The sequence below is a fragment of the Vipera ursinii genome (assembly GCF_947247035.1).
Source record: "Vipera ursinii genome assembly, chromosome: 6".
NCBI classification, from domain to species: domain Eukaryota; kingdom Metazoa; phylum Chordata; class Lepidosauria; order Squamata; family Viperidae; genus Vipera; species Vipera ursinii.
This window is the reverse complement of record NC_139515.1, coordinates 55503227-55647405: the sequence shown is the minus strand read 5'-3', so window position 1 is coordinate 55647405 and position 144179 is coordinate 55503227.

Sequence of the window (144179 nt, the reverse complement as noted above, 5' to 3'; positions counted from 1 at the left end):
TGCGCCAGTTGCGACCCTATCTGGACCTGGATGCATTGCGTACAGTCACTCATGCACTTGTGACCCCTCGTCTAGACTACTGCAGTGCTCTCTACATGGGGCTGCCCTTGAGGACCACTCAGAAACTTCAGCTGGTGCAGAATGCAGCCGTGCGAGTTCTGTTGGGGGTCTCCCGATACTCCCATGTTACACCTCTGCTTCATGAGCTGCATTGGCTTCCAGTTGCCTTCCGGGTGAGATTCAAGGTGCTGGTGATGACATATAAAGCTCTACATGGCATGGGTCCGGATTACCTACGGGAGCACCTGCTGCCGGCATCAACTTCCCTCCGTCCAGTGCGCTCCCACAGAGAGGGCCTCCTCAGGGTACCACTGGTCAGAGAATGTCGACTGGTGACCCCCAGGGGGAGGGCGTTCTCGGTGGGCACGCCAGTCCTTTGGAACCTCTTACCGGCTGAACTCCGGATGGCCCCCGACCTTCGCTCCTTCCGTCGTGATCTAAAAACTTATCTATTCGAACAAGCTGGCCTGGTCTGATGGATTTGGGGTTTTAACATTGTTAACTAACTTACTGCATCGGGCACAATCATTTAATTTTAAATCTTGTATCCTGTATTCTTATTTTATTGCCCTGTACACCACCCTGAGTCCTTCGGGAGAAGGGCGGTATATAAATCAAATAAATAAATAAATAAATAAATAAATAAATAAATAAATAAATAAATAAATAAATAAATAAATAAATAAATAAATAAATAAATAAATAAATAAAAATAAAATATTGTCTGCTTGCTGGCTCCTTAGCCTTTGTCTTCTGTGTCCAGGTCTGTTCTGCCCAGGCTTATTTTCTTCTAACAGTGCTACCCACTCAAGGTTCAACCTTACTGACATTGTCCTAAGTACCCTTAAACTCTTTTCCAAGTAGGATACTAAAGTGGGACAGGACGCCATTCCAGCATTATGAATGATATTTCCACTTCCTGTCACCTTTACTCATGGTCTTCATTGCAGCTCAGCTACTTTCATTACCACCCATTTTCTCTGTCTTCTTCCATAATTGTCCCCTAAACTTCTTCAGCTTCTGTTAATGGACAGGTAGCTATATGTCAAAGGGTAGGCCATCAAAAGGAAGTGGTTATGCTCAAAGGGGGGGCACTTTAAAAATCTCAAGGAAGGAGGTGAAAAGCCATTTCCTCCTTCCATATATCTTGCTAACTTTTCTTTAAGGCTGAAGAACCCTTTTGATCCTTAATTTATGCTCTCTTTCTCATTTTTTAAATATTTTCTTAAAGACACAATGTCTTTGCAATATTGGGACAAAAATATCTATTACTACATTTTATTTTCCTCCTTAATGGATTACCCTAAACTTGTAGAGTTGCATAGATAAATGACAATACATAATAAGATTATTGTTATCTTTCGTTTGCTATAACTAAATAAGATGGTGGCAGTCCATTATAACAATCAATTCTATAGGTATACTTATATTGTTTCTATAATCCATTTTAAGCTGTAAGCATCCTTCTCAATAGTTTTGTATTGTTTATTTATAAGTATTAGTTTCCTGGAAAGACAAATTACTGCAGTCATTTTCCTACATTCAGTGAAAACCAATATAGTAGTAAATATACTGGTTATAAAAAACAAGGAGAGATAGAAAGGGCAATTGATAATTATAAAGGCAGGAAGAAAAACAAAACTCAAAAAGATTTTAACACTGTTTTATGTAGGCTAGTTCTTGAATCATAGTAGTTGCTGAAATTCTTTTCTTATGGTTCCTATTTTTTGCAGTATTACTTTTTCTGTAGTTTTTTTTATTTTTGTGTGTGTGACCTGACATAAGTGGTTTTCTCCTGCTTATGTTCCGAAGACTGACAATGGCATCTAATCCTAAATCAGAGACTTGTATTTGAAGAACAAAGAGGCTTTGAAAATTATGTCCCTTCAAACCTGGACAGCCTTTTTAAAATCATGAAATGCCAAATGACACTGAGGAGTCCGCTGAAGATGTTTAGGTTCTTTTTTTTTTCTTAAAAAAATCATGTCTATAAGAAGTTGAGCTGTGATGGAACAGTGAGCAACATAATGATTCTGATATACTACCAATCCTAGGAATGACTTTGTTTTTGTTTGATAGATCCTAATTTTACCTGTTTCAATTTTATCTGGTTTCCCCTAGATATTTCATTGTTTAAATCCAACATAATGCTTGGTTGGATTGATAGTGATTTATTTTGCAGTTTGGTTAGAACTTTTCCTGAGTTCTTAAACGACCTTCCCTGATATGATAATGTCATGTAAAGAGATCTCATACCATTTCCTTCAACTTCGTAATATTGTACCATTAACTTTGGTAAGAACTCCATGTAAGCTAAAGGGCATATTGATAAATTGCAAGAGTCCTTGGAGAATGACAAACATGGCATTTTCTCTGGGTATATTTAATATAAATAATGTTGGCAAAGTCCAGTGTAGACACTGTAGGTATTGTATTTTATTTAATAAATCATGAAGTTCTCAGTTCTTGGCATGAGCTAACACTGCAGAACTTGATTTTCTTGCTGTATTTTGGCATTAAAGCTATGGAATGCACCATTTGCTTGCAAGAGGATTTGCTTGTTTATATTTGGATGTCACCTGGCTCTAATCAACTATTTGGAAAACAGCAAAATGCAAAAAAATCAACCAAGCAAGTACAAAAATAATCAAAAAATAGCAATCCAATAACTAGGTAAAAATAAAACATTACAATACCATGTATCCACCCCAAGGTCTGGATAAATAGGCAGGTCTATAAGGATTTTCAGAACATCAGGATGGGAACCATACAAATCTCATGATAGCTGTTTGTAATCTTTTTTATTTTATTTATTTATTTTATTTTATTAGATTTATATACCGCCCTTTCCCGAAGGACTCAGGGAGGTTTACAGGGTATTTAAAACAAAACCAGTACAAAAGTTAAAACAATTAAAAAAAAAAAGATTAAACTATCCCTAAAATTAAAAACCCCAGTTAAAAATTCTCAGCCTGGGCCAGAGAGCTCAAAGAGCCAGGTCTTCAGGTCCCGGCGAAATGAACGAAGGTCGGGGGCAGTTCTAAGCTCCATGGGCAGCTGGTTCCAGAGGGCAGGTGCACCCACAGAGAAGGCCCTTCCCCTGGGTGTTATCCGCCGGCAGTCTTTTACCGGCGGCACCCTGAGAAGACCCTCCCTGTGTGAGCACACTGGACGAAGGGAACTTGATGCTGGCAGCAGGTGTTCCCTCAGATATCCCAGACCCAAGCCATTTTAGCACATGACAATGCTATATACTAACTGATTTTGCTTTTCTAGTATCAGCTTTGTGTTTTACTAACAATGTAACCTATCATTATAGCAAATTCTCTAAAATGCCTCTAAAAATATTTTAGGCTCTCCTAAAAAACAGTAGATCTTCGTTAAGTTTTACCTCCTTGACATTTTGAATTCCTGGTTTTCATGTGGCTGATTTACTAGTTCTTGATTGACTTTGCTGAGGACCATATGGGTGGAATTATGGCTTTTGGAATAGAATTTCTTCAGTAGGTTGGCAGAGTAGACATTTTTTTGCCTATTTCCAGATCTACTTATAGTTCAGTTGATAAGCTTCTTAGGGATATAATAAGAGCCTTGCCATTTGTCTTGTAATCTGAACTCAGGGCCAGGTAGGAAAAGGAGAACTTGAACCTCTATCCCAGAAGTTTTTTCTTGAGTGTTCACCTCCTACCAACTTTCTGGCTTTGGGAAGCTAGGATTAAACATTCTTGGGCAACCTCAGACTAACTTTTCTCTCAGGATGAAAACATACTTTGTAAGGGCCTCTATCCAGTTGTTTCCACCTTTAAACATGTTTAATACCCTTGTGGCTGTCTTCCATAGAATAACTTAAAAGCAAAACCCAATAAATACCAGGCATACTTCTTTGTAGGCAAACAGAACTAGGAGTCTCAGCATCTTGAGTCTTGTCTAGCATATTTTTCAACATGTTTTAAACATTTGATTCATTTTTCTTGTTAGCCCATCCTTAATAGGGTGGTTCACTCTCCCTTTATTTTCAAACTTTCTTGGAGGTGTTTCAGTAATTCAACTGGAAATCGCTCCCCGACTAGGAGGACTTCATGGGAAATTGTCACTTGACTTAAGGATTTGATTATATACTCTACATACTGGGTGACATAGCTGCAGATCACCAAAATATATCGGTTCCCTTTACTAGTTTTGGGAAGGGGATTGCTGGTATTCCTGGCTGCATACCTTTGGCAATCCCTGGTTAATAAAATCAGTTGAATGTTCAGCATGAAGTCTATTGTTTCCCTGAATGCTCTACTAACAGATGTTCATGTGCTAATTTCAAAATATATTTGTCCCACCAAGCATTCCATTCTCTATTTGAAAAAAAAAGAGAGAATTTCATTAAATACAATACAAAATTCCACTGAAACATTCATAAATTGGCTTTGTGTAGGTAGAGCTTGACTGATGACCACAACTGAGCACAAAATTTCTGTGGCTAAGTGAGACAGTTGTTAAGTGAGTTTTCCCATTTTACGACTTTCTTGCCACAGTTGCTAAGTGAATTACTGGGGCTGTAAAGTTAGTAACTCAGTTGTTAAGTGAATTGATTGATTTTGCTTGTCAGAAGGTCACCAAAGTTGATCACATGACCCCAGGACATGCAACTGTCGTGAACATGAGTCAGTTGTCAAGTGTCTGATCACGTGACTTTGGGAATGTTGCAATGGTTTCAAGTGTGAAAAACAGTCATAAATCACTTTTTAGTGCTATTGTAATTTTGAATGGTCCCTAAATGAACTGTTGTAAGTCAAAGACTAAAAGGTAAAGGTAAAGGTTCCCCCGCACATGCGTGCTAGTCGTTTCCGACTCTAGGGGCCGGTGCTCATCTCCGTTTCAAAGCCGAAGAGCCAGCGCTTGTCCAAGGATGTCTCCGTGGTCATGTGGCCGGCATGACTAGACACCAAAGGTGCACGGAACGCTGTTACCTTCCCACCGTAGTGGTCCCTATTTTTCTACTTGCATTTTTACGTGCTTTCGAACTGTTAGGTTGGCAGAAGCTGGGACGAGTAACAGGCGCTCACTCTGTTACGCGGCACTCGGGATTTGACCCGCCAAACTGCCGACCTTCCGATCGACAAGCTCAGCGTCCTAACCCACTGAGCCACCGCGTCCCTTATAGTCAAAGACTACCTGTATTCAAATTCCTTATGTCCTGATTTATTGCTTTTTAACACCTTGCCAGAGAGAGCCAGTTCTTTGCACTGCTTTGATATCAGCCTCCCATTTGAGGGTCGTGTCTCCTAATGCTTTTCCTCTGGCCTCATCAGTTTTTCTAAAAGTCTTTATGGTGATGGATATCAGGCCTAAAAGGTGGAAAGCAGCACACCAAGGGCCACTTTAAAAACTCAGGGGAAGCAGGCAGAGTGTATTGTATTTCATTCTTTCAAAGGGACCAAGATCTGAATTAAATTAAAGATATTTGATTTTTAATAATTTTATTTCTACTAGCAGATCATATAATAATAATAATAATAATAATAATAATAATAATAATAATAAGAAGAAGAAGAAGAAGTAGTTGGAAGGGACCTTGGAGGTCATCTAGTCCAACCCCCTGCTCAGGCAGGAAACCTTATACTATTTCAGGCAAATGGCTGTCCAGTCTCTTCTTAAAAACCTCCAGTTGGTTCATGGTGTTCCTTTGGCTATTGAATAATTCTTACAGAACAATCTTCAGTTTGAACACATTGTGTTTTCCAGCTTTTATTTTCCTCTGACATTGACATACTGTAGGTCTGTGTTTCTTTAGATATATGTCTCTTTTACACACCCACCCACAATCTATATTCAGTACAGATTTTTTGCAATATTACTGTTTCCTAAATTATATTTGAAGAATCCATTAGACCACAGGTTAATGAGATGTAAAAAGTGTAGGAAGAAATTGCCCTTGAAACTTCACTATGTATGTTGTTGTGGGCAATTTCAAAGACAGTTAGGGGACTATAAACAAAATTCAAATTAGGAAAAGAAGACACTGACAATGATTTTTCTTTGAATATTAACATTTCAAAGTGTCACACTGAAAGTTAGTTTTATCAGCAGGAGCCTTCATATTTAGATTTCAAATGCTGAGGAAAATGACTTATTCAGGACTTTGATAGTACCTTTTTCACAGAATATATGTTTCTTGTGAAAGAAAAAAAGAAAGGGGGAAAAATCATTTTCTAGGTAAAGTGAATATGTCTACATTTCTGTGTCCTTGGGCTGCTCAAAAGATTGATAAAATCATTTAGAAAAAAATGAATAATATTTATCCATGTTTCTGTAATTCTATTATTCCCCTCCCCATTGCTCTGACCCTACAAGGATGGCACTTAAAAACAAAAAAGCATTCAAGAACAAAAACCTCAGTGGAAAGTGAATATTGCAGTATTTCATTATTTTGTATATATATTTTATTCAGATATTTATTCCTGAGATTTGTTTGGATGCTAATATTGTCTCTGGAAGAAGCTATGCCATTCAATAACATTTGTTAGAAAAGGCGCCATGCTGATTTTTTTTCACAGTAGACTACAGGTAGTTCTTGACTTATGACCATAATTGAGACCAGAATTTTTGTTGCTACACAACGTGGTTGTTACGCAAGTCATCATGTGACTGAACCTGATTTTACAACCATTTTACAACCATAGTCTTTAAGCAAATTGTACACTTGATAAATGAATCACATAGTCATTAACCAATCCAACTTTCACTTTTGAATTTGCTTGTCAGAAGTTGACTGCAAATTGCAATTGTGTGACCCCAGGATCCTGCAACTGTCCAAATACAAGCCAGTTGCCAAACATCCAAATTGTGATCACCTGACCATGGGGGTGGTAGAACAGTTGTAACTTTGAAGAAAAGTCATAAGTCACTTTTTTCAACACCATTTTATCTCTGAACTGTTGTTAAACAATTGGTTGTACAGTAAGTTCAAAACAACCTGTAACACAGCCCTTGTCCTATAGTTTCTTAGAAAAGTGGTTGTAGAGGACAGGGGAAAAGAACCTTTCCAGGTGACTTAATGTGATTTTGCAGAAAAATACAATATATTTCAAAATATCAGAAATGATGTTCTCAACATACTAACAGGTTGTCCATAAAGTCTAATTTACATTAATCAGTCATTATTGCATTAGAGCCAAGTACTGTTTTCACTACATCCTTCTTAACTATAAAAGCAATGCCATTCCTTCTTCATTCTTCATGCCCTGAGTAACCAATTATCAGCCCTTCCAGGTAAACCAAACAGGATGAGTTAATTCTACTTTATTGTAAGGCTACATTAACAGAATCTTGATCTTCTGACTGCAAGTGTCAAACCCTAATCCATCTCAATTCCCTGATGCCTAAAATGTCAAGTTTGTAATTGTTTCAATTCATCCTTCACTGTGTCAAGTTTTCTCATGTACATACTTCTAATGTTCATGTTCCCACTGAAATTCTCTATCCCAGAGTAGTGAAAATATACTTATAAAAGTTATAATAAGAGGCACTTAGGTATCGTTTATGTTTTACAGGTTAGTTTATCTTTCTTAACGGTAGGGGTAGTTCTTATTTCACCTTGAAGACTATTGGCCCAGGTGTAATGTTTAAAAAAAATTGAACATGTTTCTATTCTATTCAAAAGAAGTCATACCATACCGAATGTGTGTGTGTCCTTCAAATAAAATGTTTTATATAATTTTAATCTATCTCATCAGGAGGACAAGAAATGAGGTTTTAATGCACTGACAAATTACAAAATATGAAAACCTAAGTTATTATGGGATTGAAATCCTTGTCAATACAATTTATTTCATCACAGATGCTACTTGCAGAAGAAAATCCAAAAGAATCAAAGGATTTGTATGTGTGGGTGTGTTGCATATTGTTATTCAGGCAAATAGCACGCCCAGCCACAGAATATGGGGAATTAATATTTGCAAATCATTATTGTTGAAAGAAGTGCCAATAATGAAAATTAATATTATTTGCAAACATTGTTTGGAAACACCAGCTTTAATAAATACAATAGCAGATGGGTCTAGATTGAATATAAGTCTCAAAGAGACTCCAGAGGCTCTACTTGTTTATGAGCAGCTGCTGAACCTTAAGAGGAAATTTTACCCTGGGTGTCTTCTATTGTTCTAAATGATGGATTTAAAAACAAACAAACAAAACCAGGGAGGCAGGAGACATTGTACTATGTGTCTGTAGGTAGGTATTGTTTAATATCTCTGATCATCTTACTGGATTTTCTTTTTCATTTTACTTGTCCCTTTTCGGTGATACAGCTGGAATGGAAGATCTGAGAGTTGAAATGCAGGACTCTACAATTTAAAGAAGAGTTAATTAGCCAAGAAATGGCAGGAAATAAGGCCAGTATAATTCTTGGCCTGAATCATGGTGTTTGCTGCAGCATTTTTTAAATCCTTTTTTAAAAAAAAAACACTTTCAAATGCTGATTTTGTTATAGTATTTACTCAAAGATATATATATTTTTTACAACAGCAAAACTTTACTTATTCCTAGGAAATGCATGCATTGCATTTGTACGTCCACTGACCTCCAAGATTAAAATTATGCAGTTACATCATTTTATGTTATATTATTTGATTTGCATTTGGAAATTTCTGTAGATTTTCCTTCTGGTGCAATCTTCAAATTAGAGCCAGTCTGGTGTTGTGGTTAAGGCATCAGGATAGAAACAAGAAGACCATGATCCTGCCTTAAGCACAGAACCAGCTGCCTGACCTGGGAGAGAAATCCAATCACTTTCTCTCAGTCCTAGGAAAGAAGCAACAGTAGACCATGTCTGAAAAACCTTGTCAAGAAAACTACAGGGACTTGCCCAGGTGGTCTCTGAGAATTGAACATGACTGAAGAAAGAAAAAAAGCGAAACAATCTTCAAATCCCTGAAGTGTTCAGAAGAATTCTTTTATTATACAACCATCTGATAAAATTCTAGAGGATTAAATCTTATTTTAATTAATACATTATTAATTGCTATTGATTCAGCAAAGAACTGGAAAGTTAATAGCAACATCATTTGTAAGAGTCTTAATCCAAGTGAAAAGTGCAAAATAGAGATTCTTGTGAAATGGTTTCCAGGGATAATTAGAGAAAGAAAAAAGTAAAGATTGTTGACTTTTTTTTTTTAAAGAAGTACCCTTATGACGAAAGTAAGGATTAGAAAACTATCATGGAAAGTATATATCATTGATGAAGAAATTCTTAATAACTGAAAATAAGAGAGGTTATTCCAGAGACTGGAATGAATGAACCTTGCATTTTCATGCTTTGAGTTTATGTATTGCAAATCCGGAAATTACTAATTTTACTATTTGCATAATAGGCAATAGGACAAGTTAGTGGGTGGGAAGAATCTTATAAAACATTCTATGTACAAAAAATGGAAATTAAAATGGGTGAAATATTCAGCTGTCTATGTTTTTTTTGTGAAGTACAATATTCATAATGCAAAATTCTGTGGCAACTATTTATGTTCATTTGCATTTTTTCCATGCAAGCCTTATTTGGAATGGTTTTTAATATGTATTAGTGCCTTAGAGAACTGAGTCATGGAACAACTCAACTAAAACTTTCTCATATTCATAAAAGAGTTGAATTATCTTATCTCTTGTATTCAGACTGATACTGCACAAGCCAAGTAAAAACAAAGTTGATTTGCCCTTTTTATTGTACTTTGACTTCATGATTTCATAACAAGAAAGAAAGAAAGAAAGATTGAAAGAAAGAAAGAAAAAAATGTTTATTAACAATGATTACATTGTTAACAATAATAACAATAACAGTAATTTATTAAATTTCCTTTCCTTTCCTTTCCTTTCCTTTCCTTTCCTTTCCTTTCCTTTCCTTTCCTTTCCTTTCCTTTCCTTTCCTTTCCTTTCCTTTCCTTTCCTTTCCTTTCCTTTCCTTTCCTTTCCTTACATTAGGACAGTTTCCTTATACCCAGTAACATTCATTAAGATAAGATATTCAGTGGCACCTATACAGCTCCTCATTACCCCGCATTACCCCTCCACCAGTCTTATGGTGTTTTGTCTTATGCACAGTGAAGAGTTTACTTTCAAGTTTCCTGATCCTCCCTTATGCATTTCAAACAAAGAATGTTTTGCCTAAGTGATATGATTACAAAATCCTTTCAGTCTAAAATTTTGAAAAGCCATGTAAATATTCACTCTCTGGAAGAAACACCCAAGATATAACATCTAAGAAACACAAATTCATCTTAATTTGGTAAAAGTTATTTCTTTTAAAAAAAATTAAAATTTTGAATCAAAAATAAAAAAGGAAGACCAAATATGCTAATTGTAATTTATGCAAATATTGCCATTGTTGCATGTGTTTTTGTCATAAATCTCTTCTGCTTTTTCTCTATCCTAAATGAATGTTTTTTTCTTCTCTATAAGTGCAACATTTCTCCTTCTACTTCTCCCAGAATCAAGCTATTGTTCAATGTAAAATATCACAATATGTCCTTGTCACAATACATCTCTGAGAACAAAAAGTTTAGCATTATTGAAGAAATCATATCATTTTGATGTTCATCATTTTTGTTGAGTATGAGACTAAGGTGGTAGGAATGGTGGAAGAGAGCCCTGAAGTCAAAGGGAAGTGTTAAACATTTTCCTTGTCATCAAAGTAAGCAGATTGTAGCCCAGCAACACTTTTGATTTCATGCCTGAGTTATGGATTCTCTCTTTAACAAATCAACTATAAACAACCCACACAGTTGGTTCTAGTAATTTTCAAAATATGATATACATACATTTAACTTTATAATCTTGTGATCAGTGCCACCATGGGGAAAAATAATAAATCAAGTTCTATTGTGCTGCTTTATATGCTGCTGGAATGCATAGCTGCTGTGCAGATATTTGATTGATTTGTCACACATGGATAAGGATACATGGATGGGGCTTATCAGTGTCACTTTTGGTTTTATAAGCCTACAAGACAGCCACAAGCCTCACACCATGCTGTGATATGTTTTTTCCTGACACACCTATTTATCTTTATTTATTGAATATCTTCAGGTTGCTTCTGGGAAGAATCTCTTGCTTCCATCTCAGTGTAAGAAGAAAGCAGATTGAGTAAAGTTGAGTAAACACACACACACACAAACAAACTATAGCCTGAAATATTAATTAATATCATTTTGGGAGCCTCACTTAATTTAGTGGCACTTACTTCTGTATGGTGCTGGTGATGATCTGTAAAGCCCTAAATGGCATGGGTCCAGATTACTGCCGGTGTCAACTTCCCTTCGTCCTGTGCGCTCCCACAGAGAAGGCCTCCTCAGGGTGCCGTCGGTCAGGGATTGCCAGCTGGCGGCCCCCAGGGGGACAGCATTCTCTGTGGGCGTGCCAGCCTTTTGGAATCTACTGCCTGTTGAGCTCCATACGGCTCCTGACCTTCGCTCTTTCCGCCATGACCTGAAGACTTGGTTGTTTGAACAGGCCAGCCTGGACTAAGGGTTTGGGTTTATTTTAATTATTTATTGTTAGGGCTAATTAATTTAATTTTCTTTTTAACTTTTGTATGTTGCATTTTATTACCCTGTACACCACCCTGAGTCCTTCGGGAGAAGGGCGGTATAGAAATTTAATTATATATATATATATATATATATATATATATATATATATATATATATATATATATATATATATACTTTGTAAAGTGCCAATTTTGAATCTTTATCATAATTGTAATTGTCATAAGGTAAATTTCATCTATTGGGATGACCAATATTTTGATGGCGTCACACTTAACATCTGTGGACTGTACTAGGTACAGAAATAATGCAAAGTAGGTGCAGCTGCACCCTGTAGGTGAATATGACCATGGTAGTAATAGCCTAAGCAGCATATAGCCAATTTAGCCTGATCTTGGAAACTAAGTAGATTTGGCCCCAGTTAGTACTTGAATGGAACTCCAGAACCAAACACTGGAATGGGAAATTGGAGAAAAATCTATAAAAATGCAATTACTTCCATAACTCTGCGAAGAAAATGGCTTGGAAGCTGTTACCCAGGGGTCAAAAACAATTTCATATTTCTTTGCCTTTTAAAGCCTATTTTAGGATTTACCTTACAATTTTTCTGAAACCTCTGCCTCAAAACAGTGGAAAAATGCACTTCCCATTTTCAATAGTAGTGTCAGAGTGGTTTTGGGTGCCACAAAAAAGGGAAGCAACATACATGCATTTGATTCCATGTATTTCATCTCTTTTGTTAAAAAAGGGTGGAGATAAACCTCTGGGTTTTGATACAAAATAAATTGCAGTTTCTTCAGTTCAGCCAAATCTGGGAAGCTGTGGTCTATACAGGTTAGTTAACAAAGCAAAATGTCAAGCTCCAGTTTGACTCCTATTTAATACTAGATGGTTTGGATTATAATTCATATGTAGAAGCAAATAACAAGCAAATTGCGTAGTGGGATTTCCCCCCCCCCCCGATTTTTGGCATTTATTTAGCTTTCTGAATGTCATTAAATTTTGACAAATAAAACATAAGACATATAAAACAAAGGGTGCATATCAAATATAAGGATTTTTTTTTTACATTTGCCTTTTTTTGGAATATTTTATGTATGTTCTGAAGACATAGAAGCCTGTTTACCTGTCAAACGTTTTGTCATATTTTCTGGGTGTCATTGCAGCTTCTATTTGTATTTGTATTATGTTTGAGACTAATTTAAAGTGTACATCAAAGATTTAAAAAAATGCTTCAGAAAGAAGAATCTGTTTCTCTTTAACAAAAGCATCATCAGTTTATTCCTGTATGTCACAAAACAGTTAACACTTCCTGCTCTTCTTGAGTGCACTTTGACATCTTTGTTTTTAACAGCCCTTCTGTAGAAAAGGATGTCCATGCTTATGTGATAACACATTTTTAAGCTTATTTTCATATCACCTTCTACACAGTTGACATATGTATTACCAATTGTTAAGATCAATCTACAATGACTTTAAGAACGTAAGAAAATATATTGCAGGATAGTTTCTTTTCATTTGCATGCCTAGAACTTGCTTAGATTAAGTAATGTTTACTGATTGCTTGCATTTTCTTTTTTGCTCTAAACTAAAAGCCTACATGGCATAGGACTGGGTTACCTGTAAAACTGCCTGTTCCCCAAAGTATTTTCCTTCCTAAAGGGAAGGTGCACTCTAGGTCTCTTTATTAAAATAATGCCATCTTATGGGACCCTCCAAAGTATCCCTTCCCTTTGAAATGAACTTTAGCCCAGACATACTGTTGGCCCCAGCCCCAGGAAAGTGGCTAAGACCTGGCTTTTATGTCAGGTTTTGGAAGCAAGTTGAGCAGATTCTTCAATGGGTGACTTATAGAGGTTTTCAATTTGGTTTGCCATTTTACTTTGTACTTATTGCTTCTGGAGTTGTTGGTAGGGTCTGTTTTGATCTTTTGCATATCATCCAGAATCATGCTTCTTTGATTCATTCAACAAGACATTCAGATCCTTTTTGCCTGTATTATTCATTAATGTTCATTTCAGATTCTATATTCATGTCTTTGTTGTTTTCAAACTCAAATAAAGGACTTTGTCTTGAAATTCATCTGATTTCTGTCCATTGTTCCAGTTAGTCATGATCCTCTGGAATCCCTGATACTATTCTACAAGGTTATCCAAAAATGTAATCTAACAACAAGTAAACAATATAACATATTAAAATTACACTTACTATAATGGAACATCCAACACAGCATATATTGAAATATATAGAGGAGAATATCTCAGTCCCACCTTTTAATTTTATTCTTTCAAAATTATTTGTTCATGGTTTGATTCACCTACATAGCAACCAAATAGCTAGTTTTAATTTTATTCATTAAATACAAATTCAGTAGAGTGTCCATATGGAAATTGCATCAACTTTTTGATGTCGTTACAACTGGGAACTAACTAAGCCTACGCAATGTTAATTTATATTCATATCAACCAGTTGGCAATGGTCATGCTTAGGAAAAACCCTTTAACTTTTCTATATATGGGTTCTATTTCCAAGGACACCAATAATATCTCCTTTGAGTCAAGTTTGTTTGTGATGATTTTATGAATCCAACCATGTAATTTTCTTGGAAGAAGCTTGCCACTACCTCATTCCAGCTCTTCCTTGCCTAACTCACTGCTGTGAAATTTTCAAGAGATCTCCCATTCAGCTACTAACTGGGTCCAATTTTGCTTAGTTGCTTGAAGGCTGGATGCTGTCATTTACTGATGTATTTCCAAATATGCCATTATTTCAGTCCCTAACCCCCCCTTTACTTTTTAACTATTTTAATTTTTTGCTTCCTGTTAACATTTTTAACTTTTGTATATACTGTTTTATATACAAAAGGAGGCGGTGGTGAGACCTCTCCTCAAGAAGCCTGCCTTGGACCCAGCTGTATTGAACAACTTTCGTCCAGTCTCCAACCTTCGCTTTCTTGCGAAGGTTGTCGAGAGTGTGGTGGCGCATCAGCTCCCTCTGGTCCTGGATGAAGCGGATTATCTGGACCCTTACCAATCGGGTTTCAGGCCCGGGCACAGCACGGAGACGGCATTGGTCGCTCTGGTGAATGATCTCTGGAGGGCTCGGGATAGGGGATATTCCTCTGTCCTAGTCCTATTAGACCTCTCGGCGGCTTTCGATACCATCGACCATGGTATCCTGCTGCGGCGTCTCAGGGGACTGGGAGTGGGAGGCACGGTTTTTCAGTGGTTCTCCTCCTATCTCCTGGGACGCTCGCAGTCGGTGTTGGCAGGGGGGCAGAGGTCGACCCCTAGGACTCTCGCTTGTGGAGTTCCTCAGGGGTCAGTCCTCTCGCCTCTCCTGTTCAACATCTATATGAAACCGCTGGGTGAGATCATTCGTGGTTTTGGAGTTGGGTATCATCAATATGCTGATGATACCCAACTTTTTATTTTGACCCCAAACCACCCCAGTGATGCCCTCGCTGTGATGTCCCGTTGCCTGGAGGCGGTTCGGGTCTGGATGGGGAGGAACAGACTTCAACTCAACCCTGACAAGACTGAGTTGCTGTACATTCCGGCTTCCCGGGACACCTGGGATGTTCCATCTCTTTCTATGGGGGGTGAGCTTTTACCCCCTGTGGATAGGGCTCGCAACTTGGGAGTCCTCCTAGATTCACGACTCACTTTGGAGGATCATATAGTGGCCGTGACTAGGGGGGCTTTTGCCCAGGTTCGCCTGGTGCGCCAGTTGCGGCCCTATCTGGACCGGGAGGCCTTATGTACGGTCACTCATGCGCTCGTGGCCTCTCGCCTAGACTACTGTAATGCTCTCTACATGGGGCTTCCCTTGAAGACTACTCGGAGGCTCCAACTGGTACAGAATGCGGCCGCGAGAGTTGTCTTGGGAGTTTCCCGGTACTCCCATGTTACACCTTTGCTCCGTGAGCTGCATTGGTTACCAGTTGTCTTCCGGGTAAGGTTCAAGGTTTTGGTTATGATCTTTAAGTCCCTACATGGCATGGGTCCGCGATACCTCGAGGACCACCTGCTGCCGGCGTCGACTCCCCTCCGCCCTGTGCGCGCCCACAGAGAGGGCCTCCTCAGGGTGCCTCCTGTCAAGGAATGTCGACTGGTGGCCCCCAGGGGGAGGGCCTTCTCTGTGGGTGCTCCGGCATTATGGAACCAACTGCCGGTTGAGCTCCGGACGGCATCAGACCTCCGATCCTTCCGTCGCGGGTTGAAGACCCATTTATTTGAACTAGCGGGTCTGGCCTGATGGGGGTACATGGGTTTTTTATACGTTTGTTTTATTATTCTTGTTTTAACTTGGGCATTGATTTAATTGTCTTTTAATTTTTGTATTGTCATTTATATTTATGCCCTGTGAACCGCCCTGAGTCCCTTTGGGAGAAGGGCGGTATAGAAATCTCAATAAATTAAATTAAATTATTTTAACATTTTATTGTATACCACACAGTGTTCCTCTTTGAGGAAGATGAGCCATTCATAAATGTGAAAAATAAATAAATAAATTTACATTTCAGTGTGATATTTAATAGAAAACGAAAAGACATTTATCCCAATGAATGCATTATGGATGTAATTCTCAAAATTTCAGGCAAGGTCATGAGGGCATTCTAAGTTGAACTGATCTGCTCTGCAGAAGTTTTGTTGAAATGGTTCTGGGAAGTTTATTATGAAATGTTTTCAAATGAGAGCATTAGCAGAATCTGATATGAATTTGTATTTGCTGGATTTATGTCCTGCCCATTCTCCAGGAATTTAATGTGGTTCCCATGATGATTTTCCTTTCCTTTCCTTTCCTTTCATTAAAAAAATGATCTTAGGATGTAGGTTTGGCTGAAAGACAATGATTGGCCAAAAGTCACCCGTGGCTGAGGATGGACATAAATTTGTCTCTTCAGTTCTAATCCAAAACCTGAACCACTGCAACTTGCTTGAACTCAAGCTGAAAATGGACCTTCATGTTCTGCTAGACTTATCTTCCAAAATTGTAAATTTCCTCATGAAAAATATCTAAATCAGCATTTATTAAACTGAATTCCTGGATTTGGTATAAGACAATCTAGAAAATACACAAGGAAAGCATTTTTCTTTCACACTATTAATTGCAAAATATAAAATAAATAATCAGAGCAAGTCCTCAGATACTGCATACCAATTCAGCACACAAATAAAAGTGTAAGGTGTCTTAATGCATATATTTCTTCCAAAATTAAGACAACTTATAATTTAATTACAAAGTATTAACAGTAAAGGATGCTGAAAATATAATCATTTTATTTTCATTATCTTGGTAAATTGTAAATAAGAGGAAACACACTTTCAGGTGCACAGAAATACTTTACCAATATTTTTATTTGGCTATCTCATCACTTTAGATAAATGACTTGTTCCATTCAGGTCTAATAGCTGAAAAGCATAGGAAATATTTGTCATATTGCTAGGAGAGGTCCTAAAGATGTCTTTATGGACTAATGGATGACTGTGTTAGGAGTAGGTCAACCCATCCTTGCTATCAGGGAAACAATATACCCTCAAGATTACAGTTTCCCACTCCTTGAGAATGCAAGTCAAGGTACATAATCACACATGATAGCCCTGCTCCCAACATCCTTGCTTTTGGCCTGCAATGGTCTTGTAAGTAATTTTTGCTTGAATATCAGTGAAATCCTTTGCTTAATCTGGAATCATCATAACACAGAGTATCTGGTCATGTCGTCATTTTTAAATGCATGCCAGCAAACATGAGTGCAATCACATTGTAGATATAGGTGAAACCAAAAAACAGTGGGATAATAATTGTATTCTTCTTACTTAGGCTCAGACTTTAGTTAATCAATAGGGCTTCTGTGCCTATTATATACTTTATATTTCCTTTTCTCCACTGTATTTTGCAACCATAACAGATACCTTTATTCAACTTATAGCAGGCAATATTCACACCCAAGCTGGGGAGCAAAAAAATAGATCCTATACTTCTAAGTCTAATTTATTTGCTATAAAGGTACTTTCAGATGACTTCTGTGTTACCAAATTCACATATTTTCAGTTTTTATTAACTGGAAGTTAATAGTCATTTTACCCTTCATGGATTACTGCCTTGTCATGGCGTAATTCAATGCTTGCATAATTCAATGAAGCTTTGAGCTATGCCATGCAGGGCCACCCAAGATGGACAGGTCATAGCAGAGAGTTCTGACAAAACGTGATCCACTGGAGAAGGAAATGGCAACCCACTCCAGTATCTTTGCCATGAAAACCCTATGGACAGTACCAAAAGGCAAAACGATATGACACTGGAAGATGACCCCCTCAGGTCAGAAGGCATCCAATATGCTACTGGGGAAGAGCAGAGGGCTAGTACTAGTAGCGCCAGAAAGAATGAAGCGACTGGGCCAAAGCCGAAAGGACGCTCAGCTGTGGATGTGTCTGGTGGTGAAAGGAAAGTCCAATGCTGTAAAGATTTTTTCTGCATAGGAAACTGGAATGTAAGATCCATGAATCAAGGAAAGCTGGACGTGGTCAAACAAGAGATGACAAGACTGAACATCGACATCTTAGGTATCAGCGAACTAAAATGGACAGGAATAGGTGAATTTAATTCAGATGACCATCAGGTATATTACTGCGGGCAAGAATCCCTCAGAAGAAATGGAGTAGCCTTCATAGTCAAAAAAAGAGTAGGAAAAGCAATATTGGGATACAATCCTCAAAATGATAGAATGATCTCAGTTTGAATCCAAGGCAAACCATTCAATATCACAGTAGTCCAAGTCTATGCTAAAGCCTTTGATTGTGTGGATCATAACAAACTGTGGCAAGTCCTTAAAGAGATGGGCATAACAGACCATCTTATTTGTCTCTTGAAAAATCTATATGCGGGCCAAGAAGCAACAGTGAGAACTGGACACAGAACCACTGATTGGAGTCCGGCAAGGCTGTATACTGTCACCTTGCCTATTTAACTTACTGTATATGCAGAGCACATCATGAGAAAGGCAGGGCTAGATGAATCAAAAGTTGGAATTAAGATTGCCGGAAGAAATATCAACAACCTAAGATATGCAGATGATACCACTCTAATGGCAGAAAGTGAAGAAGAACTAAAGAGCCTCTTGTTGCGAGTGAAGAAGGAGAGTGCAAAAGTTGGGTTGAAACTAAACATTAAGAAAACCAAGATCATGGCATCCGGCCCTCTCAATTCCTGGCAAATAGATGGGGAAGAAATGGAGGTAGTGACAGATTTTATTTTCCTGGGCTCCAAAATCACTGCAGATAGGGACTGTAGCCAAGAAATTAAAAGACGTTTGCTCCTCAGGAGGAAAGCCATGGCAAATCTAGACAGCACACTAAAAAGCAGAGACATCACCCTGTCAACAAAAGTGCGTATAGTCAGGGCTATGGTCTTCCCAGTTACAATGTATGGCAGTGAAAGTTGGACCATAAAAAAGGCTGAGCACCAAAGAATTGAGGCCTTTGAACTGTGGTGCTGGAGAAGACTCCTGTGAGTCCCTTGGACTGCAAGGCGATCAAACCGGTCAGTCCTAGAGGAGATCAACCCTGACTGCTCTCTAGAAGGCCAGATTCTGAAGCTAAAACTCAAATACTTTGGCCACCTAATGAGAAGGAAGGACTCACTGGAGAAGAGCCTAATGCTGGGTAAGATTGAGGGCAATAGAAGAATGGGACGACAGAGAATGAGGTGGCTGAATGGAGTAACTGAAGCAGTAGGCGTGAGCTTAAATGGACTCCAGAAGATGGTAGAGGACAGGAAGGCCTGGAGGAACATTGTCCATAGGGTCACGATGGGTCGGACACAACTTCGCAACTAACAACAATAGTCATTTTGGAATGGTTCACCAAGTCCCTTCCCACTCCATTTAATATTGCTGTATTTTTCCACAAAATGTACAGGGTATATGTTGTAGCACTTTGTGCTTCAGGCTTGCTTTCCTATTGCTGGAATTTGCTGCACCATATAAACTTTTATTCCTATTCCTATACAAGAAATCATGTAACTGAAAATGTTCCTGTTGTGATGGGAAAAATGAAGAATTATAAAGACTAACGCCACAATTTAACGCTTCACAGAAAGAGTGTATACCATTCCTTCTCTGTGGAAAAGCGCACTAATTAATATTTATTGCACCTGTCATACCTGTAGCCGTGGTCAATCCATTGCTGCAGCAGCTCAATGGAAGGCTGGGCACTGTCTCTCCCCTTGGCAGGCATGTTTAGGTCATCAACAAAGTCAAAAGCTCTTTTTCCCGGTGGAGTGCTATCAAGCCCTCTTCTTTCTCCTGCAAAATTAAATCATTAATTTTATTCACACTAATTTTCACCCAGGCCTGGAACAGCAGGGAAAAAATGGAATAGAGAGAAAGATATGTAAAAGGAAAACCTCTCTTTACAAAGAAATTGCCAGGCGTTACTGCTAAAATTGGCTCTTCTAGAATCCATGACCTTTGATTTTTATCGGCTGTGCCTTAAAGGTCAAGGAAGCATAGAGAGAACATAGTTATAAATCCACATGGAGTTTAATCAAAGATGGCAAGCTATCCTGAAGTAAACAAGCTAATAAAACCATTCTAGTTTAAAATGCTTGTTAACAAAGTGTCAACAAAAAGCATGCTGTCATTACGAGGATAGGAATTGAATTCATTAAGCAAGAAAAATAAAAATAAAGTGGCTTGGTTTGTCTCAAGCTACAGGAGTATTTTGGTTCCCTAATACAGACCCTTTGCTTTAATGCTAATGTATGATATTCTCCTCCTCATTTTCTTTTTCTGTTTCCTCCAATTTTGCTTTTATTTATCCTATTTATCAGTAACAATGGTTGTAACAAGAATAACATCTACCAATGCAAGTCTTATAGAAAGCTGTAACCTTGAATTCTAAATTTACAATATATGGAAGTGAAACCTTTAAATAAAAAGTTACATGAGAGCAGATGGGCTCTCCTTGTTTATTCAAAGTATTGAGGGAGAAATGCCATCCTAGTTCTGCCATCTATACGTATAAAATGTATCTGTGTTTAATAACAATAACAATAATGTTGGAAGAGAGCTCTTCTAGTCTAGTTCTAGCTGTCAGGAAATTTCTAGGTTGCTTGTCTCTTTGATTAGTTTCCATCCATTGATTCTTTTCCTGCCTTCAGGTGCTTTGGAGAATAGCTTGACTCCCTCTTCTTTGTGGCAACCCCTGAGATATTGGAACAGTGCTATCATGTTAACCCTAATCCTTCTCTTCATTAAACTAGACAAACCCAATTCCAGCAACGGTTCTTTATATGTTTTAGTCTCCAGTCCCCTAATCATCTTTGTTGTTCTTCTCCGTACTCTTTCTAGAGTCTCAACATCTTTTTTACATCGTGGTGACCAAAACTGGATGCAGTATTCCAGGTGTGGCCTTACCAAGGCATTGTAAAGTGGTATTAGTACTTCACGTGATCTTGATTCTATCCCTCTGTTAAGGCAGCCTAGCACTATGTTGGCTTTTTTGGCAGCTGCAGCACATTGCTGGCTCATATTTAAGTGATTGTCCACTAAGACTCCAAGGTCCCTTTCACAGTTACTGTTTTTGAGCCAGGTACCACCTATACTATACCCATGCATTTGATTTATCTTGCCTAAATGTAAAACCTTACTTTTTTACCATTGAATTTCATTTTGTTAGATAGTGCTCAATGTTCAAGTCTCTCAAGATCCTTCTGTATCTTAAGCCTATCTTCTGGAGTGTTGGCTATTCCTGCCAGCTTAGTGTTGTCTACAAATTTGATGAATTCCCCATTTACCCCATGATCCAAATTATTGATGAAGATGTCGAAGAGCACTGGGCCCAGAACAGAGCCCTGGGACACCCCACTACACACTTCCCTCCATGTAGATGTAGTTCCATTGAGGACCACATGCTGTATGGCCAGTCAGCCAGCAATGAATCCATCTGGTGGTGATGTTGTCTAACCCTCATTTTTCTGTCTTATCAAGTAGTAGTTTGTGGTCTACTTTATCAAATGCCTTTCTGTCTCTCTCTCTCTCCCCGTCCCCATCCCAGGGCTATATTCCTAACTATGATGACATCAAAAAGATAATAGGCTTTCATAATTCAATCATGATATCACAAACAATGGTCAGAGTTTACATTACAATATTATTACACAAATTGCATTACTTGAGTCCCCTTATCCCTCCTGATGATGTCTGTGTCTATCTCTATCAACAGATGGAAGACCTAGTTTGAGTTTCAGAACTAATGGGATTAGTAATTAAATGGGGATATTAAAAATATTTTAAAAAAGAATATAGACAATATCATAATAGAAATAGGATGAAGTTTAAAAATCGCATAACAAATCTTACCAGTCCTCACAATTTTTGCTATTAGAAATCCTGGAATTTAGATGACCTGTTAAAATCAGCTCAGGAGGTGTTGGTACCACCGTAAATTGTTACAAAAGTGCAATGCTATTATAATGTAGTAAGTTGAATGCATGAATTTATTTCCAAGTATCAGTAACACTTGGACAGTGCAGCATAAATTGAATGTTTATTTTTGCATTAAAGACATAGAAACACATTTAGCTTTCAAGCTAGTAACCTGAAGAGAAAATTATTTGCAGTATAGGGGAGACAAATATTATTCACAATTGTGGTATTGTATCAGATCTAAATCTCATGGGTTAATTTAATAAGGAAAAGACGATAGAGGAAAGTAAGAAGGTATAATATAAACCTGGAAGGTACTGGAATAAAAATTGAACAACAATGAATGGATTTGATAAAATACACATACACACATATATATTCAAGACAGTTTGTTCCATAAACTGTAGAGCTTTTTTATCAGCTGACAGAATCAGAGTCCTTCCTTTCCTCCCAAATTAAATAATGTTATTCATATATTTTCAAATAGACATCTAAAAAAAAATTAAAAATGAGAATGAAAATTCATCACATGCAAAAACAAAAGTGTGAAAACTTACACAAGAAGTCAAATCAGAAAAGAATAACTACCATCTCTTTCCCTGTAGTTACAACTAGATCTCAAGCTCACCTGATTTCTCAAGTATTTAAAGGAAAACTTTGCTCTCAATGCTGACCAAAAGGTTTTTCCAAAGGAAGAGATAATATGACATTTTTCTGGTTAACCAAATATACAATTTCCTCAAAATCTGCTAAATAACACATCTCTGAAACCCCTAGCTCTTTATGCCTAAAATTCCTAAGGATTATAATTTTTTCTATTGTCAGACTATGGCAAAAAAAATCTTTATTTGAACATTTTAAATTACAAGTAGTTGGTATGTAATTCAGTGCAAAGTACATGTTTTAAAAACCAGGATTTTCTCTGTAATTTTGTCATTCTAATGTATAATATTATTTCAAAAGGAAGAACATGACCACAACATATAAGTCACATGTCTTCACCTTTCTTTTAATACCAACACAAATAAGCATTAATCTATCCTTTATGAAACATCTAGAACGGGGGTGTCAAACTCACAACGTCACGTGACGTGTTATGATGTAGCATGACATTTTTTCCATTGCCGGCAATGGGGTGGGCGCACTTTTGCCATGATGCATCCAGCCCATGGGCTGGCAGTTTGACACCCCTGATCTAGAGATTGTATGAGATATGAAAAATAATACTTTAATTGATTAATTTCAGCTTTAAATCACAGGACATAAACTTAGTATTCTTCAAAATTTCAGTCAATTGGTTGAAAAGAACCAGAGTTCCCAATTGTTTGTGATATTTTTTATAGATATTTTAAATTGTTCTTTTAGCTTTTAACAGAAAAAGAATAGATTTAGATTCTGAGATTAAATTCTTCAGTATTAATAACATAACAGGTATTTTAAAAGCTGCTAAACCACTAAGTGTACATTGAGCTGTCAAAACATGTTCAAAACAGGATATATCTCAATTTTTGTCTTGGTAAAAAAAACTACCGTATTTGCAGTTGTTGAAAAGACTAAGTAATAATTTAACAACAATTGATCCAATGTAATTATATCGTTTGTTCCCATTATTTTCAATAGAACATATTACCACTTATTTTTTAGAGTAGAACTATGGCAGTGAGTTAAGTGGTTGTGCATCGTTATCATTGTGGGTTCGGATTTGCTTTTTGAATGGTTGTGTGGTGGTGATGTCATGTGATGTTATCATGAGTTTGGGTCTGGTATCATTCTTGGTGGTTGGGACTCATCTGTCAATCAAGGCGGGTTTTCAAATGGCTGGTAGGCGAAAGGTATCATCTCGTTTGTTCATGCTGTGGGGGCGTTTTTCTATCTCAATGGCTTCTCTGATTATTCTGTTGTTAAAATGTTCGATTTTGGCGATAGTTTTGGTTTTTTTTAAATCAATTTCATGTCCCGTATATATATACACACACACAGTATATATACAGTATATATATATATATATATATATATATATATATATATATATATATATATATATATATATATATATATATATATGTATGTATAGCAAAGCACGAAGTTGAAGACACAAGCCTGAAGATGACAAGTGGGACCTCATCAAAACGTCGCCAAGACACCCTGTCTTACATGGGAAAAGACCCGAATACGCCAAGACCTACATACCTGTACCTGTGAAAATCTACGAAAACAAACAAGTGTGTGTGTGTGTGTGTGTGTGTGTGTATATAGGCTGGTGTCTTCGGTTTCGTGCTTGTGTGAGTGAAGCGTGATCGGAGCTGCCATCTCTCTATAAATACTGGTGGGGATGTGTGGGGTGCTGGCTTTGTTGCTGTAAGCGGATTGGTTGGCTGTGATGTTACATCATGATTGGTTTATGGGGTTATTGTTAGGGGATTAGTTGGCTGATTTGTAACATCCTGTGTGGCTGAAGTGCTGGCTGTGTGCTCGTTAGTCCTTTGTGTTGTAACAACCTGGGTAATGGGCTGTGTGATGACATCCTGAGCTCTATTGTAGTGATTTCCTGAGTTCTGTGTTGAAATATCCTGGGTGGTTTGCTGTGTTGTGATATGCTAAAACCCACGAAACTGAAGACACCAGCCTGAAGATGACGAGTGGGACCTTGTCGAAACGTCCCCAAGACACCCTCAATCCTACATGGGAAAAGACCCAAATACACCAAGACCTACATACCTATACCCATGAAAATCTATGAAAACACACACACACACACACACACACACACACACACACACACACACACACACACATATATATATATATATATATATATATATATATATATATATATGTGTGTAAATTACTAACAAAGAATTAAAGGGAAACTGAAATGCATTTCTGACTCAGTTTCCCTTTAATTCTTTGTTAGTAATTTACACAAATATAGGAATTGTCCGGTGTGACTACTGCCTGTTCGATAGCCTTCAAGATAGGCTGAAAACAGGAAATAAAGATTTGCCCCATGTTTGGGGCCTAGCAAGGTAATCTAAAGAGTTAACATTTGAAACATATATATATATATATATATATAGAGCCGCATAGCAGAGTGAGCGCCTGTTATTCGTCCCAGCTTCTGCCAACCTAGCAGTTCGAAAGCACGTAAAAATGCAAGTAGAAAAATAGGGACCACTACGGTGGGAAGGTAACAGCGTTCCATGTGCCTTTGGCATGTGCGGGGGAACCTTTACCTTTACCTTATATATAGGTAAACAGGAAGCCTCAGTTTGCCATAGCACCAAGAAAATACTGATGAACCAGAGAAAAGAATTCTGTCCACGTTGAAATTAATACAAGAAACAATTGCATTAGCTCATGATGAGATTAAAAATAACCCAAAGGAGATAAAAGAACAATTTTCTAATTTAAATCAACAAACTCAGAAAATAAATACAGAGAAGGAACCAGCAATCCAGAAAATGGAAGGAAAACTAGAGAATGCTGACACAAACATTGAGGATCTAAAGGAAGAAACTAACAACCAGACTCAGATAAATGAAGACTTAGAAGACACAATGATAATATTGGAAATGGAAAAGACATTTTACAAACCAAGGGTTCAGAACATACTGGAGGATAAGGAAGAAGAGCTGATGGAATGGAAGATAAAGTTGTTAACAGAACTGTGGGGAACTGGAAAAGGAGGGAGGCTGTTTAATGAATATCAATGGGCTAGTTCTTCCAAAAAATACTTTAACATAAATGCTTCTCTTGTTTCAAATAATATACACAAAAATAGAAGAAGAATTGTTTGATGATCCAAATGCACTGATTTGGAAAGTTAGTTGGCAAAGGAATAAAGCTAGAGTAAGACTGAAGGAAACAGAAGCTTTGACCTATTAGAGGAGATGTTATATTACCAATTAGATGCTTGAATATGGTTAAGAAGAGATTGCTAGAAATTATTATAACTAGATAGATAGGATTTATAATCAGAATATTATATCTTGGTATGAAAAGGGAAACAAGAATATGCTAAGAACTTTGAATAAGGGAAGCTTTTGATTACCCAAAAATAACTTGTTCTGAAATTATAAATGATTGGGATATTTTGAACATGGTTGGGGAATTAAAATTGAAAAAAGCAAAAATAGGATATAGACTGAATAAATGGATATTGAGTGCAAATGCAATTAAGATATACTTTGGTTATAAAAGATATTCTAAACTGATATTATTGACACTATTAGAAAAATGTAACAAATGTTGATAGGCAATTGTATATTTACTCACAACATTAAGAATTGTATTTGCTTAGTGTGAAAAAATGTCTATTACCAGAAGAAGAGAGGATGTACTGGAAAGTGTAATATTGGAGTTAGTTTGAAGTAGCTTACATGTACCACGGAATCACTAATGGACTCAGTCATCACATTGTCTATTAGGCACTTGACTGCAAAAATAGAAAATTAATAAAATATTTATTAAAAAAACAAGAAGAGCCAGTCTTTATCCCACTTATATCTGAAGATATTCTAATTTGTATTACTGCTGGTTCTAAGACTAAATTAAAAAGTAAAGTATATAATAGGGATCATGCAATTTGTAATAATTCTAATAATAGGTAATGAATAATATATTGATCTCTATCTAAGAAAGTATTGGGGATCCATATCTAATCATGACCTGTTTCTAAAAATTAATATGAACTATATCAAAGACTGTTTCAAGATCTAATTATATTAATACTGTGAATTATTTTGTATTATTGTTAACAAATCAGCAAGTATTATCTGAAGCTTGTATAAATAGTGGAAAGCTAGAATGAGCTGGATGAAAATATGTGACAAAACTTGATTGTAATCTTATAACTAAAGTAGCAGTTAAGATTTTAGCATATTGTCTGGGATCTTTCCCTGGTTTTAAAATCTGGTTATAGATTTCATAAAATGAATCTGGTAGTGTCTTGATTTTAACTGCTGTCTTTAAAAGGTCCTATTAAAACAGACACACAAGATCTTTGAACTCCCTATATCATTCTATAGGAAATACATCTGGACCATTTCCCATTTTGCATCAATTGAAATATTTCATAAATACATTGGAGTTCTTTTTAAAATCTAATCAGCTGAGATCTGAAGATGTTGACAATATAACATATGGAATAGTGTTTACCTTATATTTATAAGGACTGATCTAGTACCCAAGTAATGGGTGAATCAGAGGTATCCATTGTGGGCACATATCTAGTGAGATCTCTGGATTAGCGATAAAATAAAAAATCAATTCCCAATTATTCCAGTGATTATATAGCCTTCATACATCTGAGAACCACAACTCAATTGCTTGTCTCTTGCTTTATTTGGAAAAAATATTTCATTTTAAAAGATGTACAATTTCTATTGCTGATGGATGTCTGCTTGAGGTGACAAGGCCAAGGGGACACACATGATATGCTGTTCCTCATCAGTATCGGACATTAGGATACAAGTACATAGTTGTGGCCTCACCTTGCACATGTAACATGAGATCACAATGAATTGCACAGCTAAGTAATTGGTTACATTAGATAATTACATTATTTCCTTAATGTAATTATTCAGTTAGCCAGTAATATTACTGTATGGGTTAAAGGCAGTCATTTTGGTGACCTAATGGACCTAACCCATAACAAGGTTAAGCAAATATGTATATTACCCGCTTCCCATTGTTTAATATTTACATTAATGATATTGTTCTAGTTTTTGTCAATTCAGATCTCCATTCTCAATCCCTCCCTCATTATCCAATCACAGTTCTTTTTCATGCAGATGATGCAGCCATTCTTTAACTTTCCAAAACTGGGTCATGTAGAGGTCTTAAGTAACTGAAAAGTAACTGTGCTAGAGAATGCCTCAAAATAAACTACCAAAAACCAAATAGTTTTAATGTTTTCTAGAAGATGCTCTGATAATTCATGAAGCTGGACAGTTACTGGTAAAGTCATTGAGCAAGTGAAATTCTTTAAATTACTAGGTATTCATTTCTGATCTTTTACATACTGGGGTCATCAATTAAGAGAATTTTGTATGAAAGCTTAAAAACACCTCTAGTTGGTGGGGGAACAACTTTATCCCTGCAGCAATAAAATTAGTAAAAATCGTTAGTATTATGCTATATGGAACTCAGATCTGCATTTACGAAAGCTTTTTACTTTTTCATTGAACACAAAGAAATTCTTAACTCAATAGCACATTCTTTACCTGACCTCTAATGATACCACCAGATTAGAGGAAAATTGCCATTTATCTGAAGTCTGCATCTCAAACTGAAGTACAACTTCTCAGAGCTGAAGAAGCTTCTTGGATGAGAGGGGAAATGTCTTCAAAGAAAAACAAGAAAGTCCAGTTGCCTTCTGAAAAGTAACATTTGGGACAACCATGACCTGGATGACTGAGAATCTCCATAGACATTTAGCTATGTACTTTGGGATGAACACCCTTCGAATGGTGCGGGAGTATGAATGGATTTCCAGAAAACATTGCAGACTACGGGAACCATTTGCACTTCAGTTTGAGATGGAGACAACACAAACTCATCCCCATCAGCCTGAGCCTGTCTTCACAGTGAAGAGACACAGGGCAGAAAACATCCTGCATCCAAGAAGACTCTACACACATTTGCACTACTCTGGTGACCCTGAGGACACAGGTAAATCTCCAAATGGCTCCAATGACTCTCTAAAACAGGGGTGTCAAACTCGCAATGTCACGTGACGTGTCGCAACGTATCATGGCTTTTTCCCCATTGCCGGCAATAGGGTTGGTATGGTTTTGCCATGACGCATCCGGCCTGTGGGCCTGCAATTTGACACCCCTGCTCTAAAAGAATGCAAATGACCAGCTGCCTGCAAGGAATATAAATCCTTCCATTCCCCACCATCCAATCAGAGTTGAAGAAGCTTCTTGGATGAGAAGTGAAACATCTTCAAAGAAAAACAAGAAAGTCCAGGTGCCTCTTAAAAAGCACTTTGTTGTTGTACTTATTATTTCTCTTGACAATATAAACATTTTGATCCACATGTATTATATTTTGAAAATGCTTAAATGTTCATCTAATCATATAATAAAAAAATAAAATCAACATTCAATTGATTGAAATGATTATGGTTTCTTCAGATCATTCCCTTCCCATGTTTGTATGATCACTTTTATCTAAAATCCTTTCTTTTTTTGGTGGTCCCAATGCTCAATAATATTGAGCTTTAAGCCCACCTGGACCTGGCAACTTCCCAAGCTTAATTTGTTTTATTGCTTGTCTTGAACAATTATAAGCTTACTTAATATTTTTCTAATATTCTTCACTAAATTATTTGAGTGCAAAGTCCTTAATATATTTATTGAAGCCTGCTTTGTTAATATGAATATGTAATTTCCTGACAAATTCTACAATTCTACAGAATTCTTCTGTAATTTCCAGAGTCCTGTATGTTAATTTATTCTTTATTGTTGTTACTGTCCATCTTTCATTTTGTTTTCTAATCTCGTATATCAAACTTTTCCCTGGATTGTTTGTATTCCAAAATTCTTTGTTTAGCAAATGTTATCTTGTGTAGTTTTCCCATTTCCAGGAAATCTAATTATTGTTTAAGTTTTTGCAATTTTTCTATTTGCCTCTTTGGATTGGTCCTATGAATTTTCTTATTTTTTCTTCCAGTTATGTTTTCTGTCTGTTATACTCATTTTTCTATTTTTCCACAATGTTTATAAAAACTTCTCTTGTATGAGCTTTGCATGACTCCCAAATGATTGCCTTGGAAATTTTGATGTTGTTTATTTGTTTGAATTCCCCTTTTCATTTCTGTAGAATGCTTTTGTAAAATAGCAATCTCACATTCATCTTCCATTTAAAGGGTAACTTTTCTCAGAGGTACCATGTTATTAATACTGCATTGTGATTAGCATACAGTATGTCATAGGAAAAAATATGTACATTGATGGATGGTGATATGACCTTGGAATTCCAGCACATATCAGTTCTGTATGTGTTGGAAGACATAGTATGATCTGTGTCTTGCTGGAAAAAAAAGGTAATTTTGGACCTTGGTTTTTTAACTTAAATGTGTAGTATGTTTTCTGGTTATTGATGAGTATGGAGTTAAACTTATACTTTATACATTATGTTCTATTACTATTTTATAAAGATACAAACAATCTATGTTTATAGCAGCAATTTGTCAAGTTTGTCATGTAAATTATAATTGCACTTACAGGGACTACTAAATTTACCAGTAGTGCACCTTAAACTAGACGGACAATATCTTTAAGTATTTGCCTGTCACTAACAACTAGATTACATTATGGAAAATCTTCAGAAGAATGGACATGACATGGCAAGTAGTTACTCTAGTACAGTGGTGGGATTCAAATATGTGAACAACCGGTTCTCTGTGTGGATGCCACTTCCAAAAGTTCATTCTGGGCCTGGGCAACAAAAAAATTAGCTAATGGTTCTGCCGAAGTGGTGCAAACTGGCTGAATCTCACCACTGCTCTAGTATCTCTAAGAGAAAAAAATCTTCCTTCTCTGACGGCTTTTGTGATTGAAGCGTTATTTACCCAAATGATTCCTAATAAGATGTAGCAGCCAGAATTGCTGCCAGAAGCAGATGCTTTCAGGAGAAACATCTTTCCATTTTAATACTAGGACTAAGGTCATATAAACAAATAATAGGTTTATATTAAATATCTTTATCAATGGTTGTGCTAAAATAACTAAAGTAAAACTTTAGACTTACAATTTAAGAAATGTTAATTTTGATTGAATTATAAATTATAATTTACATGGTTTAATATTCCTTTTATAGTTCACTTTTGGTAAATTAATATTTTCAGCCCATAGGACCAGGTGCAATATAAGTGCAAGAATAAAACTGTTTTATACATTTAAATGTTCAGTATAATATGGACTATTTATGTATTTCTCAGATCTTTTGAAAAATAAACAGTCTACAAAATATTGTAGTAAAGCAGTTGTTCTGCCATTCTTTGTAGAATAATGAGATCTTCAAACCCATGCTAGAAAAGAATTACCCTAACTTAATATATAAAAGAGGATTGGAACAAATCTTAGATATGGGAATTTCACAAATCAGATGCTGTTTCCAGAACACCAACATCTTCTGTCACTTTGCATCAAGAAAATAAACTCCTAAACACTAAGATGCTTTGAAGTTTCAAATGGGTGATTTGATGTGGTTAATCATATCATGTACCTTCTAAAAAACTTTAGAGAGATTTGAAGGTCATTTAGAAATTCATTGAATTTCCTGATGTTTTAAGCTTTGTAGAGTCTTGCAGCTTTTTTCCATATAAGGATAAAGCTGGAAGGAAGATCAGTGATGTGATGAACTTTCTGATATTGACATGAATAGCTGGCCAGTGAGCCATGCCAACAAACCTGCCAGCATGGAAAAACAAGCCAACAGAGGATGATGAACTCTTTGATTTTTACTAAAGATTACTTTTAAAACATTTTTTAAAGTTTTAATTTTTAAGCCAGAAATGGCTCAACAAAAGATCTCCATATTTAGAGGCTGTTGTGCTGTCCTTTTCTACTCCCTGATATAACTGCCTTAAAAAGATGCAAGATAAATATTTCAAATGTTGCAGTAAAATCCTTGAAATTATATGGCTAAAACTGTGAAGAAAGTTGGTGAAAATGGTCTACAACCTGTTGTTTTTATTCATGTTAATAGAAAAAAACCAAGAAGCTAGTAATACTTTCTTATGATAATTTATGTTTGTATCTTTAATCATATTGAATCTTGTTGCTTTTAAATCTCAAGTTTGAATTGAATCTTGCCACCTTTGGACATTAAATTTTGCAACTGAATTGTATTTCAATTAATTTACAGATACCTAAGAAACACCAATTAAGAATCTGAAAGGTATTTTAAAACATCTTGAAAATTGTATAGAAAAATAGAAGTTTGTTTTACAAAAAAAATTGCAGGATAAATTTTGTCACTATTTATATGCATATAGCATTAGGTATTTATTTATATATTTCTTTCACATGTATCAGTCAACGCTGAAATTATAACTGTTATATTTTTTCCATGAATGATTATATTAGTAGTTTCATTAACAATACTTTGGCATATCTCTATGTTCTAATCTAGAAGGAAGGAATTATTCACTTAAGGAATTATTCACTTAAGATTACATGGAAACTCATTAGATATAATCAATAGCTGATTGGCAGTAGGATATTTGCATCTCTCACCTGTTCAGAAATGAAAAACAGATTGCAAGCATGTCATAAAGTAAGGGATGAAATCCAACATGTTGGTGGCTTGCCCTCATATTGTTTTAACAAAACTTGGCAGTACCCCAAACTGAGTTAATTTCCTCATTACTTGGTCATTCATACACAGAACGAATACAGCCATATGACTTAAAATAGACAAATGCATACATATATTGCTCCTATATTTCTGAACAAACTTATTTCATATTGTACACTCAAAACAAATGAAATAAGTATTTGTTCCTTTACTTACTTATTGAAGCTTATAGGCTGTTGCATTCCATTATGTTATTTTAGTTTTTGGTCCTTATATTGTATTGTATGCTTTATATTTCATTAGCCAAGCAAAGTTGGTTAGTCCTGGAAAATAAATAGGGATAAATACTGTAAATAAAGGGGGAAGCCCAACTGCCCCAGTCAGCAGAACCTTCTGAGCAGGGCTCATTGCAGCCTCAGCTAGGAGTCCCACCACCAATGTCATGTGTGTTCTGATACATCTAAGGATGTATCAGTCTGTCTAAGGCAGGGGTCAGCAACCTGAAACAGTGAAAGAGCCACTCGGAACCGGTTCCCTCACAAAAGGAAAAACTGGGAGCCGCAAAAAATGTGTGCACATGCGCATACATGCGCGCATGCACAGAACAGGGTTTGACTAAAGAGTGGAGCCAAGGCGAGATATGCACCTACCCTGCATATTTGAATTGATTGGTTGAACTTTTTTAGTCCCACTTTTTTTTTTTGACTGCACATGGCAGAGGACTGGGAGCCGCAGGAGATGGCTGAAAGATCCGCAAGCGGCTCCGGAGCCGCGGTTTGCAGACCTGTGGTCTAGGGAGATGCATTCTGGTGAAGGAGCCCACCACTATATGCCTCAACACTAAACCTATGTTAGTAGCCAATGCCAATCCAATTACAATTTGGGACAAAAGTTAAAGTGGCAATGAACTTTACATTCCTAGGCTCAAAGATTGACAGGGAGAAGAACTGCACTCATGAACTGAAGATATGTATTTTCTCTGGGAAAAAGATTATTGCAGATATAGACAAAATATTAATGTCCAGAGACATAATATGAAGAACACTTCATATTGTCAAGGCTACATTGCAACATCTGGCTCTAAAAGCTAGCTCATCAGAAAGGCTGAATGAAGAAAAATTCATGCTTTTTTAATTGTTATGCTGGAAAAAAGTGTTGAGAATACCTTGGATGTCAGAAAAAACAAATAATTTGATACAAGGAGGGAAACAGATTGCTCCTAGGAAACAATAATAATAAAACTAAAGCTGAAATATTTTTGAAACATAATGCAAAGGCAAGAGTCATAGAAGAACAATTGAAGACAGTAAAAAGAGAAGCTGACAGAAACAAAGGTAGCCAGATTCTATCAGTGATGACACATGTATGAACTTTTATGCTGTTACTGACAGGCACTCTGGCAAATGATATCCATCAGGTCATAAAGATTTGGAAACAACTGATTGACAGAACAACAATACATCTTGTAGCCTGGGAATCAAAAATTCACATTACATTAAATGGATAATGTACAGCTGACCTTTTGATGTCCCAAACTTTAGTATGTGTTGAATTTCAATTCAAATCAGGATTATTGCATGGAACTAGGAAGCTTAAACCTTCCTTCACTTTGCTTCAGTTTTCATTTTCATAGTTGTTTGGGTCATTGACCACTACAATCACTTTGTTTCAGAATTGTCACCTGTTTAGCAAGAAAACAACTAAGTTTCTTAGGAAATGTTAATAAAGGAGTGTTTTCATATAATGTTCAGCATATTTCTTAGTCTCTTGGTTCATATATCTCTTATTTTAAATGTTAGTAATGTCAAAATGTTGGTCTGTAAACTATTTGGTGATTTCTTTTTAAAATTTCTAACAGCAGATTAAATTCATAATAAGAGTTTCTCAAATGTTGTTAAACTGTACACTGAACATAGTTTTATAAGAAGTTACACTGAGAACATGTGATCAAATCCTTAATTATGTAAATAGATTTTTTAGGCCTCTGTACCTCCATGTACAATAGGGCTGCACCATCTTATGAAGGTGAAAAATGAAATGCAGCATTTTGGGACTGACCACGACCTAAAATGGATAGTGATTCTGTTTTTACTGTTTTTAGATGAAGAAGTCCTATTGTTGCATTTTAATGGGGTTGATCTAATTTCTTCCCTCATTTTTTTTCCTACATATTTTTGGTAAATTTGCCACTCAGTTCAACTATGTGGGCTGGATTCTCAAAAAAATTGAATGGGGCAGTATGGAGAGCTGATGTACAACTTTAATTTATGCAAACTGACTTCAAAGAGTAATCAGTGGAAACCTGGAGAAGAATAAATAAATTGGACCAGGCTTTCTTGGACATGTTACTCTTAAAATGTATTTGACTATAGTTTCCAAAATTCCTGAGCAAGTCTGCTGCATTTTAGGAGAAAGTTGTTTTCATGTTAAAAAATACTTAATTCAGGTAGATATTCTATCATTTTCAGTTCTAATATAATATTTTTCTTCAGACTTCATTTTCAGTTCATTACAGTCAAAATTTTGAACTCAAAATTTTAAAAAAGATTAAAATTGACCCATTTTGAAACTAATTAACTGGGGAAAAAACCCTTCTATCTGGAAAGTGGGAAATACAGTGGATTTTTTTTGTAAAGTTCCAATTCATGTTGCACTTGTTTTTGTGCCATATGATAAATTTAAAAATGTATGAACTGGATACAGAAAATGCCAGACACAATCCCCTAGACATTGCAGATCTTCCTGCTGATCTTTTAGCCCTCCCTATATTGGCAAGGACCATCTATAGTCTGTAACTCTAACCATCTCTAACAGATGGTTCTCTTTAATACTCTCCATCCAATCTGGCAATTCCAGATTAATATGTTTCAGACTTGATGACTTGCCCTGGATGAGCAGTTAATTCATTCCTCTTCTCCAGTAAGGATAGCATAAAGAAATAGTTAAGTCAACACATTTCTGAATTTCTTCATAGTCTTTCAATCAGAAGATTGGACAGCATCAATTAAAACAGTTTCCTCAAACATGAACAATATAAAGAATATCAAATTTTATTCATGGTCTGAAAAATTGAAAGATAACTTTATATGATTGTATTGTTACTCTTTGAATTACAATTATGCAGTTGTTTCTAATTAAAACATTGGGTGCTTTTCAGATTTCATTAGGAATGTGCACGGGCCTGATTAGTTGAGATCTACACTGAGCAATTAATATGACATCTAACATATTTTCCATGAGTTTGCTGTCACAGAATACTATCTGTCTTTCCAATGCCCATGGAATTGCAAAAAGCAACATTTTTTCTCAAGTATTCTATTTTTCAGGAAGTATATCTGCACAGCAGCTTTGAATAGGTCATGATAATGTCAGCAATCTCTCAGTATAAAAGAAACCTCTCTCCACAAAAAATGTACATAAAATATGTTTAATTGGCCAAAAATATACATAACAAATGAATTACATTAAAAAGAAGGTTTAAAGTATGATAAAAGTTTGGAGAACATTAAATTATACTGGGAAAAATTACACAATGTACCTACCTACCAGATTAATACTTTAATGTGATGGGAGAGCTTAGTGGTAACATATCCCTAAGAACAATACCAGTTGAAGTAAGAAATTGTGGTTGAATCATCTTTGCTAGTAAGGTTGAGAAGAAAGAGGTAATTCACAATTGAGGTAAATCATGAAGGATGATGCAGGCATCAGACTAGCAATCCCATTTAGGAGAAAGAACTCCAAAATCAAATTTTATAGAGGTGAAGGCAATGGCAAACATTTCCTGTACTATGAGAAAGAAATACTCTATATACTATGAGTATGAGATAAAAGGAGTGTAGCAGATGATGAGATCTCTCATCTCTAGGTCAGAATATATTCTCCTAGGTTAGTGAGGGAGATGCTGAATTTCCACATTTAGACCTGCAGGTGAAGATATGAGCCAACCAAGGTCACAAGGAAATCTGATAATTGATGCTATCAGCACTGAAAGAGGAATCCTTTGCTTCACAAAGACACATACACTTGTAATTGGAATATGAAATATTAGAAGTACAAACTGAAGAAATTTAGGGGGACTGGAATGGCCCACTTTAAATAAGACAAAATCATGATAAGCCATTCACTACATGAAACCATACAAGGTAATGGGATGAGAATGATACCTAAGAAGGACATATGCTTGTCTATAAACTAATAAATCTTGAAATTCAAGATACAAAGAAAGAAAAATTGGAACACAGTCACACATGTCCACTAGATTTCAATTCAACCAATTTCAACTATCTATATACTACTAAAACTTTTGGATCTGTTTAATGTTTTATAATTTTCAACTTGCATCATAGGGTCAAAAAATGCCAGGAACCATTACTCCTATAGGAATGAAATTTGAGGAAAATTATTGCCATTTAAGCTCTGCTGTACTCCTGCTGTTCAATGCCATTACTGCACTATTACATTCAGCCACGAACAGGGCCCTCATTCCAACATTTCCTGCCAGCTTCTCACAAATTGATGGGGAACCTAGAAGGAGCTGATATGATTGCCAGTGTTCCTGTGCCCCTTCTCACTGTCCACTAGCAAAGTTCTTGCATGTGGAAAGTTTGCAGAAAGCCAATGGAAAAATGGTCCATTCCCTTTGTGCACACACTGAATTAGCCACTTCCTTGCTCCCTCCCACACCCAGCAGCAACCACTTCAAAAAAGGGGGGAAAAACAGACCCAGGAAACTACAGACCAGTCAGCCTAATATCAATACCTGGGAAGATACTAGAAGAGATAATCAAAAATCAGATCTGCGAACATCTAGAAACGAATAAAGTTATAACTAGAAGCCAGCATGGGTTTGTTAAAAACAGATCATGCCAAACCAATCTTATTTCATTCTTTGACAAAGTGATTAAATTAGTAGTCCAGTGAAATGCTGTGGACATCATACACTTAGACTTCTGCAAGGCAACAAACAAAGTAGACCACAACCTACTTCTTGGTAAGATAAAAAACTGTGGGATAGACAGCATCACCACCAGATGTATTTGTAACTGGCTGACAAATAACAAATAACAAATCATCCTTAATGGTACTACATCTACACGGAGGGAAGTAAGCAGTGCGGTACCACAAAGTTCTGTCTTAGGCCTCTTCAATATCTTCATAAATGACTTAGATGAGGGGATAGAGGGGGAACTCATCAAATTAGCAGATGACACTAAACTGGCACAAATAGCCAATGCCCCAGAATACAAGCTCAGGATCCAAAAAGATCTTGACAGACTTGAACAATGGGCCCTATCCAACAAAATGAAATTTAATGAGGAAAAAAAGCAAGGTTTCACACTTAGGCAGGAAAAACCAAAGGTACAAGTACAGATTAGGCAAAACCTGGCTCAAAAACAGTAACTGTGAAAGGGACCTTGGAGTCCTAGTTGATGATAACTTAAATATGAGCCAGTAGTATGCGGCAGCAGTCAAAAAAGCTAATACAATCTTTGGTTGTATAAACAGAAGCATAGAATCAAGATCACATGAAGTATTAGTACTGCTTTATAAAGACTCAGTAAGGCCACACCTGGAATACTGCATCCAATTTTGGTCACCACATTAAAAAAAAGATCTTGAGATTTTGAAAAAAAAAGTGCAAAGAAGAGCAACTAAGATGATTAAAGGCCTGAAGACTAAAACATATGAAGAGCAGTTGTAGGATTTGGGTTTGGGTAGTCTAGAGAAAAGAAGGATTAAGAGGGACATGATAGCAGTATTCCAGTATTTAAGAGATTGCCACAATGAGGAGGAGGTCAACCTATTTTCCAAAGCACCAGAGAACAGGTCAAGAAACAATGGATGGAAACTAAACAAGAAGAGAAGCAACCTGGAATTAAGGACAAACTTCCCAACAGTGAGGACAATTAACCAGTGGAACAGTTTGCCATCAGAAGTTGTGGATGCTTCATCATTGGAGGTTTTTAAGAAGAGACTAGATTAGAAGACCTCCAAGGTCCTTTCCAACTCTATTCTAACTGATTGACTTACGTGCATGCTAGGAAGGGAAAGGAAAGGAATCAGAAAAAAGGGAGGGAGGCACAGGAAGGAAGAAAGGAAGGAAGGAAGGAAAGAAAGAACAGAGAGAGAGAGAAAGAGAGACAGAGACAGAGAGACAGAGATTTCCAACACTCACCACCAGCTTACCAAGTGGGAACTCAATGGGGAAGCCAACAGGAAAATGGAAGTTTCTTCTGCTCCCACTGGGGTTTTTTTTGCCTACTCATGGTCATTATATTTTTCTGTTTAGGTAAGGAAATATCTCTGAACCAATGATCCAATGTCTCACAGGATGTGGTGTAATGTGCACCTGCAGGAATAAAGGGGTATTTTTTGAGAACATGATGGTTTCCCAGAAAGAGGCCCAGATTAAGAAACTATGCAGTCCCAAGCTGAAGGACGGGGATTTAGTATAGTCACACCCTACAATCTCTTAGTATTTATATAGTAGGTTAGAAAATTATACCTTTAGTATGGCAAGATTTTGTCCATCAGATGTAAGCAAATAAAGAATTGAACACGATTGGATCTCTCTGTCTCTTCTCTGGCTTGGTAGAGATATGGGTTGTCTAGTATATTTTTAAAAAGCACCTTAAAATACAATGTGGAAGCATGGGAAGCTTTCATCTAAGCTAAGAGTAAAAAAGGAGTTATATAAGAATTTTAAGAAAGGAGCAATTACCAAGAAAAAGTGTTAGACATCATTTCTGATATTTGAAGTAGGCCAAATTAAGAAACAGACACTGCAGAGATTCCAGAATCCTGCTTTATTCTTGTAAGTATAATAAAAAGAATCTTAAAAGCTTCTTGTCCAAGCTTCTGCCTTTCGTAACAAAATCAAGGCAGAGGTGTTATATGGATCAACCTTGCTGTACCTGTACTAATGAACACAGTGGTGGAGAACTAAAGACACAAAAGTGGAAATTTTATAACAAATTACAAGAGACACTAAATGCAACACAAATAAAGGACACAACACTACTAATGGGTAATTGGAATGCAAAAGCCGAAAACTGGAAGAACCTGGAATCAAAGTAAGATTTGGAATGGTTAAATGCAATTATGAAGGATATAATTAATTGAATTTTGCCAAGAGAAATCTTTGTTTATATCCAGTACTAGCTTCAAACTGCATAAATGGAGATTCTACATATTTATATCATTGGATGAACAACATAAGAAACAAATCACCTACATAATTAGTAACAGAAAATGCAGAAATACAATGCACTCAGCTGGAACATTTCCAGATGCAGATTACCAAACAAACCATGAATAATTGGTGTTAAGGATATAGTCAAAACTTTGAAAACAGAGTAGATATACTAGTAAGTTTTTAACCTGGGGGATATATATAATTGCTCTACTGTTAGAGATTGCAACATAAATTTAAATAGTTTGGTCTTTTCCTACTATTCTCATTTTTCAGGACAAAAACGGCGGCCGCCAGGGCACTTGACTGCGTTGTACCCTTGCGACCTCTGACCCGGCACAGATCCCGTTGGGCCCCATGGTTCTCTGTGGAGCTCCGGGAGATGAAGCGTCGGAGATGAGGTCTAGAGAGCGGTTGGAGGTCCAGCCGATCCGAATCTGACTGATTGCATTAAGAACCTTTATAAGGTCTTATCTTGCGGCGATTAGGACGGCGAAGTCTAACTACTTTGCTGCCCTTATCGCGTCCGCAGATAATCGCCCGGTCGCCCTGTTTAGGGTAACTCGCTCCCTCCTTAATCAGGAGGTGAGAGAGGATCTCTTGCGGGGACGAGCCGAGGAGTTTAGTCATCATCTGGCGGACAAAATCGCTCAGATCCGGACCGGTCTGGACTCTGACTGGGCAGAGTCTGATGTGGAGGAATCGGGCGGTCTTGAGCATGTTATCTGGACTGAGTTCGACCCTGTTTCCCCTGATGATGTGGACAGGATCATGGGGAGACTGAGCACCACCACCTGTTTGTTGGATCCGTGCCCCTTCTGGCTAGCTTATGCGGCCTGGGAGGGGACACGAGGCTGGTTCCATGCAGTAATAACTGCTTCTTTGAAGGAGGGTGTCTTCCCTGCCGCCTTGAAGGAGGCGGTGGTGAGACCCCTCCTCAAGAAGCCTGCTTTGGACCTGGCTGTTTTAAATAACTATTGTCCAGTCTCCAACCTTCGCTTTTTGGCGAAGGTTGTTGAGAGTGTGGTGGCGCATCAGCTTCCTCTGTTCCTGGAGGAAACTGATTATCTGGACCCGTACCAATCGGGTTTCAGGCCCGGACACAGCACGGAGACGGCATTGGTCGTGCTGGTGAATGATCTCTGGAGGGCCAGGGCCAGGGGTTGCTCCTCTGTCCTGGTCCTATTAGACCTCTCAGCGGCTTTCGATACCATCAACCATGGTATCCTGCTGCAGCGTCTCAGGGGGTTGGGAGTGGGAGGCACCGTTTTACGGTGGTTCTCCTCCTATCTCCTGGGCCGCTCGCAGTCGGTGTTGACAGGAGGGCAGAGATCCGCCCTGAGGCCTCTCATTTGTGGAGTTCCTCAGGGGTCGGTTCTCTCGCCTCTCCTGTTGAACATCTATATGAAGCTGCTGGGCGAGATCATTCGTGGTTTCGGGGTGGGGTATCATCAGTACGCTGATGATACACAACTTTTTCTTTCCACCCCGAACCAACCCAGTGATGCCCTCGCCGTGATGTCCCGGTGCCTGGAGGCGGTCCAGGTCTGGATGGGGAGAAACAGGCTTCGTCTCAATCCTGCCAAGACTGAGTGGCTGTGCATATCGGCATCTCGGGTTAACCAGACTATTCCACCTCTAACGATGGGGGGTGAGGTGTTACCCCGTTGATAGGGCTTGCAACTTGGGCGTCCTCCTGGATTCACGACTCAATTTTAAAGACCACATAGGAGCCGTGACCAGGGGGGCTTTTGCCCAGGTTCGCCTGGTGCACCAGTTGCGTCCCTATCTGGACCAAGATGCCCTACGCACAGTTACTCATGCGCTCGTGACCTCCCGTTTGGACTACTCTAACGCTCTCTACATGGGGCTGCCCTTGAGGACCACTCGGAGGCTTCAACTGGTGCAGAATGCGGCCGCGCGAGTTGAAATGGGGGTCACCCGATACTCCCACATAACACCTCTACTCCGTGAGCTGCATTGGCTTCCAGTTGCCCTCCGGGTGAAATTCAAGGTGCTGGTTATTACCTATAAAGCCCTACATGGCTTGGGTCAGGGGTATTTGAGGGAACACCTGCTGCCGGCAACAAATGCCCTTCGTCCAGTGCGCTCCCACAGGGAGGGTCTGCTCAGGGTCCCGCCGGTAAGAGATTGCCGGCGGGTGACACCCAGGGATAGGGCCTTCTCAGTGGGGGTGCCTGCCCTCTGCAACCAGCTGCCAGGGGAGCTGAGGACTGCCCCCGACCTCCGTTCATTTCGCCAGGGCCTGAAGACCTGGCTCTTCGAGCTCTCGGGCCCAGGCTGAGGAGTAATTTATTTTAATCGGGGTTTTAATTGCACAGGGTTAAGTTTAATCTTTTTTAAATGGGTTTTAACTTTTGTATTGTTGGTTTTTAATTTCCTGTAAACCGCCCTGAGTCCTCAGGGAAAGGGCGGTATATAAATGTAATAAAATAAATAAAATAAATAAATAAAATCAGTAGTGTTGTTAGTATCATTTTGAACCAGTTGCTGTCTATGTTTTTTTCCACTATATCCTCAGATTTGGAATCCAAGAATTGTGATTTTTAGTGACATGGAAGCTGGATAAGAGAATTATCATTTCAACAATGCAGGAGAAATCTATACCTGGTTTGTATCAATAGATTGGTGAAATTTAGTCCAGATCAACATTGATTTCCTCCCCCTCCCCCCAAAAGTACAAAAGAAGACTTTCAAGCAATGAAATCATTTTGAGTCTGTTTACAACATAATTTGCCACCAGCTTTATGATTATTATGCTTGAAGTTACATTAGTTTATTAATGGGGGTAGGATATTTCTCTCTGATTTTGATTAATTAAGTAGTATATTTATTTAAAACACAATAACTCTAAGGAACAGGTTTTGTGTACTAACTTTTATGAAAAAACCTGAGGAGCCATGAGAAACATTATGAAAACTGAAACAATATTTTTATTCTTAAAATTTCAAAGAACTAAAGATCCAAGTGGCTTTCAGAACAAATTATCTTGATAGCCAAAGAGAATGAATGAAACCCTTTGGCAACAAGGACATACAAAAACTGAATGCAAATTGTCAACATCAAGGTAGACTGAACAAAGAAATATACAAAGACTATTTATTATTCCATTTGTACACTACTGAATCTACCGCAGCCTCCTGGTGGTTTACAATAATGAATAATACAATTAAAACACCCACAATAAATTAATTTGAGCAGAAACACCAAAATGCGACAATAGTTAATATTAATAAGTAAAATATTTGCTGTTCTACTCAAATTATTTCACAGATAAGAGGCTATACAGTGCAATGCTTCTTATTGTTTATGCTGCTGAAGTTCATAGAATGTAATGTAAATGGAATAAGAACAGTCATCTCTGCTCATTATGACCATAATAAATGATTGATTTGATTTGAAGCTCATCATTTTCTGTAATAGCAGAGTAAGTCTGAGATTTATAAGTTTTCAGACTGTAGGAAATGTTGAACTATGGGAAGGCTGCAAGGGCAGAGAATATTCTTTCAAAATTCTAAAATTTATAGCTAGGAATTATGGGAGTTAATCGACAACGTCTTTGGGAGGTGACATTTTGGGGAAATCTGCTAGAAAATCTTATATTAGTATTGGAAGAGCAGACTCGTCTAACTATGGGGCTGTGTAAGCTATTAGGGTGTGTGTGTGTGTGTATGTATGTACAGTTGCAAGAAAAAGTATGTGAACCCTTTGGGATTATGTGGTTTTTTGCATGAATTGGCCATAAAATGCGCTCTAAACGTCATGTAAATCACAACAATAGAAAAACACAGTCTGCTTAAAATAATACTACACAAACATTAGCTGTTGTCATGTTTTAATTGAAGATAAGATGGAAACATTCACAGTGCAGGATGGAAAAAGTATGTGAACCTTTGGACTTAATAACTGGTTGACCCTCCTTTGGCAGCAATAACCTCAACCAAACGTTTCCTGTAGTTGCAGATCAGACCTGCACAACGATCTGGAGTAATTTTGGACCACTCCTCTGCACAAAACTGTTTCAGTGTAGCAATATTCTTGGGATGTCTGGTGTGAATCGCTCTCTTAAGGTCATGCCACAGCATTTCAATCGGGTTGAGGTCAGGACTCTGACTGGGCCACTCCAGAACGTGTATTCTGTTCTGTTGAAGCCATTGTTTTGTTGAATTACTTGTATGCTTTGGGTCATTGTCCTGTTGCATCACCCATCCTCTGCGGAGCTCCAGTGGCGGACAGATGGTCGTACGTTTTCCTGCAAAATGTCCTGATAAACTCTGGAATACATTTTCCCATCAATGACAACAATCTGCCCAGGCCCTGAGGCAGCAAAGCAACCCCAAACCATGATGCTCCCTCCGCCATGTTTTACTTTGGGGATGAGGTTTTGATGTTGCTGTGCTGTGCCATTTTTTCTCCACACATAGTGTTGTGTGTTTTTCCCAGACAACTCAATTTTGGTTTCATCTGTCCACAGTATATTTTGCCAGTAATGCTGTGGAACATCCAGGTGCTCTTTTGCAAACTTCAAACATGGACAGATGAAACCAAAATTGAGTTGTCTGGGAAAAACACACAACACTATGTGTGGAGAAAAAATGGCACAGCACAGCAACATCAAAACCTCATCCCCAAAGTAAAACATGGCGGAGGGAGCATCATGGTTTGGGGTTGCTTTGCTGCCTCAGGGCCTGGGCAGATTGTTGTCATTGATGGGAAAATGTATTCCAGAGTTTATCAGGACATTTTGCAGGAAAACGTACGACCATCTGTCCGCCACTGGAGCTCTGCAGAGGATGGGTGATGCAACAGGACAATGACCCAAAGCATACAAGTAATTCAACAAAACAATGGCTTCAACAGAACAGAATACACGTTCTGGAGTGGCCCAGTCAGAGTCCTGACCTCAACCCGATTGAAATGCTGTGGCATGACCTTAAGAGAGCGATTCACACCAGACATCCCAAGAATATTGCTACACTGAAACAGTTTTGTGCAGAGGAGTGGTCCAAAATTACTCCAGATCGTTGTGCAGGTCTGATCTGCAACTACAGGAAACGTTTGGTTGAGGTTATTGCTGCCAAAGGAGGGTCAACCAGTTATTAAGTCCAAAGGTTCACATACTTTTTCCATCCTGCACTGTGAATGTTTCCATCTTATCTTCAATTAAAACATGACAACAGCTAATGTTTGTGTAGTATTATTTTAAGCAGACTGTGTTTTTCTATTGTTGTGATTTACATGACGTTTAGAGCGCATTTTATGGCCAATTCATGCAAAAAACCACATAATCCCAAAGGGTTCACATACTTTTTCTTGCAACTGTATGTGTGTGTGTGTGTGTGTGTGTTAAGTATTTATCAAGTCTTTTGAATACCTTGCTGGTTAAATCTTCTTTCCTGTTTCAGCCTAACCCAAGGCTATCTGCAGGCTATAGTCACAACTTACGACAGTTCATTATTTGTGTAAATTATTCAAATTGCTAATAAAGAATTAGGGAGGCTGATATGGCCATTTCAAACTTATTTTGTTCTCATCAGTCAGTCATACCCTTTATCTGAGATTTGAACCTGGCCTAATTATATATTAAGCAGTTGTTTTAACCCCTAGGCCATAGGCTCTTTCTCTCTTTATTAGCTAGGAAGCAAGGGAGATATATGTGTTAAGTATTTACCAAGTCTTTTGAATACCTTGCTGGTTAAATCTTCTTTCCTGTTTCAGCCTAACCCAAGGCTATCCGCAGGCTATAGTCAAAACTTACGACAGTTCATTATTTGTGTAAATTATTCAAATTGCTAATAAAGAATTAGGGACGCTGATATGGTATGTCAATATATATATATAAAACAGACATATTTTAGAAAGGAAAAAAAGGATAAATGAATCCTTATCCTATTCTTTAGAGTTCCTTACATACTTGAACTTTTGTTGTAATTTCTTTGCATTCTTATCTCTTAAATTTGTGCCTATTCCTTCTTAACACATTCCAGATTATATATGTTCACACTGGTACAGACCATATAACTCAGTAATTCATACTAGTGCAAAAATTGATCCGAGGCAAATGTTAGGAAGGTTGAACTACTAAATCTTTGCCTAGACATTTACGGTATTGTTTCTGAACTGAATTGCTGCTCAGATGTTCACTTCATGTCAAAGTTCAAAATAATATGAGAAATCTTTTATGAGTACAATTACTACTGTAGTTTGATAAAATAATCTCTAACAGAGCTGCCAATTCTGTTTCCTTCTTTCATAACATCAGAAGAGTCTAGTGTATTGTCTATTATTCTCTTCATTGAGCGAAATGGAATGTTAAAAATTTTATTTTAACATTGATAAGGTATGTCATTGTGCCACCACAAATATTAATTTACCAGGAGGGGAAACACAATGATATACATTATTTTCATAGCTTTCATTTGTTTGTACTAAATAAAGGAAAATATCATTAAGATGAGATGTTTATTCCTATGGAGAAACATTTTAAAATGGTTAAATTAAGTCCTTCTTCTTTTCTACTTTGTGTGATCCAATTACTAGGAAGCTTTTTAATTAGTGGCTTTTACATTCTTATTTTATGTGGATGGAAATATTGCTCTTAGTTCCATCAATTAAAAATCACATATTACAGAACTCTGGAGACAGGCAATCCTTCTTGCAATCCTTGCCCTTTGGAATAATCTCCCTGCTGGCTTACAGGAATTTATTTGGCTATTCTGCAGGATTAGGGACATAAATGGCCCCACTAACCACTATGTTAGGTATGGTCATTAATTCAGCATGGCGAGCTCTTAATATTTTGTATATTTTTTTCCTTTCACTGTTTCTAAGCCTTTGTAAGCCACCCATAATCATGGTGATTTGGAAATTGACTAAATATGTACAAATAACTAAATGGGATTATATACCAATAATTGTAATAAGAACAAAATAGTTACACAACTTGCATTTGTACAGTAGAGCCTTTCTAATTTCTGTATAATGGGGATATATGATACTTGTTACAATTATATCTTCTTTGGCCTTTTGCTGGCCTTCTAAAGAATAATTGTTCTTTATATGAAAACTATTCCATTGCAAAGCTCTGAACAGATTCCCACAAATCATCTGTTTTGAGTAACTGCAATACCTAGGTCAAAATAGAAAATCATGATATTTTAAAATAATTGTAATGGTGTAGCCTCAAACATAAACTATGATGATTACTTGGACAAATAGAATGTAATGTCAATCAAATGTACAACTTTCACAAAGATTGAAAAGTTGTAGAATTTGGAAACCATTGTTGCTAAATGCTTTTCAGAATGTCATTTGCTTAATAATTATATTTCTGCCCAGCTATACAGAAGCTGAAACTTATTATGGTTGATTTATATTACAGTATAGTCATCTAGATCAAAATAATTGTTTCCAAGGATCTTGAAAGCCATAATCAATGTCAATTTATACAGAAGAAACAATTCCTCATACCAGATACTTGGAAGGAATAATTTGAAATAGAATAATTTTTGAGAAGTAGATTTTCTGATCAAAAGCTACATAAGCCTGTAGCAGGTTCTTGCTAGTTCTTCTCATAACCCTGCATCCATTTATAATTATTTGTGCTTTCAATTTAGTCTGACCTCTTGACTGGTCCTGACTTCTTGGCCTGGCCAATTCCTGAATTGGCAACATTCACTTTTATGTTTTGCCATTGCCTTCTTCCTAGGCCTGAGAGAGAATGATTTGTCCCAAGACAATCTGGCTTGTGTCTGTCTAAAACAGAAAACAGAACTAGAACGCACAATGTCCTGATTTATAGCCTAGGGCCTTTCACTATTACACCAAACTGACTCTTATCTGTCTTTGATTGCACATCTATCTATCTATCTATCTATCTATCTATCTATCTATCTATCTATTTATCTATCTATCTATCTATCTATCTATCTAATATATTGATACGCAATCAAAGACATATATATATATATATATATATATATATATATATATATATATATATATATATATATATATATATATATATATATATATATATATATATATATATATATATATTGCTACTAATGACAAACATTTTATTGAAAAGTATGTAAACTGTGGTTGAAAATGAACCAGGAAGAAGAATATGTTAAAGAGTATGTGATTAAATGGGCAAAAAGCTTTAACTATAATATTATGCTTGATCAGTGGGAAAATAAGTGGATTATTGGACTGAAAAGACGTTGCCTAGTTTGGTAATGAAATGTCTGCAAGTAAACAACCAAGCTCAGATAGCATCAAGGACCCCACTACTGAAGAAAACCATATAGTACTATTTAGTGGATGAAATCCAGAAGTTGAGTAGGAATACATAAATCAATAGAGAACTGGGATTGGTATAGATGAATATAGAGCTAACCTAGAAGGAATACTAGAATAGTCAGGTAAACTTCAACTTATGAAAGAAGATAGGGTGAAAAATAAACTTAAAATAGCTCTTAATATGAGAGGAGGCAAAGGGAAACTCTGTCATTATGCCCTACAATAATGAAGTAGACTTTCAATAACCCTTTGGATATCTATCTTTTGAACTGCCCTTCCTGAAGGGCCAACAGTTCCAGAAGAGCATGGATCATCAGAATATAAGAAGTTCAAAGTTTTACCTGAGAAGGGGAGACAGTAGACAATGAGAAAGAAGAGAGAAAACTGCCATTAATCCTTAACTTTGGAATTAGGACTAAGGAATAAGAAAAAATAATGCTCTCCTTTGTCAAGCTTGACAAGTAGGATTAGACTCAGAAGTTTAAATGTCCCCTTCCAACTCTATGATTCTGTGATTCTGTCATTGTTTGAGCTAATCTTCTATGCAGGCCAATTGGATTTAGCCTCCAGGCTACTTTATTGAGAAGTACACGCCCAGAATAATAATCAACAAAACTTTGTGGCTGGTAATGAGGAACAGCTCATTTAGTGGGGAAGAGAAACAATGTATAAATGTAGTAATCACAATTCATTTATCTTTTTAGTTTAAATGTATTTCCTTATCTAAACTGAAATATATTCCCAAGAAACTTTTATATCTAAATCAGCTGTCCTTTCATCTAACTACAAAAAAATCTAGATTTTTAAAGATGATCAAACAAAATCTAATTTATTAGTTCATTGTTTTGACTGGGATATTCTGATTTACAGTTAATTAACAGTTAATAAAATGGAAGGTCAAATAAGAAATAGAAAGTATAATTCAACTGAAAATTTCCATATAGAAATTTTGCATAGACATAAAATATATAGATCTACAGTATTCTTCAGAATTTGTTTACTATTATGGATATAAAATTATATTATTGTTAATACAACATGCAAAACCTCCATATCCCTAAAATATCAGAACTGATTGTTTAGTAGGAGTGAGAGACATGTTATTGCATTTCTGAATTTAAAAGGACATTGAGTGTTTAGCTAGCTTTTCTGCACTAAGCTCAATATTGCAGAATAAAAGCATTTTAATGCTTGACAATATCCAAAGTTCTATATTTGAATGTTTGCCTTTTTGTTTTGGGATTTCTGAAACATATCCAAAGAATTTTTTTAAAAAATAAGGATAACATTTTAATTTAGGTTTTGAATTATAATCAAAAGTAAATATAAAATTCATTGTATATAGGTTCCACTGAGTTTAATCCAGAGAAACTTAAAGCAATTTAAGTATGTTTCATGAATCAACCACACAGTAACATCATGTGGATATCTGAGCCATATTGGCATAATAAAATGCTAATAAAATGTGTATATGCAACAGATTCACAGTAAAGAATAAAATGCTTTCACAAATGCAACCTCAAAGCTACAGAAATAAATTGATGCAATAATATCAAAAAAATAAATGAATGTCCTGGTATTGTATTAATCTAGAAGTAAAAAATAAATGCTATTTTTACTCATTTAAAAAAGTACCATTTTAAAGAAGATTGCAAAATACTATTCCAGTGTATTTAACAGTGATTATATACTGTATGTGGAGAATTCATATAGATACTCTTATAAAAAATCTAGCTCGCCTATTTTTCTAATTTCTAATGACTGTAATTCTATTTTCTGCTTAGTGCTGACAATTTCATTACTTCTACTGAATGGGGAATCCGTCAAATAATAATAAGAAACTTAAACATACTTAGATTGAAACATTTAGTCATTGTCAGTTTTTAATCTTCAGGCTACTTGTACTCCAAAAATTTATTTTTATATAGATTTTAATAATAATATTTCTGTTGCATATGTCGTTAAGGAAGGAGAGACTAAAAATTCCTCCTCTTGTATACCTTGCATTCTAGTGGAGAGCTTTTGGTTATATGCCTTTTAAACATATGTTCATACAAAAATGCAGGAATTTTATTTTCTATTTTTGTCATAGATGATTCACTGTTACATTGTTATAAGTATTTAAATTAACTTTATAAAAACACTAAACTTTGTCTCAATTTATTTATTACTTTTTAGATCTATACTCCACTCTTTATTTTGTACAATCCAATGCAGCATTATATAAATTTCCCTTTCTCTATGTTCTGCATGAAATCAAACCTGTGTGATATGTTGGGTTGAGCTAATCACTCCCAATATCCCCTACTTCACTTCATAAGTACTGAATGGTGCATCATCTTTATATGCCAACCATCTCCCTGCTTTATTTGCAAACTCAAAGTGTCTTTGTTTTGCATACTTCATTTTTGTTTCTATTTCATGAACTGCTAACATCAACATTGTTATTGTTGCCATAACAATTTAATTTGATGTGAAATTTTAACATCCGTAGGTCTTTTGCAACTCAATTTCTTTCTGTCTAACTTCATCCAACATTCTTTTCCAGAGATTTCTTTTTCTCTAAACAATTATACTGTATAAAATAACCCCTCATAACATCCCACACAGTAATTAAGGCTGTTCTTCTACCTAAATTGTTATCAAAATACTCTTTTAATTTATTTTTACAGTCCTTTACGATCACCTGTTTTTGCAAAATAGCTTCATTTAATCTCCATCTATAATTCAAACTCTTTCCTCTAAGTACTAAAAACACTGGGTTATGGTCAGAAAAGGATTTAAGTAAAATGTCAGCTGTGCTGTTGGCTTGATCAAAGCACGCTGAGACATTCCCCCTCCCTGAATGGAGAAGAAACATTTGCAGCCAAATCACCAAGCTTGGAGATCAAATCAACAGCCCAACTACCATCCAAAGCTACTAATATTCAAACACATTTCAAAATGTCAACTTTTAAGATTTTATTTTCAAGATATTTAGAAGTCTATGTCATATCAATCCTTGAAGAGGATTTATATCTTTCTGAAAAAAGTATATTCTCTAGCAAGACCATTTTTATATCTCCATGAGTTATCCATCATGCCAAAATAATTTACCTTGAGAGGGTTTAATCCCCTTAGTTGATGGTCTATCTAAAGCTGATAAAGTCACTCCATTCAATCCCCCAACATAAACCAATTTTCATATGAAAAGGATATTAACTGGACCATAATATATTTTTTAAAAATGCATTTATCATCCATTGAGTTCAATTTCCACTACTACAAATCTATCATGATTGTCTACTAAAAGTAGCTTGGGTTTAAGTTGGGGTTTTATATATAGAACAATATATAGGCAAGTTACATCAACATTGAGTTTTCTCAAATAATAAAATAGTTTTTTATGCTTGGATCGGGCATTTGCCCCTTTAATAATCCAAGTAATAGCCTTAATCTCCATGTTTACACAAAGTAGCAGATTCCTGTACTGCTATCTCAGCCCTATCTTCTTCAATACTATCCTTTTGACATTGTTCTGCCTCAAATTTCTTGTCTATATCCAGTTCCTCAACTGAGTCTGAAATTAGTTTATGTCTAATCAGAAAGTCCTTGGCTTTTTCTATGGAATACAATTTAAATCCTTGCTCCTTATAGGTAAATATCACTCCTTTGAGTTTATCCCAATGAAAGGGGATCTTTCTCTTCTTCAAGATATCAGTAAGAATGGTATAGGTTTTCCTTTTTCTCAGAATTCTCAATGGAATTTCCTTCAACAGAATTATATCCCCATTTTCCATTCTCAGTTTGAATTTAAAATGGCAATCCAAGACAAACTTTCTTGTTGTTCTTCTTACAAAGTGGACAAAATGGTAGTTTTCTCATAGTTGCAAATCTGGAGTTTACTCTGTACATATTACCCAGCAAAATGTCCATAAGTTTTTCTTCCCAATAGGTCAACTGGGCCAACGCTTTAACCTTATAAATTAAGGAAGGAAAGGGAAAAGCGAATGATTGAGAAAATTTGTGAAGGAGATAAGGTAATAACTAATAATTAGCTTGTTAAAAAGACTTTTCATAATTTTTAAACTAACTTGTATAAAAAACAGTAGTTAGATAGATCTAAAATTGATGAATATCTTTTAAGACAAAGGTTACCTAAGCTATCACAAACCCAGAGGTAACTTAGGAATGACCAAATAATGGCCTTCAGAATATCAGACACTATTAAAAAAATGAAACCAGGCAAAGCTCCAGGACCAGGACCAGATGGCCTTACAGGTTAATATTATAAGTGCTTTGAGGAGGAACTTCTTCAGCCACTAAAGGACATAATGAATGATATACTTCAGGAGGAAAGGATACCCCCAAAGTGGAAGGAAGCCAATATTGTGTTATTATCAAAGGAGAGTCAAGATGTCACAAAGACAAAGAATTATAGACCAATTTCATTACTGAACAAAGACCAGTGCTTTTTTTGTAAAAGAAAAAGGTGCCGGAACTCACACATGTCATACAACCCGCCTTGCCTACCCTGCAAGGTTTCATCCAAAAAAGGTTCCGGAACTCCGTTCTGAGCGTTCTATGAGAAAAAAAGCTCTGACAAAGACTATAAACTTTTTGCTGTAATTTTGGCAGAAAGATTAAAGAAGATTTTACAGGCATATATTCATGAAGACCGCTCTGGCTTCCTGCCAAAAAAACAGCTAAGGGATAATGTGAGGACTGTTCTAAATATCACTGAATATTTACAAAAACAATGAAAAACAGGCAGCTTTAATATTCCTAGATGCAGAGAAGGCCTTTGACAATTTAAACTAGATTTTTATGATTAAAGTCCTGGAAGAAATGGACTTTGGAGAGAACTTCTTTCAAGGAGTTAAAGCTATTTATATATATCACAACAAGCAAAAAATGTTATTAATTCATGTGAAATTCATGTGTATTTTGGTGATGGAAGTTTTGAATAGAGATATTAGGCAAAATGAGAGAATAATGGGTATAAGCATCAAGAAAAGTTTACAAATTGAGAGCATTTGCTGATTATTTGGTTATATTCCTGCAGGACCCAAAAATAAGATAGAATATATGATGAGGAAATTAAATGAGTTTGGGGCACTAGCACCTTTTAAAATAAACAGACAGAAAACAGCAATGTTGATCAAGAATATGTCCTCTCAGGATTGTGCTATACTGAGTAAAAAGTCTGGTTTTAAGATTGAGAAAAAGGTGAAATATCTGGGGGTCATGCTGAAAAACACAAAGCTGTTTCAAAATAATTATGTATCTCTTTGGAATGATATTAAAAAGGATTTACAAAGATGGGACAAACTACATTTATCATTACTGGGCAGAATTTCTGCAAATAAAATGAATGTTTTACCAAAGATGCTCTTTCTCTTCCAGACAATTTCAATGCTTGCAATGGATATTCCATTTAAACAATGGCAGAGGGATATTTTCAAGTTTATATGGCAAGGAAAGAAACCAAGAATTAAATATAAACTATTGCAAGATGCTAAGGAAAGAGGTGTCTGGATTTACAGACTTGAAATTGTACTTTGATGCATGCTGTTTGGTCTGGTCATAAGAATGTGTGAAACTCAGAATAAGAGGCTACTTGATTTGGAAGACCAAGTATAAGGAAGAACTAGAATTAGAAGGTCACGTCTGCCATTGGTTTACATACCTACAAAGGAAGGAAAGATTTAAACTAGATTAAAAAAGCCATGAGTTTGATTTTTCTAAAAATGAATTGAAATTTTTACTATGCGGTAGTGATCATTATGTTATTACCAAGCTCTATAAAATGTTATTAAAATTGAATTTGGAAAATGAATATGTAAAACACTGTATGATCCATTGGGCAAGGAATTTTGGGTATTATGTGGTGCTTGAACAATGGGAAAATATGTGGATGCAAGGCTTAAAATTTACATTAAACTATAATTTAAAAGAACATTTTTACAAGATGATGTATTGCTGGTATTTAAATTATCTAGAATGTATAAAGATATTTCAAATGAAAGTTGGAAATGTAAATGTAAAGAAGGCACTTTTTATCATTTTTGGTGAACATGTGATAAAGCAAAGAAATATTGGAGTAGGATTCATACAATAATGCAGAAAATTCTTAAAGTGAACATAAAGATTAAACTAGGAACTTTCCTTCTGGGTCTAATGGAAGAATATTTGGAGGGGGAAAAAATAGAACTCTGATTTTATATATGGTGATGGCAGCAAGACTGCAATATGCACAAAAATGGAAGGATGCTTTGATTCCCACCATGGAAAAATGGTTACAAAAGCTGATGGAATTAGCACAGATGGCTAAATTGATTGTTTTGATAAAATAAAAGAATTATAAGTACTTTTGTTTTTACTTGGAAACCACTTCTGCACTTTGTGCTTGAGGTGGAAAAAAATGATGCTGTGATTTTGGGTTTTACTGATTAGACTGATTTGTTGATACAGAAATGAATAGTTTACACTACTATAGAAATGTAAAAAGTTGAGATTCGATCTTAATGTATTATTCTACTGCAACAGAGGGAGTTGGAAGTCAGTGCCTTTTATTTATTTCCCTTCCCTTCTCCACACTTTTTGGTTTTCCCTTTTCCTATGGTTGTCCCTTATTATTTGCTTTTGTATTTTTATATTTTATGTTATAAATGAATAAAATTATAAAAAAATAAAAAAGAATGGTGCATAATCTTCTTTAAAAACAAAACAAAACCTTACTTTTTCAGACATGTTACTTTCTGTTATTTTTTTTAATGAAATGGAATGGTTTCTAAGTACATGTTGCATAATTTATTAAAAAATAGGTACAGTGAAAAGTGTATTCATGTTGTCTGTATATAACCACAAAGAAACAGCCAGACACAGATACTGTAAACCAGAAGTCATTCTTTCCCTTTTAGGTTTTAAAAAAGTTGAAAGAACAAAAATGAGAGAACATAACCAAGTTACAAGGGAAATGCGACGTCAGAATAACAGAGTTGGAAGGGACCTTGGAGGTCTTCTAGTCCAACCCCCTGCTCAGCCAGGAAACCCTGTAACATTTCAGACAAATGGATGTCCAATCTCTTCTAAAAACCTGCAGTGTTAGACCACCCACAACTTCTGAATACGTTCTACTGATTAATCTGCATCCTGCACGAATGAGGCATGCTTCCACAGTGAATACCTCGTGGATGCACCAAGTTTCCAATTTATTTCTGGAGGGAAATAATTTGGGTGTAATTGCAAGAATGATATTCAGTGCCTAGAGACTGAAAAGAAAACTTGTGTGATAGCAGAATACTATCCAGTGCACAGGTCTGCAACCCACGGCTCCGGAGCCTCATGCGGCTCTTTCATCCGTCTCCTGCAGCTCCCAGTCCTCTGCCATGTGCAGTCAAAAAAAAAAAAAGTGGGACTAAAAAAGTTCAACCAACCAATTCAAATATGCAGGGTAGGTGCATATCTCGCCTTGGCTCCACTTTTCAGTCAAACCCTGTTCTGCGTATGCTTGCATGTATGCGCATGCGCATGCGCACATATTTTTTGCGGCTCCCAGTTTTTCATTTTGTGAGGGAACCAGTTCCGGGTGGCTCTTTCACTTCTTTCAGGTTGCTGACCCCTGATCTAGTGTATTGCTTTTTAAAGCAAAGAAACAACTGCTTTTTATAAAGACCCTGATTAAACATTAACATAACTCAATGGGCAGAAATTGATACAAAGTGACTGAAAAATTTAGTGTGCATAAAATATTCGTTTAACTGGTTATACTATCCTTATTAATTTCTGTTGATTTTTTAAAGACTTCTGAATAGAAAACCACATCATGCTTCTCTGTTGAGAACAATTAAAATAGGATTAAATCTAATTGCCTGTAAATTATATATGAATTGCCAATTATTATTATTTGGGCTGAATACGAAAAATATAAAACACTTAATCAATTCTGCCAGCTTTTTTATTCTAGATACATAAAATAAATCGCTAGATAAATTTAAGAACCTACCTTTGAATATCTGGTGAATATTCTCTTCCTCTAGTTGCCAACAAGATATTCATAAGGCACTCACAAACTGTAAAAAAATACCTGGACTGACAGTTGTAACAGTGAACGTATATTGTCATTATGGCAGTATGAAACTTCAGTTCAGAGATTCATTTGAAGGTTGGTTAGATTTATTTCTTACCAAGTTGACTTTCTGAATTGAGTCAGACAATTGAATCAAATATAATGTCTCCAAATTAGTTTGGTGATTCAGAAAAGTGCAAAAGCCACTCAATGCTCTAAATTGTTTCAAATCATCAAATAGGTCTGAACTGATGATCTAAAACAAGATGACAGTTCATATTGGATCAGAACCAATCCTCACACCTCTATTGATCATGATTAATGGTCAATGATTGTTTTAGTCTCTATAATTTTATTTATTTCCTTTTTAAAACTATTCAGGTCATTGGCTACTGAATTAGGGATAGTGAATCTGATGGTTTAAATATATATTGTAGAAACAAAAATGTCCCTTTATCTGTCTTTAATCTTTGTTGGATGATGCCAACTTCCTTTTCTATTAATTTTTATCAAGTCTTTCAAAAACAGCCTTTTTCCTAAGTTAAAAAATAAATAAACATTTAACTTAAATTAAGAAGCTTGAAATTGGTATCCTGCAAATAGAAGGTTAGAGGTAGCATGGAGTTGTCCAATTACATTGCATCTATGCCTGACATCTTGAGGAGCAGGTGAACTAATGTTTGGCAACTCCCCTTCTCTCAAAGATGCATTAGTTATAGCCCAGATCCAGTTGTCCTTCTCATTCCTGGCCATTTTAATTATATAGGCGGTATAAGTGTCTGGTAGGGACATGGTGGCTCAGTGGGTTAGGATGCTGAGCTTGTCGATCAGAAGGTTGGCAGTTTGGCAGGTCGAATCCTGAGTGCCGCGTAACAGAGTGAGCGCCTGTTACTCGTCCCAGCTTCTGCCAACCTAGCAGTTCAAAAGCACGTAAAAATGCAAGTAGAAAAATAGGGAACACTACAGTGGGAAGGTAACAGCGTTCTGTGCGCCTTTGGTGTCTAGTCATGCCGGCCACATGACCACAGAGATGTCCTCGGACAAGCGCTGGTTCTTCGGCTTTGAAACGGAGATGAGCACTGGCCCCTAGAGTTGGAAACGACTAGCATGCATGTGTGGGGGAAACTTTACCTTTTATAAGTGTCTAGGCCCCATGTGGCAGAATTTAGATTGCAGATGATTCTCTTCTTTTACTTGGGATTCAAAGGTTCAAAAGCCTGTAATAACACTACAAGGTATTACCTCTGTCATCTGAATATAATATTTTATTCAGTTTATAATTCAGTGTGAATTCAAATAATTTTTCTGTAATATGCTTTACCAAATGATCATAACTTACACTGGCTTGTTCTTCCAGCCCATCCTTTCCCAAAAGGATATGAAACTCTTAAAATGGTAGATTGACCAGCATTTCACACTATTCCAGTTTTGTTCACATTTCTCATTTAAAAGGAAAGTTATTTTATTTTATTATTATTTGTTTTACTGTACATCTCACCATCAGGTGAAATGATATCCATTTTTTTTCCTTTTCATAATCTACATCCTGCATGAATGAGCTTTCCATACATTAGATCAGTGGTCCCCAACCACTGCGGCTTGGTGCTGTTTCACATTCCTTCATTCCTTTGCAAATGGATGGAAGGCCTGAAGAAGCACAAGATCTCTCCCCCAAAGTCTTTCATCTGTTTACAAAAGCTTTTGATGCAGAGAAGAGAAGCCTTTGGGAAAGCGGTCTTGTACTTCTTCAGACTCACAGAGGCTGCTTGATGTTTCAAAAGCAGATTGGATGTCCTGCACAGGCAGCCTTGGTGAGTTAGCAAAGATGAACAGGGCACACTCTTCCCACTTAGCCTTTCATCTCACTGCTCCATTTTTGGAGCATTGGGAGCAGGTGGCTTGGAGGCCCAGTTGGGAGGGAGAGGGAAACCAGGCTGTGCTAGTGTGTGTGTGGAGGGGGGCAAGTACACACATGCAAGCACATGCAGCTCCACTCACACAAGAGAGAAGTCTTTGGCCCACCTCTTGCGTGCCCTGGTTCTAAATAGGCTTTCATTCTGGAAGTCGGCTGTGGCCCAGGGGTGGGGGACTCTTGCATTAATTTTGTAATTCTCCATTAGTCCAAGATTTCTTTACCTATAAATTAATATCAGTTGAGACAGCCAAGAGTATACATATAAAACAAGGAATTTAATTTTAATCTCAAGATGTATCCTTTACAATTGTTTAAATATTGGATCGCCCTTGTCATTTTAATGCCTGCTATTTCTTTTTGAAGATACTTCTTTTTGATAAGCCTTAAATAGTGTGATGTTTCTATATCTACAAAGATCAAAATTGTTCCAGCCATTGTTATTCCCTGTGGCACTGTATGGATGCAAAAGTTAAGAAGCAGGATAGGAAAGTATTGATCCCTCTGAACTTGGATAATACCCAATCCTAAGAATATAATGGACACCCACAGGGCTTTTTTTTGTCATAGAATGCTCAGAATGGAGTTCCGGCACCTTTTTTGGATGGAACCTTGTAGGGTAGGCAAGGCGGGTTGTATGACATGTGTGAGTTCCGGCACCTTTTTCATTTACAAAAAAAGCACTGGACACCCAAGAAACAAACCAAAGAATCATTGAACAACTTATCCCAGAGTTTTCACTTAAGGCACAAATGATCAGCCTCAAATTTAGCTACTTTAGACACATTGTGTGAAGACTCAGTTCTGTGGAGAAGGCTATATTACTGGGAAAGGTGGACAGAAAGAGAAAAAGAGGATGACTGGGCACAAGGTGGCTGGATTCAGTTGTAATAGTGATGAATGCAATATTGGGAGACTTGAAAGATCAGTCTAGGACTGAATTGTGGAGTTCTTGATGCTCTATGAGCTTGATTGTTTGGTTGGAGATGTTTATTACACAACCAGGCAACATCATTAGTGAGTGAGTGAGTTTGCTCCCTGTTTATATACAGTGGCTTTGCCAGTTTTGCTGAGGGCATGGTTTTCTTCTTGATACTATCTTATTACAGTATTGTTTTTTGCTTGATTATTTGCCTAGTGTTAATACTTGTATATCTGAGTGTTGGCTGCTAGAGAAAATGTAGTCTGGTATTTTTGTTTGCTCTTAACTTCTTTACATAGATTACATTCTAATCTTCTGGTTCAGAAACAATTTTTTAAAAAAAGTTATATTTCTTACAATATCAACAAGTTTACATTTAAATTATTTATGATTTGTTTATTTTCAACTTCATTTTGTGTTTCCTTTGCTGCCTCAACTACTTATAGTTTCTTCCTCAAACTGTGTTCATATTTGGTATTTGTCCAGCATCTAAGACTGCTAAGCAGGGCTGTCTTTCCATCCTAGGAAGATATCCCCAGATGTAGCTGCTGGTTTTGAATAAACTGGGAGGGAAAGATAATTCTCCTCTGGATCTGACATACAAAAACAGATCACAAGCTGCAATTTGGTGAGCCCTGATGCAGTATTGGAGTCTGACTCTACCCACTGCCAGGAGTTTGATCCTGACCAGTTCAAAGTAGTAATAATTGTGATGAATGAGTGATAGAAAAATAAGCTGAAATATAGGTGAAAACAGAAATTAGAGTATCCAGGCTACATCTCCTTTTCCTTAAGAAGGGACAAATGCATTGTTAGTTGTAATTTCACCTAAACATTAAAAAAATAAAGACAGTTGTTATGTATATAATTAAAAAAACAAAACAAAAGATGGACTTCTAAATTGCACAACTTAAAGATGTAAGAAATCTTGGCATAATTGAAATATTTCTTAAAATGGCATTTATAAAGTAATGTGGACATGCAAAAATGAAGTTTTCCTATTACCTCAGTTCTGTACCCTAGTTTAGATAGTTACATTATGAACTATATTTAGAAGGTCTCCAGTGTAACCATGGAAACAGTTTCTTAGGCAGCTGTATTAATTCATTCAAGTTAAGCTAAGGGTATAGGAATACTTTCAAATGTGCATAGACTCATTTCCCCATTGTCAATACTGGCACAATTATACATGGACAGTTTCTAGTGCATTTTTCTGCATTTATGTTAATGTCCATGTCAGAAAGGAAAGAATATTGACATTTTACTCTCCACCAGTATATCTTGACAACAGCTGGTATATGCTGTTAATCACCAATTTAGGATTGGTTGGGAATAGCAGGTGGTGAATATTGATAATATCCATTAGTGACATTTATGAGAAGATGTACAATGCAGTCACATAGATCCAAAGGAAATAGATCTTGTCCTACTGGTATCCGTTGAGTCTGATTTGTTCCAAAGCAATGGGTCTTGAAGATGGCTACATTTGTTTGGATATTTATTTACTATGTGATTGTATTAAAACTGCAAGCCGGTGAAAATAAAATAATTAAAAATTAAGAAAACTGTTTAGTGAAATATAAAGGCTATAAATGTTATGAAAGTTTATAACAATAGATTGATTGGTTATAGCCCTAGACCTGTGGATAAAATAGAACACCTGAAGCACCAATACAGTTCATGGCTCTTAATTCAGGTGAAGAAAAATAGTTGACACTTTGGTCCTATGACATAGCAAACCTCCTGAATAATTATCAGTATTGGAACATGTTTGGATGATTCTACATGTTTTTTAAAAATAAACATTTAAAGAGTATCACTAAGATGAATTTTATTCATCTGTGAGAATTCTTGAATAAACAGTTGCAATTTCCTATATTCCAAATAAATGGCTACAGAAATACTAAAATGTTTTTATGATATTGATGTGAAATTTATTCAACTACACGTAGACTGGATACTTCGTAAAATGCTTAAAGAGGGTCAGATGTTATCCCCATTAATTTGGAAATGTAAAATGAGAGAGGCAAGATTTAGTTAAATAATATAGACTTTTCTTGAATTAATATCCTTACATTTGTTAATGCAGTTTTACACACTTCAGTATTGTTGAAATTTTGATTTATATACCAAAAAACGTTGAATATCACAATATGAAGAATTATGGCTTTATAGGATACAGCAAAAGATATTACACTGCAATGTTGAAAAAAACAGCACAGTGCCAGATTTATGATTTTGGTTTATTGATATGTGTTCACACTCAGCTTATGATGTAGTTTTCTATTGACTTAATTGAAGGACTGATTAATATTAATGTACCTTGTCTGAGATTCCTTTATCCTGCTTCTATGAATATGCAGCACACAACATGTTTGTGTGGAGGAATTGGCTACCTCTTCCCTTGAGAGTGGAAAAAAACACACACCTCCTTTTAGCCTGCATTCCTTCTCCTAAATCCCATATCATTTCAGGAAATCAGTTGAACTGACCTGCACAGTAAGTAAGAGTCCTCTCACTTAAGCAAACAAAACATCATACAGGGCCTCAGTGAGTATATTACCCCAAAGCCTAGGAGAATAGCAATTTTTTCAATAACTTTCTAAACATTATCATTGATGTTGGGAGTTGGGGAGATGTCGTACTAGAAGGCAGAAATAAAGATGGAGAAGGAAAGTTTATTAAGATGCAATAGGTGGCTTTTGAATACATATCCATCTGTAATAAATCTCCTCTCATTCACAACTTAGTGCATTTTTATAAAGTTAGCATTGACAGGCACTTACATTTTGTTCATAATAAATAAGGGCCATTATTAGCATTTGATACCAGTTATAGCAAAATTGAATACCCTACAAACCCTTTATATGATATTCATGTCAGAAATATTTTAGAATGACTACACACACTTGGAAAAATATGCATGTCTTCTTCCTTTTTCTCTCTGAGTGAACCATGGCTTTTTGTGCCTTCTGAATAGAAGCTAACAGAGACCTCTCTTTTATATGTTACTTTACATCATACACAATGTTGTTAATATTGAAACAGTTTTAAAAATAAGTTCCTAGTGATGTGGGCCAAAATTCTATCTAGTGTAAAAGAAGAAAGTGTTTAGATTAAAGTATCTAGAAATTCAGCAATGGAAAACAATCTGGGATGTTTCAAGAAAAGTTTTTGTTATGCATTTTTAGATTTTGATGTGTTCACTTATACTCTTCCCATGTTTTATTTCTTCCTCTCTACGTTTAATTTAAAACAAAGCGAAATATTCATTTTTTAAAACTTTATCAATTAGAACCCCATCAACTAAAACTCACACAATATTTTTGAGAAGAAACACTGCAAATGCTCCCACTAAAAATCCATAGATTTAGAAATAAGCAATGTAATCCCTCTTATAGATTCCTTCCTTTCAATAATATAATTTGGGAGATTCATTCTGTTGATTAACAGCTGGGAGCCAGATATTCTTTCTCATTTACCACAACTCACCAAGAGCTCTACTAGTAGATCCTTGTGCCTATTATTGCCAAATTGACAGAATGTGCTCAGAAAATGTAGTGTGCATAATTGAATAGGTATGCTGACAGTTAAGCTATGATGAACATCAAAAAGGAAAGGAAGAACTTTTTAATTAAACCCAAGGGAAAGCTGACAGAAACTGGAAGTGTCCAGTTCAGGAATACGTATCCCTAGAGGATTATGGTTATGATGCTCTTGATAGTCCAAACAGGCATATAATCAAAAACAGTCAAAAAGGCTTAAGGAGTATAAGTGCAAGTTCATCCATCAGGAATATTTGGATAGAGATCATATACAATTATTACAAGCCTAGATAGAGCTTGTAGAGATGGTGGGCACAACAAGGAATGATAGAGTGACCAAGAGGCTAGAAATATTTTTTTAAAATGCTTGCATAAAATTTCTGTGGATATTCAGCTATGAAACTTGCTCCTAAAAGGTACAGTGATGTAACCAAATTAAACATCTTTAGGATTAGCAGATGCATGGAGATTATAAATATTAGTTTTTTATTATGGTCAGAATCTACTGTATTTGATTGTCAAGACCAGATCCATGTGTGGAAGGCAATTCTAGAGTGTTTCAATTGCATTATCAAACATAAACACTGCACATTTAAAAACAACAGTCTGGTTCTGCAGTTTCCCATTTTATACCTTATTTGAAAGTAGGATTGATTGGATACTTATGGTATACAGTATATACTGTGTGTATGTGTGTGTGTGTGTGTGTGTGTGTGTGTGTGTGTGTGTGTAAATTATTCAAATTGCTAATAAAGAATTTGGGAGGCTGAGATGATCATTTCAAACTTCTTATGTTCTCATCAGTCAGTCATACCCTTTAATTAGCAAGGTGCATTCAAAAAGCCTTGACAAATACTTCACACACACACACACACACACACACACACACATATATGTGTGTGTGTGTGTGTTAAATGTTTGTTAAGCATTCAGAATAAACTTGCTTGGTCCCAGACACGGGACAAATCTTATTTCCTGTTTCAGCCTAGCCCAAGGCCATCTACAGGCAGTAGCCACAGCAGTGGCAGCTCATATTTGTGTAAATGTTTTGGCTTGCTATATATATATGTTTCATAAATAATATATTACATTCATTTCTCTATCATAACTGTACACTTATATACATGGACTGCTTTCTGATTTATAGCAATCTGTTAATAAACTTAATAATTAACAATTATTAATATAATAATTATATCCACAGACAGCTCTAAACTATTGGCTGTGTTTTGGGTAAAAGATTCAAAGTCCTACATAACATGTATATAATAGATGTATTTCAGTTTATCCAGAAACTATAAATTGCAAGTTACCAGGCTGCAGCTGAAATAATAGACATCAGTGATCACTGTTCCATGTATTTTAGATGGATATTTAAGGCCTCTAGGGAGATCAGCTTTATATATCTCATTTTTCAGTATTCTGCCTGCCATGGGAATATTTTGCCATCGATTATAAGTTGTTTATGATCAGACAGAATATGATAATCTCAGCATAATCATAATGGTTTAGATAGTAATGTACAAATGACTAGATAAGATATATTGATAGGTAGATAAAAAGACAAACATGTTGTCAAGATAATGCTGACTCTTAGCAATCATAGAGAAGGATTTTCTCTATCAAGATATGTCCCTAATTTATTTCTCCAGGTCTTCCAACAATGCACCAGTTGCCACTATAACTAAGCCCATCCGCCTTACTGCTGATTGATCTCTTTTCCTCTTTCCTTCCACCATTTACAGCATTAGAATCTTTTCCAGAGAGCTAAATCTTCACATGGGTTGGTTTGTCAATGATGTATTTGCCTGCTTTCTTGGTTGTCCATGATATTTACAGGAATTTTCTCCAAAACCAAATTTCAAAAACACCAATACTCTTTCTATTCTGCTTCTTCAAACTCCAACTTCCATTTTCTTAGAATGTCACATGGAATGCCACTTCTTGCAATGTTCTGATCTTGTCACTATATACACATCATAGCATCCTAATATCTTTTCTAAGCTTCCATAGCTACTCTATTAAGTGCTAATCTGTGGTCTATTTCTTAACTGCATGCACTTTTACTATTAATGATTGATTCTAAAAGATAGAATAGCTATCCATCACTTAGATAGCATCATTATAGCAATAAGGGCTCATGTTCTTCAGGCATTTTCTAGAGTCATTTAGAACTTCTGGCATTTCTTTTTCTGTGCAGAGTTCTAATCTTCATTGGATGGTCTTAAGCATTATTTTGCTGTTGTGTGAAATTAAGGATATTATTTTATTTCTGTTAAATTTCTTCCTTTGTTTGGTACTGGAATGTTGATTGTTGACACATTTTCCTTCTTAGTATTTCTAACTTTAGCATCCCAGTTTCCAATCACGTAGCACATCTTGCTTGCATGTTCTGTCAATTTCAAACTGAACTTGATCCTAAAACTCATCAGACTTCTCTTGTTCTGTATCAATGCTTACTACATAAATCAGGATGATTGTCACAATAAAGGATTATCCATGATGTCTAATTGATATTTTTGATAATGACATTATAGCCTATTACTGTTTTTGTTATTTCATTCCTAACTATAAAAGCAATACCACCTCGTCTTTGTTTTTCATATTTTGTGTAATAAACATTGAATTTCTGACTGAACATGTAAAATCTCATCTCAGTTCGTAATAATTTAATTTCATTTTTCATTGTACTGAGGTTTACTGTGTTCATGCTTCTTACATTCCAGGTTCCCACTGTGAGTCTGTCTTTGCAGATTTGGATTTTCTTTTCCTGTATGGCAGCATTGACAACTAGATGTCCCAATAGCTTTAATCTAACCACATCATAAATATCATTAGTACTCCGAAAAATCCTCAGCTCTTCTTCATTAGCATATTGTGCCATTTTTCACTTGGGGCCCAATATCCATCACTATATTTTCAATAATTTTATATTTTCCATCCATACAGTCTTCCTGGGAGAAGAACAGGAGTGGTTTACAATTGCCTCATTCCATGCAGTAATTGATGCCTCATTCCATGCAGTAATTGATGCCTTTGCCATTGTCACTATAGTGACCACTGCCTACAACATCTTCCTATAATATTGTTGCCCAATATAAGCACCGACTTGCTTTAGCTGGGCAACTGGGATGATCTTCATGCCTTGGGTGATTCTATCAATGGAGATATTCTCATCATTTTGTCATTGGGTTAGGACGCTGAGCTTGTTGATCAGAAGGTCAGCAGTTTGGCGGGTCGAATCCCGAGTGCCGTGTAACAGAGTGAGCGCCTGTTACTCGTCCCAGCTTCTGCCAACCTAGCAGTTCGAAAACACGTAAAAAATGCAAGTAGAAAAATAGGAACCACTATGGTGGGAAGGTAATAGCGTTCCGTGCGCCTTTGGCGTCTAGTCATGCCGGCCACATGACCATGGAGACGTCCTCGGACAAGCTATGGTCCTGAAACACTAGTTGTGTGCTCTGGAGCAGTCACTTTGGGTCCAAGTCCACTGTTCTTTTATATAATACAATGTTAGGTGCTAAACAGCTTTAGTATTCTAGTTTAATCTAATTTTGAAAGATAATACAAGAGGTTTGTTAGCATAATGCTCCTGGAATATGAGTCATTCTCAGTGGAAGAAGAGGAGCAGCTGAAATATCAGAGAGACCTAATATTGAGAGGTCATGCCCTGGCAGCATTGGTGGAGCAGTATCAGACTCTATTGTTCTTACTTTTGCCCCTGAAATCTCTGACCCTGAGCCAGAATCTCAATCACTCATTCCATGTGAAAAGCCATTGCTACCATGAGAAAAACTGGAATGAGGAAAGATGCCAGATTTTATGGTGAGATGGTTTAACCAATTACTATTCTTGAGTAGCCCAGCTCTTACAAAATTGATCCAAATTCTAAGATCAGTATTATGTTAAAACTTAACTTTTGCAAAAGCTTGATCTTAGCCATTCTGTTTGTAATTTCCAAGACACGTTAGTCTTTTTGAAAGCTTTGATCTTATGCCTAATAGTTGACAATACCTTTTCATTAGAAAAAAATTAATCAGAGTTCACTTAAGAAAATTTAACATGCTATTGGAAAACAGTCTGGGATAGATTATTACTGTACAAATGCATAAAAGAACAAGCATCTACACAATTGCTGACTTAAAAGAATCAACAGTCCTTCCCTCAGAAGAGAGTCCCATAATATGGCAGCTGCCAATGAGAATTCACTCTAATTTTCAGCCAGACCAACCTGCACTACCGCAAGTAAGGTTGCACGACCAGCTGTTAGAGTACAATATTAGGGAAGTTAAACTTCAAAGTATTCATATTTTATGTTGTTTGGCCTTTGTAGAAATATCAATGTCTTAACAGAGTTTGTTAGTTCACAGACAACCTATGAAGAATTATAAAAATTGGTGGCATGTGGTCAGATTTGACTGTCCCACTGAACAGACAGTTCATTGTGCTCCAGTTGCCACACTGTAGCCATTGTCAAAGATAGTTCTATGTAAGCTATATTGCTACAACCCAATTGGTTGTTTAGACATGAATCACAGGAACTGAGGAAAAACAGTTTGGGTGCATTGCACTTGATGTTCCACCTAAAGTTTGGCATCAGTGAGAACCTCCAAGTAGATTCTATTTTTTTAAGGCATGCTGTCTTTTTAATATGGACAATATACTCACAGTATCTCCCTTTCACCTGGATTGATTTTCATTCTTCTTTGCCCACATCCACTGATGATATGTGGTAGCTTAGTGATTAGAATGCAGTCCTGCAGGCTAACTCACTACTCCAGAAGTTCGATCCTGACCAGCTCAAGATTGACTCAGCCTTCCATCCTTCTGAGGTTGGTAAAATGAGGACCCAGATTGTTGGGGGTAATATGCTGGCTCTGTAAACCGCTTAAAGAGGGTTGTAAAGCACTGTGAAGTGGTATATAAGTTTAAGTGCTATTACTATTGCTGTTGCTATTTCTATTGTTATGGATACAGAAGGAACATTAAAGCTAAGAATTCTGCTTCATAATTACATGAAAATTATTCCAGAATTCTAAGGATTATATTTTTATATAATACCTGGCATTGGCACTGGACATCTCTATATCCAGGACTTGTATGAAGTCAAATGATAGCATATTTTTGTAGGAAAAAAACAATAAAATATGAATTTCCCTTTCTGACTTGTATTTAGAGTAATCAGATTTGCATTTGCATCTCATGTAAAATGGGTACCACACTTTGGAATTCAATCAAGGTAACTACAGTTTGCTTTCAGCTTTCAGAAGCTTAAACTGTGGATTTTTCCCATTGTTATAAAGTGCATTAAAATTTGTTTTTAATTGTGCAAGCCAAGGAAAATGTATTTACATTTTTATATATTCACTGTGGCATTTAAAAAACCCATAGGAAATGAAAAGAGAATATTTGAGAAAGACCACTTCCATACTGTGTCAAATTTTTAATTGGCTGTTTATGTTGCCTATGTTCATACAGTTTTTATTATTTTCTCCATTTATTGGCATTCAGGAGAAGAGATTTTTTAATGCATAATTTATTTGCCTGCAAATAAAGTAGTCATGCACACAAAAACATTCATTTTTTCATACTATGTTTACTGGGTATTTTATTAGTTATGATTCATCAATCATAGAATCAGAATTATGGAGATTAGAGACCGACAGGATTATTAAATCCAAACTTCTGCACTCTGCAGTAAAACCAATAAATTCATCCTTAAGAGATGGTTGTACGGGCTCTTGTTTAAAACCTTCAGAGATGAAGAATCTTTCTCTCCATAGATCAATTATTCCAGAATTTATTGAAATATAAGTAGCTCAATTTATAACTGTTGCTTCGGTCCTAATTTTTTGACCATCTTGGGTTTTTTTTATATCCCTTAAGATGGACACCATATATTCTTCCAGAACTCTTTTTCTCTAAAGCGAACACTCTAAATTCCTTTAGCCTATCTTCAAGTCCCCCTATCATCTTTGTCATGCCAATCTAAACGTTTTCTAACATGTTGACATTGTTCTGGAAATGTGGTGGCAGAATCATAAGTATGTATTTTAATTTATAAAGATGTAGTTTTTTTTAAAAAAAATCTCTCTTTTTACTCTATTAGTAATAGACTTCTTGATGTTTCTCCAGATCTACAAGTGTTTTTTTTTAAAAAAACCAACAACATCCCAACAGTTCAATATCCTTTCTTAACAGTTTCTGTTTCCTTTAAAGTGTTTCATTTGTCAAGATGTTATTACTAATATGGTCCTTAAATTGCCTTATTGCACCTTTTAAAAAATGTTTTATTGATTTTCTAATTTTACATTTAAGCATTTAAAAAGCAATGTGGTAGCTCAGTTAATCGATAATTCAATGACATACAAGTATCTTTAGTACAAGTCTCACATTACTACCACATTAAATATTTCCTCTCTTTTCCCCTTAGCATTTACTATCTCATGTTTAAACTACCGGTAATATACTGTAATTCTTATTTTATCAATTAAATAAAAATAACATTCTTACATCTATCAATAATTTTTAGCTTATACATATCCTGGTTATTTTAACATTCAGTCTTTATAAACAATCAATGTCCTAATTAGTTTCCCCCAATTTATAGTTTCCCATTAATATTTAACATTTAATATTTATAATTTCCAAGTTTTAAGTAACCAAAGTTCCCTTTATCACAATTCATCACAAAGTCTAATATTCAGGATACATGTCTTATCTATTTGAATATATTCTATTTCTCACCATCTTACATCATCTAATCAATAATGCAGTGCCTTATTGCACCTTATCTGAGCTACCCCTATTATTGTGCTTTTGTGTTTCCTTGCATGTACATGTGCTTTTATTTGTGGAGTTAGAGGACCCTTCTGCTTTGCCTGTGCTGTGTCATGGCTCAGTACTTGATAATTCTTTAAGTGAAATGACAGAGGGCAGTAACTATACTGATGCATGCTGAACAGGTACTTCAGATACATTTGCCACTTTTAGATCTTTCCCTTCTGTGTTGTGAAATTCAAACACCATTGCTAATCATGAAATGCTCAAACCTAGAATGTCTGTCTTTGAAGTACATTGCATAAATTCTGTATGAGATCAAATGGAACTACTTTTTTTCTTGAAAAGCATAGAGAAAACTTAAAGATCATTATAAAGCAGCAAAAAGTTATTCTATCCTCAGTAAAATAATAAACAGCTGAAATATGCTGGGGTGGTAGATGAAAAATTGGAAATAAGTGTCTAATGCATAAATAAGTAAATATTGTACCCATCAAAAGCAAAACCCATTTCATTTTAAAGCTGTATATTACATTTAGAAAAACTATGTATGTACACATACACACACATGAAATTTAAAGTTAGTTAGATGCCACTGAGACAGATGTATGGATGAATGCTTGCCATTTGACCTGCCACTTGACCTGTTCCAAGGACATTCCAGTAATCTTAATGACCTTATCCGTTTTCCTTTTCTTCTTCCTTTAACCTTGCTTTCCTAAGTTACTAAAAGACAGTTTTCTGGTTGATATGACAATCTGACACTTAAATATGTTTAAATGCTACAGTCATGTATGTACAATATGTAGGGTGTTGTGCTACCTTTTTTGTTTTGGAATTTACTTCTAAAGGCAAGATGGCTTCCCTCACAGCTGTAGAATTTCATCTGTTTCATCTCTACCATGAATTTTACTTTATTAGCAAGAGTGACTTGCTTCCATTGGTATCACTTTCATGGCTTTTGGAAGTACTGAAGTCAAGGTGCTAATGTCCACAAAGCAAAACTCTTGTGGCTTAAAATAGCCATGTACCATTAGACTCAGATTAAATGAGATTCCAGTTTTTACACTACTGGCTCTGTCTTTTTGGCATTACTGTACAGAATTCTTCACCTCTAGATAATGAATGGCGCACCTTCCTAGATTACAACCTTACTCAGCTTGTTTCTCTATACTGCATTGATTTGATTGAAAGAATTGTAAGGCTGGAAGGGACCATGGAAGTCTTCTAGTCCAACCCCTGTTCAAATCATATCATCTTGGACAAATGGTTTCTTAAAAACCTCCAGAGATGGAGCACCCACAACTCCAGGAGGCAAGCTGTTCCATTGCTTAATAGTTCTTAGTATCAGGAAATTCATTCCCATGTTGGATCTCCCTCTGATGAGCTTTTACCTAATGCTTCTTGTCCTGCCCTCAGGTGTAATGGCAAATGAATTGATGCCCTCTCCCTGTGGCAGCCCTTCAAGTATAAGAAAACTGTTCTCAAAACTGTTCTCAGTCTTCTGTTCATTAAGCTAAATATGCTTAGTTCCTTTAACCCAGGGGTGTCAAACTGCCAGCCTGTGGGCCGGATGTGTCATGTTGAAACTGTGCCCACCCCATTGCCAGCAATGGAAAAAAGTCATGATACATCACAACACATCATGCGATGTTGCAAATTTTTGCTTTAACCCTTTTTCATAGGATTTAGCCTCCAGATGTCTTATCATCTTTGTTGCTCTTCTTTGTACTCTTTCTAGGGCCTTAGCATCTATTTTGTGTCGTGGTAACCAGAATTGGATTTGGAATATATTCATAGTGCAGTATAGTGAGAAGTGTCACTTCCCTTGATCTTGTTGCTATCCTTCTGTTGATGCAGCCTAGAACTGTGCTGGCTTTTATGGCAGCTGTAGCAAACTGTTGACTCATACTTAAGCAGTAGTGCACCAGGACACCTAGATCTCTCTCACATGTACTAATGTTGAGTCACATACTGGTTATCCTTCTAGGAGAAAAAAATGCAGAACTTGGGGGCCAAGTGAAAAAAGGAATCAGCCTAGACTCTATGTCAGGGGTCTTCAAACTTGGGCCTTTTATGACTTGTGGACTTCAACTTCCAGAATTCCTTGAGCCTGGCTGAGGAATTCTGGGACTTGAAGTCCAGAAGTCATAAAAGGGCCAAGCTGAAGACCCCTGCTCTATGTAGTCACAAATGGATTAAGTCGAACCCCCCCTTGAATTCTGTTGACCTTATCTTATGCCAAGATAGTGTTAGCCATTAGTTGAATAGATTCCTGTGCATAGGTATGACTAGTAATAATCAGTTTAATTGGAACTTCATATGTGGACCTGATCTTTCACATCTGACAACCCTATACCTCAGCATCTGCTTTTTTCTGCCTAAAGCAGGACCTTACTTTTCTTGTCATTGAACTGCATTTTGTTGAATAAGGACCAAGGCTCAAGTCTATCAAAATCTTTCTGAACATCTTAACCCTGTCTTCCAAACTATTAGCAATTCCTTCCCCCCACCCCCCAGCTTTTTGTCATCCACAAAAATATCCAATGTGCTTCTTATTCTTAAGACCTGCATCTTGAGTTAGTATCTGCTTTTTATTTCTTTGCTTCCCAATTTTTTCTACTATTGCTCAAAATGAAGCCACACACAGACACAGAGTTGTATATAGTAACCTTTTTCCTCCCTATTGTTATAGGCTGCTTTAGCCAATACTCAGCTGCTTTATGCATACTTCAAATAAATGGCTACTTAAAACATGCTAACTCAATTAGATTATCATCAAACTGTGCTTGGGACTTTAAAAGTAAATATTTGGTGCGTGTTAATCTCTGCAGTACATAACTCCTTTAGAATCATGCTTTTGAAAATATTATTAAAGCAAATATAAGTTTCATTAGAGGATGAAAAAATAAATTGGTAAGATGACAGAATCTATGATTTGATGGAAGCTCAATTATAAATGGATAACATAATATAACAAGTGCACATGAAATCCTATTAAGGTCTGAAAATCCAATATCTCATCTCTATGACTTTTAATTGATCTTTACACATATTGTCACAGCAGTCAAATATTTGAGATGATTCCTGTACACATAAACAAATGTAAGCACATTAACCTGGTTAATAATTTTAACAAGCAATTTGTATTTCCCATTAGACTGTCTTATATTTTGCTTTAGTATAATTAAAGATATCATCACTGATAAACTAGATGCAATATTCAAAGTAAAGCTCCTTCTCAAGATTTATTTTTATCATTAACTGCAGCTTGATAAGATGTGGATATGCCACTAAGAAATTAGATTTCATCTTCCAAACAGTGGGGGAAAATGGCAGGATATTCTTCTTTATTTTGTTCTCATTTGTATATTGCTTGCAAATATTTCTACATTTTATTTATGCATGATATCCTAGTTTATTTTAATTAAAAGACCATCCACTTGGCCCAAATAATTTTTTCATTCAGACCAATGATCTGAAAGACAGCATGCAAACTTTATTGGCTGCAACCACTGTGAAATATATAACCAATTGGCCTTTAAAGAATATAATTTTGAATTACTTAATTATAAAAGCTGGGCATGCAAGGAATTTAAGAATTTGAAAATAAAAATATGGGAGCTGACAGCCTACAGATCCAAATTATCAAAGCAAAAGTATTATTTTAAAATGGCAACCAAATTTTGTGCTTGCCTACCCTAGAGCAAGTGAAAAAACACATCACAAAGGAAATCACACAACAGCATATTCCCAACACTCATGGCATTAACACTCAGGCAGCATGCATTAGTAATAAGCCATGATGTCACATCACCAACATGCTCAATAATAAAAGTACATAATGCATTGTAGCTGATAGTCAACATTCATAATAGCTTCCTATTACATTTCTAACCTCCTTCTCCACAAACTGCAAAGAGTATCCCTTTATCATGTGCTTTTTAGGACAGATAAAAAAATATCAATTGTTATGAATCCCAACGTATCTCTGTAAGCAGGGATTCAAGAACTCTTGTACCACATACTGCTCACCAGCTCTATTTTAATCACCACAAGCAATAAATGTAATTTAAATCCAAATGGTCCTCTTTAATAGGGCTATGTGTTTCTGTATTAACTTATTTATCTGAGCCTTGAACTACATTATTCCTTCTTCTAGCTCTTGAGTGTTGATGTTTCCTGGTAGAGATTTAATGACATATGGTGAGCATTTCAAGCCAGTCTTGAAAAATGCATAACTTGCGTCTTAACTGTGCCTTTATTCTAAATTTACAGTAACAGAATCTTGCAGGAAGTGTTTTTTCTGAAACAATTCTTACATCCTTTTTCTTTCTGTAGCCCAAAATACCTTTTGCATGACTGTTGTCCAGTCTGCAGCTTTTCCTTCTGTTTTCCAAGGTTATTCCCATATACTATTACACATGCTCTAGGGTGAACCTTTGACAAATAATAGTAAGCAGTTTATTATGGAGAAGGATTTGTCAGTTGAACTCATAATAAATAGGCAGTGGTTGCCCTTTTGTCTTTTCATCTGCGGTTTAAGCATGTCAAGAGTAATAAATTCTATGAAAAGAAAAAAGAAAAAAAGAAAAGAAAAGAGCAACAAAGATGATTAGGGGACTGGAGACTAAAACATATAAGGAACGGCTGCTGGAATTAGGTATGTGTAGTTTAATGAAGAGAAGGACGAGGGGGGAAATGATAGCAGTGTTCCAATATCTCAGGGGCTGCTACAAAGAGGAGGGACTCAAGCTATTCTCCAAAGCGCCTAAAGGCAGGACAAGAAGCAATGGATGGAAACTAATCAAGGAGAGAAGCAACCTAGAACTAAGGAGAAACTTCCTGACAGTTAGTTCCACTGGTTGTTCCACTAACCAGTGGAACAACCTGCCTCCAGAAGCTGTGAATGCTCCAACACTGGAAGTTTTTAAGAAGAGAGCCATTTGTCTGAAATGGTATAGGGTTTCCTGCCTGAGCAGCGGGTTGGACTAGATGACCTCCAAGGTCCCTTCCAACTTTATTATTATTATTATTAAAAGAAAAAAGAAAAGAGAAAAGAAAAGAAAAGAAAAGAAAAGAAAAAAGCTTATATGGCAGTATAAACTCCTATTAAATGAACAATAATCAACAGAGAACAAGAACTATATTCAGCTGTACCAATCAGAAAAGAATCCATATGCACAAACTGCAGTGATGCTAAATTCCACACATAAGAGATGTTCAACACAAATGACTTGTTGAACAGAAATACTGCTTAATATAGGAAATGGTGGCAAAAGTCCTAGCTAAGCCACTACCAAAAGATCTGTTTCATCTGTAGGTCACAAGAAGTGGTGGGAATCATACATCAATGCACTAGGACAGGGGTGTCCAACCCCTGGTCCATGGACCGGTACTGGGCAGTGGCATGCCCACCACCAGTCCGCACAAACAAGCAAAGTCCCATCTGTGGGATGCAGGCAGCACACAAAACCACACACTCTCTGGTCCGCAGAAAAATCTTTCTCCACAGAACCAATCCCTGGTGTTCAAAAGGTTGGGGAACCTCTGCACTAGGAAATGAGAATGATGTGTTGGAAGAGCCATTTCTGATATTTTATATCATTTTATCTCCTCAAAGATATTGGCTGCTGAAGACAAAAGATCTACAGTAATCAACCTGGTGTAGGAATTTCTTTCTGTAGTTCCTCTATACCCTCTGCTTGAGATTACCTAGCATGTCTTTAACCGGTTAGGGTGATGTTCTCAGGGTTTTTTTGGTCTTACAATTTATCTTTATCCTTTAGTAATTGTGTAGAAACTATGGCATTTTACTCTTTTACTTAGAAAATAGCTAGATAATATAGATATTCTACCATAATGTATTTTTCTAAGAAATGTTTTCTTCCTTTCTTCATCCTTTCTAGAAATCCTTCTGTTAATTTCTCTTTTTCTTGTTGCAGAAAACTTCAACAAGGCTTATCATACCTGGGCTGCAGAAATCTAGATAACCACTAGGTGGTACCAAAGAGGTATTTTCTTTAATTCCCCCCCCCCCCCTAAATTAATTGATGCCTATAAGGAAAATAGACATAATAATGCCACTTTCTTTTTTTAACCTATGTGAAAAATCTATAAGATTTCATTAAAAATGAAGAGTTCAGGAGTCTTGTAGCACTTTTTCCAACTAACACATTTTATATAAGGTGTAAGTTTTCATGAGCTATAGCTCAGTTTGTCAAGTAGATAAGCTGATGTAGGTTCTGAATCTGATAAAGTGAGTTGCAGCTCTTAAAAGCTTCTGCCTTTTATAAAATGTGTTAGTTGGAAAAGGTGCTACTAGACTCTTTCTGAGTTTTGGCTACCATAGACTAATATTACTCTCCTCCTTCAGTGTCTAAAAAGGAATAAGAAAAAGACATAGAAGCATAGCTAGCAACATTTAATTCTATTCACTAATACAAAGAATTCCAGAATCTTTTGACACATAACATGTGGTTCTTTATAGAGATTAATAACTAGTTCTGATAGAATAAGAGCTGTAAATGTATGAGAACCCAGTCTTATCAAATTGGTTTGGATGTGATTCTTTTTCTTGAGTTTAACCATAAAATTAGATCATGTTCTACACTGGCCTTATATCTAAATTTCTAATTTAATTTTGCAGGTGAAAAAGATAAGACTACTGGGAGAAAAGTATTTTTGTGAAGAAATTTAAAATATATGCCGGTTGGTGGGCCCCCATTTTGGCATCCCCATATACCTTATTTACTTATGCAGATCATATATCAGATCTGTCATTGTACATTTCTAAAGAAAGAAACTATGAAGACAATTGTTGCCTAAATATGTTAGCAAATCATATCAATGACATCAAAACTATCAGATTTGTGCTCTAAAAACTCAACTACGCACAAAATGACAAGATACAAAAAGCCCAAGCTTGCATTGTTCAGATTTCCACTTTGTCAAAAGTTATTAGAATCTCTTTTCTACTCTTTGGTGAGTAGAATTTTGCAGGCTATATCTATTAGTCTTAATGTCAAGTAGATAAGCCATCAAGTAGATTCCAGCATATTTACTGGAAACTGTTAATAGAAGAAGATCTGGTTGAAGGAGCAACCCAGATTTAGGGAAAGGAGATCCACATTAAATAAGTGAAGATTTGTTTTCTGTTTGTTGCAGAATATATTAGTACTTTAACATGGTATTAATGGACTTAATATCAGTATTTGACTTGACTCCCAGAGATAAACTCTGGTAGAAATTGGAACTTCTTTTCATTAATCAATGTCTAAGACTGTTAATTTATGTATTATATGACAACATCTCAGTCAGATATCAGGTTAGATATGGCAGAAATGTCTGCTATCCCTATCTAAAAAAGCATGACAAAAGGTTGTATTCTAGTTCACCTCTTTAATATCGTTGTTGAATCCATAGTGTCAGCACTAACAAAAATACAATTTCATCCCCCAATCCTTGCTCACACTGTAATAGTGGTGAAATGATGAGATTGTCCTCTCAACAGTAGAAATTGGCTAAAGAGGAACTGCTGGGCACTCAGGAGCGATACTCAGAGGAAAACCTACCTATTTGGAGGGAAGATAACAGCTTGCTTGCCAGTTTTCTTTGCAGGACCAAGATTGCTGAAATTGTGCTCATCCGGGATGATTCTGCACAGATTCCATCATCTGTTCCCTTAACATTAAAGAGATAAATGTTTCTCTAGCTGTCTGACTTTTAATGGCTAAGATGACCTGAAACTGAAAATGACTGATCAAATCAAAGATCACTGAGCTGACTTAGAGACTTACTGTAGCTGTGAATCATCTCATCCACCACATTATTTTTAAATGTGAATCAATGGTAAGTGGTTCTTACTACATCTTCTGGCAACAAATTCTACAACTTAGTTGACTATTGGATTTCATTTTTTTTTTATTAAAAAGTTTTAACATACAATTTTTCCCTTAAAAATCCCCCCTCCCCCTCCCTTCTCCCTCCCCCCCTTCCTCCCCCCTCCCCCCCTCCCCCCCCCCCGACTTCCCAGAGCTAAATACAAGGTATATATATAAAAAAAACAATCATAAACAACCATATACTACCAACCATAAACTCTAAAATCTATCACTCTCTAACTTATATAGGATAAAACAAACCTTAGTAATATTAAATATATATATATATAAAAAAAACTAAAATAAAAGAAGAAAAAAAAGAAAAAAGACTTATTCAAATCCTACATGAAACTTCTAACCCTATACTTATTCTAGATGAACTCAATCCATTTTCTCCTTTCCATAATGTAACGTCCTTGCAAATAATCTTTCAAATAGACCGAAACTATCAAAAGTCTTATTGCCATAATTAAATTCAACATCTACTTGGTGCCCAAAACTGTAGCATCTGTAATTATTCCCAACAAAACAAAAAAAAAAAGAAAAAAAGTTTCGGACAAAACTTTAACCTCCGTTTAAAAATCTTCTGTATGTTCCACCAAACTTTTATCCAAAAAACCTTAACCATTTTTACAAGTCCACCATATATAAAAATATATTGCGTCTTCATCACCGCACCTCCAACATTTAGGCTAATAATTCAGATACATACTTAGCTTTTTAAAATCTAATTACCATCCATAAAACATTTTATAAAAATTCTCTCCTAAATTTCAAGCTTGTATAAATTTTACATTCCTTTTACATTCCTCACCCAAATCTTTTCCCACCTCCCACTACTTGGCTGTAAGTACGTTGTGAAAGTTCCATAGACTTCTGCTGATCTTGTTCTTTTATCTTTTTTGATCGTTTTAAAGCAGCACGCGTCACCCTCTGTTCTCTAGGATCATCCAAAGGAGTTATAACTTGATCTCCTCCAACACCATTCTCCTCTATCTGCCCGTCTTCAGCCTCTTGATGTTCTCCTTCTCCAAATCCCTTTGCAGCTTCCAACAGTGTTAATGGGGTTGCTTTTAAAACATTATTGTAAAAATCACGCGCTTGCATCACAGTAACCAGACGGTACCTTTTACCTTCAAACATCACCATCAGCCCAGCTGGGATCTCCCATCTGAACCTTATATCTCGTTGCTTGAGCTCTTGCACAAGAAATGTAAAATCCTTCCTTCTCCTTAAAATCTTTGGAGGAATTTCTTTTAGAACCAGAACTTCTTGATCAGCAATCACAACTTTAGTATCATAGGCAGCTTGTATAACTTCATCTCTAATTTCCCTTTTTGCAAAATAAACCACCACATCTCTAGGCAACTTTCTCTGTCTAGCAATCCATGAATTCACACGAAACACTTTATCCATGCCTCCTTTTATTTCAGATGCTGGCTGATTCAATACCACTTCGAGAGCCTCAGAAACCAGCTGCTTTAGATCTTCCTTAATATTCTCCTTTAAACCTCTGATTCTAATAGCAAACTGCATCTGGAAATATTGAGCAAGACTCAATTCTCTATCCATTTTGTCTCTTAAATCTTCATTCTCCAATACTTTAACTTCTAATATAGCATTCTTTTGAGTCAAATCTTCCACTTTTTCCTCCAAATCTTCCACACATTCCGCCACTTTATACACTGAAGACAAAATGTCTACCTTCATCACACTGAGCTTCTGTTCCATCCTCTCCTCCATTCTCTTCTCTAACTTCTCCAATTTCTCCTCCATCTGTGCAAATTTATCATTCATTGATTCCAAAATTACCTGAGTATGTTTTTCAAGAGCAACTATTGGATTTCATTTTTATTTTAGCTCAAAACTATTGCATTAATGCAATATTTTTCTTGAAAAAAAGCACTCTGGATGGAGAACAGGAAAATCTACTTCTCCTGATCCTTTAATACACCAAATAGGCTTTCCTGTTCAAAGTATATGAGGCTACCAAGTTTTAATCACTCTGAGAATTGAGAAACTCCATGAAAAGAAAGAATATATTGCATGTAGGTCAGCTTATGAATAGTTTTGAATAATGTATAAATACAAAAGGGGATTTATTTATCTTCCAATACCTCACATTGTTTACATTTAATCCATGTTTAAAATTATCCCTCTTGGGACATACTTTAAGTTCATATTCAGATATGTATAATAAATTATTATGGACACTCCCAAAATTGTTATATACAATTTAAAATAAGTACTGTATATTTTAATTATGACTTAACATGAGTTAAAAACAGATACAATTATGGTACATATTTTTCCAGCTAATTGTGAGCTATTTGCTCATGGTCCAAATGTGACATTTTGGAACTTTTGTTAGATCTCTACAACACAGGCGAGTTGTAAACAAAGGCAACTTTTAAGACCAGCTGTGACCAATCCATTGCTCAAGTTCAATAAGCAGAACAAACACTGATTCACCAACAGCTGAAATTATCATACGAGCTTGAAGAAAAAATATTTTCTGGGTGAGTGAAGCTAATATGCAGGTATAGAGAAATCTGTATAAGGTCATTTGTTTCCTGGAAGGTCTGAAATCCTTAGATAAGGTATGTGCAGTAAAGAAAAACAATGTTACCATGAGTAAATATTTTTCCAATTTGTTTTTATTTCAGTAATTTAAATACATGCTTCTAATAATGGCTCACAGAAGGTTTAGTTATTCTATTGTGTTTTGATATAGCAATAAATGGCCTAACCCCAAATATTTAGTCTTTTGATTCTTTTATCACAAAATAACTTGATAATGATAACTACTTAACGTTCAGAATGAAAAGTCAGTAGTTCAATATTGTCTATCAAGAATCATTTCTTTTATGTTTTCAAAAGAGAAAGTCTTGTAATTAGCAAGACAAATATTCTACATCTTTGTAAGCAATCAAATCTCAAAATGGTTTATAGTACAAGTGGAGCTCTATTAGGTTATTCAGAATTGACCAAAAGGCCCAAAAGTAAATCTCATTAATGTCCCAAAAGGTTTTCAGCTCAAGGAAGGTTTTGAAGGGATTAAATAAAAACCTGAAAGCTAATAGAGATCAGGAAGACTATCTCTATATCGTAAGTCAAAATTATTTCACTTTGGCACATTGGAAGGGAACTTGGAGGTCATCTAGTCCAACCCCTGCTCAGGCAGGAAGCAATACATATTACAATATGTATTGAATATGAAATATGAAACAATACATATTATTTTTATTTAATAATCTCATCAAGACAATGCCAAAATATAGGGTTTCTGTTTTCAACTAAGTTTTTCATACATGTTATAATACATGAATAGAGATATGAAATAAAGTACAAAGAGAAAATGGATAGGCAGCTGTAATTCTCTTTTCTCCTCATTTGCAGCTCCAGTTCCTGGCAGAGGTGCTCAGATCTTGTCACACTTGTATAATCTGGATTAGTTTGGTATATCCTTTCTCTTGGCTTGTTATTTCATTTTAGTAGCTTTTAGTAGCTTCAACTTTTCTCTGTAGTTCTCACTTTGATGCGAAATTACTATGTTTTCTGTCCTTTATTACATTTCTTATGTACTTCATTTATAGTGTCACTGGCTTAGTGTGTTGAAATAGTTCAGTTTTTTATTGACCAAATAATACATCAAATAATACAGCAGACTTCTTCCTTTATAAATACTGGCATAGGTGAATTCAACATACAGTACTTCCATACTTAATCTGGAAGTATGTTGAATTCACCTATGCCAGTATTTATAAAATAACTACTGGCATATAAAGTAAAGTAAATACTGTATTGTGTTTACTGTATTGTATTATATTTATGATATCAAAGTATGATAATTCAAGTTATAGCAGGTTGACCAATCTCCCATCTGTTTTAAACAATGTCTATTGTAAACTACAGCTGAAGATTATACAACCAGAATAAAGGGAAATTGGAACAATTGTTTTCAGCTACTTCTAATGCTTTAGATCAGAGGTCCCCAACCTTTTGGGCACCAGGGACCAGTTCCGTGGAGAAAGGTTTTTCTGTGGACCGGAGTGTGTGTGTGTGTTGTGTGCTGCCTGCATCCCACAGATGGGGCTTTGCTTGTTTGTGCTGACCGGTTGCTGGCTTGCCATGGCCTGGTTCCGGTCCACAGACCAGGGGTTGGGGACCCCTGCTTTAGATCATATACACACTAGCCCAAAGATAGATAGAAGATAGATAGATAGATAGATAGATAGATAGATAGATAGATAGACAGACAGACAGACAGACAGACAGACAGACAGACAGACAGACAGATAGATAGATAGATAGCATCCATATAATGCACCTAAACCCCTCAAGCATGCAAAACAGAAAACAAAGAATGGCAATCAAAGTTGTTGTTGTTATTATTATTATTATTATTATTATTATTATTATTATTATTATTATTATTATTATTATTATTATTATTATTATTATTATTATTATTATTGAATTTCTATGCTAAGTTAAACCCATCAACACAAATTCATGTAACTCATGAGATCAATTACCTACTGACCTTCATGTCTCAGAGAAAAGCTGAGCTTTTTTCTTAAGCCGACAAGATCCATGCCATTCCAATGCCACATAGAATGGTGTTCCAGAGGGCAGGCATTGCAATAGAGAAGAAGCACTTCCTGTTGACAGTTTTTAACAGATGGGATATTTTTCTCTTATTAATGGATAGGCATAATATTTTAAAGTAGGGGAAATGACAGCAAAGAAATGTTTTATACTTAAAACACCAGAAAGCAATTAGCCATATTTAGTTAGGAATCCAGTTTTTTAATACAGTAATATGTAACATTTCAGGCATACTGTGTGTGTGAAAAAGGGCATCCTTGCTCTGTGACGGGCACTGGGTTTGCTTCTGGGTCCATCTTTTGCCCCATCTTATCAGCCCATCTCAATCAGGCAAGGAAGGTAGGCTGTAGATCCCATCAATCAAAGAATTTTGACTGGTGAGGTATACAAAGAGAGTCTTCTCTGCTGCTGTTGCTACATTATGGAACATCCTGCTCTTTCTTGGCCTTCTATAAAGGGCTCAAATCTTGGTTCTATAGCCTTGTGTGGGAAAACAGAGGATCACTGAACTGTGGGGCTGGCTAGTCTGGCCTTGCATTAATCAATGTTAAATGGCCATTTTAGGATATTTGCCCTTTTCATATTTAATTGCTATTAGCATATATTTTTTAAAAAAATCCTAAATTAATGTTAATGTTAATATTTATTTATTTATTACATTACATTGTACATCACCCAAACCCCTCTCTGAGGCATATGGGTGGTGAAAAATAGGAAATATAAATAACTAAATAAATATGCAATGCACTTGTGTTGCTAAATTAAAAATAAGACAAGGGAATATTTTAAAAATGTGCATGAAAAAGCATCTGCTTTAGGCTAAAAAATGCTTGAATTCAGTTAGTGGGCAAAGCAAACATATTTTATTTAAAGATGTTTTAGCTTCATTGTGGAAAATAACTATTCTTCATTATCTGGCCACACTACAAGTTTACTATTTTTTTCCAGAAATATTACCATGTTAATCATCATCAAGCCTTTGATATACAACCCCACCCCACCCATAACAGTCATAAATAATATGATGGATTATTGGTCAATGTACTCCTAAATTTAATTATTTAGAAACAAATTTACTGATAATTCTCACAACTGAGATATGTTATTTTCTCCGCCAAGTATATTTACCAAACTATTAATAGCCAAGGATAGGACTGAATACAGCAGCACCTCTGAAGTATTTAAATATTTATTATTATTATTATTATTATTATTATTATTATTATTATTATTATTATTATTATTATTATTATTATTAATTTTAATTCCATTTATATCCCACCCTTCTCCGAAGACTCAGGGCGGCTTACAAGCTTAGCAGTAGCCTTCATTCTATGCATATGCCTGCTTATTAGGGCTTTCACACACACCCCAAGCGGCATTATTACAAAGTCAGCTTAATTGCCCCCAACAATCTGGGTCCTCATTTTACCTACCTCGGAAGGATGGAAGGCTGAGTCAACCTTGAGCCTGGTGGGATGCGAACCTGCACTAATTGCAGGCAGCTGGTGTTACTTAAGGAGGCATTAGCCCACTGCTCCACCAAATTTATTTTATTAAATTTAAATGCCACCCTTCTCCCTAAGGACTATTTATAGCATTGCATACAATTAAAGTAAACCTCTGTTTTAGCAAAATACAAACTGCAAGGCCTGAGAGAAAGGTAATAAATTGCCTTTCATATCCTTAGTGGAGTTTATAAAGAGCATATATGATATGATTAACAAGCATTTCAAAATAGCAATAAAATATAATTCAATAATAATATTTTAACCTTTCCCCAACTTATACTTCTTAGGGTTGCTTCCTGAAGTTGACACTAATAGAATTTCAGTTTAATCCTAAATATTCTGAATACAACTTAGAAAGTTATTTTGCTCTAGTGGTTAAGGCATCAGAGTAGAAACCAGGAGACTGTGAGTTCTAATCACATGAGAGTTATCTGGGTGAGATTGGGCCAGTTACTCTCAGTCCACCACGTTAGACTTGGGCAAAAAGCCAGTCAGTCAATTCCTGTCACAACCAGTAGATCAACACTCAGACCTTGCATTTGCAGGAAAAATGCTAAGAAAAAAAATATATCTGACTATTACTTGAAATTCCTAGCAGCTGTTCCAAAATTGACTCTGTTTTCTTTACCTTTACCATGCATTCATTTATGAAGTGAATCACTGATGAATTTTTACTTTTGAAGATGGCATTTTGTAATCTCACAAGGCTTTTATTTGGAAATGCACTTTCTCTCGTGCAGGATACCAATGCCCATGTCAAATACACGATTTCATATCCTAAATGGTATGGATGGTAAGGCATGACACTACAGGCAGAATGATAAGAAGGAATTCACTTTTAGGGAAAAAAAAGAATGGTAAAATAGATCTATAAATAACAGTCTGGTCAAGTCCCATATTTAAAATGAATTTTAAGCAGATCTCTCTGAACTTTCTGTCTCTCGCTTTTGACACACATATGCACAGTGCTTTTTTTGTAAAAGAAAAAGGTGCCGGAACTCACACATGTCATACAACTCACCTTGCCTACCCTACAAGGTTCCATCCAAAAAAGGTGCCGGAACTCCGTTCTGAGCGTTCTATGAGAAAAAAAGCCCTGCATATGCACAAACACACCATTCACTAGGATGCTACAATGAGGAGCAAACTGGACTTGGATATATTTATAATTTCTATTATGCTCAGGTTTTTGGTCTGTGTGATTGAAGCCTCCTTCTGGATAGTGTGGTTTTGCTTTTTATTATTGCTTGGGTTTTGCCATCATTTGTTCTTTATTTTTACTACTGTATTGTTTTCTGTATGTTTATCTATGGACCACACAGAGTTGCTTGAAGTTGGATAATGTAAATATTTAATATATAGATATGTACATACATAGGTCATTCATTCATACATACATATATATGGTCAGTGGTGGGATTCAAATATGTGACAACCGGTTCTCTGTGTGGATGCCGCTTCCGGAAGTCCATTCTGGGCCTGGGCAACAAAAAATTAGCTACCGGTTCTGCTGAACCGGTGCGAACCAGCTGAATCCCACCACTGTATATGGTTTAAGAAAAAAAAACTTTGGTTAGCTGGAGGCATATAGACAGTTAATCATTTCAAGCACTGCCACATTAATCGTAGTTCTAATTTAGTTATAATAAATAGTCAATGATCCAGGGGAATCATTCCAATATGCACTAAATGACCCTGGGATTTCTAATTTCCTCTATTTTCTGAGGATTCGCAACAGTACATGCACCATGGTGAAAGAAATGGGATGTCCTTTCAACATACTGTACAAATTACAGCTCATATGTAAAGATTGACAGTGCAACATGCAAGCTTTATTATTCTTTATGTGAAGTGATTTGTTTTTTTTGTCCTATGATTATCACAATGTATGCTCCAGAGATGTTTAAGTAACCAAGACTTTCGTAACATAAAATGTTTTGAATATGTAAGATTTAAATTATATATCAAAATATCCTTTTAAAAAATGATGTCTTTCATCTTTCAGGCAATTCAATTTGTTTTCCTATTTGAAATGCTTTCAATTCTCTTTCCTGCAGATTTTCCTAGTGCTTGTATATCATTTGGCATTATTTTATTGCCTTACTATAAGAACTTTCTTTCTAGAACCATGTCATAATTTGGAGATTTCTCTTCTAGATCTAAGAAACAGTGTACTGTACTGAACTTTAAAGGAGATGCCAGGATAGAGATAAACACTGCTTGTCAACCTCAGGGCCCAGGATTCTGATAACAGAAACTCCGTAAGGAAGGGTTAAGAAGAAAAACATATTTCCAGTAAGGATTCATGGTAAACTAGAAATCTCTGAAGGAAAGGGGATGGCATTGTGAGGGAGATTGGCAGCCAGAAGGTGATAAATAATTGTTTATAGTTGTGATACAAGGGAAGTTGTTTCTTTATATATATTTTGCTTTTTCTTAACTGTTGTCTTATATTTTCCTTTTTTCTATTTCTATTTTTTTGCTTCTTTTCTGCATTATTTTTTCTTGTTTTCCTGTCTTTTTTAGTTTGTTTCAATTTATTTTTTTCAAATGTAACGTTTAATAAAAAAATATTTTTTAAAAAAAGGGTTGGGGTGGGAAGGGACCGAAACAGTAAGGTGGATTTGGGAATAATTATGGATTTAAAGATTGCAGGGCTACCTTAGCTCCCCAGTGCCAAGTTGAAGGATAATTTAGACCTAATGTTGAATACGATAGTGAAAGTTAATTAAAAATAATCTAACAATATACCTATAGAAGAAAATATAAATATGCTTTTAACATTGTAGCACTACAAGAAATGTCTTAAATATCCCTATCAAAATTAAAGAAAACTGTGACACTGCTAATAATTACATGGTCAAAAAATAAATTTTACATAATTTCGATGCTTGGTTTCTGTAAACATACTTCTAGTATGCCAACTGTTGAGGTCACTTTGTTGAGTTATGCACCAATGTAGAGGTTTTTTTCCTGTTTGTTTATGACACTTCCCCTGATATTCTTGCTTATCTTATTCAATGCAAGAACACGCACAAAATTATTTGAAGTTGATTTCTTCAGTAAAATTTACACAGATTATTGGGAAGTGCGTAAACAGACCAGCTAATCAAATAATTTTTATTTGATGATTATGTTTTTTTAACCTATTGTTTAAACTCTTTGGGGGAAATGCAAATGTTGCTGTTATAAACTGCTTAATCTTATGTTCCTGGGTGTCTATAGATTTGGCAATAAAGATGACAGCTGAAGCAAAAGGTGGTAAGAATAATCATTCCTAGGTGTAATAAAATGAAAAACATGCAGGTGGTGCTATGGGAATTAGTTTTGAAGGGTAGCATAAAAATATTTAATTATGAAAATATAACTTAAATGATGCAGAGATGAAATAAAGCAGAAACAAAACTCTTTGGAATACATAAGCTATATGTTTCCTAGCATGTTAAGAATGGTAATAAATGCAAACTGAATCTAAACAGTTCCAGGAACCGTGTCAAGGTTCCAACAGACAAATAAAACAGAAGTCCGAGGCTTGCAAATTCCTCAAAGAACATGTTTATTAGTTACAAAGTATTGGCACGTCAAAAGTGAAACCAAGTCTGAAGACACATGTAACAATTCCCCAATACAAGATTAAGAAATCCCATCCCTAAGGCTAGGCAAGCAGTCATGTTCCCCAATTCATCTTCCTAGAGGGCTTTTCTCGAAACTTCCAGCCTGCAGTCTCAGGAGCAGCCAGTGACCTTGGTTCCCATAGGATAAAAGTTTATTTAGACTAGTGAAACACCTAGCAAAACCCCCTCTCTTTGTTCTATGTGTCAACCCAAAATGACACACAGAGTTGACAAACTGTTTATCTACCACCACTTAAAAATTCAAAAGTTTCCCTTATTAAATAATCAATTATTACAGTATGTAATTCATTAGAAGTCTGGGGCCTAATTTTTGTCTCAAACACAAATAATAAAATAGAAAAATTTTAGACAGGAATTTTAGGGAAGCAATACAGTATTTCATTATTCCTGCAGAAAGCCATTTTTATGTTGAAACTGCAGAGACTAGGAACTATAAGCATCAAATTGTTTCATTTAAAAAGGGGAACAAAATAAGGGATTATAATTATATATGGAATGCAATAATTTCTGCACTTAAATATTCATTCAATAAAATTGAATTTCTAATAAACTTCATAGATGCCAACACACACACACACACACACACACACACACACACTGCTGTTTCCATTTATAGGGAATGAGCTAAGAATATGTTTTATAGAACAAACATATTATTCCTAATAGTATCTTTCAAACACTTCCTGTATCTCTGGGGAATTTTCTAGCCTGTTCCTCCTAACATATGAGTCTTGACTTCCTCTTTTTCCTCCATAAGTATCATGCTGAATTTTCAAAAAATGAACCTTTCTGATGATACAGAAAAATATTTTGTGACACATTTTATATGGGTGATGTACTTTTTCTTGCATAAGTATTAATATATTAAAAGACAAATTGACATTTAGAATATTTATGAGTCTTTCTCATTTACTTTTAGAAAAAGTCTTGACCCTTAATCTAATGAAGAGGATAGGAAGTTTGTTCTAGCTAACCAGAAAGTTGTGCAATGCCTAGAAGAATTAAATTCCTGTTAAGTTTCTAGTTGAGCTAGGATAACTAAACATTGCTATCTACAATTCCTAATTAGCCTCATAGATGGATAGCTGAATCTCCTGCAGATACATTGTTGAAATGGTTTTCTTGTTACTTTCTGATAGAAGCAGACACCAGCCAACAGAGTTCATCTCTGAGTTTCTTTTTCATAAGCTAAAAAATATGGATTTGCAAGTACATTAGATTTTGGAAGAAATTAAGAGTTTTGAATTTAAGAGATATCTTTGTGAGATGATGCAATTATCTTTTAAAGAATGGGAATAATTTTGCCCTTTATCTCTGGATGCATTTATATGTGAATATATATAAATAAGATATCCATGTTGAACCTCTACTGAGAAACTCTTTCCTCCTCTGTCTTTATGTATCTGGGGAAATGTCAGCATATTTACTTAGAATAACTGTGCAGGATAAGTTAGTTCCATGTGAGGAAGGTGGTCTTCAAGACACCTGACAGCCAAACCATGTAAGCCTTTAAAGATTAAAACCAGTATATTGAATTGCACACAGAAAATTACTAGAAATCAATATGGTGCCTATAGATTTAGTATTAAGTGGATGCAACAGCTCTGATCTGCCAGTTTGTGGGGCATTGCATTCTCCCCTTATTATAGTTTTCAAATAGTCTTCATAGTAAATCTGATGTAAAGCACCTTCCAGTTCTGTAATATAGCATGGATTACCATTGCCAGGTAGGGCCATAAATGGAAGAGCAGCTGGCACTGAGCAAAGACTGACAACCATGCAGTAGCCACCAGATTAGTGACAGTCACCCAGAGTTAAAATTGGTCCAAATAACCAAGTGCTTTTGGCATTCTGTGTTGGCCTGTTTCAACCGATCTTGATTTCTACGGTCTCCAGAAACTGAGTCAAGATCTCTACAACTTTTCCATAACAGGATGGAGATACACAACTGGGTATCATCATTATACTGCTAACAAACCAATGAAGAATCTCCCCCAGCAGTTTTGCTATTAAAAAATAAGAGTGAGATGACTGGACTCTTGCCCCACAAGAGAATGGCCATCAGCTGACCTCTGTTCCTCTACCAATCATTGGAAGTACTAATGCCTCCTACTTTCAACCCTCTCAGGAAATTGACCAGGTTATCATGGCTTATGAATGATATCAAGCACTAGTTCTCCTGCAAATGTTAATATAATCCACTAGAGAAAATGTTTTCATGCTTGGACTTGAACCCAGACTAAACAAAATCCAGATAATCTGCTTCCCATAAACCATCCTACAGCAGAAAACTACAATTTTCTCAGCAAAAGCTCAAATTAGAGATGGCTGAAAAAAATGTAAGATTTGAACCATGGAGTTCTTATATTTAGGGATGTAATTGGCATTCTCCTGTAACCATGACTTTTCTAGTACCTGTAATAAAACTAGCTTATCAAATAAGTGTTTTGGAATCTCTAATTACTAATCTTCAAATCTGATGCCTGGGTGAACAATAAAATTTAGAATCTTGTTTCTGTGTCCCTAGCATCTCTGGATAAATAATTACAAAAAACACCAGAGGTGTTACAAAGATCCCTCTTTGAATGACACCATTGTGGGTCCCAAATTTCCTTAAGTCAGAGTAAAAACCAGAACAATAAAAAAAGAAAACTTTAAAGAAGAACCATGTTTTGTTTAATAATTATGAGCAAATCACCAGGTAAAATATTTCAGTTATATTAATCTATCTGAAATGAAGCTGTAGAATAGTTTGAAAATAAAATCGTATTCATGTATCCTAGAAACTAAGACTTGTTATCTTAGTCATGTCTCCTCCTGTATGAGTACATGTGATGTTGTAGCCTTGCATTTTCTTAAATATCATTATTAGATATCACTAATAATTTCTCAGTATTTTGTTTGTATTTTTAAGATGTGTCTGTTAAGTACAAATTATGATTATACATAAGCCTTTATTTTCTCACTGAGGATGTGTAATGACCTCTATATACCAAACACAGACAGACACTGACCAGCACAGGAAGCCTGGAAGAGATACTTATATTGTCTGGAGGACAAAATAATATTTTTTAAAATTGGTAGCAAAAATAATTATATTTCCTGGTGAGAGCTGGTCACCATTTCAGAAAGTGATAAATAATAAGGCTCTTGGACAGGATTTTTCTTCTTATTTTTTATTTTGGTACCCTCACAGCTGTAATCATGCTTCTTGTCAGATACTGCAAAGATAAAGACAAATGACCTCCCTAGCTATACTGTCAATGCATTTTGATATAAATTGAAGAATAGCATGCCTTTTAGGAGGGAGTAATTCACTGTTTGCCGTGTTGTAGCCAGAGAAGAAAAAGCATCTTGTTGCAACAATGTCCTCAGGTCAGGAAACATATGTATTGGACACTGTTTGGAGATTGTGCTATTTCTATTCATTTCAATATTCACTGTATAGGAAAGTGAACATGACTGTAAGTCATACTGCATGTAGGACTGTATCAGGAATTAATCTCCAATGTCCATCCATACTGGTTGTTTTAAAATTATAGTATGTATGCATTGGAAGGGACCTACAGGTCCTCTGGTTTAATTTCCTTCCCTTAAACCAGGGCCTTTCAACCTTTTTACCCATTGTACCACTTTTAGGATATGGCAACATCCGAGTACCACCAGTCGCCTAGCAAGGTATCAAAAGCCTGATGACCTCTCCCCCCAAAAAGGAAAAAAGTGATGAAGTACAGGTAGTCCTTGACTTACAACAGTTTGCTTAGTGATTGTTTGAAGTTACAATGACACTGAAAAAAGTGCCCCCCAAGCCACAGTCAAGCAAGACACCTGCCTGCCTGCCTGGCAGTGCTCTTCCTCCTGTCTGAGGTTTTCATTGTTGTGAGCATTTCTGTTGAGGATTGGCAGTTGAGGTGGGATGGGGGGGTGTTTGGTTTTTATTCCCCCCGTCTGCTGGGTGGTTCCAGCAGGTTTTGGTCACTTCACATGAACCTGGGACACTGTGACTATCATAAATATGAATCAGTTGCCAAGCATCTGAATGTAAATCACAAGACCCTGGAGATGCTGCAACATTCCAGCTGATTGGTGTTTCTTCTGGGCTCAGAAGTGCAAGGATCGGCGCTGAGCTCCAGCTGGAGCCTGGTGTTTCCACTGAGCCCTGACAGCCCCAAAGAAGCACTGATCCTGGCACTTTCACTGAGCCCTGACATCCCTGCAGCTCCAGCCATCTCTCGCTCAGGCTTATGTGGTGCTGCCACCGGTTCAGCTCATTCTCCTCCCCCGCTACCACTTTCCTAGGATGGTCGCATACCACCTGACAGGTGCCAATGTACCACAGGTGGTACCCGTACCACTGGTTGAAAAGCCCTGCCTTAAATCATTCCGGATAGGCAGTCATTCATTCCTAGCCTGAAATTCTCTAAGTGAAGGAAGATCTACCTGTGCTTTTGATAGACTATTCATCTGCTTAACAATTCTTATCATCATGGAATTCTTACAGATATAAATCCTGAATCTGTTTTCTTTTCATTTTAAATCTTTGGGCACAGTTAGAAATGACGTTAAAAATTTAACTTTCACCCTATTCCAACTATCACTCAATACAGAAATACACTAAATGCCCTCTGTTTAATATCTCCCACAAAGAAGTGTCCACTGTCTCTAATGGCAGTCCTGTGACACAATGGAACACGTCTTCCTACAGGTAGTCCTCTACTTACAGCCACAGTTGAGCCCAAAATTTCTGTGCTAAGTGATACAGTTAAGTGGGTTTTTGCACATTTTACCTTTCTTGCCACAGTTGTTAAGTGAATCACTACAATTGTTAAATTAGTAGCAAGTTGTTATGTGAATTTGGCTTTGCCATTGACTTTGCTTGTCAGAAGCTTGCAAAAGGTGATCAGTGGCCCCAGGACACTGCAACCATCATAAATGTGAGTCAGTTGCTAAGTGGCTGAATCGTGATTATGTGACCTTGGAGATCCGCAATGGTTGTAAATATGAAAAATTGTTATAAGTCATTTTTTCAATGCCATTGTAACTTTGAATGGTCATTAAATGAACTGTTCAAAGTTGAGGATTTTCTGTATTAGAATGTTTTCCTGTGTTCCTGACAAAATGTACCTCCTTGTAATTTAAATCCTGTTTCTTGTTTTGAACTTTGGACCAACTTGGAACAATCCTGCCCATTTTCTGCCTGATAGCTCCTCACATTATTGAAGTCAACCATCATGTTTTCCCATAATGCCAGACACAAGCAACTAGATCCATTTGTGAAAGGTCAAAGTCAGTTTCTTTATTGTGTCCTACCTATATTACAAGAACCAGTTTGCTTGTCTTCCCTTGAGAACAAACAGAAAAAAGTCCCATGGAACTTGAGGAGAGGGGTCAGGCTTATGCCTCTTGCAACTGTGCAAGGGATCAAAGCCATTTGACCATTTGACCCATCCTCTTGCCTGGATGGAAGTTTCCCAACACATAGTCATTTATTCTCCAGGCTCTTTATCATGTTGACTGTTCTTTTGGTCTAATTTATTAAGGTCCTTCCTAAAATGTGAGCTCCAAACTGCAATATTCTAGATGTTGTTTTACCAATAAAGAATAGAATGAAAGTTTGACTTTTCTTAATCCTGACTGCATTGCATTGCTTGCTTGCTTTTGCTTGTTTGCTTGTTCACAGTTCATCATAATGGTGGTTCATATTCAACTGATAATCTAGTTATATTCCTGGATTCTTCTGACATGTATCTCCAATGCTAGGTCACTCCATTCAGAACTTAGATATTTAATGTTTGCCTACCTAGATGCTTACTCTTACGCTTGTCACACTTCAATAGCATTCTGTTAGATTTGGTTCATTATTCATTCTGGAAAATTCATTTTGAATTGTGATGTTTTTTTCTGCTTTATTAGCCAATTCCCTTAATTTGACACTATCTTCAGCTTGGCACTCCCAATTGATACTTCCCTCCAGGTGATGCAGAATAATTTATGAGTATTGACTCAGCATAAACTTGCTGGTCTGAAAATGATAATCACATTATTATTGCTGCTGGAAAACAGGGCTAGATTTTTTTACTATGTTTAATTAATGGGGTCCAGTATATATTATGTTTCCATGGATGTAAGAAACATAAATTGCAACACAGCAGTGGCTGTGACAATATGACAAGTATCACAGTTTAAATTGCAAAATGATTACTATTTGAGAATCATGGTCATTGAAAATTCAATCTTCCGCAGTTAACATTTTGATCTTTTTTTCCTGTTTGCCCAATTATATTTTTATTACATTGAAATGTACTTCTACAATTTGAAGTTCATGAAGTTCATGAAGTTATATAGGAACTTTGTCATTTAAAACCTTGTTACTTTTCATATTCCATTTTTGAAATGTTAATTGTGAGGTACTGAATAGGTATGGAGATTCTCAGTCATCTGGATCATGGTTGTCCCAAAGGCGCATTTTAAGAGGCAATTAGACTTTCTTTCTTTGAAGATGTTTCTCTTCTCATCCAAGAAGCTTCTTCAGCTCTGACTGGATGGTGGGGAATGGAAGGATTTATATTCCTTGCAGACAGCTGGTCATTTGCATTCTTTTAGAGAGTTGTTAAGGCCATTTGGAGATTTATCTGTGTGTTCAAGGTCATTTGAGTAGTGCAAATGTGTGTGGAGCCTTCTTGGCCCCGGGATGTTTTCTGCTCTGTGTCCTTTCACTGTTGAACAAAGATGCAGACTGTTGTGGGAGTCTGTGTTGTCTGCATCTCAAACTGAAGCACAAATGGTTCCTGTAGTCTGCAATGTTTTATGGAAATCCATTCATACTCCTGCACCATTCGAAGGGTGTTCATCCCAAAGTGCATAGCTAAATGTCTATGGAGATCTCAGTCATCCAGATCATCGTTGTCCCAAAGGTGCTTTTTCAGGAGGCAACTGGTCTTTCTTGTTTTTCTTTGAAGATGTTTGCAAGGAATATAAATCCTTCCATTCCACACCATGCAGTTGGAGCTGAAGAATCTTCTTGGATGAGAAGCAAAACGTCTTCAAAGAAAAACAAGAAAGTCCAGTTGCCTCCTGAAAAATCACCTTTGGAACGGGTTTGAATAAGGTACTATTTTAACCTGTATTGTATGAATCTTATGAAAATAAGTTGTCACTCTCAGTTTTTCACACAGAAACAAATCAGTTAAATCAGCCTGCTTTGGAAGACCAAACAAAAGAAGCCTTATGTAAAGGCAAAAGAATTACAGACTATCATAAATATGTGAATCTTAGTATTCCTCCACAACAAAAAAGAACAAATCAACAGTGAATGTATTGAAAATGAGGCATCTTAGGTAAATCATTGTCTTGACTCATGACTCAATCAAGTGTTTGATCAGATAACTTAAGTAAGAACTTAAACTGAAAAAAGAGAAGTCCACAACATTTTAAGAGAGGATTTTAACAAGTGTGTCTGGCAAAAATTAATAAGCAATTTAAGGAAAATGTAAAGCAAATATGTAACAGCACAAAAATTTATAATAAAACATCTCCTCAGCAGCAATCAACATCCAGATAACACTGGTCTACAAATTTTGGGAAATTATCGACCTCCGAGATAAAGTGTGTTAATTCTTACATATTTTGATTAGATGAATTAGAAAACAGGTGATAAAGGTGTTTGTTGGCTAAACTTTTCAAGATTTCACAATAAAGATTTATATACAGGTGAGTATATTTGGCTACAAGGGAGGGAAGTGTCTAATGATCATGATGCCTCATAACCTCTCAACAAAGTACAGTAGAACAATGAAAATGGTACCATGTCAAAATGTATAAATTTATGTTCACTTTGTGATTAAAGATTATTACCTAATTATAATTTATTGCTGTTGTTTTGCAAGGTACATTTGTCTTGGTCAGATCTACGCATCATACAGTTACATCTGGTGGCTTGTGAAAGTGTCATTGGCTAACATTTCCAAAGAACAGTTACATGATATTTTCCCTCAGAAGCCAAGATGCCTCGAAACTGTGTAAACAACGCAGGTAACTTCTGTTACATTTGTGGCGAGGTTACATTTGCATCTCAAAAGTGCTGTATGATGGCAGTGGTAAAAAATGTGTATCACCTATATTTTGGATGCAAAATAGGGGATCAGGACAAGTGTTGGGTCCCTCATTATTGTTGCATTATATGTGCAACTTATCTGTGTCATTGGCTAAACAAGAAGAAAATGTCCATGCCTTTTGCAGTCCCAATGGTGTGGAGGGAACCGACCAATCATAGTAGCAGCTGCTATTTTTTCATAGTTCCCCCAATTGCAAAAGGGATCTCAAGAAAGAAAAAGTTGACCATGGAATATCCAAACATTCTATCCACACTGTGTCCTGTACTCCATGGTGAGGATCTGCCAATTCCAGATCCACCAGAATCCTAGTCTCTAGACTCAGGTGATGATAAAGACGATGAGCAGGACGCAGCTGATCCGGGGCCATCAATGTTAGTGGACCCAAACTTTAGCCCACTGTATGCTCCTCTTGAACTACACCTAATTTCATAGAGTGAACTAAATGACTTGATCATGGATTTGGAATTGCCTAAGGGTAAGGCAGAGCTACTGGGCTCCAGATGACAACAATGGAAATTATGGCAGAGTGATATCTGATGTTAAAACAAAACAGATGAAAAAGTTACATGAAAAACCAATAAATGAATGGAAAATTGTTATTGGTATCAATAAAAAGATAAATTTATAATGATTGGCACCATTCTCATTGCTATATCATTTGGCAGAAAAGTTATGGAGGATAATTATATATCCCGCTTGTAATTTTGTGTCGATTCCTGTGTGCCCAACATTCAACGAGGGGAGAGGAGGAGCCTCGCATCAGCTCCTTTCCCTTCCTGGGTCCTGGACGCAGTGGAGGGTGTCGCTGGGCCATTGACAGCATTGCTGCCTCCCTTCCTGGCACCGCCAATGCTACCAAGCTCCCCAAGGGCCCTACCAACCGTCAGCTGAGTCTGAAGCCTTCTGTTTGTATTGCTGCCAATGCCGCCGGTTGTCCTGGGCTTCCTGTTTGTTCCACTGCCTGCCAGCTGGCCCCGGAACTGCAGGCGGGTGCAACTGAGCAGCCGGAGTTCCCTATTAAAGCTACCACCTGCCAGTTGGTCCAGGGAATGTCGGCGAGTGCTGCTGAGCTGCCAGTGGTGCTGCCATCTCCCTGCATGCTGCCGCCACCGTAGCTGACCACCTCGGACTCTCTAGGGCTTGCTTTGCCTCGGCCGAGGCTTGGGGTGGTGTGAGAAGCACTGCCCCTCGTGGAGATGGATACATTTGGGATTAAGGGTGGGGTTTGCATGGACTGCTTACCTGGTTGCCAGTTGACTGTTGGGCGTGGGGGAATTTACTCATGAATGCGCAGACAGTGGTGGGTAGAATAGAGCAGGAAAGGGGCTATCAGGGGGAGGAGGGATTATAATGGGTTGTGGGCAGATGCTAGTTTGTGGTTTGGGGTTGGGGCCCTGTCTCTGACCGGCTATGTAAGCATTGGGAGCAATTAACTCCCATGGCTGACTTTGCTTTTGTGCTTTTGAGCTGAATAAAGCCTCTTTTGTTTGTCACACATTCCTGTTTGGAGACTCCTGCTTGCTTTCTTTGTAGGACGTGTATTGACAGTAAGTCTGTGTTCCCTTTTCCCTGTTCACCTCACCCTATCCTTTTGTACTGCTTAGGTATGGCTGAAGGAACACAGGGGGCTGCCCCGGTGGCTGAGGAAGGAGAGCCAGCTGGAGCTGCAGCACCAATACCAGTGGCATAGCCAGGGGATGCTCAGCCAATGGTTAGGCCTAAGGTGCAGGACCCACAGCCGGTAGCCGCAGTGGGTGAGTCCCAGGAGACAGGGGGCCCTGCTCCTGGAGGGGAATGGTGGTTCAGCCCCACTTTTGGCCACCCAGACCCTGGTCAAAGACAAACACCAAGGCCTGGAGGATCTTTATCTTTATCTTTATCTTTATTAGACTTATATACTGCCCTTCTCCCATAGGACTTGACGGAGTGGAGGGAATGGTGTCTCACCAATGATGAAGAGGAGTGGAGTTACTCAGCAACACTGGGCAGACAAACCATGGATATTCTCTGGGACAGTTTTGGTGAGATAGGGTAGACTAAGATCATGGCCAGAACACCTTCTGGTCCACCATTTCTGAGCAGGTCTGGACGGGGCTCTTCACTGGGCATGTATTGTCCAAGGCATCCCAAACTGGTTACAGGACTGGTTCCGGGTGACAGTTGAGCTGGACATAGGTTTACAGGAATTCTGAGGTAGATGGAGAACTAAATGTGAGTTCCATAGGACTCAGTTGGACTATTTGGGGTACAGGATATCTGTTGGCAGGGGTGTAGATGGACCCCAACAAAGTCAAGGCTGTCCTGGAGTGGCAGGTGCTGAGGACTCGCCACCAACTACATTTTTGGGGGTTTGCCAATTTCTACTGGCAATTTATCACATCCTTTGCCACAATAGCATTGCCCCTTAGAGACCTCCTGCGCACGTGACAAGCAGTGATGAAGCCTCGTCCTGGGTAGCCACTGGTGTGGTCTACAGGGTGCTAATGGTCCTTTGAGGCTTTGAAGGCCTTATTTGCCAGAGAGCCTATTCTGCTTCACCCAGACCCTGAACTACCTTTTGTGGTGCAGGTGGATGCCAGCAACGTTGCGGTAGGAGCAGTCCTTCTCCAACGAAACAGTCATGGCTCCCTGCAACCTTGTGCTTATATGTCAAGGAAGCTAACAAACACCGAACGGGCATGGGCAATTTGGGAAAAGGAGGCTTTCACCATACGCTGGGCACTAGAGATGTGGCGACATCTCCTGGAGGGGGCTAGAAATCCATTTGAGGTGTGGACAGACCAAAAACTTGGAAGTGTTACAAATGCCAAGACGTCTGTCTGCAAAACATATTAGATGGGCTCAATATTTTTGGCGCTTCCAGTTTACTCTGAAATACTTACTGGGGGAAAGAACTTCCTGGCCGATGCCCTCTTGTGACTGCCACAATACGAAAGTAAGAGGGAAGAAGTGGTGCAAGCGATTATGCCCCCTTACCAACAAGACATGGCAGGAGCAGTATCCCACATTGTGATGGGGGATTTGACACATGAGTTACAGAAAGCACTCCAGGATGATATCTGGTTGAAAGATCATTTGAATGTTCTGCTGAGATGGGATGGTCTGGCCTGGCATGGGGATAAAATCTATGTCCCTCAAACAATGAGGCAAGGGCTACTGCATCGTTGTCATTACGCCAAACAGGTGGGCCACTTTGGGTTCTTAAAAAATTTACACCTGGCACAATGGCAATTTTGGTAGCCACGAATGAAAGTGGAGATTGAGGACTATGTCTAAGGGTGTCACACCTGTGCCACTGCAAAACCCTGCATGGGAAAGCTGTTGGGATTACTACAATCTGTTGCAGACCCCACCAGGCCCTGGCACGACATCGCAATGGATTTCATTGTCAAATTACTAGAGAGTAGAGGCTACAATGTGATCTGGACAGTAATTGATCTCTTCTCTAAACAGGCACATTTTGTGCCCTGCAAGGGACTGCCATCTGTCAGGAGGTTAGCCTGGATGTTTATAACCCACATATGTCGTCTACATGGAGTACCCCGGAGAATCATCTTGGACCCGGGGGTACAGTTCACGGCTCGCTTCTGGCATGAATTCGTTCAATTTATCAGATCATCCCAGGATCCCAGTTCGGCATACCATCCAAGTACCAACGGGGCACCAGAGTGAGCATATGCCATGGTAGAGCGGTATCTGAGATGTTATGTGTTGTATCAACAGTCTAATTGGGTGGACCTGTTGGCGTTCACAGAGGTGGCACATAACAACGCAGTGCACAGTAGCATTGGGTTTTCCCCATTCAGGTTGGTGTTTGGTTGTGAGTTTGTTCCCATCCCCGAGTATGTTCAGGGGAATCCTTTACCTTGCCAACCTAGGGAGTTTAGTTTAGTTTTAGTTTAGTTTTATTTAATTTGTATACCGCCCTTCTCCTTGGTAGGGACTCAGGGCGGTTCACAGGGCATATATAAGAAAGACAATACAAAAATTAAAAAAGATTAAACCCATGCCCAGTTAAAAACAGTAATACAAATCTAAAACAACAATTAACACCCATAATCCCCCGTCAGGCCAGACCAGCTATTTCAAATAGGTGGGTCTTCAGGCCACGACGGAAAGTTCAGAGGTCTGATGCCATCCGGAGCTCCACCTGCAGTTGGTTCCATAATGCCGGAGCGCCCACAGAGAAGGCCCTCCCCCTGGGGGCCACCAGTCGGCATTCTCTGACTGGCGGCACCCTGAGGAGGCCCTCTCTGTGGGAACGCACAGGGCGGAGGGGAGTTGATGCCGGCAGCAGGTGGTCCCTGAGGTATCCCGGACCCATGCCATGTAAGGACTTAAAGATCGTAACCAAAACCTTGAACCTCACCCGAAAGACAACTGGTAACCAATGCAGCTCGCGGAGCAAAGGTGTAACATGGGAGTACCGGGAAACTCCCAAGACAACTCTCGCGGCCGCATTCTGTACCAGTTGGAGCCTCCGAGTGGTCTTCAAGGGAAGCCCCATGTAGAGAGCATTACAGTAGTCAAGGCGAGAGGTCATGAGCGCATGAGTGACCGTACACAGGGCATCCCGGTTCAGATAGGGCCACAACTGGCGCACCAGGCGGACCTGGGCGAAAGCCCCCCTAGTCATGGATGACACAAGTGGGGGATGTGTGGGATACAGTGAAAAAAGCCCTAGCAAAGGCTGCAGAAACAACCAAAGAACAGGCGGATAAAAGGAGGAGACCCCAGAGGGCGGAGTCCCCCTGGTTGATCTTAGCCCATCAGGTTTCCGGGTGCTGCACCAGCCTAGGGCTCAGGGTAGGGGCGGTGGAGTGGCAGTTGTTGTGAGGGAGACCCTATGTCCGCGGGAGGCCACCACAGTCCAGATAGCCGGGTGTGAGTCCCTCCTCCTGAGATGTGGTCCCAGAGCTCAGTTGGGCTTGCTGCTGGTGTACGTTTCACCTAGACACGTGGCAGCAGCCCTGCCTGAGCTTCTCGATATCCTCTCAGGGTTGGTGGTTGAGTTCCCCAAACTTATTGTTTTGGTTGACTTCAACCTACCATCCCTGGGGGGATCATCTGAGTTAGCTCGGGAGTTCATGGCTTCCATGACGGCCATGGACCTGAAGCAGGTTATTCTGGGCCCAACTCACGGGGGGGTCACACGCTCGATCTGGTTTTTCTATCCGGACGGTGGTTAGATGATCTTGGGGGGGTTTCCCCAATTAATTCACCCCTGTCATGGACCGATCATCATCTCCTGCGGATGGTCTTCCGTTTTGCCACTCCCTGTTGTGGGGTTGCTGAGCCAACAAGATGGTTCCGCCCTAGGCGCCTTATGGACCCTGAGCGGTTCCAAACGGCACTTGGGCCCCCACCTGCCTCCTTTGCTCACAGCTCGGTTGATGCCTTAGTGGAAGCCTGGGAAAGGGCAGCCACAGAGGCACTCGACCAAGTTGTACCCATGCGGCCCTTGACCCGACGCAGATCCCAACGGGCCCCATGGTTCTCCATGGAGCTCCGTGAGATGAAGCGTCGGAGACGGGGCCTAGAGAGCTGTTGGAGGTCCAGCCGATCCGAATCCGACCGGTTACGACTAAGGTCGTTTACGAGAACGTATCTTGCAGCGTTGAGGGTGGCTAGGTCTAACCACTTTGCCACCCTCATCGCGTCCGCAGATAATCGCCTGGCCGCCCTGTTTAGGGTAACTCGCTCTCTTCTTAATCAGGAGGTGAGGGAGGAACCCTTGCAGGGTCGAGTCGAGGAATTTAGCCGATTTCTGTCAGACAAAATCGCTCGGATCCGGACCGGTTTGGACTCCGACTGGGCAGAGTCTGACGAAGAGGATACGGGCGGCCTTGTCGATTTAATCTGGGAAGAGTTCGATCCTGTGACTCCTAAAGAAGTGGACAAGATCATGGGGAAGCTGAGCTCCACCACGTGTTTGTTGGACCCGTGCCCATCCTGGCTGACTTATGCAGCTCGGGATGGGACATGAGGCTGGCTCCAGGCAGTGATTACTGCCTCTTTGAGTCAGGGTAGTTTTCCCTCCGCCTTGAAGGAGGCGGTGGTGAGACCCCTCCTCAAGAAGCCTGCCTTGGACCCAGCAATTTTAAACAACTATCGTCCAGTCTCCAACCTTCGCTTTTTGGCGAAGGTTGTTGAGAGCGTGGTGGCGCAGCAGCTCCCTTTGTTCTTGGATGAAGCTGACTACCTAGACCCGTACCAATCGGGTTTCAGGCCCGGGTACAGCACGGAGACGGCATTGGTCACGCTGGCAAATGATCTCTGGCGGGCTCGGGACAGAGGTTGCTCCTCTGTCCTAGTCCTTTTAGACCTCTCAGCGGCTTTTGATACCATCGACCATGGTATCCTGCTGCGGCGTCTCAGAGGGTTAGGAGTGGGAGGCACAGTTCTCCAGTGGTTCTCCTCTTACCTTCTGGGACGTTCGCAGTCGGTGTTGGCAGGGGGGCAGAGATCGACCTTGAGACCTCTCATTTGTGGAGTTCCTCAGGGATCGGTTCTCTCGCCTCTCCTGTTCAACATCTATATGAAGCCGCTGGGTGAGATCATTCGTGGTTTTGGAGTTGGGTATCACCAATATGCTGATGATACCCAACTTTTTATTTCTACCCCAAACCACCCCAGCGATGCCCTCGACGTGATGTCCCGTTGCCTGGAGGCGGTCCGGGTCTGGATGGGGAGGAACAGGCTTCGACTCAACCCTGACAAGACTGAGTGGCTGTTTGTGCCGGCATCCCGGGAAATTCCGATTATTCCATCATTGGCCATGGGGGGTGAGCTATTACCCCCCGTAGATAGGGCCCGCAACTTGGGGGTCCTTCTAGATTCACAGCTCTCTTTGGAAGAGCATATTGGAGCTGTGACTAGGGGGGCCTTTGCCCAGGTTCGCCTGGTGCGCCAGTTGCGGCCCTATCTAGACCGGGATGCCTTGCGCACAGTCACTCATGCGCTCGTGACCTCTCGTCTAGACTACTGTAATGCTCTCTACATGGGGCTGCCCTTGAGGTCCACCTGGAGACTCCAGCTGGTGCAGAATGCAGCCGCGCGAGTTGTCTTGGGAGTTTCCCGATACTCCCATGTTACATCTTTGCTCCGCGAGCTGCATTGGCTACCGGTTGCTCTCCGGGTGAGGTTCAAGGTGTTAGTGATGACTTACAAAGCCCTTCATGGCATGGGTCCGGATTACCTACGGCAACACCTGCGGCCGGCATCAACTTCCCTCTGTCCACTGTGCTCCCACAGAGAGGGCCTCCTCAGGGTGCCGCCGATCAAAGAATGCCGATTGGTGACCCCCAGGGGGAGAGCGTTCTCTGTGAGCGCGCCAGACTTTTGGAACAGCTTACCGGTTGAGCTCCAGATGGCCCCCGACCTTCGCTCCTTCCGGCGCGATCTCAAAACTTTCTTTTTCGAACAAGCTGGCCTGGTCTGATGGGATGGGGTTGGGTTTTATAAATAGTTTTAATTGTAATATGTATTAATTTTAAGGGCATAATGTTTAATGGCTTTTTAATTTTTGTATAATATTTTATTGTGTATTGCCCTGTTCACCGCCCTGAGTCCTTCGGGAGAAGGGCGGTATAGAAATCAAATTATTAAATTAAATTAAATTAAATTAAGCCCTTCCAGGTGGGGGACTTGGTGTATCTCTCCACAAAGTAATTGCGGCTGCAGGTACCATGTAAGAAGTTAGGACTGAAATTCATAGGGCCCTTCACAGTGATACAAGTCATCAACCCTGTAACTGCCCAGGTATCTGGGGAAAATACATCCTGTCTTTCATAGCAGCCTGCTGAAGCCGGTTGGGGAATCGTCCCATGAATCAGTAAAGGGGGGGCCCAGGGCCCGTACAGGGTGATTACTTTGAGGTCCAGGAAATCCTTAACTCTCGGGTACGGAGGGGGAGGTTGCAGTACCTCATTTTGTGGAAGGGGTATCCCATTACGGAGGCATCATGGGTGAAGGAGGCAGACATCCACGCACCTTGTTTGGTTTGGGCATTTCATCGCCAGCATCCTGGGAAACCAGTTGGGGGGATGGCTGAACTATCCGGTCAGGTGGACGATTGTTCGATCATACCCTCTTGTCTTCCAGGTGGAGCCCTGGTAGGGGGAGCTGCCTGTCGAGCCCCGTGGGCCCAACATTCAATGAGGGGGGGAGGAGGAGCCTCACGTCAGCTCCTTTCCCTTCCTGGGTCCTGGACGTGGTGGAGGGCATCTCTGGGCCATTAACAATGTTGCCGCCTCCCTTTCTGGCACCGCCGATGCTACTGAGCTCCCCGAAGACCCTACCGACTGTCAGCTAAGTCTAAATCTTTCTGTTTGTATCACTGCTGACACTGCCAGTCATCCTGGGCTTCCTGTTTGTTCTGCCGCCTGCCAGCTGGCCCAGAAATGCAGGCGGGCGCAACTGAGCAGCCGGAGATCCTTGTTAAACATATCGCCTGCCAGCTGATCCAGGGAACATCGGCGAGTTCTGCTGAGCCACCGGTGGTGCTGCCACCTCCCTGCATGCTTCCGCCACCGCAGCTGACCACCTCAGACTCTCTAGGGCTTGCTTTGCCTTGGCCGAGGCTTGGGGCGGTTTGAGAAGCACTGCCCCTCGTGGAGATGGATACGGCGGGTCCGGACATTTGGGATTAAGGGTGGGGTTTGCATGGACTGCTTACCTGGTTGCCAGTGGACTGTTGGGTGTGGGGGAAGAGACTGATGAATGCGCAAATGATGGTGAGTAGACTAGAGCAGGAAAGGGGCTATCAGGGGGAGGAGGGATTATAATGGGTTGTGGGCGGATGCTAGTTTGTGGTTTGGGGGTGGGGCCCTGTCTCTGACTGGCTATGTAAGCGTTGGGAGCAATTAACTCCCAACGCTGACTTTGCTTTTGTGCTTTTGAGCTGAATAAAGGCTCTTTTGTTTGTCACACATTCCTGTTTGGAGACTCCTGCTTGCTTTCTTCGTAGGACGTGTATTGACATTTTGATTTATTTGATGCAATTTTTACCTGTATCTGAATCTTGGAAACTGGAGCCAGTTAATACTCAGGACTTAATTTTTCTTTATTAGTGACCCAATTCTGGTAAAAATTAACTACAAGCTCAGAGAGTACCAAGATATGTGGGAATTATAATTATAATACAGTTTGTAAAAGATGAGAACATTGTGATGCTAAGCAGATAAATTGATAATCAAACTGTAATGTTAATGCTTAAAATAAACTATGCAAGATAATTTAAGTAAAAATTGAATCTATGCTTTCTGTACTTTCTGAGGTCACTGACAGTGTAAATGCTGAAGTCACAATTTTCTGAATTTCAGATATTATTATGTAGAGGCTTACTGCACCTCATGATGCCCATCATATTTTTCTCCCTTCTAGAAATAAACAGATTATTATAAACTTTAATGATTTTTGGGATGTTTTTTCTAGAGAAGCAGATGAGAATGGTGTCAATTGTTAAGTTAACAATAACACAAAGCCAATTAGTTAACATTAATTTTTAATAAGTTTCATCTCATTATCACTACTATAGTTGTCATGATCATCAGCTTGAACCCCTGCTTTCAAGAAAAGTCTAGTCTAGCCTAGGATACCACTGGTAACATATGGGATTAAAATAGACTTTGCTACCTGATTTTAAAAGCTCCTGCAAAAAACAAAATCCCCCAAACCATGCAATATTATCATATTTACTGACTGAATCCAGTGCTGGGCATTTAACAAGAGGTAGAAAAATGTTTTTTTTTCCCTTCAATGAGCCACACCGAGAACCTTATTCCTAGCAGAACCAGTAATGGAACAGTGTTCCTACATCCCACCTTGTTGATCAGAATCAGGCACCAGAATGACTGCACACCTACTGTGCTAGTTGTGCTTCTATGTATGTACCAATAGGATCAGCAACCTTACACGCTGTAAAGTCCTGCTTTTAAATCATTCAGACCCCTTCCCGGATGACCAAATATCGGTTCACTTCTCTTCAAATTAAAACTGAAATTCAGCAGGAGGAAATTGTGGCTGATGCGCAGTCATGGCCATGAGCTTCTTATCTATACCAGGTGACAGATGACTCACCTTCAATGCTAACTTTGAGTAGTATCAGCCCCCAACTTAACTAGTCTTTATGGTGATAGAGCTTATACGGCTTCCCAAAAATCTCACTTAGTCATGTTAAGCTAGAAGTAATCAAGTCCCAGAAAATTTGAGTGGACTTTTCTGTGTTATCAGCAAAAGTGTTATATTATTCTGTTAGCTTTGTATGTTGTTTATATGTTAGCTTGGATTTATTAGATTTAAGAATCACATGCTCCATCTACCAGGTATTTTGGATAAAACATAGCAAAAACAATAGAAGTTTAAATATTACAAGAAACACACCCACACCCACCACCACATAACGATGTGATACAATACATTCTGAGAGAAGAATTCATATTTCAGAATACTAAAAGCCCTGTGGAACAGATAAAGTCTTTACTAACTAAAGTAAAATAATGAAGGACCAATCTTGCACCATTCAGGGTATGTTGTACAAAGTTCTTTTCTTGTCAGTTTGCACCATGTGAAAGGAAACAGCTAAAAAAATCACTTGTCTCATTTAGAGCACAACTGAGAAGCAAAACAGGAAAAATACAAATTCTTTGAGTGTTTCAAAACAAGGTCTTCCTTTACTGTTGAAAGACGGACATTTAACTATTTAACTTTAGCATTTATTTGTATTGCTGTGTGGTAGAAAATAGTATACTCCTATATCTCTATCACATCAGCTTTCCATAAGATTATGACCTGCCCATAAATACATGTTTTACATGTTTTTCCCATTTTCAACAAACATTCTACCAAGATACACAAATTCATCTCTTTTCTAATTTTCCACAATTTATGTATAATTTATCATCATTCCTTTTCCCCCTGTTAAAAACACTGCCTTAATTTCAATACATTAATTTATATTTTAATATAGCTCATTGAGTCATAGTCAGTCATTTATTAGTCTTAGACCAGTACAAGAAGCGCAGCCATGAGTGATCTGTGAGTACTTAAAAATCTATCTAAAGAAATCAGAAAATAACATTTCAGACAAAATTAAAGTACGTCTGAAAAACAACCTCATTTGAACCCATGACTAAGATCCAACATTACATAATCTAATACTGTATTTGCAGCACATCATTAGGAATCTCTGCCAATGACACAACATTATCTGCATATAAAAGTCCACACGTTTCCCTGTTGCTCACCAAGGCATTAGTACATCAATTCATTCATAAATTAAACAAGCAAGAGATATCACTTGACTTACCGTACTTTCTGCTTAATGTTGAACCATTTTTAAGCATTCAATATTTTCTTACTTATGCCTCACTTTCTCTATAAACAATGTTCCATGTGGCAAAATGGTACTATACTTTAAGCCTACCCATTTTTAAATCATGTTACTTTGATTTAATAAAATAGCAATAAACTTATGTAATCAATTTGGAAGAATAAGAATGAAGAATAAAGAAGCCTCATCCTTTCTATATATGGCCAATTGTCATCTCTCACTTCCTCTTGATCAGAATTCTTCCAAACACCTTTCCAGGTATATAATGTCCCTGTTGTTTTTACATTAACCTTGCCTGTCTTTTTCTTTCTATAGGAAAACAACAATCTATAAACAATCCACCCCATATTTTAATTTCTCCAGTTTTACTGTCTACACCTGAAATCTTATTATTTTCAACATTTTACATTGTTTATTACTTACTTTTCATTAATATTTTCTAGAAGACAGTTAATTACAGCATTTGTTTCAATTCTATTATCTGACTTCTCACTATAATTTTCATAAAAACATCTCTAAATCTCTAAAAAAATCTCTTAAAAATATCTAAAATAACCTTTTTATCATTCTCTCAGTTTAAACTACCCCAAGCCTTTTCATCACTTATTTTAATTGCATTCACTCTGTGGGGGGGTCTTCTTGTTTAGCCCCCTTCACTCACTTCGAAAACAAACTTGAGTCAATATAGATTTCTAACTATCATAGGGGAAGGCTCTTTCTGATGAAATTTGTAGTAATTCGTAAACTCTGCTTTTAAGTTCTTTTGTGAGACTTTGCATTTGCTGATTTTTGGTCCACATAGTTGTGTAGCCTTTTTCCTTTTGACAGAAGGTGCTATGATGGATATATTGCATCTATCTATCTATCTATCTATCTATCTATCTATCTATCTATCTATCTATCTATCTATCTATCTATCATCTATCTATCTATCTATCTATCTATCTATCTATCTATCTATCTATCTATCTATCTATCTATCTATCTATCTATCTACAGTGCTTTTTTATAAAAGAAAAAGGTGCCGGAACTCACACATGTCATCTTGTTATAAAGGAACAGTTATAAAAGAAAGATATTCACCCTGCAACTTAAATACTTTTAAAAAACAAAAACAGAAAAAAATAAGTAGAGTTTAGAAAAATAATACCACAGCAATATATTGAGATATAAATTTCTGGATGCTTGGAAATGCAAAGGCACAGTTGTCACTTTTGCTGACACTATGGGGTCTGACATAATGTCAGTCTTAACTTTGAATTACTGGCTTTGGTTGGCTCATGTTCTCACCGTGAGGCACAATTTAAATGTACTTTTTGTCTGCAAATATAACCATAGCTCTTATATTGTCAATAATAATAGGCTTCTTTTTTGCCCCCTTAGGGCAAACACTCAAACAAATGGCATGTGAATCAATAAATACCTTAGACTGCTATATTTATTCATGAGATGTGTATCTCTTCGCAAATTCCTTAGGGGGAAAAATCCTTAATTCTTAATCTCATCATATTGGATTGACTGTTTATCAATTTTAAATTAGACCTGATTTCTTACCTGAAAATGAACCTGAAGAGGAGGGGTATTGTTTAGTCTTTCTGTGTCTCATTTGATTCCTGCTTTTCCCTCTTTTTTTTTCTTAACAGCAGCATTCCATGTAAAAGAGCATATGATAAGCATAAGGCAAGCCTATTGAAAAAAAGCTTGCATATATCAATTTGCTTGCATTTGGATGTTCTGTAAACCAAACTGCTATCTGCATAAGAAAGGCTGTTCTGTAACCTCACCAATGCTTGGCTTCTCATCTGATTGCCTTTGTCTCCTCCACCTCTCTCTTTTGTTTTATTGCTGGCTCATTGGCAGCTGCTCAGAGTGTAGTAGAGGCTGGTTGAACTAAAGACAATTATTTTTCTAGGGCAACAAAGGTACTTATGAACCTTAAGCATAACCAATGAACCTGATGCCATTGATGCCCTTCTTATAGCTTCCGTCCTAGAAAATTCATGAATAATATTTTGCTTGGGGTTTATTTGAAACATCTCCCCATTCATTAACTACAGCTGTAAGGCAAGGAATGACAGTTCAAAAAGCAAACCAAGGGAATAAATTAGTAATAAAATTATCCCACGGCCTTCAGGCATCTTCTCAATCTCTCTTTTCTCTTCACCTAAATTCATAGCCCCATTAGTTAAAACAACAGCTTTTGTCATCTGCAAGTATTAGAAATACTGAATAAATATTTCCCCTGTTCAGTTGTGCATGTATATGCAATATCCACATCCCACATCTTGGAAATTAGCAAGGAATAAAACTCTGAAATGTCTTGCATATTTTTCACCATGAAATGTATTGCTACTGCTGAAATGTCAACCCAGATAGTGTCTATAAATCTAACAAAGTGTTTGTTTTTCCTGAACATTTAACACTGATACCTGTATATTTCTACAGAAACAGCGTGAAAATGTAGCATTCAGTGATGCAAATGAGCCTGCCCTTTGCCCACTTCTTCCTATTAAAACCTAATGAAGAAGCACATTTGTATTTGCTATGCCAATGACAATCATTTGCCCATTAAAATTGAATCTTTTGTCAAACAGGTGACATGGTCTGAAAAACCCATCTGCTAATATGAATTAAAGCAAGCAGTTAGCATAGGAATGCATTGTTGTGTTTAGGTTGTACAGTGTGAGCATGCCAAAATGCTTCAGGGTTACCAAAGTGTTGACATGTTTAGTATAATTTTCATCACTGTTTTTATTAAATAAAATAAACTACCTAACAAGGCTCTGGAGACTTAAATACTACCCAACCCTCTTTACAAATCAAGAGTATTTTCATTCTTTAATATTTATCAGCTACATCCAGAATGAAGTATATAATCTTTTTTCATTGCTACAATATGCATTTTACCCTCAATTCAGAAGGCAGGTTATTTCTTGAACAAGCAATTATTTTTTCCTATATCTATATCTTTACTTGGGTATTACAAAGAATTTGAAGAATTCATGAACTAAAAATTTATTACGTAAATGACAATAATATGAAACTGAAACGTTCATTTTGTTTTCAACGAAGAGCTTATCCTAGGCATTTAAGATGGGCTCTAAGAATTGCTGATGAATGTACAAATAACTAAGATATGGGCCAGGTTATTTTTATGAGATATATCTTATAATGTATGACAGCAATTAAAATATGCTAAAAAAGTATTCATGTTTCTTTCTTTGGCAGCAGGTCCGAAAGTTGAACATATAACTTATTACTTACAGCTATAAGAAAGTTAGAACTGAATTTTAAAAAATGTAGACAGTATCACTAGATCAGAGGTCTTCAAACTCGGCCCTTTTATGACTCGTGGACTTCAATTCCCAGAATTCCTCAGCCAGCATGCCTGGCTGAGGAATTCTGGGAGTTGAAGTTCACGAGTCATAAAAAGGCCGAGTTTGAAGACCCCTGCACTAGATGCTAGATGCCCAAAATTTCTACAAATCATCATATGTAAAAAATGGTTATCCAACATTATGGTTATCCAACATTATGGCTTGCCTGGGCCACATTGAGTGAAGAGGAATTGTCTTGGGCCACATATAAAATATCTGATATAGTTAATCTAGATCAGGGGTGTCAAACCTGCAACGTCACATGATATGTTGCAATGTATCACTTTTTTTCCCATTGTCAGAAATGGGGTGGGCGCGGTTTCGGCATGATGCATCCAGTCCATGGGCCGGCAGTTTGACACCCCTGATCTAGAGAAATAACAAACTTCCTTTTTATTTTTTTTATTATCTGCATTACTAGTTGTTGAGGGCTCCATGTGGCCTCTAGGCCATGAGTTGGACACACCTTGAATAGGGCAACATGAATCAATTTGACTAGGGAGGAAAATGGAAATTATATATTAACATTATTGAATACTACATAATTTTACATTCAGATTGCATCATTTGTAACAGGTCAAACTAACTGATGTTTCAATCTGACATCAAAGTTCCAGAGAAACATTTCACCTTTTGCTTTTATGAGCACCTTCTCAATTTTTATAAATCTGTCGTGAAGAGGTATAACAATCAATCTGTTCATAATTCCAGGTCTCACAGTTCTTAGAAAGGGAGTGGCATGTTATGCTGCAGCCATATGTAATGAAGGTATCCCTACTATTATGGTTTGAAAAACTACTTGACCTCAGGTAGCTTCTTGAATTCATTCTAATTTAACTGAGTAGTTGAAGTTAATAAGCTTATTTAGTCCAATTTTGATTATATTAAAATAAACACTAAAAGATACAAATTGCATAAATGAGAGTCCATTCTTGGTACAATTTTCCCTGTCATTACAGTACTTTATATGGAAGAACTGGACAGTTATATGAGGTTATAAATGTAATTTGGTCCTAAAAGGAGAGTTGAAGTGTGATTTTTTTACTTCAGACTTGTACCTGTTAAAAATAATGAATATTGAATTTTTCCAATAATGGTAATAGTAGGGATTGTATCTACCCAAACTAGAAGTAGTAATAGATTGGGATTAACAGTAATGTAGCATCTATGGCCTACCTAGCACAAAATAGTCTGCTACTCTTAACATATTCTAGTAAAATATATAATTAACTAATGTTTTAAAAGGGAGTAAAATGGCTCAGTGGTTAAAAAGATGAACTTGTCACCTGGAAAGCTGGGTTCAAGACTTGAACACCACATGACAGGATGAGCTCCCATTAGTTGCCCCAGCTCCTGTCAACTTAACAGTTTGAAAGCATGCAAGTGTGAGTAGATAAATAGATATCACTTTGGTGGGAATGTAACAGTGTTCTCTGAACCTTAGTATATAGTCATTTTGGCCACATGACCATGAAAGTGTCTTCAGTCAACACTGGCTCCCTTGGCTAGGAAAGGAAGATGAACACCACCCACTAGAGTAGGACTTGACTGGACAGGCTGAGCCTTTTCTTTTACCTTTATAATGTTTTAAAGCTGTGGAAAGCCATATAGAATTTTCACTTTATCTTTTGTCCCACATATTCCTGTGTCGGGCCCACATCCTGTTTCTATTTGTCATTGAATTGTTAACGTAAATGTTAGGGAAATCTGATTTGGTGGAAAAGTTATTAAAGCTTATTTTGCTGTAAGATTCTGAATATGACTGCATACATGTACAGAATTTGGTTATAATCTTACTTTTCCATTTTATCCTTATAATTATAATTACCATAATAATGATGTTCTTTCCATTTATCTTGTAAGTTTGTTTGTGGTGGTGCTATCAATTCCACATTTATATCACAGCAACCAGTTGGAATGGTAAGAAATTTAATACTGAGGCAATATCCTCTGTGATCTATATTTGAATGTTTTTCTAAAAACATGGAAGAAAGAGGAGTCTGGCAACCACCCTCAAATCTTCATAGGTAACAGAACTACTACATACACATTATTTTACCACAACTCTTTGAAGAATTCCACTCCTTATCTTTATTTCATTATCATATTTTTCAAGTTAAAACTGGTTTTTAATTTTAATAACTCATTATGTATTGCTTTGCCATTTTTGGTTTTAGTTTAATCTTTCTCCTATTTTGAATTTTCTGTATTTTTGCTTTTTAAAAGACATGCTAATAATTGAGAATAGATAAATATTGCCTCTTTGGGGGCTTCAAGAAAGTAAAACAAGCACATGAATATTATTTTTTGTTTTTTTCTTCAATCCACTTACACATACTATATATATATATATATATATATATATATATATATATATATATATATATATATATATATATATATATGCTTGTTTTACTTTCTTGAAGCCCCCAAAGAGGCAATATTTATCTATTCTCAATTATTAGCATGTATATATAGATTTACTTTCCCTCACAGCAGCAAGCAGATTGTTTAACAAATATTTGACTATAGAAGATATGATAACCTAACATGCTACATATCAGGTATGACAACAAAAGGCCTACTGCACTTGAGATCATGCATATGTACTTGGTACACTAGAGTCCAAAGCTATTCTGCAGTCCATTGAAAAAGTGACAGATGTGTAGTGTCTGAGAATTCCGGGGAAAAATAGTCAAACAAAAGCATTCAAAGCAAATTAGTATTAATAAACAAATACATACTGTAATGAATTAATTCTGCTGAAATAAGCATAAGTGGTACCATGAACTATAAGATTAACAAAGTAATCTTTGAAACTTAAAGACACAGAATTCTAATTAAAGTTGTGTAATTAATACTTATAAAATTTTAATTGTCATTTGGATTAGACTCTCACTGATTTTTAGAAGCTGATTTTGAAATTGTTAGTTCATGAGCTGAATCTCATCTAGGAGTTTTTTTCTTTCAGTCTTAGCAAATTTCTTTTATATAACCTCAAACAGTTGTGCTATTAGATGTGGGGAAGAAAAGGTAAGAAAAATAAGGTTTGTTTCAGAGGGCATTAAATCCTTTGAAAGCCATGACATGATCTCACTACAGTATAAAATTGGACCATTTTTCAGCATTTTGTATTTAGTCCACCTATTTATATTTAATGTAGCTGCAAATAGAAAACAAGAATGTTGGACTGCTATAGAAATGATTCATTAGAACTGTCAAAAACATCCCAAGATTTTGCAATCCTGGCATCTTTAGAGCTCAGATGCTGGGTTCAGAACTCTGAGGTGAAATGAAATCTCTTCAGTCTCTATTCATAACAGGTTTAACTGTTAGATGGAATGGAATGAAAACTACTAGAGAAGTGTTCCAAAAGCATTTTTTTTCCTGTAAGCCATTTTAAGCTACACATACATATATACTGTACATACATGTGTTAGAAAGAAAAGAATCGAGCACCAGGATAGAAAAATAAACAAACTGTTTAATATGCAAAACACTTAGCTTCTGTCAGAGTAAGAATAGGAGATCGGGGAGTTTGCCTATATAGCCAGCTGCTTTTGCACCCTGTTCATTGAGCGCGTCACCAGTCAACACACGGCACATTGAAGATTCATCCTTCCCAGGAATTGCTGTTGTTCTGCCTGTAGCAGTGTTGTTCAGGTCCTGCAAAAAGCAGGGTCGTTGTGCCCATCGTAAGTCATAGCATCATTCCTCCCATCCCCTGAGCATCTGGTAGGCAAGTAAAAGGTCTATATGATGGTTAATGGAGTTTTCGTCAGATAGCCAGGCCTCCTTGAGCAATCTGCCACCCTTGGTGTTATCCCGGTCTATGGCCTCAGTGTTGGCAAAATCAAACATATGGTTGTGACTAGACATATGTGTCCACACCTGTGAACGTTGATCTTGTCTCCTGATCGCCAACTCATGCTCATGGAGCCTGGTTTTGAGCCTCTTAGTTGTTTCCCCAACGTAATTGCATTGGCAATTTTTACATTCAATCCTATATATAATTGACGATCTTTCTTCACTGAGGAGTGGCTCTTTAGGATGCATAACCTGGCACGCAGGGTTTGGTCCAGTCTATGGACGACATTGATATTGTAAGGTGCTAACAATTGTGCATATGCCCTTTGTCAGACTTTGGGACATGCCCTGTATTAGATCCTGATTTGGAGAGCATGGCCACAACAATGATCCCCAGGAAGGACAAATAGACAACATGCCCAGCTTTAGGTCTTGAGATGGAGGCTCAGGTTTGACCAAAGAAGAGGGGGTGGAGGTACAAAACAACTGCTGCTGGGTAATCGGCTCCCTGATGTGTATACGCTCATCAGGGGAGTGACCATGAATAAAAAAACAACTTTTGATCCTGCAAGCATGTGAAGAAATGCGGGCCATTTAAAAACGCTATGGCCGTTTGAAGTCAATAGACCGGTGACCTGCTCAATGAGCAGGGTGCAAAAGCAGCCGGCTATATAGGCAAACTCCAGGATCTGCTATTCTTACTCTGATGAAAGCTAAGTGTTTTGCACATTAAACAGTTTGTTTATTTTTCTATCCTGGTGCTCAATTCTTTTCTTTCTAACATGCACACAGCCAGGATGCGTATTTTTAGTTTTATTAAGGATACACACACACACACATACATATATACATATACACATACATACACACACACACACATGCACACACATACACACACAAAAAAAATCAATTTCCTATCTGCTTGCTGTAAATTCTTATTTAAGTTTATACTTGAGTTTAGGTAAAGGTAAAGGTTCCCCCGCACTTGCGTGCTAGTCGTTTCCGACTCTAGGGGCCGGTGCTCATCTCCGTTTCAAAGCCGAAGAGCCAGCGCTTGTCCGAGGACGTCTCCGTGGTCATGTGGCCGGCATGACTAGACGCCAAAGGCGCACGGAACGCTGTTACCTTCCCACCGTAGTGGTGCCTATTTTTCTACTTGCATTTTTACGTGCTTTCGAACTGCTAGGTGGGCAGAAGCTGGGACGAGTAACAGGCGCTCACTCTGCTACGCGGCACTCGGGATTCGACCCGCCAAACTGCCGACCTTCTGATCGACAAGCTCAGCGTCCTAACCCACTGAGCCACCGCGTCCCTTTATATTTGAGTTTACTCAGGCTCAATTCTAGACTTTTCCCACCAATGGCCAGGTATTGCTTTTGCCTTTTTATCTACTGGAACTCGGTGTTGAATTAAGATGAACCCCAAAAATCATGGTTGACAGTCCTGTCTACAACACTTCTAGAAAACTCTCCAAGTAGCTTTCCCTACACCTTCCAGTTTGATCAGATTCCCAGGGTCAACTATTCTAGAATATGTCATAAGTCTGTGTAAGTCCTCAATCATCTGAGGTTGCAGTCAGTTTTAACTGGACCAAGAAGTGATCTTACTATAGCAAAGGGTTTGATACATGTAGTGGGTTTTCCATTTTTTTTATCACAGTAGATGTGCTTGAAGCAAAAAAATGAGATGCTGTTTATGTCTACTGGCATATGGTGAGCTAACGTACTTGGTGGCCATGAACTTTATAAACTTTCCTGACCCATACTCCGGCTGTATGTAAGTCCAACTCTACACAAGCCCAAGGGTGAGGAGATTAGATTAAGGAGCCTGGTGAAATGAACTCTTTGGGAAGCAGAGCTGTTTATTAGAATGTGTAGTGAAGATATGCGCAAAGCTATTGCTGCTTGCAGGTTTTGCCTATAACAATTTGTACATTTCTTTATTGGCATATCTTTGTTTTGGGACAACTTATTGCTACCATCCCACATGTTGCCTTTGAAATACCTGAATCTGCAATTCCTTATGTCTTTCTGCAGAAGAGAAAATGACTCGGTCTCTATTTAAGTAGCAGCTGGTTCGGGCAAAAGCAACTTACAAGTGGGCTACAGACACACATAGACTGATTGATCCTTTTTGTAGACTTCAGCTTGGCATTCAGTACCATCATTCCAGAAATTCTTCACCCTAAACTGATTCAGCTCACTGTGCTTGTTCATATTTGTAAGTGGATCATCAGCTTTTTGACAGATAGGAAGCAACAGGTGAAGTTAGGGAAAATTACATCTAGTACCCAAGCAATTAGCACAGGCATCCCTCAGGGCTGTGTGCTTCCTCTGTTGCTGTTCTCGTTATACCAATGGCTTCATCTCAAGGGAATCCTCTGTTAAAGTATTGAACTTTGCAGATGATACAATGGTCATTGGCCTCATTCAAGATGGTGATGAGTCTGAATATAGACAGGATGTTAAACAACTGGCTTTGTAGTGCACTCAGAACATTCTGGAACTGAAAATACTTAAAACATGTAGAGATCAGAGTGGATTTTAGGAGGAGCTCTGCTATTCTACCACCTTTTGCTATATTCAACAGCACAGTATCAGCAGTAGAGTCCTTCAAATTTTGGCTTTCTGTAATCTCCCAGGACTTGAAATGGACACTTAATATTACAACTATCATTAAAAGGCACAACAAAGAATGTTCTTCCTGCATCAGCTCAGGAAGTTCAGACCGCACCAGGAGCTATTGATACAGTTTTACAGAGGAATTATTTGTACTTGTATAACTGTCTGGTTACAGCAACCAAACAGGACAGTTACAGACTCCAATGGATAGTTAAGACTGCAGAAAGAATAATTGCAAACAGCCTGCCTTATATAAAAAAGCTGTATATTGTGCATGTCAGAAGGAGGGCTGAGAAGATATCTGCAGAACCTTCACATCCTGGACATAAATTGTTTCAACTTGTCCCCTCAGGACTGCACTACAGGGCATTGCATGCCAAACAACTAGATACAGGAACAGTTTTTCCTTCACACCATCAATCTGCTCAACACCTAATTATCATAGTGCTGTCTAATGTCTATGTATATTTTACCTATGTAGTATGGTTGTAGTATTATCATTTATCCTTCTTATTACCTTCTTTACTCCTCCCTCTTATTGGTCTTATTATCATGATAATGAAGATGATTATTCTTTGGCTTTGCATGTACACTGAGAGCTTCTGCACTGGAGACAAATTCCTTGTATCATACGGCCAAATAAAATCTTCTCCTCTCTTCTCTTCTCTTCTCTTCTCTTCTCTTCTCTTCTCTTCTCTTCTCTTCTCTTCTCTTCTCTTCTCTTCTCTTCTCTTCTCTTTCTAACAGGCACAGACTGGTACCAATCTGTGGCCCAGGGGTTGGTGACCTCTGCTTTACCATATTGGTTCAAAATCCTTCTGAGAGCAGAGATCATTTGAAAGATTTTTCTATTTTTTCATGTCTGTTTCATTCTCAATGTAACAATATAAATATAAATATTGTAATACTGTTTCTAGTCTCTCCTAACAGTGTTTGAAACTCTTTCTTAAGGTTACTTCCTGAGATTTTTGCTTTCTTGGCTTTGATTTCTAGGCATTTTCCATGTTTTATTCTTTATTAGTTTGCCTTTTTTCATTTTTAGTAGTTTCTTTTCATGTTCCTCCTTAATGACCTTTTTAATTTCATTCTATGATTCCTTTGGTTCTCTATCAATGAAGCTTGGGGCCTCCAAACAACTCCTGATATTCTAATTCAACACACAAAAAATTGTTTTCTGCTTTATCTTTCAGGGATTAGACTCAAAAATTATTGGTCCCCTTCCAGTGGTTCTGCAAATAAATCTAGTGGCCTTTTGTTTGCAATTGCCAGCATTTGTAGAGAGTAAGGAAGGTGTCCTTAGCAAAGAAAAAAACATGTAATTAGTCCAAATAAGCAGAAATGATGTCAAAGCTGTTCAGACAAACACATCTCTAATTCACATGGGGTGGGGGAGAAGGGTCTGCACAAGTAGATTTGCAAGATTCTGTTATTATAGCCACTCCCAATAAAAGTGTTTTTTTTCTGAAAAGTTAATTCTTTATCTCAGCTACCTCTTTGGATTGACAGCAACAGTGAAGATTCATCCTCTTTTCCATTGATCATTGCTTATGTGGAAGTGCTCCCACTACTCACAACTATATATTGCATACTACTTTTATCACTACCAACCAAAACTCTCTCTCTACATGTTAATCCATCCCAAGTTAAGAAGTGCATGTGTATATTTAAGAAATAATATAAATAAAACTTAGTATTTAAAATTACATAAAGTCACCAACATTTACTATATTATAGCAGATGAAAAAGCTAATCCAATAAATAGAAATTAATAAATGTTGGGAAATGCTTAAAACACTTTTTTCACTTATAGTACTGTAGCCAATCAAATTATTTCACAAATATGACCTAGTGCTTAAGATCCTGAAGACAAGGAGAAATGCTTTTGTAATAAACAATATCATTATCATAAAGTAAACTTGATTAGACTGGCTCTACAGAAAATCAAAACTAGTTAGGAAGGCTTTCAACAAAGGATCCATTTAATGACAACTGTCAGTTTAATAAAAATCTTCTTTGCCAGTTAATAAGCTACAAGGTCAAAAAATAAAATCTGAAACATCAAATAAAGGGATGAATTAAATGCTGATTTATTTATTATATTATCAAAATATATGGATATGAATTATTTACATAAATGCTAGATAAAATCAACAAATAAATGCTATATAAAGTATTCAGATTATTTAGCTGATCAATAACACATGCTACTGTATATTGAAGAGCTGTGATGGAGGTCCAAGGCCATATATTCTATGCTATAGAACAGTGGTGGCAAACCTAAGGCACGCATGCCAGAGGTGGCACTCAGAGCCCTCTCTGTGGGCACCTGTGCCATTGCCCCAGCCCTGCCTCCCTCTGTGGCCCCCTCCTCACCAACAGCCTCCCCAAAGGAGAGTCACCCCTGGGTGTAGCCCACGTGGAGCAGTGCAGCCAAGGACATGGCAGCTGGGCAGCAGGGACAAGGCTCCACCCTCATGCCCCATCACATGCAGATGATGCTGTGGGGTGTGGCCAGAAGGTGTGGCCGCAATGGTGCTGTTAGGCCACCTGGGCGATCCGCAGTGGGCCATGGAAACGGTGGGTGGCCCTGTGTGGGGGCAGAGCAGTGCTGGAGGCAGGGTGGAGTGGGTGGGGCAGGGTGAGGCGACACGGTTTTGGGGCACTCGATCTCTAAAAGGTTCGCCATCACTGCTATAGAATGTTCTATATACCGTTGTGAAAGTTAACTAGTAGATGTCCAGGAGCAAAACCATTGTTTTAAAATATTTTGTTCAGATAAACCATCATAAACCATCATAACTAGAATTTCTTCTATTCAAACAGACAACCTTAGTTAAAAATGGTATTCTGATCAGTATCTCATATAGTTTAGTTTAGTTTAGTTTTATTTAATTTGTATACCGCCCTTCTCCTTGGTAGGGACTCAGGGCGGTTCACAGGGCATATATAAAAAAAGACAATACAAAAATTAAAAAAGATTAAACCCATGCCCAGTTAAAAACAATTATACAAATCTAAAAAGATGAATTAAAACCCAAAATCCCCCGTCAGGCCAGACCAGCCATTTCAAATAGGTGGGTCTTCAGGCCACGACGGAAAGTTCGGAGGTCTGATGCCATCCGGAGCTCCACCGGCAGTTGGTTCCATAATGCCGGAGCGCCCACAGAGAAGGCCCTCCCCCTGGGGGCCACCAGTCGGCATTCCTTGACTGGCGGCACCCTGAGGAGGCCCTCTCTGTGGGAACGCACAGGGCGGAGGGGAGTTGATGCCGGCAGCAGGTGGTCCCTGAGGTATCCCGGACCCATGCCATGTAAGGACTTAAAGATCGTAACCAAAACCTTGAATCTCACCCGAAAGACAACTGGTAACCAATGCAGCTCGCGGAGCAAAGGTGTAACATGGGACTACCGGGAAACTCCCAAGACAACTCTCGCGGCCGCATTCTGTACCAGTTGGAGCCTCCGAGTGGTCTTCAAGGGAAGCCCCATGTAGAGAGCATTACAGTAGTCAAGGCGAGAGGTCACGAGCGCATGAGTGACCGTACACAGGGCATCCCGGTTCAGATAGGGTCGCAACTGGCGCACCAGGCGAACCTGGGCGAAAGCCCCCCTAGTCACGGCCACTATATGATCTTCCAGGGTAAGCCGTGAATCTAGGAGGACTCCCAAGTTGCGAGCCCTATCCACGGGGGGTAAGAGCTCACCCCCCATAGAAAGAGATGGAACATTTTGAATGTCCCGGGATGCCGGAATGTACAGCCACTCAGTCTTGTCAGGGTTGAGTTGAAGTCTGTTCCTCCCCATCCAGACCCGAACCGCCTCCAGGCAATGGGACATCACAGCGAGGGCATCACTGGGGTGGTTTGGGGTCGAAATAAAAAGTTGGGTATCATCGGCATATTGATGATACCCAACTCCAAAACCACGAATGATCTCACCCAGCGGTTTCATATAGATGTTGAACAGGAGGGGCGCGAGGACTGATCCCTGAGGAACTCCACAAGCGAGAGTCCTAGGGGTCGACCTCTGCCCCCCTGCCAACACCGACTGTGAGCGTCCCAGGAGATAGGAGGAGAACCACTGAAAAACTGTGCCTCCCACTCCCAATCCCCTGAGACGCCGCAGCAAGATACCATGGTCGATGGTATCGAAAGCCGCCGAGAGGTCTAATAGGACTAGGACAGAGGAATATCCCCTATCCCGAGCCCTCCAGAGATCATTCACCAGAGCGACCAATGCCGTCTCCGTGCTGTGCCCGGGCCTGAAACCCGATTGGTAAGGGTCCAGATAATCCGCTTCATCCAGGACCAGAGGGAGCTGATGCGCCACCACACTCTCAACAACCTTCGCAAGAAAGCGAAGGTTGGAGACTGGACGAAAGTTGTTCAATACAGCTGGGTCCAGGGCAGGCTTCTTGAGGAGAGGTCTCACCACCGCCTCCTTCAAGACGGTGGGGAAATAACCCTCACTCAAAGAAGCAGATATAACCGCCTGGAGCCAGCCTCGTGTCCTCTCCCTAGCTGCATAAACCAGCCAGGAAGGGCACGGATCCAATAAACATGTGGTGGAACTCAGCTTCCCCATAATCCTGTCCACTTCATCAGGGGTCACAGAATCAAACTCCTCCCAGATAACATTGACAGGACCGCCCGTGTCCTGATCGCCAGACTCTGCCCAGCTGGAGTCCAAACCGGTCCGAATCCGAGCGATTTTATCCGTCAGATGTTGACTAAATTCCTCGGCACGACCCTGCAAGGGATCCTCCCTCACCTCCTGATTAAGAAGTGAGCGAGTCACCCTAAACAAGGCGGCCGGGCAGTTATCTGCGGACGCGATGAGGGTGGAGAAGTAATTACACCTCGCCACCCTCATCGCTGCGAGATAAGACCTAATATAGGTTCTTAACCGCAACCGGTCGGATTCGGATCGGCTAGACCTCCAGCAGCTCTCTAGGCCCCGTTTCCGACGCTTCATCTCCCGGAGCTCCGCAGAAAACCATGGAGCTCGCTGGGATCTGCGCCGGGTCAGGGGCCGCAAGGGTACAACCTGGTCAAGTGCCTCAGTGGCTGCCCTTTCCCAGGCTTCCACTAAGGCATCCGCCGAGCTGTGAGCAATGGAGGCAGGTGGGGACCCCAGCGCCGCTTGGAATCTATCAGGATCCATTAAGCGTCTGGGGCGGTACCATCTAATTGGCTCCGTGTCCCCACGGCGGGGGGTGGCAAAACGGAAGACCAGCCGCAGGAGATGATGATCGGTCCATGACAGGGGCATAATAAATGGAGAGCCCCCACCAAGATCATCTAACCACCGTCTAGATAAAAAAATCAGGTCAAGGGTGTGGCCTCCCTCATGAGTTGGCTCTGAAATTACTTGCGTCAGGTCCATGGCCGCCATGGAAGCCATGAACTCCCGAGCTAGCTCAGATGAACCTCCCAGGGATGGTAGATTGAAGTAGATATACCAAACCTTCCAAATGTTTCTTAAACAGTAAGAGAACAAGTGAAATTTATATTGTACCATTAAAAAACCTCCCTTTTTACGACCCTGTAATCCCTTAATTCGGGGCAGAGTTGGGGTGACTAGGTGGAGCTGAGTGTTTACTGGATGGATGCCTTTCCTGACGCCACACAGAGATCACAGCAGATATTTTTTCTATGCGCCCTAGAAGAGAAACATCTACTGTTACCTAGGATTGAACTCTCAACTTTCCGAGTGGGAAACAAGTGTCTTCACCACAAGGCCACCACGTCACTCTAATATACTAATAATAATCATATATTACACCATTAAAATACATAAAAACCTATGCTCTAATCCAGGCCTGCACAACATACACCCAGCAGGCCATATATGGTCTCCCAAGCAATCTTGTGTAACCCACTAGCATTTGTTTAAAATAATTCCTTGCTGCCACTGGGAAGAATGTGGTGCCACCACCTAGGTTTTTGCCATCACCCCCCCCGCCAGAAAATACAGGTGTCATGAACACCACCAGCTCCACTGCTCTCTCTGTTCTACCAGCTGTTGAACAGCTGATTGGCATGCCACCTATTCCTTTGTGGCTCACAGTTTTTTTAAAAAAAGGTATTAATCTGACTCTTTCTCATCTATGAGTTATGCTGGCCTTCTCTAAACTCTTCCTTCTGGATGAATCAGTAAAACAATAAATTCTGACTCAGTGTGACTGATGGAACCATGTCAAAAATGACAAGATTACTGACTCCATAACTAGGATAACTTAATGATAAATTACAGAAAGCTAGACCAGAGAAGCAAGCAAATATTGACTATATATTTACAGTAGATATATTTAGATCCTTCTGGATATTTTGCAGAATCTAAGCATATGCTATATCAAACAAAACACACAAATCTAAAACTTATAGTAATAGATAAGCAAAGGCTTTCAATGCCTCCTAGTTTTGGTATTACCTTCAGTACCAGAAGGCATTTAGCTCCTATTACTTCTTGCTAGTAAATATAAGCAAGGAGCATTTATTTGTCTGTCTGTCCATTACTGTTCTTCCTAAAGAAATGGTTAATAAGAAGCATCTGAAAACAAAGTACTGAATTAGTCTGCACCAAATTAGCTTCTGCCCAGATCATACTTGACTTGTATGTTCTGCCAACTTTCCTTGTGGCCCAGTTGCATATATTTAGAGGACCAGTGGGAGATGAGGGTGGGTGTTTTGCTTATGTAATACCATGGGCTATCAGCTGGAAACTGCTAAATCTGTATGTACATAATGCATGAAATTCATAAGGGATCCTTGCTTACATAAGTAACACTCTTACATTACTTGAAATGATAAACAAATACAATGCACTACCTTAAATTACTAGTGAACTATATAGTATGTAAAACAATACAATACATAAAATACATACCTGTTACTTTTAAATTATTATCATTATAATATATTTATATTTATATTTATATTTATTAAACTTATATACCGCCCTTCTCCCGTAGGACCCAGGGTGGTTCACAAGGCAATTAAAACAACATTACAATAGAAAAATTAATACCAATTAAAATAGATTAAATTTTCCTTAATTAAAATCTAAAACCCCTATAACTCTGATTAAAAACCCAATTACAATAAGTTAAAAAATTAAAAAATCCTCAGTCCTGGCCGGAAAGCTCAAAGAGCCAGGTCTTCAGGTCCCGGCGGAACAAACGAAAATCAGGGGCGGTCCTAAGCTCTATGGGTAACTGGTTCCAGAGGGCAGGCGTGCCCACACAGAAGGCCCTCCCCCTGGGTGTTGCCCGCCGGCAATCCTTTGCCGGCGGCACCTTGAGAAGGCCCTCCCTGTGGGAGTGCACAGGACAAAGGGAACTTGATGCCGGCAGCAGGTGTTCCCTCAGATATCCCGGACCCAAGCCATTTAGGGCTTTATAGGTCATCACCAGCACCTTGACTCTCACCCGGAGGGCAACCGGAAGCCAATGCAGCTCGCGGAGCAGAGGTGTTATATGGGAGTATTGGGAAGCCCCCATCACAACTCGCGCAGCTGCATTCTGCACCAGTTGAAGCCTCCAAGTGGTCCTCAAGGGCAGCCCCATGTAGAAAGCATTGCAGTAGTCTAACCGGGAGGTCACGAGCGCATGAGTGACTGTGCGCAAGGCATCTCGGTCCAGATAGGGCCGCAACTGGCACACCAGGCAAACCTGGGCAAAAGCCCCCCTGGTCACGGCTCCTATATGATCTTCAAGGCTGAGCCGCGAATCCAGGAGGACACCCAAGTTGCGAGCCCTATCGACGGGGGGGTAACATCTCACCCCCCCATCATTAAAGATGGAATAGAATGGTTCACTCGATATGCCTGTACGCACAGCCACTTAGTCTTGGCAGGGTTGAGTCTGAGCCTGTTTCTCCCCATCCAAACCCGAACCACCTCCAGGCAATGGGACATCACGTCGAGGGCATCACTGAGTTTATTTGGGGTGGAAAGAAAAAGTTGGGTATCATCGGCGTACTGATGATACCCCACCCCAAAACCACAAATGATCTCACCCAGCGGCTTCATATTGATATTGAACAGGAGGGGAGAGAGGACTGACCCCTGAGGAACTCCACAAATGAGAGACCTCGGGGCGGACCTCTGCCCTCCTGTCAACACCGACTGCGAACGGCCCAAGAGGTAGGAGGAGAACCACTGCAAAACAGTGCCCCCCACTCCCAACCCCCTGAGACATCGCAGCAGGATACCATGGTCGATGTTATCAAAAGCCGCTGAGAGATCTAATAGGACTAGGACAGAGGAACAACCCCTGTCCCGAGCCCGCCAGAGATCATTCATCAGCGCAACCCATGCCGTCTCCGTGCTGTACCCAGGCCTGAAACCCGATTGGTATGGGTCAAGATAATCAGTTTCCTCCAGGAACAGAGGAAGCTGATGCGCCACCACACTCTCAACAACCTTTGCTAAAAAGCGAAGATTGGAGACTGGACGATAGTTATTCAAAATAGCTGGATCCAGGGCAGGCTTCTTGAGAAGGGGTCTTACCACCGCTTCCTTCAAGGCGGCGGGAAAGACACCCTCGCTCAAAGAAGCAGATATCACTGCCTGGAACCAGCCTCGTGTCTCCTCCCAAGCTGAATAAACCAGCCAGGAAGGGCACGGGTCCAATAAACAGGTGGTAGAGCTCAGCCTCCCCATAATCCTGCCCACCTCCTCGGGAGTCACAGGATCAAACTCAGTCCAGATCATACTCTCAAGACCGCTCGATTCCTCCCCATCAGACTCTGCCAGTCAGAGTCCAAACCGGTCCAAATCTGAGTGATTTTGTTCGCCAGATGCTGGCTAAACTCCTCGGCCCACACCTGCAAGGGCTCCTCCCTCACCTCCTGAGAAAGGAGGGAATGAGTTACCCTAAACAGGGCAGCCGGGCGATTATCTGCGGATGCGATGAGGGCGGCGAAGTAATTAGACTTTGCCGTCCTCATCGCCGCAAGATAAGACCTAGTGAAAGTTCTTATTCGCAATCGGTCAGATTCAGACCGGCTGGATCTCCAACAGCTCTCCAGACTCCATCTCCGACGTTTCATCTCCCATAGCTCCACAGAAAACCATGGAGCCCATCGGGATCTGCGCCAGATCAGGGGTCGCAAGGGTACAACCCGGTCAGGTGCCTCGGTGGCAGCCCTCTCCCAAGCCTCCACCAAGGCATCAGCCGGGCTGTGGGTGAGGGAGATAGGTATAGACCCAAGCACCATCTGGAATCGTTCTGGATCCATTAGGCGCCTGGGGTGGAACCACCTGGTCGGCTCCACAGCCCAGCGGAGAAGGGTAGCGTATCGGAAAACCAGCCGTAGGAGGTGATGATCGGACCATGACAGGGGGACAATATTTGGCGTACCCCCTCCCAGATCATCAAACCACTGTCCAGATAGGAAAACCAGGTCGATAGTGTTACCCCCTCCATGGGTGGGGCCCTGAATTATCTGGGTCAGGTCCATGGCCATCATGGAGGCCATGAACTCCCGAGCTGACGACCCGCCCAGGGATGGAAGGTTGAAGTCACCCAGAACCATAAGTCTGGGAAATTCAACCACCAGCCCTGAAAGGGTGTCGAGAAGCCTGGGCAGAGTTGTTGCAACACAGCTGGGCGCCAGGTATGTCAGCAACAAACTCAACTGAACCCCAGAGCCAAAATTCAGGAGGAGCGACTCACTCCCACCAATCTGTACGACAGTGGTCTCCCGAGGGTATAAGGTCTCCTGTATAACCACCGCCACCCCCCACCCCTACCCTGAGCCCGTGGCCGGTGCAGCACACAGAAACCTGGAGGGCAGAGCTCAGTCAGAGGGACACCTCCCTCTGAGCCCAACCAGGTTTCTGTAATGCATGCCAGATCCGTGCGTTCCTCCTCGATCAAATCTCGGACGAGGGGAGCTTTGTTCACTATGGATCTGGCATTAAAATACACCAGCCTAAGCTCAGGGGCCCAATCTCCCTCACCCCCAGGTAAACGGATATCAACCGGAGGGTTGGAGCACGCCACCGCTTGAAGACAGCGGGGACGTGATCCTGGATGTTGATACGGCCCTCTGTGCAGCCACCTGCTACCATTCCCAATCATCGTGGGGATTTGAAACCCCACCCCACAACCGGAGGAACCAGAAATCCCTAACCCCAAGCTCATCTCGCCGGGAATCATCTCTGGCCTGGACTGACAGCTGGTTGATAAAATACCCTTATCCCTCCCACCCCTATCATTCACCCCCCTCCCTAACCCCCTAAAACAACCGGCTAAAAAACATAGTAGGGGCTTAGTAAGTTTGCCATTTCCTTCGATAATTTACCATTTGGTATTTTTCCCCCTGCTTATATCAAGCAAACAATGTTATTTCTCACCTCAACATAGCTAAGTTGTTTTGTCCTGTTAGAAAAGGCCAATTCAGAGACTTAGAGATCTTTCTTGCTTTTCCTCAGAGAGGTGCCAGATTCTCAGGCAAGTAATCTATAGTTATATTTCTTTTTAATTGTATGGTATAGTAGTAAATAGGTACTCAAATTTATCAGTTTAATATAATGTGAAACTGGAAGTTTCAGTCAGCAAAAGTTGATTTTGATCAGAACATAGCAGGAGCATCTATCAAAAGCTTCTTTTTCTTTCTTCTGTATCAAAGGGAGTAATTAGTTTATCACCGGTCATGGAGAACCTATGCCTCTCCAAATTTTCTTCACTGCAATTCCTAGCATCCCTCTCCATTGAGAGAGGGCTGCTGGAATATCCAAAGGGTTACAGCTTCCCCATAAAGTCAGGTAGTTTTGCAAGCACCATGGACCTGTATCTGTTAGAATAGCAATTTAAAAGGGGCTATTATCTTATTCAGCAGGAAGTGACTGAGACAGAATTCTCAATCTGATAAGCCAAGCAAAGCCATTTCTACAGCTTTAGAACAATACCACACCTGTGTGTAGAGGTCTGCTACACCCTGCAGTCTCTGAATCTGCAGACTATTTTTTTTTCCTGATGACACCACTTTCAACACTTTTTCTGTTGAAAAAGGCATTAAAAAGAATGGAAGTAGCTAAAAGCTGCAGCCATCTATCGTGCAGAGTTTAGTACTTTGTAACAGAAAAAAAATGAAGAGGGAGAAAAAGTAATGAAAGTAGAAAGAAAACAGAACAATGGGTTATTTATTGAATCCCTTCAGAACTGTGATTAGATGATTCGGAAATTTGAAATTTAAAGAAGCATTCAACTGATGGGATTTTCTAGTTTTTTGTCATTAGATCCCATGTGGTTTTATGCATCAGATCCCCTGATATTATCCCATAGAAATACAAGCAAATCTTTTGGTAGCCAAAACAACATTGTAATACCAACTAATGCTGCCCTTAAAAACTGGAAATCAGACTGAACACCAACCAAGAGGTTCTGTACCCAAAGCTTCCTTGGTTAAATGAAAAGCCATTGTCACAGTCTAATCCCCATTTTTTTCAGAGAATCATCAGAGAGATTAGCTAACTCTTTCACCTCTGCCTCTCTTATCATTGCCCCCAAGTGGGTGATGGGCTCACATACTTTAATGCATTTTAATTGTAGATGTTTTTAACATTTTTGTAGTGTAATGGCTCACTGATTAAGATGCTGGCCTTGTCAGCTAGAAAGCTGACAGTCCAGGTTCGAGAGCCAAGTGTCACGTAACAGGGTGAGTGCCTGTCTTTGCCTAGCTCCTGCCCAACCAGCAGTTCAAAAGCATGCAAATAAGAGTAGATAAATAGGTATCACATAGGTACCACTTAGGTGGGTAAGGACGCTGAGCTTGTCGATCAGATGGTCTGCAGTTTGGTGGGTCGAATCCCGAGTGCCACATAACAGAGTGAGCACCTGTTACTTGTCCCAGCTTCTGCCAACCTAGCAGTTCGAAAGCATGTAAAAATGCAAGTAGAAAAATAGGGACCACTCCGGTGGGAAGGTAACAGCGTTCCATGCGCCTTTGGCGTCTAGTCATGCTGGCCACATGACCACGGAGACTTCCTCGGACAAGCGCTGGCTCTTTGGCTTTGAAACGGATATGAGCACCGGCCCCTAGAGTTGGAAACGACTAGCACACATGTGTGGGGGAACCTTAGGTACCATATAGTTAGCAGAGTAACATTTGCAGGGACTCCTTCCCTTTTTCCTTTCTTTTTAACATTTACTATGCCTTCCGATAGGAGGGGTACAATGAACTCCTTTCTTTGATAATGAAACCAAACTGATTTTTTGTATTGGCCATATTAAGGTCAAATATGAATGGTTATATCATAGAAAAATAAAATGTTTAAGAACACATTACAATTACATTCTCAATGAGCAAATATGAAACTATATACTCTGCTTACATATTCAAAGGTAGACTATTTGTATAGTCAATACATTATGGAATTGCACAGAGGCAGTCTCTGGAGTCTCCTTGTTAGGAACTCAGAGGACATTGTCCTACAATGTGTCACACTGTCTTCTTTGGAGCACATTCTAAAGAGGAGAGCTTTCCCCATTTACAGAGGAGACTAGTGAATCTGCCAAGTTGCACCTAATCCTATTGAGGATTGTCTAGGTCTGACGGAGTAGATTGAATCCTTTTGGTTCACCTGTGAAACAGGCAATGTTGTGACACTCTGGAGGAGCAATAGAGGACCACTCTTGCATCCAGGCCTGAAGCTGATTGAAGTTGTTATCCAGCAAGTTTCTGGCTGTCCTAAAAGATGGATGTCTGGAGTGAAGCCTGTTGTTTTATAGCATCTCTAATATCTGCATTGATTGGCAGGTGAATATTACTATTTTCTTATACCTCACAGTAGAGCAGTATTATTATATTGTAGAAAAATGTTTAGATTCATAGCAATACCTCAAATAATAAGACAAGAATTAAAATATGGAAAAGAATGCATTGTCTAATTACTTACATATTTCTGTTTCCCAGTCAAAAACGTATATATTGCCTTTTTTCCTGCTGCAAAACTGATCCTGGGACACTGCTTTAGCAAGTGTTGACTTGCTAAAGTCAAAAAATGTTTGTTTTACCAGTTGTTCTTTTGCTTGCACTAGTCATGGCTGTATTGCTAATGACTTGCAATTGCTTAAACTAAGCTTAATCTAAACTGAAATATTGCATTTAAACTGCATGTTGGAGCATAGCATTCCTTTCAGAAAGAAAAGTTTCAGAAAAAAATCCAAAAAATTTGGGGGATACTTAACCCTTTATACTCATGATATTTACAAAAATGTTAATATTAAAAAGCAAGAAAACAATATATAGTACCAACCTCAAAACAGCAATGTAGTATTTTGTACAATAATAACCTCTGTAACGCATGTACTTTCAATTTAATATATCATTTTCAGAACATAGGCAAAATTGCACATGAATTATATTACAGGGATTTTATTTCTAGCCTTTTATTATTTTATCTTTTAATACAATGAAATCCCAGTAACTTTTTAAATTGGAAATCTCTGGAAATCAGAAGCAAAACATCAGTTGTTATTATCATATTTTTTATTGGGATAGTTTAGTATACAAATACAAATACACACACTCAGACACAGGTACAGAAACACACACACATATACACACAAATATAATTGTTTAAGATATTTGCTCACAACTTCATTCAAGTTATGAATATTCAATTAATATTGAAAAAAAACCTAATAGTTATTTTCTCCTAAAATAAAAATACTACATTTTAACAACTTTAACAACCTACAATTTGCTAACATCTCACTCAAAATTAATATTTGACTTGAATTATTTTGTCTTAATATTTAATAACCAAAAGGATAAAATAATACAGCTGCTTACTATCCTACAAAAAATATTTGTGGAACATTTTTATAAGTTATCCACATGCTTTAGAGATCACTTGTCCAAGAAATGGGTCATAAAACTCAGAAAATTGCTTTCTTCTTAGCACCATCAATTTTCTTTGGCTAAAGAACTACAAGAACTTTAAAGCATATCCCAAAATATGGAGGATTAAAGGATTCTCTGGATTTCAAATAAAATATGTGTGGTTTACGTAAGTTAGCTACATGTCTTTACAGTTGTTCTATAAATGCTTCCAACTTTTTGTGACCTGATAGACATCATTTTGCCAGGACTGAGACTGTCAATAAACATTTTCTTATTATAAGCTCATGCTACATCATCAGGGATTATATTTAGCTGCCTTCTGTCAGTTCCTTTTTCAATAGTCTTCTATTTTTCTTCAGGGTCTTTACAAATGACTCATTCTTTCACATGAACGTGACCAATGTATTTAAGCTATACTTCATTTCCGCTGAAATCAGTGGGAGAATTAATTACAACTAACTTAGAGATGGTTAATTTACTCCTGTGTTGATGGTCAGGATTGAGAAAAATACCAACAGTCAGATTACCAGGGATCTCCACAGAGAGGGCATCAGCAAAATCAAGATGATGACTACAACATGTGATCAAAGCCCTACTCTTTTTTATACAAGTTGTATTGGGTACGGGTTCACATAGGTCACAAAGTTGTGGTTGCCACCCTGACTTTTTTTTTACTTCCTCCCTGGGCAAATCCTTGCAAATTTACTCTGCATGATGAAAGCAATATGTACCTGAATCCAGTATTTGTAGTTGTTTCCATTTCTGGTTAAGAGGTATAGCAACTACACTTGCAACATAATAGGTAGCTGTGATAATATGAGGCAGAATTACCTGGGCAATTAGGTTCTTCTGGTACCCAGCTTGGAATTGAATGCATGTTTTTAATCTTCCTTTCCTCACTCACACACAGTTCTTTGTGCCAGTTCGGCAGGCTGCTAGAACATAAATTACAGGTTATAAATCATTCACAGCCAGAGATAAGCATGCTCAGGTTGTTTCACAGTTAGTAGAAAACATGCAGCCTTTGAAAATATCTTTTCACAGTATCTTGAGGCTAGAATGTGCTCGGGTCCAATAGGTCAGGCATGGATCAAGATTGGTAAACAATCAGATGATGAATCTGGAGGAGAGGCAAGATATATGGTGAGGGAAAGATGTGGTAAAGCAATATATATGGAGGCCACAGTTGAAGTTTGAAGAAGAAGCTAAGCCACAGTAAATCTCTGCTTAGTGCATAGGTGAACTACAGTAACCATGAATTGCCAAATCTGCTGTCCTATTAGTACTTCCATGCCTTTTAACTAGCCTTTCTGTCTGTGCCTAGGATTGAAGAGTTGACCCTCTGAGTCTGAAAAACTATCGGTAGGGGTGGTTGGGGGGGGGTCCTGGGAACTATCTGGATCTTCTTAAGGTGGAGTGGAATGATTATTGGCTCTAGTACTGCTACATCTCCAACAACTGGACTGTTACTACAAGATACTTGGGCTCCAGCCTGACTTCCTGTCTTCCAATAATGATTATGCTAAAGCCATCAGTAGACTAGATCACACCTTGAGAACATAGTTCTGAATTAACTGCTATAATCTGTTTCAGATTTACTAGCAATTTTTATCAATGCTCCATGCTCTGATATCACTCCAACAAGGTACTCATATTTAGCAGCTGGAATTGTCAGTTAGTCCTCAATTCCAATAAAATTTATTGGTATTATTTCAATCATCCATTTAATTTTCTCAGGTGTAGCCATAGCCATACTATAAATATGCAAAACATACCCATTTTCCTTTTATCTTCATCTGAATGTAATGTTTAAGAATCAGACCAAATGAAATTGTTTTGCTTTTAAAAACTTAAAGAAGTGATTTCAATTAAGTGTTAGAACTTGATACACATTACAAAAGTCATTATTTTAATTTAAGCTGAAGAATGGGAAGATAATTAGGAAGGAATATTGATGTAACTCACATACAGATATGGGTATATCCTAATTGCCCATTGTGAGATATGTGTGTGTGTGTGTGTGAAGTGACAGATTATCCCCATATTATACCATAAAAAAGTAAAGGTAAAGGTTCCCCCGCACATGTGTGCTAGTCGTTTCCAACTCTAGAGGCTGGTGATCATCTCCGTTTCAAAGCCGAAGAGCCAGCGCTTGTCCAAGGATGTCTCCGTGGTCATGTGGCCAGCATAATTAGATGCCAAAGGTGCACGGAACGCTGTTACCTTCCCACCATAGTGGTCCCTATTTTTCTACTTGCATTTTTATGTGCTTTCGAACTGCTAGGTTGGCAGAAGCTGGGACAAGTAACAGGCGCTCACTCTGTTACGCGGCACTTGGGATTCGACCCGCCAAACTGCTGATCTTCTGATTGACAAGCTCAGCATCCTAACCCACTGAGCCACCGCGTCCCTCTATTATACCATACTATTATACTGTACTATTGTTGCATTGGATCCTGGTAGAGTTTGATTTGTATTTTATGTTTTAACCTTATTAACTTATTTATATTGGTTATACTCTGCTAAGTCATGTTGCGATTGGAGTGGCCTATAAGCCCAGGAAATATGAAAGTAAGTAAATATTAAACCAAAAATGAAATACTTATACTTTATTTCTCCTGATATTTCCTTTCAGAATGCTTGAAAGAGCTAACTGAAAATGTCTTCTCCTATCTAAATGTAAGTGCATCTCAGCTCTTTCCACTTGTAAACAAGTTTGATGCATTATTAATTAGTGAAACAAAAAAGAACAAACTATGTCTTTTTCTATATCGTATTTTGATTGCAATTCAGGAGATTTCCTGGGACTTTTTTTTTTAAATCTGGCATTAAAAACTCAGAGCCTTTATTCCATGAAAGCGATTCATATAAAACAGGCAATAAAACATAATATGTGAATATAACAATGCATGTAGAAACTAATCCAAGAATGCAAAGGTTTTCATCAGTTATTCCCCCTGCTTCTTCCTCCCTCTCACCATACGAAAGCATGTGTTCTGCCAGAGCACAAATTAATTTTATGGCTTTTGTGATGTGATTTATTCTAGCTGAAAGAAATAGCAATAATTTATCATGAAATTCAGCAGTGTAGCTTATAGAGAGAATACCCTTAATGTTTTTATTTCTATTGTTTTTATCCTATCCATTACCAGAGTGTGCAGCAAAATTATATTATTGTTATATTTTTGCTAATCTGGTTATATCAGAAGTTGAACTTTTCTCGAAATAGATGATAAGGAAGACTTTTAAATTTAGCATTCATGCATATTGGCAAATTGACCAAGGAAGTTACATCCAAGACACTCAAATAATGGGGATTCTGGGGAAGCTATGGCAGACTGAAGACAATTTAGTGGAGAGCAGAGCTAATGACTGTAGCAGAAAGAGGAGCTGGCAAACGGATTACTCCTCAGAATTCATCTCTGCATAAAGGAGACGACTTGAGATCACCCACAAGCACCCCTTATAGTGGCTCTCCAAGAAGAAATAATAAGTGGTTTGCAACGGGTTTTAGAACCTCATAGACAAGGCCACAGTTTGAAGTCTTAAAAAGGACACTGGAGTTTCATACTTCCTTTCTTAATCATGTCTGGAAATTGCTTGTTAACAGTTATTAACAGGTATTAAGAACTTTAGGAAAGTTGTCCCAAAAGTGCAGAGGCAGCTGGATTTTCTTTGTTTTCCTTGAAGACGTTTTACTTCTCATCCAAGAAACTTCTTTAGAAAAACAAAGAAAGTCCAGCTGGTACTTGGAAAAGCACCATTGGGACAACTATGACCAGATGACTGAAAATCTTCATAGAAACTTAGGAAAATCAAGTTTCACTTCACTGAATGAGACTCCTTCAATTTAATTTTTAATTTAATTTTATTAGATTTATATACCGCCCTTTCCTGAAGGACTCAGGGCGGTTTACAGGGTATTTAAAATCAGCAATACAAATACAAAAGTTAAAAAAACAATTAAAAAAGATTAAATCATCCCTTAAACTAAAAACCCCGGTTAAAAAATTCTCAACCTGGGCCGGAGAGCTCAAAGAGCCAGGTCTTCAGGTCCCAGCGGAATGAACGGAGGTCAGGGGCGGTCCTAAGCTCCACTGGCAGCTGGTTCCAGAGGGCAGGCGCACCCACAGAGAAGGCCCTCCCCCTGGGTGTTATCTGCCGGCAATCTTTTACCGGCGGCACCCTGAGAAGACCCTCCCTGTGTGAGCGCACTGGACGAAGGGAACTTGATGCTGGCAGCAGGTGTTCCCTCAAATATCCCAGACCCAAGCCATTTAGGGCTTTATAGGTCATCACCAGCACCTTGAATCCTTGGTAGATGTATTGTGCACTTAAAAGTTTCTTATTTTGGAAAAAAACAACAACAGAAGGATGTTTAGAAATTTGATTTTCAAACATTAGAAAAGAAATAAGATGGATCTGAAATAAGAATTTGAAATTAATTATAGGAATCCTTCTTTGTTTAAAAGAATAATTTAAAAATATATGAATATTTTGAAGCAAAAGTGTAAGTTTCCATAGAAAACCGTTGTGGATTAGAGAAAAATATAATAAGATAAGACTTTGAATATTGGATACTAGAGAGAACAAAAAAATAAACATTATAATTAAACAAGAAGAGACTCTCTAATATAAAATAAAGCAAAAATATTTTAACTTTCAAAAAATTCCAGGATATTTGGAAACAATGCATTGTTCCAAATATGATTTTTTTTCTTGAGATTGTCTACTACTATAATAATGATTTTAGAAGAGGAGACAGAAGAAAATAAGACTGAGGCTCAGGTTCTTTGGACTTGAATTTAGAAATCACAAGTTACAGGAATGATGAAAAAAGTTGTTACACCGGATTGACAAATGAAACTGATTTATGCCTTGTTAATTAAAAGGTATACACAAATAGTAAACCACAAGAGTGACTTGGATAACTTGCTTATTTTGGACTTAGGAAAGAGATAAATTTTTGTTAAGGAATTTTTGAGAAAAAAACAAAGAAAAAACAAAACCAAGTTTTAAAAACAAATATAAAGATATTTTTTTCTGATAGCTCTTAATAAATATTTTTTAATCAGGACCAAATGATGACTTTGAAGAATTGTTTATGATAAGAGCTAAGATATGGGAAGAAGATATTTTTTGTTGTATTTTTAGAGAAAGTGATAAGTTTTGGTGTTGAAAATAAAGAAATACAAAATTGGTTTATGTGATTAATAGGTATGTATGTATGTATGCTGTTATTCCTGGTAATTCTTAGTGAACTTTTGCTGACTATAGTAATGTTTCAGGTTCCCAAGCAGGAAGGAGCACATTCCAAAGAGAGGGGAGATAACACAGACAGGAATTGAATCATGGGAAGAGTAAGAGATTTAGTAAAGTCCGCCCCCCCTAGAATCTCCCAGGGTATATCCATTAGGTTAGGGTAGTAATCTGGCAAGATTCTGTCTATACTGAATAAGCAAATAAAGAACTGGGTTATTTTAGTTGTTCTTGGGCTAGGTCTGACAGCTAACTAGGATTAAATGACAAAGCTTTAAAATGTGTTTATAGGTAAGAGATGAGCTATGGGAAGAAGAGACTTTAAAATATCAGAGAAAGTGATAAATTCCTAAATTGTACTTGTCTTGAAGAAGGGAAAAGCCATTTTTTATATTTCTTTTTTTTTACTTTTTGTATTTTTTATTTATATTAGTTTTTTATGTTTTAATAAAAATATTGCTTAAAAAGACACTCAAATACAATTATCTCAGTGGGCACATTCACATTTATAAACAATATAAGAATAATTAGTTTAGACAGGTGTCATTCACACAGATGAAAAAATAATTTTATACACACAGGACAACAGGAAACCATGGAGAAATGATCTTTCAATTATAAAGAAAAAATGACTTCCTAGCCTGAGAACTCACATAACAATTTGAACAAGCAATTATGCCAGATATGGTCATTATCAGAATCTTCAGGGCAATATAGACTAAGAGTAGGGGAAATCATTGAAGGAATAAGAGAAACATATTCTAAGAAAAGAAATAAGTGAAACACAGTAAGCATGGGTTTGGAATTACCTCTCCTGGAGAAGACAGAAAGCAAAAGGTTGAAAGTATAATTTTGAAAGAATTATTGCAATCAAGCTACATATCAAAATTTTAAATCTGCAGGGCAATCAAGCAATTTAAGGAAATGCAAAGATATTAGCCCTAGAAATATAAACTAACTCTCAGAATAAAAGGCGATAATGCTAGGTAAGAATAATAAAAACCTGAATGAGCCATAGATCCATGTTCTGGAAATGAAATGAGTCTGACAAGGAAAGCAGATGTATTCCAGGATGACTATACGTTGTGGACAAAGAATTCAAGTATCATAATAACTATGGATATTTCTTGTATCTGCAGGAAACAGGAACTGGATTAGGATAAACAATCTGACAAGAGTAATCCTTGAAGACCCAGGGTCTACTTTAGAGGCCTAGTTGAATCCATTTCTAATGTCTTTAATTGTGCAAGCCTACTCCTACACTCAGAAACAGGTACACTGGCCCAAGGTGTGTGAAAGGACTGCTTTCTCCATGTTGAGGTCCAATGAATAGAGTTGAAGAACTGCCAGATTGCTGGGAAGAGTGCCTTTAGTCACAGACTATTCAGAAATATACAGTTTTTCCTAAGTAACCCAGCAACTTCATTTCAATTCAAGCAGCAATAGCAGTACTTGGATGGAGTCAAGGAATTGTTTTTGCCTGGACTCATTCAAATCTCAAAACAAGGGTTGTGATAGTCTGACTTATCTTACTTTATTCCTTGTGACACTTCCTTTTTCTAGCTGTAACACATGGTCAGCATTTTGCAATGCTTCCTAGGTAAACCTTTGAATAAACACATAGTGGAACCTTTGGCCCTAGACTAGATCCTCATTTTTATCTCCATCTTCATCTTTGTGGTTAGGTGAAGCATGAGGTATGCAGACTTTTCAACATTAAAATCAGCATTTGACACATTGCATATGACAATCTTAAGAATATAAGTTCTTAATCATTTGATTGTAATAACTTAAATTAAGACCCATGGTCCATTTAATAATCTGGTACGGGAAGGTCCATCAGTTTAAGAAACTTTAAACCTTGACTAGAAGGCTGAAATCTAGAAAAGATTACTGGTTGAAAGTAGAGGCTGTGCTGCTGAATAAGTCTGCCACAGAAATCACCTACCTTGACCACCTCATTTCTTGCAGTTTCCATTAATTTCTTCATAAATGTTTTATAAGTCTCCCCAAAAAAGTTTCATACCTCTTTGCATGTGAATAGTTAAATAATGCTTTTCAAACCTGACTGGCCAGGTTTTATACACATTTAGTTTGGCACTGAAAGCCAATTTTGGCTTCGTCCCACAAAGAACTAAACATAAAAGAAAGAAGATAGAAACTCATTAATGCCCATAAAACATTCCAAGTAATTATATGAAGGTACAAAAAAGATCCCTGTGTGGTTAAAGCAATATTCTCTCCCTCCCCACAATTAATCTAGCTGAATTTCCAATGATGCAAATCCTCAATCATCATCTCTACTGCAGAAGAATTGGACTAGGAGCCATCTTTCACTTGCCATTTGGGAAACATTTTTCAGCAAACAAATCTGAAGCAAACAAATGGTCTCTTGCCTGCCCAAAATTTATGACCATCTGTTTGGAAATCATCAAACCTTTTCAAAGAGAGACCAGAATCTTTCCACCCAAAATTCATTCCGTGTCATGAAGATTTGGTGTGGCATTAAGCCAAATGCAGAATTGTCACTCATTCAACAAGGAGAATCTCTTGTTATGAAAAACTAAAAGTCATTTTTTCTCTTTTTAAAAGTTGCAGTTTAACCCTCAGCTAAAGCAAAAACACTGTGATAAAGAAAAATGCATCCTTAGGTACTATATAAAGCTCAATTAATAAATGCTGAGATCGCTAGTGAAGATGCAAGTTTCTCATAATCTGGGTTATAATTCTTGTCTGTATGACCATAAAATGATTAAAAATGGCAATTCTGGATCAAAATAATATCACGTCTATCACCAACAAGCAGACTAGAAATTGTAAAAATATGATGTAGTAGCAATATACTTTTTCTTGAAGATGGTTCACAGCATCTGTGAGCCAATTGTAAGCTCTCCCTGAAAATGGACATATACATATTTGTTTTCCTGGATAACAGTTACAAAGTCTTCTACTCTGTAGCTTTGATTCAACTATATCTAAATGCAATAGTTGGAATAGGAATCTTGTTTGTTTCCACATTTATCACTTGGTAAATGTCAGAACATCTACTTCTCTCATGTGTAATTCTCTGAAATTATCTTCTCCTTCAAAAGATCTTTATGTTCTCTTTAACCATACTTAGAACTGTGGACATTTGTGTTTTCATGTCCTCATTTAACACCCTTAGTTTTGTTCAGCATCCAAAATGGCTGCTGCTTCTGCTGCTTCTCATCCAGCTAAGACAACAGAATTTAAAAGGTCAAGGTTCTCACTTTCTCTTTGGAAGAGCATTAACCAGGCAGCTGAGCTGTTTGTAAGTTATTGCCTTGATTGTGGGATTTTCCTTTTGGGTGGAATTGGGATAGAGAGATTTTGTTGTTCCAAACCTATCTCACTAGTGCCATCACTATTCTTTAGTGTCCTGTTCAGTAGCTGTTTGATTGCTTAACTTTTGTCCTGACCTTATCTAAAGGAAATAATTTGTGGGAAATGAAACTGGAATAACAAAATAGAGTGAAGCCACATATCATTGGGGATTTTTCTTCCCAAACTTCATTGAACCATAGTTTCTTGCATTCCCCACTAATTTTAGTAGGGCTTATTCGGGAGACACTGCCAATGAATAAAAACTTCAGTTTATTTAGAGCATCCTTTAATCCTTCATCTACAATTAATAAGAATTACTATTTTAAAAAGTTCACAAGATTCCTTAGTTGTTACTGAAACATAAAAGAAAATGTCTGGCCTTTCATCATCTGAAACATGTATATAAGACTTTGGGAATGAAAGTTTCTTTTTATTCATATCAAAGGAGACAGCTTTGGAAAAAAAAATCCTAGCTGTAGCTATTTGCCTATGGTGAAAAAAGAAAGAAGAAAAGTAAAGCTGACACCCAGCATTGTTTGAGACAAGACAAGATATTCAGGGCTGCCAGTTTGTGAACACTCCATTAGACTTGGGCAAAATGAACAAAGATGTGTTCTTTTCTCCATCTTTGTGAAAAGTTGAGAAATTCTTTATGTATCTGAAAATGCAATTTTAAAATATTTTAACACTAAGCCATTTAAACACTAATCCATCTTGGTGTTGCTTTACTTAAGACTTAGCCAACAATTAGGGCTTCTCTGATGAAGACTTTCCTCTTGATCTGCTGGTTTTTGATGGGCAAAAAATGAATGCTGCTACTTTGGGCTGCTCATTTCACCCGCTACTATATTCAGTTGCAAGACATGCCGCTTGCTTGTTCAACAAAACAATCACTATAAATGTTTCATTCGGGTTCATATTTGAGCAGACCCTGTTTATTATCATGATCCTTCATTTTGGGATGAAATACATTTTTCTCTCAAACCAGATCTTTTAATTTTTTTCTAAATATAAGTGTTAACATTGCAATGATCAAATTGCCTAGTAAAAAATTAGGACAAAAATTCCTTGGCCCATAGTTTGAATTATAAACCCTGTTACAGTAGAATTAAAACTCGCTTGTCTCTTGGGCGAGGTCCACCCTGTTTTCCACTGCAGTTTATTAAAACCTGTCAGGGAGTCTGTTTAAGACCTGTTCCCAAAAAAGCACCTGGTCCCCTTTTAGTAGAGGGGGAGACCCATTATGAAATAAAACAAATTAGACTGATATGCAGATTTTTTGATATGCACCCTCATAACCCTTGGGGAGATTCCTAATTCTAACTTTTCTTCTTCTCCAGGATTTTTTCTCTCTAGGGGATCCAACTGTCAACACTGCAACAATCTTGGCTGAAGCCATTTCTTGCTTCGTTTTCAGTTGCCATAGTACTGGGGGGGTAATGAGTAGTTGTAAGGTTAGACTAAACAATAAATAGTCACAGGGGAGCCAAGGTCATTGCTGCCTGACTTTTTGGATAATTACATAGTGCTGGGGTGGGAAGTTCAACTATGTAACATTGTAATGCTTGGAAGGGAACTCTAGACTTGATTTCAGGTTGCTTTTAATAATATTTTCTTAATTTTACAATTTTACATTTAAGTATTTAAAAAGCAATGTGATGGCTGGGTTAATCAATAGTTTGATAACAAAATCTTTAGTACAAATCTCAAGTTACAACATCAAATATTTCCTCTCTTTTTCCTTAACATTTACTGTCTCATATTTAAACTAATACAGTTCTCATTATATCAACTTAGTAAAAACATCATTATTACATTTATCAATAAATTTTAGCTTATATGTATCTTAATTATTTTTTACATTCAATCTTCATAAACAATCCATATCCTGTTATTAATTTTTCCCCAATTTAACCTTTGATATTTATAATTTTCAGGCTTTAGGTAACCAAGATTTCCCTTATCTCAATTCATAACAGAATCTAATATCCAAAATACACATTTTATCTATTTGAATATAATCTTGTTCTATTTCCTAAAAGTTATTTATTTCCCACCATATTAAATCATCTACTTAATACTACAATATTCCCTTTAATAAATCAAAACCTTTATATATATATTACCTGGGTTCATCAATAAATCAAACATATTTATAATAATTATTTTTTCTTTTAGGTCTAATTTTAAAATATTAAACAGATAAAATCCTTATTTTCAATTAATTTCCAAATATTTTAAATCTAATGACCAGAATTCCCCTTATCTCAACTTCTCCCTTTAACCTTCTAATTAATAATATGAAATCCCCTCTAATAAATCAAAACTCCAATTTTCTTCAGCCTTATTCTGGCTTTCTTCCTTTGTCAACTAGGCTTCCATATTAGTGCTTTTAGATCATCAAATACAACTCCCTTTATTATTATATATGCCATTTTTTGGAAGGACTAGCCCACTTGTATTCATTAAGTTGTTTCCCTAATATTCCAATTCCCCATGATTGCCCTGATATGTTTATCTTCCACTCAATACATTCTTCTTCTTTCTTAAATTTCCACTCCCTTTTTTGGATTTTCCATTAACTGTATTTGTTGGTCAATTGAGTACTCTGTCTTAATATTTGATTGTTCCACTTCTTCTGCATTGTTAGTTCTTTGGTTGTAGTCAAAGTCTGGGTTTGTGTATCTAAGCTGGCATCTTGGTCTTTTATGTTAGGTCTTATTTTATCACAATCTGAAAGAATGGCTTCATGTATTGCTTTCAACATGGTCTTCATCCATCTGTTTCACATATTTATTTATAGTAGAAATAGTTTGTCAAGCATGATTTTATAGTCCAAGGTATTTCATCATCTCATATAGTAACCAATATTCCTCAAATAAAGAGATAGGAAAGCAATTCCCCACATATAACTCTGAAAGTCAGTAAAGGTTTACATTCACAGTTCAAGTAGGCCAGTTATGCCACCCAGCTGTTCTCTTACAGCTGAGTTTCTCAGGTGGTGCCAAGGTCAGAAGAGTGTTATCTAAGGTCTGGGCTTTGAGCTAAGTCTCTTTTAGGAAATAACAAGTTGTAATACCAAACTTCACCACAAGATGTCACCCATGCTGTTTAAAGTTTTTTAAGTCCAAAATTTTTAGAATCCTTTTTCCAATTTTATTTCTTTTTTGTAGATAAATGCAAAAGTCTCCAATAAAAATAGGAAAATTTTTGATCCCCAAGTTTCAGGAACATATAAATCCAATTAGATTAAAGTTGTTCTTGTAGTGCTTAAATTCCCTTGGGTAGTCAGTCGCTGCTATTCTTAGAGGGTGGGATAGAAATTCTCTTCCCTCTCTCCTCACAGGGGGAAAGATACTTCAGGCAGCTTTGACAGGAAAAGAAAGTACTTAGGATAAAGAGAAGATCAGATCTCACCCAATTTCATCTGTGTTGCTTTCAAAGTGCTTGGTGGTAAGTTTGTCTTCGGCTGCCTGCAGTCTAGTGATGGGCCATATTATTATGGCTGGTCTTTCCTCTGCTGGTTTGGAGGGCTGCCCCGGATCAAGCGAAAGGGCTGCAGCCCTCCTGCAATGAAGCGGGGGTCCCCTCCTTGCTCATCACCCCTACAGGGCAGCTTTCGACCCTTGCCAGGGTCCCCCAGTAGAGCGAAACCGAACACAGAAGGTGGAGCTCATCTTCCAGCGGCTGCAGTGGCCGCAATGGCAAACCGGAAGTCCAGACTTGGTTTCAGTTTTGACTGTGCTATACTTTGTAGCCATTAAATATGTTCTTTAAGGAAACCTCTTGTCTTGGAGTTCTGCTTTTACTGGTCTCATCTATCAGGTCCATGACCTTAAGCAGTAATAAAATGTGCAGTTCTGGGGAATAAGTAAAGGACTAAAAGGGTGGTCACAGACTTCAAAAATTGAAGTCATTATTTTTTTAAAAAAAATATTTATTGAAATGGTATAATGAGTGACCTCATGATGAAAAGTAATATGAGTAGTCTTGGCTTCTATTGGATTGCAGACCTAAATCAAATGTACTCATCAATCCAGTGCCCATACAATGCTACTATTTTTGCAAAAAGTAAAAGAATTATTTTAGAACATGAGATTCCTTTCCTGACAGGTCATCTGTATTAATGTGATATGGTGAATGGTGCTAGAAAATATCCAGTTTGATTTCTTTTAAAAAATAGGAACCTTACTGGAGAAAAGTTACAAAATCTAGCACCACAAATATCATTATACAACAGTAGCTAATCTAGTCTCCAGTGAAAAATAGATTCCTTGAAATTATTTAAATATTCTGTTAAAGTTAACAAACGCAAAAGCAAGGAAGAAAAAAAAAGCCCTTTCAGGGACCAAACTGACTTTGAGACATCTGTCGATACTGAACATTGTAAAGAAAAGTTAATCACAGGTGGACTTCAAAGGTGCACTTGAGAAGTATGAATTCATAACTCTCTCAAAACACTTTTTCTCTCTGTCTTTTACTAGGACAAGTTGAAAGGCAGCCATTCCCCACACTCATGTTTCCTTCTTTCCTTCCTTTTTCCATAAAAATATCAAAATATTTTTCATCCCTTATCAAATAGTTGAACAGGGATTATTATAACAGTTCATACACACAACTGCGTATTAATTCCATTGGAGGCTTTATAATTTATTTTGGGCTGATCATTTTTTTTCTATCTCTTATAGAAATGGGAATATATATATATATATATATATATATATATATATATATATATATATATATATATATATATATATATATATATATATATATATATATATATATAATATACAGTAGAGGTGACAAATAGATTTAAGGAATTAGATCTGATAGACAGAGTGCCTGAAGAACTATGGACAGAGGTTCGCGACATTGTACAACAGGTAGCAACCAAAACCATCCCAAAGAAAAAGAAATGCAAGAAAGCAAAATGGCTGTCTGAGGAAGCTTTGCAAATAGCTGAGGAAAGGAGGGAAGCGAAAGGCAAGGGAGAAAAAGAAAGATACACCCAATTGAATGCAGAATTCCAGAGAATAGCTAGAAGAGATAAGAATGCCTTCTTAAATGAACAGTGCAAAGAAATAGAAGAAAACAATAGAATAGGGAGGACCAGAGATCTTTTCAAGAAAATTGGAGAAATGAAGGGAACGTTTAATGCAAAAATGGGCATGATAAAGGACCAAAATGTCAGGGACCTAACAGAGGCAGAAGAGATTAAGAAGAGGTGGCAAAATTACACAGAAGAACTATACAAGAATGAGCTTAACGTCCCTGATAATCACAATGAGGTGGTCACTGACCTCGAGCCAGACATCCTAGAATGTGAAGTGAAGTGGGCCTTAGAAAAGCTGAGCAACAACAAAGCTAGTGGAAGTGACAGTATTCCAGCTGAGCTATTCAAAATCTTAAAAGACAATGCAGTAAAAGTGCTACACTCAATTTGCCAGCAAATTTGGAAAACTCAACAATGGCCACAGGATTGGAAAAGATCAGTTTACATTCCAATTCCAAAGAAAGGCAGTGCCAAAGAATGTTCAAACTATCGCACCATTGCACTCATTTCTCATGCTAGTAAAGTCATGCTTAAAATCCTACAAGCTAGACTTCAGCAGTATGTGGATCGAGAACTACCAGAAGTACAGGCAGGATTTCGAAGAGGCAGAGGAACTAGAGATCAAATTGCCAACATACGCTGGATCATGGAGAAAGCTAGGGAGTTCCAGAAAAACATCTACTTCTGCTTCATTGACTATGCTAAAGCCTTTGATTGTG